Source organism: Apostichopus japonicus, chromosome 14, assembly GCF_037975245.1.
Source record: "Apostichopus japonicus isolate 1M-3 chromosome 14, ASM3797524v1, whole genome shotgun sequence".
Lineage (NCBI taxonomy): Eukaryota > Metazoa > Echinodermata > Holothuroidea > Aspidochirotida > Stichopodidae > Apostichopus > Apostichopus japonicus.
Window position 1 is genome coordinate 19769821 of NC_092574.1, and position 144179 is coordinate 19913999.

The 144179-nt window shown below is 42.6% G+C and overlaps 2 protein-coding genes and 1 long non-coding RNA gene across 17 annotated transcripts; 2 read left to right on the forward strand and 1 right to left on the reverse strand.

Annotated features, from left to right (window-relative positions):
• Nucleotides 1–31287: 31287 nt before the first annotated feature.
• Nucleotides 31288–53518, forward strand: LOC139979744 (uncharacterized). 8 transcript variants are annotated; one of them, XM_071990822.1, is made up of 10 exons: nt 31288–31436; nt 32230–32545; nt 36670–36725; nt 38347–38435; nt 41729–41881; nt 44964–45095; nt 47017–47145; nt 48179–48299; nt 49892–49950; nt 52502–53518. In XM_071990822.1, the coding sequence occupies exons 7-10, from the start codon at nt 47068–47070 to the stop codon at nt 52523–52525; spliced, it is 282 nt and encodes a 93-aa protein (XP_071846923.1). In that variant the 5' UTR covers nt 31288–31436; nt 32230–32545; nt 36670–36725; nt 38347–38435; nt 41729–41881; nt 44964–45095; nt 47017–47067; the 3' UTR covers nt 52526–53518. The 8 variants fall into 8 exon arrangements, 7 of the variants coding, with proteins under 7 accessions (XP_071846923.1, XP_071846922.1, XP_071846917.1 ...); XM_071990821.1 differs by lacking the exon at nt 49892–49950 and having other exon boundaries at nt 31289–31436; nt 36653–36725; nt 52502–53513; XM_071990816.1 differs by lacking the exon at nt 49892–49950 and having other exon boundaries at nt 31289–31436; nt 52502–53513.
• Nucleotides 53519–53612: 94 nt separating this feature from the next.
• LOC139979430 (uncharacterized) lies at nt 53613–63187 on the forward strand. The gene is made up of 2 exons (XR_011797158.1): nt 53613–62407; nt 62465–63187. It is a non-coding gene; the product is annotated as an uncharacterized lncRNA (long non-coding RNA).
• Nucleotides 63188–64027: 840 nt separating this feature from the next.
• On the reverse strand, nt 64028–111653 carry LOC139979428 (uncharacterized). Of its 8 annotated transcripts, none has more exons than XM_071990204.1 (21): nt 111410–111653; nt 109095–109252; nt 108454–108750; nt 107449–107652; nt 105518–105559; nt 104914–104940; nt 104050–104288; nt 103221–103413; nt 102232–102369; nt 101371–101488; nt 101132–101234; nt 99816–100049; nt 98203–98353; nt 97754–97901; nt 95582–95662; nt 94199–94404; nt 93634–93846; nt 88539–88703; nt 87266–87670; nt 83105–83197; nt 77277–79493 (listed from the first exon to the last, which is right to left on the reverse strand). In XM_071990204.1, exons 3-7 carry the CDS (start codon nt 108547–108549, stop codon nt 104199–104201), a joined length of 459 nt encoding a protein of 152 aa, XP_071846305.1. In that variant the 5' UTR covers nt 108550–108750; nt 109095–109252; nt 111410–111653; the 3' UTR covers nt 77277–79493; nt 83105–83197; nt 87266–87670; nt 88539–88703; nt 93634–93846; nt 94199–94404; nt 95582–95662; nt 97754–97901; nt 98203–98353; nt 99816–100049; nt 101132–101234; nt 101371–101488; nt 102232–102369; nt 103221–103413; nt 104050–104198. The 8 variants fall into 8 exon arrangements, 6 of the variants coding, with proteins under 6 accessions (XP_071846305.1, XP_071846303.1, XP_071846306.1 ...); XM_071990202.1 differs by having other exon boundaries at nt 102232–102530; XM_071990205.1 differs by having other exon boundaries at nt 101052–101234; nt 102232–102761.
• Nucleotides 111654–144179: the final 32526 nt, after the last annotated feature.

The window sequence follows — 144179 nt, forward strand, 5'->3', positions numbered from 1 at the left end:
GACGTCTTTTGCCGATCTTTTACAGCAAGTGTCTACAAGGGGAGCTGTAAGTATTAGTTAATCCACCTAATATCTCAGTCCATACAGTGGCGCGATGGCTCGGCGGACTGTACGAGCTGATGATCGAGACTCTCTTTTGCATCCGTGGTTCGAACCCCGGGTGATGACGTCTTTTGCCGATCTTTTACAGCAAGTGCCTACACGGGGAGCTGTAAGTATTAGTTAATCCACCTAATATCTCAGTCCATACAGTGGCGCGATGGCTCGGCGCACTGTACGAGCTGATGATCGAGACTCTCTTTTGCATCCGTGGTTCGAACCCCGGTTGATGACGTCTTTTGCCGATCTTTTACAGCAAGTGCCTACACGGGGAGCTGTAAGTATTAGTTAATCCACCTAATATCTCAGTCCATACAGTGGCGCGATGGCTCGGCGCACTGTGCGAGCTGATGATCGAGACTCTCTTTTGCATCCGTGGTTCGAACCCCGGTTGATGACGTCTTTTGCCGATCTTTTACAGCAAGTGCCTACACGGGGAGCTGTAAGTATTAGTTAATCCACCTAATATCTCAGTCCATACAGTGGCGCGATGTCTCGGCGCACTGTACGAGCTGATGATCGAGACTCTCTTTTGCATCCGTGGTTCGAACCCCGGGTGATGACGTCTTTTGCCGATCTTTTACAGCAAGTGCCTACACGGGGAGCTGTAAGTATTAGTTAATCCACCTAATATCTCAGTCCATACAGTGGCGCGATGGCTCGGCGCACTGTGCGAGCTGATGATCGAGACTCTCTTTTGCATCCGTGGTTCGAACCCCGGTTGATGACGTCTTTTGCCGATCTTTTACAGCAAGTGCCTACACGGGGAGCTGTAAGTATTAGTTAATCCACCTAATATCTCAGTCCATACAGTGGCGCGATGGCTCGGCGCACTGTGCGAGCTGACGATCGAGACTCTCTTTTGCATCCGTGGTTCGAACCCCGGTTGATGACGTCTTTTGCCGATCTTTTACAGCAAGTGCCTACACGGGGAGCTGTAAGTATTAGTTAATCCACCTAATATCTCAGTCCATACAGTGGCGCGATGGCTCGGCGCACTGTACGAGCTGATGATCGAGACTCTCTTTTGCATCCGTGGTTCGAACCCCGGGTGATGACGTCTTTTGCCGATCTTTTACAGCAAGTGCCTACACGGGGAGCTGTAAGTATTAGTTAATCCACCTAATATCTCAGTCCATACAGTGGCGCGATGGCTCGGCGCACTGTGCGAGCTGACGATCGAGACTCTCTTTTGCATCCGTGGTTCGAACCCCGGGTGATGACGTCTTTTGCCGATCTTTTACAGCAAGTGCCTACACGGGGAGCTGTAAGTATTAGTTAATCCACCTAATATCTCAGTCCATACAGTGGCGCGATGGCTCGGCGCACTGTGCGAGCTGACGATCGAGACTCTCTTTTGCATAAGTGGTTCGAACCCCGGTTGATGACGTCTTTTGCCGATCTTTTACAGCAAGTGCCTACACGGGGAGCTGTAAGTATTAGTTAATCCACCTAATATCTCAGTCCATACAGTGGCGCGATGGCTCGGCGGACTGTACGAGCTGATGATCGAGACTCTCTTTTGCATCCGTGGTTCGAACCCCGGGTGATGACGTCTTTTGCCGATCTTTTACAGCAAGTGCCTACACGGGGAGCTGTAAGTATTAGTTAATCCACCTAATATCTCAGTCCATACAGTGGCGCGATGGCTCGGCGCACTGTACGAGCTGATGATCGAGACTCTCTTTTGCATCCGTGGTTCGAACCCCGGGTGATGACGTCTTTTGCCGATCTTTTACAGCAAGTGCCTACACGGGGAGCTGTAAGTATTAGTTAATCCACCTAATATCTCAGTCCATACAGTGGCGCGGTGGCTCGGCGCACTGTGCGAGCTGATGATCGAGACTCTCTTTTGCATCCGTGGTTCGAACCCCGGGTGATGACGTCTTTTGCCGATCTTTTACAGCAAGTGCCTACACGGGGAGCTGTAAGTATTAGTTAATCCACCTAATATCTCAGTCCATACAGTGGCGCGATGGCTCGGCGCACTGTGCGAGCTGACGATCGAGACTCTCTTTTGCATCCGTGGTTCGAACCCCGGTTGATGACGTCTTTTGCCGATCTTTTACAGCAAGTGCCTACACGGGGAGCTGTAAGTATTAGTTAATCCACCTAATATCTCAGTCCATACAGTGGCGCGATGGCTCGGCGCACTGTACGAGCTGATGATCGAGACTCTCTTTTGCATCCGTGGTTCGAACCCCGGGTGATGACGTCTTTTGCCGATCTTTTACAGCAAGTGCCTACACGGGGAGCTGTAAGTATTAGTTAATCCACCTAATATCTCAGTCCATACAGTGGCGCGATGGCTCGGCGCACTGTGCGAGCTGACGATCGAGACTCTCTTTTGCATCCGTGGTTCGAACCCCGGGTGATGACGTCTTTTGCCGATCTTTTACAGCAAGTGCCTACACGGGGAGCTGTAAGTATTAGTTAATCCACCTAATATCTCAGTCCATACAGTGGCGCGATGGCTCGGCGCACTGTGCGAGCTGACGATCGAGACTCTCTTTTGCATCCGTGGTTCGAACCCCGGTTGATGACGTCTTTTGCCGATCTTTTACAGCAAGTGCCTACACGGGGAGCTGTAAGTATTAGTTAATCCACCTAATATCTCAGTCCATACAGTGGCGCGATGGCTCGGCGGACTGTACGAGCTGATGATCGAGACTCTCTTTTGCATCCGTGGTTCGAACCCCGGGTGATGACGTCTTTTGCCGATCTTTTACAGCAAGTGCCTACACGGGGAGCTGTAAGTATTAGTTAATCCACCTAATATCTCAGTCCATACAGTGGCGCGATGGCTCGGCGCACTGTACGAGCTGATGATCGAGACTCTCTTTTGCATCCGTGGTTCGAACCCCGGGTGATGACGTCTTTTGCCGATCTTTTACAGCAATTGACTACACGGGGAGCTGTAAGTATTAGTTAATCCACCTAATATCTCAGTCCATACAGTGGCGCGATGGCTCGGCGCACTGTACGAGCTAATGATCGAGACTCTCTTTTGCATCCGTGGTTCGAACCCCGGGTGATGACGTCTTTTGCCGATCTTTCACAGCAAGTGCCTACACGGGGAGCTGTAAGTATTAGTTAATCCACCTAATATCTCAGTCCATACAGTGGCGCGATGGCTCGGCGCACTGTACGAGCTGATGATCGAGACTCTCTTTTGCATCCGTGGTTCGAACCCCGGGTGATGACGTCTTTTGCCGATCTTTTACAGCAAGTGCCTACACGGGGAGCTGTAAGTATTAGTTAATCCACCTAATATCTCAGTCCATACAGTGGCGCGATGGCTCGGCGCACTGTACGAGCTGATGATCGTGACTCTCTTTTGCATCCGTGGTTCGAACCCCGGGTGATGACGTCTTTTGCCGATCTTTTACAGCAAGTGCCTACACGGGGAGCTGTAAGTATTAGTTAATCCACCTAATATCTCAGTCCATACAGTGGCGCGATGGCTCGGCGCACTGTACGAGCTGATGATCGAGACTCTCTTTTGCATCCGTGGTTCGAACCCCGGTTGATGACGTCTTTTGCCGATCTTTTACAGCAAGTGCCTACACGGGGAGCTGTAAGTATTAGTTAATCCACCTAATATCTCAGTCCATACAGTGGCGCGATGGCTCGGCGCACTGTACGAGTTGATGATCGAGACTCTCTTTTGCATCCGTGGTTCGAACCCCGGGTGATGACGTCTTTTGCCGATCTTTCACAGCAAGTGCCTACACGGGGAGCTGTAAGTATTAGTTAATCCACCTAATATCTCAGTCCATACAGTGGCGCGATGGCTCGGCGCACTGTACGAGCTGATGATCGAGACTCTCTTTTGCATCCGTGGTTCGAACCCCGGGTGATGACGTCTTTTGCCGATCTTTTACAGCAAGTGCCTACACGGGGAGCTGTAAGTATTAGTTAATCCACCTAATATCTCAGTCCATACAGTGGCGCGATGGCTCGGCGCACTGTACGAGCTGATGATCGTGACTCTCTTTTGCATCCGTGGTTCGAACCCCGGGTGATGACGTCTTTTGCCGATCTTTTACAGCAAGTGCCTACACGGGGAGCTGTAAGTATTAGTTAATCCACCTAATATCTCAGTCCATACAGTGGCGCGATGGCTCGGCGCACTGTACGAGCTGATGATCGAGACTCTCTTTTGCATCCGTGGTTCGAACCCCGGTTGATGACGTCTTTTGCCGATCTTTTACAGCAAGTGCCTACACGGGGAGCTGTAAGTATTAGTTAATCCACCTAATATCTCAGTCCATACAGTGGCGCGATGGCTCGGCGCACTGTACGAGCTGATGATCGAGACTCTCTTTTGCATCCGTGGTTCGAACCCCGGGTGATGACGTCTTTTGCCGATCTTTTACAGCAAGTGCCTACACGGGGAGCTGTAAGTATTAGTTAATCCACCTAATATCTCAGTCCATATAGTGGCGCGATGGCTCGGCGCACTGTACGAGCTGATGATCGAGACTCTCTTTTGCATCCGTGGTTCGAACTCCGGGTGATGACGTCTTTTACCCAGTGCCTACACGGGGAGCTGTAAGTATTAGTTAATCCACCTAATATCTCAGTCCATACAGTGGCGCGATGGCTCGGCGCACTGTACGAGCTGATGATCGAGACTCTCTTTTGCATCCGTGGTTCGAACCCCGGTTGATGACGTCTTTTGCCGATCTTTTACAGCAAGTGCCTACACGGGGAGCTGTAAGTATTAGTTAATCCACCTAATATCTCAGTCCATACAGTGGCGCGATGGCTCGGCGCACTGTGCGAGCTGATGATCGAGACTCTCTTTTGCATCCGTGGTTCGAACCCCGGTTGATGACGTCTTTTGCCGATCTTTTACAGCAAGTGCCTACACGGGGAGCTGTAAGTATTAGTTAATCCACCTAATATCTCAGTCCATACAGTGGCGCGATGGCTCGGCGCACTGTACGAGCTGATGATCGAGACTCTCTTTTGCATCCGTGGTTCGAACCCCGGGTGATGACGTCTTTTGCCGATCTTTTACAGCAAGTGCCTACACGGGGAGCTGTAAGTATTAGTTAATCCACCTAATATCTCAGTCCATACAGTGGCGCGATGGCTCGGCGCACTGTACGAGCTGATGATCGAGACTCTCTTTTGCCTCCGTGGTTCGAACCCCGGTTGATGACGTCTTTTGCCGATCTTTTACAGCAAGTGCCTACACGGGGAGCTGTAAGTATTAGTTAATCCACCTAATATCTCAGTCCATACAGTGGCGCGATGGCTCGGCGCACTGTACGAGCTGATGATCGAGACTCTCTTTTGCATCCGTGGTTCGAACCCCGGGTGATGACGTCTTTTGCCGATCTTTTACAGCAAGTGCCTACACGGGGAGCTGTAAGAATTAGTTAATCCACCTAATATCTCAGTCCATACAGTGGCGCGATGGCTCGGCGCACTGTACGAGCTGATGATCGAGACTCCCTTTTGCATCCGTGGTTCGAACCCCGGGTGATGACGTCTTTTGCCGATCTTTTACAGCAAGTGCCTACACGGGGAGCTGTAAGTATTAGTTAATCCACCTAATATCTCAGTCCATACAGTGGCGCGATGGCTCGGCGCACTGTACGAGCTGATGATCGAGACTCTCTTTTGCATCCGTGGTTCGAACCCCGGTTGATGACGTCTTTTGCCGATCTTTTACAGCAAGTGCCTACACGGGGAGCTGTAAGTATTAGTTAATCCACCTAATATCTCAGTCCATACAGTGGCGCGATGGCTCGGCGCACTGTACGAGTTGATGATCGAGACTCTCTTTTGCATCCGTGGTTCGAACCCCGGGTGATGACGTCTTTTGCCGATCTTTTACAGCAAGTGCCTACACGGGGAGCTGTAAGTATTAGTTAATCCACCTAATATCTCAGTCCATATAGTGGCGCGATGGCTCGGCGCACTGTACGAGCTGATGATCGAGACTCTCTTTTGCATCCGTGGTTCGAACTCCGGGTGATGACGTCTTTTACCCAGTGCCTACACGGGGAGCTGTAAGTATTAGTTAATCCACCTAATATCTCAGTCCATACAGTGGCGCGATGGCTCGGCGCACTGTACGAGCTGATGATCGAGACTCTCTTTTGCATCCGTGGTTCGAACCCCGGTTGATGACGTCTTTTGCCGATCTTTTACAGCAAGTGCCTACACGGGGAGCTGTAAGTATTAGTTAATCCACCTAATATCTCAGTCCATACAGTGGCGCGATGGCTCGGCGCACTGTGCGAGCTGATGATCGAGACTCTCTTTTGCATCCGTGGTTCGAACCCCGGTTGATGACGTCTTTTGCCGATCTTTTACAGCAAGTGCCTACACGGGGAGCTGTAAGTATTAGTTAATCCACCTAATATCTCAGTCCATACAGTGGCGCGATGGCTCGGCGCACTGTACGAGCTGATGATCGAGACTCTCTTTTGCATCCGTGGTTCGAACCCCGGGTGATGACGTCTTTTGCCGATCTTTTACAGCAAGTGCCTACACGGGGAGCTGTAAGTATTAGTTAATCCACCTAATATCTCAGTCCATACAGTGGCGCGATGGCTCGGCGCACTGTACGAGCTGATGATCGAGACTCTCTTTTGCCTCCGTGGTTCGAACCCCGGTTGATGACGTCTTTTGCCGATCTTTTACAGCAAGTGCCTTCACGGGGAGCTGTAAGTATTAGTTAATCCACCTAATATCTCAGTCCATACAGTGGCGCGATGGCTCGGCGCACTGTACGAGCTGATGATCGAGACTCTCTTTTGCATCCGTGGTTCGAACCCCGGGTGATGACGTCTTTTGCCGATCTTTTACAGCAAGTGCCTACACGGGGAGCTGTAAGAATTAGTTAATCCACCTAATATCTCAGTCCATACAGTGGCGCGATGGCTCGGCGCACTGTACGAGCTGATGATCGAGACTCCCTTTTGCATCCGTGGTTCGAACCCCGGGTGATGACGTCTTTTGCCGATCTTTTACAGCAAGTGCCTACACGGGGAGCTGTAAGTATTAGTTAATCCACCTAATATCTCAGTCCATACAGTGGCGCGATGGCTCGGCGCACTGTACGAGCTGATGATCGAGACTCTCTTTTGCATCCGTGGTTCGAACCCCGGGTGATGACGTCTTTTGCCGATCTTTTACAGCAAGTGCCTACACGGGGAGCTGTAAGTATTAGTTAATCCACCTAATATCTCAGTCCATACAGTGGCGCGATGGCTCGGCGCACTGTACGAGCTGATGATCGAGACTCTCTTTTGCATCCGTGGTTCGAACCCCTGGTGATGACGTCTTTTGCCGATCTTTTACAGCAAGTGACTACACGGGGAGCTGTAAGTATTAGTTAATCCACCTAATATCTCAGTCCATACAGTGGCGCGATGGCTCGGCGCACTGTACGAGCTGATGATCGATCCTCTCTTTTGCATCCGTGGTTCGAACTCCGGGTGATGACGTCTTTTACCGAGTGCCTACACGGGGAGCTGTAAGTATTAGTTAATCCACCTAATATCTCAGTCCATACAGTGGCGCGATGGCTCGGCGCACTGTACGAGCTGATGATCGAGACTCTCTTTTGCATCCGTGGTTCGAACCCCGGGTGATGACGTCTTTTGCCGATCTTTTACAGCAAGTGACTACACGTGGAGCTGTAAGTATTAGTTAATCCACCTAATATCTCAGTCCATACAGTGGCGCGATGGCTCGGCGCACTGTACGAGCTGATGATCGAGACTCTCTTTTGCATCCGTGGTTCGAACCCCGGGTGATGACGTCTTTTGCCGATCTTTTACAGCAAGTGCCTACACGGGGAGCTGTAAGTATTAGTTAATCCACCTAATATCTCAGTCCATACAGTGGCGCGATGGCTCGGCGCACTGTGCGAGCTGATGATCGAGACTCTCTTTTGCCTCCGTGGTTTGAACCCCGGTTGATGACGTCTTTTGCCGATCTTTTACAGCAAGTGCCTACACGGGGAGCTGTAAGTATTAGTTAATCCACCTAATATCTCAGTCCATACAGTGGCGCGATGGCTCGGCGCACTGTGCGAGCTGATGATCGAGACTCTCTTTTGCATCCGTGGTTCGAACCCCGGTTGATGACGTCTTTTGCCGATCTTTTACAGCAAGTGCCTACACGGGGAGCTGTAAGTATTAGTTAATCCACCTAATATCTCAGTCCATACAGTGGCGCGATGGCTCGGCGCACTGTGCGAGCTGATGATCGAGACTCTCTTTTGCATCCGTGGTTCGAACCCCGGGTGATGACGTCTTTTGCCGATCTTTTACAGCAAGTGCCTACACGGGGAGCTGTAAGTATTAGTTAATCCACCTAATATCTCAGTCCATACAGTGGCGCGATGGCTCGGCGCACTGTGCGAGCTGATGATCGAGACTCTCTTTTGCATCCGTGGTTCGAACCCCGGGTGATGACGTCTTTTGCCGATCTTTTACAGCAAGTGCCTACACGGGGAGCTGTAAGTATTAGTTAATCCACCTAATATCTCAGTCCATACAGTGGCGCGATGGCTCGGCGCACTGTACGAGCTGATGATCGAGACTCTCTTTTGCATCCGTGGTTCGAACCCCGGGTGATGACGTCTTTTGCCGATCTTTTACAGCAAGTGCCTACACGGGGAGCTGTAAGTATTAGTTAATCCACCTAATATTTCAGTCCATACAGTGGCGCGATGGCTCGGCGCACTGTTCGAGCTGATGATCGAGACTCTCTTTTGCATCCGTGGTTCGAACCCCGGGTGATGACGTCTTTTGCCGATCTTTTACAGCAATTGACTACACGGGGAGCTGTAAGTATTAGTTAATCCACCTAATATCTCAGTCCATACAGTGGCGCGATGGCTCGGCGCACTGTACGAGCTGATGATCGAGACTCTCTTTTGCATCCGTGGTTCGAACCCCGGGTGATGACGTCTTTTGCCGATCTTTTACAGCAAGTGCCTACACGGGGAGCTGTAAGTATTAGTTAATCCACCTAATATCTCAGTCCATACAGTGGCGCGATGGCTCGGCGCACTGTACGAGCTGATGATCGAGACTCTCTTTTGCATCCGTGGTTCGAACCCCGGGTGATGACGTCTTTTACAGCAAGTGCCTACACGGGGAGCTGTAAGTATTAGTTAATCCACCTAATATCTCAGTCCATACAGTGGCGCGATGGCTCGGCGCACTGTACGAGCTGATGATCGAGATTCTCTTTTGCATCCGTGGTTCGAACCCCGGATGATGACGTCTTTTGCCGAATGCCTACACGTGGAGCTGTAAGTATTAGTTAATCCACCTAATATCTCAGTCCATACAGTGGCGCGATGGCTCGGCGCACTGTACGAGCTGATGATCGAGACTCTCTTTTGCATCCGTGGTTCGAACCCCGGGTGATGACGTCTTTTGCCGATCTTTTACAGCAAGTGACTACACGGGGAGCTGTAAGTATTAGTTAATCCACCTAATATCTCAGTCCATATAGTGGCGCGATGGCTCGGCGCACTGTACGAGCTGATGATCGAGACTCTCTTTTGCATCCGTGGTTCGAACCCCGGGTGATGACGTCTTTTGCCGATCTTTTACAGCAAGTGCCTACACGGGGAGCTGTAAGTATTAGTTAATCCACCTAATATCTCAGTCCATACAGTGGCGCGATGGCTCGGCGCACTGTACGAGCTGATGATCGAGACTCTCTTTTGCATCCGTGGTTCGAACCCCGGTTGATGACGTCTTTTGCCGATCTTTTACAGCAAGTGCCTACACGGGGAGCTGTAAGTATTAGTTAATCCACCTAATATCTCAGTCCATATAGTGGCGCGATGGCTCGGCGCACTGTACGAGCTGATGATCGAGACTCTCTTTTGCATCCGTGGTTCGAACCCCGGGTGATGACGTCTTTTGTCGATCTTTTACAGCAAGTGCCTACACGGGGAGCTGTAAGTATTAGTTAATCCACCTAATATCTCAGTCCATACAGTGGCGCGATGGCTCGGCGCACTGTACGAGCTGATGATCGAGACTCTCTTTTGCATCCGTGGTTCGAACCCCGGGTGATGACGTCTTTTGCCGATCTTTTACAGCAAGTGCCTACACGGGGAGCTGTAAGTATTAGTTAATCCACCTAATATCTCAGTCCATACAGTGGCGCGATGGCTCGGCGCACTGTACGAGCTGATGATCGAGACTCTCTTTTGCATCCGTGGTTCGAACCCCGGGTGATGACGTCTTTTGCCGATCTTTTACAGCAAGTGCCTACACGGGGAGCTGTAAGTATTAGTTAATCCAACTAATATCTCAGTCCATACAGTGGCGCGATGGCTCGGCGCACTGTACGAGCTGATGATCGAGACTCTCTTTTGCATCCGTGGTTCGAACCCCGGGTGATGACGTCTTTTGCCGATCTTTTACAGCAAGTGCCTACACGGGGAGCTGTAAGTATTAGTTAATCCACCTAATATCTCAGTCCATACAGTGGCGCGATGGCTCGGCGCACTGTACGAGCTGATGATCGAGACTCTCTTTTGCATCCGTGGTTCGAACCCCGGGTGATGACGTCTTTTACAGCAAGTGCTTACACGGGGAGCTGTAAGTATTAGTTAATCCACCTAATATCTCAGTCCATACAGTGGCGCGATGGCTCGGCGCACTGTACGAGCTGATGATCGAGACTCTCTTTTGCATCCGTGGTTCGAACCCCGGGTGATGACGTCTTTTGCCGATCTTTTACAGCAAGTGCCTACACGGGGAGCTGTAAGTATTAGTTAATCCACCTAATATCTCAGTCCATACAGTGGCGCGATGGCTCGGCGCACTGTACGAGCTGATGATCGAGACTCTCTTTTGCATCCGTGGTTCGAACCCCGGGTGATGACGTCTTTTACAGCAAGTGCTTACACGGGGAGCTGTAAGTATTAGTTAATCCACCTAATATCTCAGTCCATACAGTGGCGCGATGGCTCGGCGCACTGTACGAGCTGATGATCGAGACTCTCTTTTGCATCCGTGGTTCGAACCCCGGGTGATGACGTCTTTTGCCGATCTTTTACAGCAAGTGCCTACACGGGGAGCTGTAAGTATTAGTTAATCCACCTAATATCTCAGTCCATACAGTGGCGCGATGGCTCGGCGCACTGTACGAGCTGATGATCGAGACTCTCTTTTGCATCCGTGGTTCGAACCCCGGGTGATGACGTGTTTTGCCGATCTTTTACAGCAAGTGACTACACGGGGAGCTGTAAGTATTAGTTAATCCACCTAATATCTCAGTCCATACAGTGGCGGGATGGCTCGGCGCACTGTGCGAGCTGATGATCGAGACTCTCTTTTGCATCCGTGGTTCGAACCCCGGGTGATGACGTCTTTTGCCGATCTTTTACAGCAAGTGCCTACCCGGGGAGCTGTAAGTATTAGTTAATCCACCTAATATCTCAGTCCATACAGTGGCGCGATGGCTCGGCGCACTGTACGAGCTGATGATCGAGACTCTCTTTTGCATCCGTGGTTCGAACCCCGGGTGATGACGTCTTTTGCCGATCTTTTACAGCAAGTGCCTACACGGGGAGCTGTAAGTATTAGTCAATCCACCTAATATCTCAGTCCATACAGTGGCGCGATGGCTCGGCGCACTGTACGAGCTGATGATCGAGACTCTCTTTTGCATCCGTGGTTCGAACCCCGGTTGATGACGTCTTTTGCCGATCTTTTACAGCAAGTGCCTACACGGGGAGCTGTAAGTATTAGTTAATCCACCTAATATCTCAGTCCATACAGTGGCGCGATGGCTCGGCGCACTGTACGAGCTGATGATCGAGACTCTCTTTTGCATCCGTGGTTCGAACCCCGGGTGATGACGTCTTTTACAGCAAGTGCCTACACGGGGAGCTGTAAGTATTAGTTAATCCACCTAATATCTCAGTCCATACAGTGGCGCGATGTCTCGGCGCACTGTACGAGCTGATGATCGAGACTCTCTTTTGCATCCGTGGTTCGAACCCCGGGTGATGACGTTTTTTGCCGATCTTTTACAGCAAATGACTACACGGGGAGCTGTAAGTATTAGTTAATCCACCTAATATCTCAGTCCATACAGTGGCGCGATGGCTCGGCGCACTGTACGAGCTGATGATCGAGACTCTCTTTTGCATCCGTGGTTCGAACCCCGGTTGATGACGTCTTTTGCCGATCTTTTACAGCAAGTGACTACACGGGGAGCTGTAAGTATTAGTTAATCCACCTAATATCTCAGTCCATACAGTGGCGCGATGGCTCGGCGCACTGTACGAGCTGATGATCGAGACTCTCTTTTGCATCCGTGGTTCGAACCCCGGATGATGACGTCTTTTGCCGAATGCCTACACGGGGAGCTGTAAGTATTAGTTAATCCACCTAATATCTCAGTCCATACAGTGGCGCGATGGCTCGGCTCACTGTACGAGCTGATGATCGAGACTCTCTTTTGCATCCGTGGTTCGAACCCCGGATGATGACGTCTTTTGCCGATCTTTTACAGCAAGTGCCTACACGGGGAGCTGTAAGTATTAGTTAATCCACCTAATATCTCAGTCCATATAGTGGCGCGATGGCTCGGCGCACTGTACGAGCTGATGATCGAGACTCTCTTTTGCATCCGTGGTTCGAACCCCGGGTGATGACGTCTTTTGCCGATCTTTTACAGCAAGTGCCTACACGGGGAGCTGTAAGTATTAGTTAATCCACCTAATATCTCAGTCCATACAGTGGCGCGATGGCTCGGCGCACTGTACGAGCTGATGATCGAGACTCTCTTTTGCATCCGTGGTTCGAACCCCGGGTGATGACGTCTTTTGCCGATCTTTTACAGCAAGTGCCTACACGGGGAGCTGTAAGTATTAGTTAATCCACCTAATATCTCAGTCCATACAGTGGCGCGATGGCTCGGCGCACTGTACGAGCTGATGATCGAGACTCTCTTTTGCATCCGTGGTTCGAACCCCGGGTGATGACGTCTTTTGCCGATCTTTTACAGCAAGTGCCTACACGGGGAGCTGTAAGTATTAGTTAATCCACCTAATATCTCAGTCCATACAGTGGCGCGATGGCTCGGCGCACTGTACGAGCTGATGATCGAGACTCTCTTTTGCATCCGTGGTTCGAACCCCGGGTGATGACGTCTTTTGCCGATCTTTTACAGCAATTGACTACACGGGGAGCTGTAAGTATTAGTTAATCCACCTAATATCTCAGTCCATACAGTGGCGCGATGGCTCGGCGCACTGTACGAGCTGATGATCGAGACTCTCTTTTGCATCCGTGGTTCGAACCCCGGGTGATGACGTCTTTTGCCGATCTTTTACAGCAATTGACTACACGGGGAGCTGTAAGTATTAGTTAATCCACCTAATATCTCAGTCCATACAGTGGCGCGATGGCTCGGCGCACTGTACGAGCTGATGATCGAGACTCTCTTTTGCATCCGTGGTTCGAACCCCGGGTGATGACGTCTTTTGCCGATCTTTTACAGCAAGTGCCTACACGGGGAGCTGTAAGTATTAGTTAATCCACCTAATATCTCAGTCCATACAGTGGCGCGAAGGGTCGGCGCACTGTACGAGCTGATGATCGAGACTCTCTTTTGCATCCGTGGTTCGAACCCCGGTTGATGACGTCTTTTGCCGATCTTTTACAGCAAGTGCCTACACGGGGAGCTGTAAGTATTAGTTAATCCACCTAATATCTCAGTCCATACAGTGGCGCGATGGCTCGGCGCACTGTACGAGCTGATGATCGAGACTCTCTTTTGCATCCGTGGTTCGAACCCCGGGTGATGACGTCTTTTACAGCAAGTGCCTACACGGGGAGCTGTAAGTATTAGTTAATCCACCTAATATCTCAGTCCATACAGTGGCGCGATGGCTCGGCGCACTGTACGAGCTGATGATCGAGACTCTCTTTTGCATCCGTGGTTCGAACCCCGGTTGATGACGTCTTTTGCCGATCTTTTACAGCAAGTGCCTACACGGGGAGCTGTAAGTATTAGTTAATCCACCTAATATCTCAGTCCATACAGTGGCGCGATGGCTCGGCGCACTGTACGAGCTGATGATCGAGACTCTCTTTTGCATCCGTGGTTCGAACCCCGGGTGATGACGTCTTTTGCCGATCTTTTACAGCAATTGACTACACGGGGAGCTGTAAGTATTAGTTAATCCACCTAATATCTCAGTCCATACAGTGGCGCGATGGCTCGGCGCACTGTACGAGCTGATGATCGAGACTCTCTTTTGCATCCGTGGTTCGAACCCCGGGTGATGACGTCTTTTGCCGATCTTTTACAGCAATTGACTACACGGGGAGCTGTAAGTATTAGTTAATCCACCTAATATCTCAGTCCATACAGTGGCGCGATGGCTCGGCGCACTGTACGAGCTGATGATCGAGACTCTCTTTTGCATCCGTGGTTCGAACCCCGGGTGATGACGTCTTTTGCCGATCTTTTACAGCAAGTGCCTACACGGGGAGCTGTAAGTATTAGTTAATCCACCTAATATCTCAGTCCATACAGTGGCGCGAAGGGTCGGCGCACTGTACGAGCTGATGATCGAGACTCTCTTTTGCATCCGTGGTTCGAACCCCGGGTGATGACGTCTTTTGCCGATCTTTTACAGCAATTGACTGCACGGGGAGCTGTAAGTATTAGTTAATCCACCTAATATCTCAGTCCATACAGTGGCGCGATGGCTCGGCGCACTGTACGAGCTGATGATCGAGACTCTCTTTTGCATCCGTGGTTCGAACCCCGGGTGATGACGTCTTTTGCCGATCTTTTACAGCAATTGACTGCACGGGGAGCTGTAAGTATTAGTTAATCCACCTAATATCTCAGTCCATACAGTGGCGCGATGGCTCGGCGCACTGTACGAGCTGATGATCGAGACTCTCTTTTGCATCCGTGGTTCGAACCCCGGGTGATGACGTCTTTTGCCGATCTTTTACAGCAAGTGCCTACACGGGGAGCTGTAAGTATTAGTTAATCCACCTAATATCTCAGTCCATACAGTGGCGCGAAGGGTCGGCGCACTGTACGAGCTGATGATCGAGACTCTCTTTTGCATCCGTGGTTCGAACCCCGGGTGATGACGTCTTTTGCCGATCTTTTACAGCAATTGACTGCACGGGGAGCTGTAAGTATTAGTTAATCCACCTAATATCTCAGTCCATACAGTGGCGCGATGGCTCGGCGCACTGTACGAGCTGATGATCGAGACTCTCTTTTGCATCCGTGGTTCGAACCCCGGGTGATGACGTCTTTTGCCGATCTTTTACAGCAATTGACTACACGGGGAGCTGTAAGTATTAGTTAATCCACCTAATATCTCAGTCCATACAGTGGCGCGATGGCTCGGCTCACTGTACGAGCTGATGATCGAGACTCTCTTTTGCATCCGTGGTTCGAACCCCGGGTGATGACGTCTTTTGCCGATCTTTTACAGCAAGTGCCTACACGGGGAGCTGTAAGTATTAGTTAATCCACCTAATATCTCAGTCCATACAGTGGCGCGATGGCTCGGCGCACTGTACGAGCTGATGATCGAGACTCTCTTTTGCATCCGTGGTTCGAACCCCGGTTGATGACGTCTTTTGCCGATCTTTTACAGCAAGTGCCTACACGGGGAGCTGTAAGTATTAGTTAATCCACCTAATATCTCAGTCCATACAGTGGCGCGATGGCTCGGCGCACTGTACGAGCTGATGATCGAGACTCTCTTTTGCATCCGTGGTTCGAACCCCGGGTGATGACGTCTTTTACAGCAAGTGCCTACACGGGGAGCTGTAAGTATTAGTTAATCCACCTAATATCTCAGTCCATACAGTGGCGCGATGGCTCGGCGCACTGTACGAGCTGATGATCGAGACTCTCTTTTGCATCCGTGGTTCGAACCCCGGATGATGACGTCTTTTGCCGAATGCCTACACGTGGAGCTGTAAGTATTAGTTAATCCACCTAATATCTCAGTCCATACAGTGGCGCGATGGCTCGGCGCACTGTACGAGCTGATGATCGAGACTCTCTTTTGCATCCGTGGTTCGAACCCCGGGTGATGACGTCTTTTGCCGATCTTTTACAGCAAGTGACTACACGGGGAGCTGTAAGTATTAGTTAATCCACCTAATATCTCAGTCCATACAGTGGCGCGATGGCTCGGCTCACTGTACGAGCTGATGATCGAGACTCTCTTTTGCATCCGTGGTTCGAACCCCGGGTGATGACGTCTTTTGCCGATCTTTTACAGCAAGTGCCTACACGGGGAGCTGTAAGTATTAGTTAATCCACCTAATATCTCAGTCCATATAGTGGCGCGATGGCTCGGCGCACTGTACGAGCTGATGATCGAGACTCTCTTTTGCATCCGTGGTTCGAACCCCGGGTGATGACGTCTTTTGCCGATCTTTTACAGCAAGTGCCTACACGGGGAGCTGTAAGTATTAGTTAATCCACCTAATATCTCAGTCCATACAGTGGCGCGATGGCTCGGCGCACTGTACGAGCTGATGATCAAGACTCTCTTTTGCATCCGTGGTTCGAACCCCGGTTGATGACGTCTTTTGCCGATCTTTTACAGCAAGTGCCTACACGGGGAGCTGTAAGTATTAGTTAATCCACCTAATATCTCAGTCCATATAGTGGCGCGATGGCTCGGCGCGATGGCTCGGCGCACTGTACGAGCTGATGATCGAGACTCTCTTTTGCATCCGTGGTTCGAACCCCGGTTGATGACGTCTTTTGCCGATCTTTTACAGCAAGTGCCTACACGGGGAGCTGTAAGTATTAGTTAATCCACCTAATATCTCAGTCCATACAGTGGCGCGATGGCTCGGCGCACTGTACGAGCTGATGATCGAGACTCTCTTTTGCATCCGTGGTTCGAACCCCGGTTGAGGACGTCTTTTGCCGATCTTTTACAGCAAGTGCCTACACGGGGAGCTGTAAGTATTAGTTAATCCACCTAATATCTCAGTCCATACAGTGGCGCGATGGCTCGGCGCACTGTACGAGCTGATGATCGAGACTCTCTTTTGCATCCGTGGTTCGAACCCCGGGTGATGACGTCTTTTACAGCAAGTGCCTACACGGGGAGCTGTAAGTATTAGTTAATCCACCTAATATCTCAGTCCATACAGTGGCGCGATGGCTCGGCGCACTGTACGAGCTGATGATCGAGACTCTCTTTTGCATCCGTGGTTCGAACCCCGGGTGATGACGTCTTTTGCCGATCTTTTACAGCAAGTGCCTACACGGGGAGCTGTAAGTATTAGTCAATCCACCTAATATCTCAGTCCATACAGTGGCGCGATGGCTCGGCGCACTGTACGAGCTGATGATCGAGACTCTCTTTTGCATCCGTGGTTCGAACCCCGGTTGATGACGTCTTTTGCCGATCTTTTACAGCAAGTGCCTACACGGGGAGCTGTAAGTATTAGTTAATCCACCTAATATCTCAGTCCATACAGTGGCGCGATGGCTCGGCGCACTGTACGAGCTGATGATCGAGACTCTCTTTTGCATCCGTGGTTCGAACCCCGGGTGATGACGTCTTTTACAGCAAGTGCCTACACGGGGAGCTGTAAGTATTAGTTAATCCACCTAATATCTCAGTCCATACAGTGGCGCGATGGCTCGGCGCACTGTACGAGCTGATGATCGAGACTCTCTTTTGCATCCGTGGTACGAACCCCGGGTGATGACGTCTTTTGCCGATCTTTTACAGCAAGTGCCTACACGGGGAGCTGTAAGTATTAGTTAATCCACCTAATATCTCAGTCCATACAGTGGCGCAATGGCTCGGCGCACTGTACGAGCTGATGATCGAGACTCTCTTTTGCATCCGTGGTTCGAACCCCGGGTGATGACGTCTTTTGCCGATCTTTTACAGCAAGTGCCTACACGGGGAGCTGTAAGTATTAGTTAATCCACCTAATATCTCAGTCCATACAGTGGCGCGATGGCTCGGCGCACTGTACGAGCTGATGATCGAGACTCTCTTTTGCATCCGTGGTTCGAACCCCGGGTGATGACGTCTTTTACAGCAAGTGCTTACACGGGGAGCTGTAAGTATTAGTTAATCCACCTAATATCTCAGTCTATACAGTGGCGCGATGGCTTGGCGCACTATACGAGCTGATGATCGAGACTCTCTTTTGCATCCGTGGTTCGAACCCCGGGTGATGACGTCTTTTGCCGATCTTTTACAGCAAGTGCCTACACGGGGAGCTGTAAGTATTAGTTAATCCACCTAATATCTCAGTCCATACAGTGGCGCGATGGCTCGGCGCACTGTACGAGCTGATGATCGAGACTCTCTTTTGCATCCGTGGTTCGAACCCCGGGTGATGACGTCTTTTGCCGATCTTTTACAGCAAGTGCCTACACGGGGAGCTGTAAGTATTAGTTAATCCACCTAATATCTCAGTCCATACAGTGGCGCGATGGCTCGGCGCACTGTACGAGCTGATGATCGAGACTCTCTTTTGCATCCGTGGTTCGAACCCCGGGTGATGACGTCTTTTGCCGATCTTTTACAGCAAGTGACTACACGGGGAGCTGTAAGTATTAGTTAATCCACCTAATATCTCAGTCCATACAGTGGCGCGATGGCTCGGCGCACTGTGCGAGCTGATGATCGAGACTCTCTTTTGCATCCGTGGTTCGAACCCCGGGTGATGATGTCTTTTGCCGATCTTTTACAGCAAGTGCCTACACGGGGAGCTGTAAGTATTAGTTAATCCACCTAATATCTCAGTCCATACAGTGGCGCGATGGCTCGGCGCACTGTACGAGCTGATGATCGAGACTCTCTTTTGCATCCGTGGTTCGAACCCCGGGTGATGACGTCTTTTGCCGATCTTTTACAGCAAGTGCCTACACGGGGAGCTGTAAGTATTAGTTAATCCACCTAATATCTCAGTCCATACAGTGGCGCGATGGCTCGGCGCACTGTACGAGCTGATGATCGAGACTCTCTTTTTCATCCGTGGTTCGAGCCCCGGTTGATGACGTCTTTTGCCGATCTTTTACAGCAAGTGCCTACACGGGGAGCTGTAAGTATTAGTTAATCCACCTAATATCTCAGTCCATACAGTGGCGCGATGGCTCGGCGCACTGTACGAGCTGATGATCGAGACTCTCTTTTGCATCCGTGGTTCGAACCCCGGGTGATGACGTCTTTTACAGCAAGTGCCTACACGGGGAGCTGTAAGTATTAGTTAATCCACCTAATATCTCAGTCCATACAGTGGCGCGATGTCTCGGCGCACTGTACGAGCTGATGATCGAGACTCTCTTTTGCATCCGTGGTTCGAACCCCGGGTGATGACGTCTTTTGCCGATCTTTTACAGCAAGTGACTACACGGGGAGCTGTAAGTATTAGTTAATCCACCTAATATCTCAGTCCATACAGTGGCGCGATGGCTCGGCGCACTGTACGAGCTGATGATCGAGACTCTCTTTTGCATCCGTGGTTCGAACCCCGGGTGATGACGTCTTTTGCCGATCTTTTACAGCAAGTGCCTACACGGGGAGCTGTAAGTATTAGTTAATCCACCTAATATCTCAGTCCATACAGTGGCGCGATGGCTCGGCGCACTGTACGAGCTGATGATCGAGACTCTCTTTTGCATCCGTGGTTCGAACCCCGGGTGATGACGTCTTTTGCCGATCTTTTACAGCAAGTGCCTACACGGGGAGCTGTAAGTATTAGTTAATCCACCTAATATCTCAGTCCATACAGTGGCGCGATGGCTCGGCGCACTGTACGAGCTGATGATCGAGACTCTCTTTTGCATCCGTGGTTCGAACCCCGGGTGATGACGTCTTTTGCCGATCTTTTACAGCAAGTGCCTACACGGGGAGCTGTAAGTATTAGTCAATCCACCTAATATCTCAGTCCATACAGTGGCGCGATGGCTCGGCGCACTGTACGAGCTGATGATCGAGACTCTCTTTTGCATCCGTGGTTCGAACCCCGGTTGATGACGTCTTTTGCCGATCTTTTACAGCAAGTGCCTACACGGGGAGCTGTAAGTATTAGTTAATCCACCTAATATCTCAGTCCATACAGTGGCGCGATGGCTCGGCGCACTGTACGAGCTGATGATCGAGACTCTCTTTTGCATCCGTGGTTCGAACCCCGGGTGATGACGTCTTTTACAGCAAGTGCCTACACGGGGAGCTGTAAGTATTAGTTAATCCACCTAATATCTCAGTCCATACAGTGGCGCGATGGCTCGGCGCACTGTACGAGCTGATGATCGAGACTCTCTTTTGCATCCGTGGTACGAACCCCGGGTGATGACGTCTTTTGCCGATCTTTTACAGCAAGTGCCTACACGGGGAGCTGTAAGTATTAGTTAATCCACCTAATATCTCAGTCCATACAGTGGCGCAATGGCTCGGCGCACTGTACGAGCTGATGATCGAGACTCTCTTTTGCATCCGTGGTTCGAACCCCGGGTGATGACGTCTTTTGCCGATCTTTTACAGCAAGTGCCTACACGGGGAGCTGTAAGTATTAGTTAATCCACCTAATATCTCAGTCCATACAGTGGCGCGATGGCTCGGCGCACTGTACGAGCTGATGATCGAGACTCTCTTTTGCATCCGTGGTTCGAACCCCGGGTGATGACGTCTTTTACAGCAAGTGCTTACACGGGGAGCTGTAAGTATTAGTTAATCCACCTAATATCTCAGTCCATACAGTGGCGCGATGGCTCGGCGCACTATACGAGCTGATGATCGAGACTCTCTTTTGCATCCGTGGTTCGAACCCCGGGTGATGACGTCTTTTGCCGATCTTTTACAGCAAGTGCCTACACGGGGAGCTGTAAGTATTAGTTAATCCACCTAATATCACAGTCCATACAGTGGCGCGATGGCTCGGCGCACTGTACGAGCTGATGATCGAGACTCTCTTTTGCATCCGTGGTTCGAACCCCGGGTGATGACGTCTTTTGCCGATCTTTTACAGCAAGTGCCTACACGGGGAGCTGTAAGTATTAGTTAATCCACCTAATATCTCAGTCCATACAGTGGCGCGATGGCTCGGCGCACTGTACGAGCTGATGATCGAGACTCTCTTTTGCATCCGTGGTTCGAACCCCGGGTGATGACGTCTTTTGCCGATCTTTTACAGCAAGTGACTACACGGGGAGCTGTAAGTATTAGTTAATCCACCTAATATCTCAGTCCATACAGTGGCGCGATGGCTCGGCGCACTGTGCGAGCTGATGATCGAGACTCTCTTTTGCATCCGTGGTTCGAACCCCGGGTGATGATGTCTTTTGCCGATCTTTTACAGCAAGTGCCTACACGGGGAGCTGTAAGTATTAGTTAATCCACCTAATATCTCAGTCCATACAGTGGCGCGATGGCTCGGCGCACTGTACGAGCTGATGATCGAGACTCTCTTTTGCATCCGTGGTTCGAACCCCGGGTGATGACGTCTTTTGCCGATCTTTTACAGCAAGTGCCTACACGGGGAGCTGTAAGTATTAGTTAATCCACCTAATATCTCAGTCCATACAGTGGCGCGATGGCTCGGCGCACTGTACGAGCTGATGATCGAGACTCTCTTTTTCATCCGTGGTTCGAGCCCCGGTTGATGACGTCTTTTGCCGATCTTTTACAGCAAGTGCCTACACGGGGAGCTGTAAGTATTAGTTAATCCACCTAATATCTCAGTCCATACAGTGGCGCGATGGCTCGGCGCACTGTACGAGCTGATGATCGAGACTCTCTTTTGCATCCGTGGTTCGAACCCCGGGTGATGACGTCTTTTACAGCAAGTGCCTACACGGGGAGCTGTAAGTATTAGTTAATCCACCTAATATCTCAGTCCATACAGTGGCGCGATGTCTCGGCGCACTGTACGAGCTGATGATCGAGACTCTCTTTTGCATCCGTGGTTCGAACCCCGGGTGATGACGTCTTTTGCCGATCTTTTACAGCAAGTGACTACACGGGGAGCTGTAAGTATTAGTTAATCCACCTAATATCTCAGTCCATACAGTGGCGCGATGGCTCGGCGCACTGTACGAGCTGATGATCGAGACTCTCTTTTGCATCCGTGGTTCGAACCCCGGGTGATGACGTCTTTTGCCGATCTTTTACAGCAAGTGCCTACACGGGGAGCTGTAAGTATTAGTTAATCCACCTAATATCTCAGTCCATACAGTGGCGCGATGGCTCGGCGCACTGTACGAGCTGATGATCGAGACTCTCTTTTGCATCCGTGGTTCGAACCCCGGGTGATGACGTCTTTTGCCGATCTTTTACAGCAAGTGCCTACACGGGGAGCTGTAAGTATTAGTTAATCCACCTAATATCTCAGTCCATACAGTGGCGCGATGGCTCGGCGCACTGTACGAGCTGATGATCGAGACTCTCTTTTGCATCCGTGGTTCGAACCCCGGGTGATGACGTCTTTTGCCGATCTTTTACAGCAAGTGCCTACACGGGGAGCTGTAAGTATTAGTCAATCCACCTAATATCTCAGTCCATACAGTGGCGCGATGGCTCGGCGCACTGTACGAGCTGATGATCGAGACTCTCTTTTGCATCCGTGGTTCGAACCCCGGTTGATGACGTCTTTTGCCGATCTTTTACAGCAAGTGCCTACACGGGGAGCTGTAAGTATTAGTTAATCCACCTAATATCTCAGTCCATACAGTGGCGCGATGGCTCGGCGCACTGTACGAGCTGATGATCGAGACTCTCTTTTGCATCCGTGGTTCGAACCCCGGGTGATGACGTCTTTTACAGCAAGTGCCTACACGGGGAGCTGTAAGTATTAGTTAATCCACCTAATATCTCAGTCCATACAGTGGCGCGATGGCTCGGCGCACTGTACGAGCTGATGATCGAGACTCTCTTTTGCATCCGTGGTACGAACCCCGGGTGATGACGTCTTTTGCCGATCTTTTACAGCAAGTGCCTACACGGGGAGCTGTAAGTATTAGTTAATCCACCTAATATCTCAGTCCATACAGTGGCGCAATGGCTCGGCGCACTGTACGAGCTGATGATCGAGACTCTCTTTTGCATCCGTGGTTCGAACCCCGGGTGATGACCTCTTTTGCCGATCTTTTACAGCAAGTGCCTACACGGGGAGCTGTAAGTATTAGTTAATCCACCTAATATCTCAGTCCATACAGTGGCGCGATGGCTCGGCGCACTGTACGAGCTGATGATCGAGACTCTCTTTTGCATCCGTGGTTCGAACCCCGGGTGATGACGTCTTTTACAGCAAGTGCTTACACGGGGAGCTGTAAGTATTAGTTAATCCACCTAATATCTCAGTCCATACAGTGGCGCGATGGCTCGGCGCACTATACGAGCTGATGATCGAGACTCTCTTTTGCATCCGTGGTTCGAACCCCGGGTGATGACGTCTTTTGCCGATCTTTTACAGCAAGTGCCTACACGGGGAGCTGTAAGTATTAGTTAATCCACCTAATATCACAGTCCATACAGTGGCGCGATGGCTCGGCGCACTGTACGAGCTGATGATCGAGACTCTCTTTTGCATCCGTGGTTCGAACCCCGGGTGATGACGTCTTTTGCCGATCTTTTACAGCAAGTGCCTACACGGGGAGCTGTAAGTATTAGTTAATCCACCTAATATCTCAGTCCATACAGTGGCGCGATGGCTCGGCGCACTGTACGAGCTGATGATCGAGACTCTCTTTTGCATCCGTGGTTCGAACCCCGGGTGATGACGTCTTTTGCCGATCTTTTACAGCAAGTGACTACACGGGGAGCTGTAAGTATTAGTTAATCCACCTAATATCTCAGTCCATACAGTGGCGCGATGGCTCGGCGCACTGTGCGAGCTGATGATCGAGACTCTCTTTTGCATCCGTGGTTCGAACCCCGGGTGATGACGTCTTTTGCCGATCTTTTACAGCAAGTGCCTACACGGGGAGCTGTAAGTATTAGTTAATCCACCTAATATCTCAGTCCATACAGTGGCGCGATGGCTCGGCGCACTGTACGAGCTGATGATCGAGACTCTCTTTTGCATCCGTGGTTCGAACCCCGGGTGATGACGTCTTTTGCCGATCTTTTACAGCAAGTGCCTACACGGGGAGCTGTAAGTATTAGTTAATCCACCTAATATCTCAGTCCATACAGTGGCGCGATGGCTCGGCGCACTGTACGAGCTGATGATCGAGACTCTCTTTTGCATCCGTGGTTCGAACCCCGGTTGATGACGTCTTTTGCCGATCTTTTACAGCAAGTGCCTACACGGGGAGCTGTAAGTATTAGTTAATCCACCTAATATCTCAGTCCATACAGTGGCGCGATGGCTCGGCGCACTGTACGAGCTGATGATCGAGACTCTCTTTTGCATCCGTGGTTCGAACCCCGGGTGATGACGTCTTTTACAGCAAGTGCCTACACGGGGAGCTGTAAGTATTAGTTAATCCACCTAATATCTCAGTCCATACAGTGGCGCGATGTCTCGGCGCACTGTACGAGCTGATGATCGAGACTCTCTTTTGCATCCGTGGTTCGAACCCCGGGTGATGACGTCTTTTGCCGATCTTTTACAGCAAGTGACTACACGGGGAGCTGTAAGTATTAGTTAATCCACCTAATATCTCAGTCCATACAGTGGCGCGATGGCTCGGCGCACTGTACGAGCTGATGATCGAGACTCTCTTTTGCATCCGTGGTTCGAACCCCGGGTGATGACGTCTTTTGCCGATCTTTTACAGCAAGTGCCTACACGGGGAGCTGTAAGTATTAGTTAATCCACCTAATATCTCAGTCCATACAGTGGCGCGATGGCTCGGCGCACTGTACGAGCTGATGATCGAGACTCTCTTTTGCATCCGTGGTTCGAACCCCGGGTGATGACGTCTTTTGCCGATCTTTTACAGCAAGTGCCTACACGGGGAGCTGTAAGTATTAGTTAATCCACCTAATATCTCAGTCCATACAGTGGCGCGATGGCTCGGCGCACTGTACGAGCTGATGATCGAGACTCTCTTTTGCATCCGTGGTTCGAACCCCGGGTGATGACGTCTTTTGCCGATCTTTTACAGCAAGTGCCTACACGGGGAGCTGTAAGTATTAGTCAATCCACCTAATATCTCAGTCCATACAGTGGCGCGATGGCTCGGCGCACTGTACGAGCTGATGATCGAGACTCTCTTTTGCATCCGTGGTTCGAACCCCGGTTGATGACGTCTTTTGCCGATCTTTTACAGCAAGTGCCTACACGGGGAGCTGTAAGTATTAGTTAATCCACCTAATATCTCAGTCCATACAGTGGCGCGATGGCTCGGCGCACTGTACGAGCTGATGATCGAGACTCTCTTTTGCATCCGTGGTTCGAACCCCGGGTGATGACGTCTTTTGCGATCTTTTACAGCAAGTGCCTACACGGGGAGCTGTAAGTATTAGTTAATCCACCTAATATCTCAGTCCATACAGTGGCGCGATGGCTCGGCGCACTGTACGAGCTGATGATCGAGACTCTCTTTTGCATCCGTGGTTCGAACCCCGGGTGATGACGTCTTTTGCCGATCTTTTACAGCAAGTGACTACACGTGGAGCTGTAAGTATTAGTTAATCCACCTAATATCTCAGTCCATACAGTGGCGCGATGGCTCGGCGCACTGTACGAGCTGATGATCGAGACTCTCTTTTGCATCCGTGGTTCGAACCCCGGGTGATGACGTCTTTTGCCGATCTTTTACAGCAAGTGCCTACACGGGGAGCTGTAAGTATTAGTTAATCCACCTAATATCTCAGTCCATACAGTGGCGCGATGGCTCGGCGCACTGTACGAGCTGATGATCGAGACTCTCTTTTGCATCCGTGGTTCGAACCCCGGGTGATGACGTCTTTTGCCGATCTTTTACAGCAATTGACTACACGGGGAGCTGTAAGTATTAGTTAATCCACCTAATATCTCAGTCCATACAGTGGCGCGATGGCTCGGCGCACTGTACGAGCTGATGATCGAGACTCTCTTTTGCATCCGTGGTTCGAACCCCGGGTGATGACGTCTTTTGCGATCTTTTACAGCAAGTGCCTACACGGGGAGCTGTAAGTATTAGTTAATCCACCTAATATCTCAGTCCATACAGTGGCGCGATGGCTCGGCGCACTGTACGAGCTGATGATCGAGACTCTCTTTTGCATCCGTGGTTCGAACCCCGGGTGATGACGTCTTTTGCCGATCTTTTACAGCAAGTGACTACACGTGGAGCTGTAAGTATTAGTTAATCCACCTAATATCTCAGTCCATACAGTGGCGCGATGGCTCGGCGCACTGTACGAGCTGATGATCGAGACTCTCTTTTGCATCCGTGGTTCGAACCCCGGGTGATGACCTCTTTTGCCGATCTTTTACAGCAAGTGCCTACACGGGGAGCTGTAAGTATTAGTTAATCCACCTAATATCTCAGTCCATACAGTGGCGCGATGGCTCGGCGCACTGTACGAGCTGATGATCGAGACTCTCTTTTGCATCCGTGGTTCGAACCCCGGGTGATGACGTCTTTTGCCGATCTTTTACAGCAATTGACTACACGGGGAGCTGTAAGTATTAGTTAATCCACCTAATATCTCAGTCCATACAGTGGCGCGATGGCTCGGCGCACTGTACGAGCTGATGATCGAGACTCTCTTTTGCATCCGTGGTTCGAACCCCGGGTGATGACGTCTTTTGCCGATCTTTTACAGCAAGTGCCTACACGGGGAGCTGTAAGTATTAGTTAATCCACCTAATATCTCAGTCCATAAGGTGGCGCGATGGCTCGGCGGACTGTACGAGCTGATGATCGAGACTCTCTTTTGCATCCGTGGTTCGAACCCCGGGTGATGACGTCTTTTGCCGATCTTTTACAGCAAGTGCCTACACGGGGAGCTGTAAGTATTAGTTAATCCACATAATATCTCAGTCCATACAGTGGCGCGATGGCTCGGCGCACTGTACGAGCTGATGATCGAGACTCTCTTTTGCATCCGTGGTTCGAGCCCCGGGTGATGACGTCTTTTGCCGATCTTTTACAGCAAGTGCCTACACGGGGAGCTGTAAGTATTAGTTAATCCACCTAATATCTCAGTCCATACAGTGGCGCGATGGCTCGGCGCACTCTGCGAGCTGATGATCGAGACTCTCTTTTGCATCCGTGGTTCGAACCCCGGGTGATGACGTCTTTTGCCGATCTTTTACAGCAAGTGCCTACACGGGGAGCTGTAAGTATTAGTCAATCCACCTAATATCTCAGTCCATACAGTGGCGCGATGGCTCGGCGCACTGTACGAGCTGATGATCGAGACTCTCTTTTGCATCCGTGGTTCGAACCCCGGTTGATGACGTCTTTTGCCGATCTTTTACAGCAAGTGCCTACACGGGGAGCTGTAAGTATTAGTTAATCCACCTAATATCTCAGTCCATACAGTGGCGCGATGGCTCGGCGCACTGTACGAGCTGATGATCGAGACTCTCTTTTGCATCCGTGGTTCGAACCCCGGGTGATGACGTCTTTTGCGATCTTTTACAGCAAGTGCCTACACGGGGAGCTGTAAGTATTAGTTAATCCACCTAATATCTCAGTCCATACAGTGGCGCGATGGCTCGGCGCACTGTACGAGCTGATGATCGAGACTCTCTTTTGCATCCGTGGTTCGAACCCCGGGTGATGACGTCTTTTGCCGATCTTTTACAGCAAGTGACTACACGTGGAGCTGTAAGTATTAGTTAATCCACCTAATATCTCAGTCCATACAGTGGCGCGATGGCTCGGCGCACTGTACGAGCTGATGATCGAGACTCTCTTTTGCATCCGTGGTTCGAACCCCGGTTGATGACGTCTTTTGCCGATCTTTTACAGCAAGTGCCTACACGGGGAGCTGTAAGTATTAGTTAATCCACCTAATATCTCAGTCCATACAGTGGCGCGATGGCTCGGCGCACTGTACGAGCTGATGATCGAGACTCTCTTTTGCATCCGTGGTTCGAACCCCGGGTGATGACGTCTTTTGCCGATCTTTTACAGCAATTGACTACACGGGGAGCTGTAAGTATTAGTTAATCCACCTAATATCTCAGTCCATACAGTGGCGCGATGGCTCTGCGCACTGTACGAGCTGATGATCGAGACTCTCTTTTGCATCCGTGGTTCGAACCCCGGGTGATGACGTCTTTTGCCGATCTTTTACAGCAAGTGCCTACACGGGGAGCTGTAAGTATTAGTTAATCCACCTAATATCTCAGTCCATAAGGTGGCGCGATGGCTCGGCGGACTGTACGAGCTGATGATCGAGACTCTCTTTTGCATCCGTGGTTCGAACCCCGGGTGATGACGTCTTTTGCCGATCTTTTACAGCAAGTGCCTACACGGGGAGCTGTAAGTATTAGTTAATCCACATAATATCTCAGTCCATACAGTGGCGCGATGGCTCGGCGCACTGTACGAGCTGATGATCGAGACTCTCTTTTGCATCCGTGGTTCGAGCCCCGGGTGATGACGTCTTTTGCCGATCTTTTACAGCAAGTGCCTACACGGGGAGCTGTAAGTATTAGTTAATCCACCTAATATCTCAGTCCATACAGTGGCGCGATGGCTCGGCGCACTCTGCGAGCTGATGATCGAGACTCTCTTTTGCATCCGTGGTTCGAACCCCGGGTGATGACGTCTTTTGCCGATCTTTTACAGCAAGTGCCTTCACGGGGAGCTTAATGGGCCTAATATCTCAGTTTGAGTCAAATTATATTCGACGACATAGTGAATTATCCAAAAAATACAGTCCTTTAGGCGTTCTATAGGAAACGATTTGACAAGTCTGTGTTCCTATGGTAGTATACGCCCAGTAAGGTGGTCTCTAAGTCTAGATAGAAGTTTTCAATAGCTAAACGCTACCCAGGCGCGTATCCAGGGGGGCGTTGGGGACGCGCGCCCCCCGGGTAAGGAAAAAAGAGAAAAAAAGAGAAGAAAAAGGGAAAAAATTAGGAGGAAGGAGAGGAAGGAAGAGAAAAGAAAAAGAAGAAAGAGAGAAAAAGGAGCAAAAGAGGGAGTAGAAGATAAACGCCAAGACCTCAGGAAGAGAAAGAGGAACAGTCATAATTATCCCTATTATATACACAGGGTAGCCAGTGACAAATCGAGAATTACGGAGGGAACGTGCGCCTCACCGTACCCATTACACCGACAACTCCATTTTTGACGTTCCATTTTTCCTCTCTCACTAATGTATCTATATAATTAAACTATATATGGTCTATCACAACGCGAATGTGTGTATGGAGTCTATGGCCTTAAACAATTGTACAATTGTGCTATGGAACCAACTGTGGCTGGTCTTGAACTCGACCGAGTCGTCGGGGAACATGACGAATTTCGGGAAGGGGGCGACCGCCCCCCCCCCCCCCCTGAGCAAATTTTCTTTATGATATCGCTAGTAATTTCAAACCAGACAATGATTAGATGCTACTTAAAAGGCCTGGGAAGTGGTGGCATTTTCGGCCAAAATTTTCTTGTACGCTTCGCGCCAACACATGGTGGCGCTGCGCTTAGATAGTTTGCCTACAGGCTTCGCCCCTACCTTGGCAAATTACTCGCTACACGCCTGTTCGAATTTGTAAAGCAAAGAGCAGATATCCCATCATATCAGTGAGCATGAAAATGCATGTTCCAGGATGAACAGCCTCAAAACTGTTTATGTGTGTAGTCGAAGGCGTAGGAGCCCAATTGGATTTGGGGGCTGTAACGACTTGCCCAAGAAAATATAACCAAAATTTTTCGCGCGCTAAGCGCGCGTTCAACATGTCAAGGTCATTATCATATAAGCAAGCATCGGTCATTACATCGCATGGAATCGTGTACCGTACGGTCCCTGAAAGTTGCGCAGTAAACCACCGGATGCTAATGTAAACAACGAAATGTCTTATGTAGATGAAGAAAAAGCATACAGGTCCAGTTATGTCAAAACTCTCTTTTACAGTAGTAATGGCGAATTGGTCGGCCAAGCCTAGAACTTAATTTTAATTACCAAAGAGATAATTTTTAAATTATTCATTTCCTTAACCTACATTATTGCTATTTATTTTTATTTCAGTAGGTGCCCGAAAATTCTCAGCATATTGCCCGAATTTTCAAGGGGAAAATTGGTGGGGGGGGGGGGGGGGGGCTGCAGCCCCCGCCTCCTACACCTATGTGTGTAGTGTTCGGTTTCGAAATATCTGATATCGGAAATATCTGCTATTTTTCATTTCCTTCAACGAAGATTTATAGTAGCCGCTATAAGAGGTTTTAATATTTGTACAACAATAAATTAACTGTGTTTGAATTTTCGAAAATTTCCTGACCAACATTCTTCATCCTACTTCCCTCTACTAGTGCAATTTTGACCTGTCTGTTAGGGGTTTAAGGAGGTTTTTCTACATTGGTTTTCCATAGATTGAATTTTGTGCAACATTATGAATTGTTTTGAAGTGATTTTATTCACGAGAAATGTGAATTTTCAAATTCTGAACAAATAATAGGCTTAAAACCTTGAAAAGTGGGGCTTTCGGATATTGTGGGCCGTGACGTAGAAACGCCTACAAAAGCAATTAATGATCCACAAGACATGCAATGAGGTCGAACATGATGTGTGACTGGTGACAATCTTCAAAAAGGTTATGGATAAAAAATAAAAAAAACTATTGGGAAATACTTGGTTCTCAGGCAAAAGTGTACATCTGGTTGGTCATTTTCAAGCCCGAGAAGTGCCATTTCCGGTGATCTGGGGGGTATCAAAACCAGAAAATTTCTTGAACGCTCCGCGCCAACCGATGGTGGCGCTCCGCTTAGATAGTAATTCGCGCCCCCTGGTTACAAAATCCTGGATACGCGTCTGCTACCCATCACCGCATAGCTGACAAGTTGGCCTTCATGGCACTATCAATTTTCCGTATCATGACCATGTAGATTTTTTTGCTTTCCGAGCCGGAACTTTTCGTCACTTGTAAACAAACCTCTTCACTAATTGGTAAACAAATTTCCTACGCTGCTCCTGGGAGGCCTAAAGGGGTCTAAAATTGCCTCAATCGACCAAATTTTCTCACCACATGTACTTCTATTCATGTTCTTCAACATGCAAGCCACAAAAAAAAAAAAAAATAGACTATGATTGATAACAGGTCAAAGAAGATGTTCTCCTGCTGCTTTTTGGCACTTTTCCTGAAGGAGAACAATCGAGCGGATTGATATAGACTCTAATAGGAGTATGCCACCTGAAGGTTAGGTGAAGCTACAGAGCACAGAATAGGCTACCTGTGACCCTGTAACTGGTAAATATTTATTTTTATTATTCATATTGTGTTATTACCAATAGGGGTTCGTTGGAAGTTTTATGAGCTTCAATGGTGTCCAATTTCATAGCATATAAAAGCATAAATTTGTAAACACGATATAGGGTATTGTATGTAAAAATACTTGAGAAGTGAGAAAGAATACAAATACATGTTGTTCGCGGAACTGGTCCACGCAAAAATAATTAGCCTCAATGCTTTTGTCACCCCAACTGTTAAGTTGTGAAATGGATGTTTTGCAAAACCCATTCTTAGATTATACAGTTTTATTAGTTTAGTTTAGTTAATAAGAAAAAAAAAAGGATCAGGAGGGACACTTAAGTCCCCATCAAGGACCCTATAGAGAGAGGAAAAAAAAACTGAAGACACAAACACTCAGACCCGATTACTTTAGTTTAGTCCAGGCTTACTCAACATTTTAACATTAAGTCATACTGGTATACCCATAGCGTCATACAGGCTATCCGTACCAGATACAGAATGGTCAGATATGTGTCTTTTATTGTGGCCATCAAATTGGAGCATGAATTTGAAGGGGAAAGAAGTATCTCTTAGATTATTCAGTAGGTTACAAGATTTTTCTAAAATCAATTCATTCATGGAAGTGCACAGATCAATAAACATCACAGGGTGGACGGTAACAACTATATGGTTGAGTCAAAATTATTTGACTTGGTACCATAGCCTATTAGTACTATTTGTATACAGTACATTGTTTCAAATTATATATTAATATTGATCAACTTTTACCCATTTTTCTTTTTTCTTTCAGGACATGAATATTTAGTATTTACATGAGAATCTGAATTCCTACCCTGCTGTAAAAAGGTGTTTGAGGGAAAAAAAAATTGTTCAAATAGCTTTCAGAAGATGTTAATGTATCAGTTGAGAACAAAGTAAGACATGTTGTACAGTAGTCACTATTATCAGCAGCCAGAAAGGTTAAAAGTGAGTCTCAATGGCGGGATCTTTTCCAGAAGAATGCTGACCAGATTCCTAGAGTGAATGAACAGCATGATGATGCTGAAGAATCCACTACATGTTACCAGCTAACTCTCAATAATATTGAAGCAATACATAAACCTGTGGTAAGTATTAAAGTGAACAATTATTTCTTTCTTTTGCCCTCTTTCCTTTATGTTTGTTAAAAATTCAGTAACCGTCTAGACAGTTCTTTTCTGCCACACTGTCCCTAATGAGTAGCAACTTTATAATCTGACATCACATTTGATTATAACATATTAAAAGCCAACAATGTTATTTCAGGACTAGAGTGCAGTACATGCAGGCTTCACAATCTGGGATATTTACTGGCTAAATACAAAATTGATTTTGCTGTTTGCCAGAAGAGAAATGATGCCCTGTCATTTTTCTTCAAAAATTTCAAATTATCCTTTCCCTCTTGCAACAATTCAAGAAAAATGGAAGTTGAATTTTGTTTTTAGCCTGTAAATTTATCATGCACTGACAAGTTTTAGCAAGCAGCTAAAATTGTGAAATTCTTTGCCTGATGTGCATGTATGTAGACCATGGCCCAATCACTTAGAATATGCTTGTGGTAGCATATCAGGTGGAAGCATGCACTTCCATGGATGCCTGTTGTATATATTTTACAGAACTAGCTATCACTTTCATCAATAAAATATATAGGTTTCAAAGCTTTCAAGCTTTCATTCTAAAATATGTAATGCCTTACTGTAGATCTGCGTCACAAGGCTGGAATTTTGACGGGCAAAGAAATGGAGAAAGCAAATCACAAACAAGAGAATGTCAGTAATGTCATGTATATAAAAGAAGATGTTTCCCAATAGTCTTTCAAACTGCTGGAACAAAAGCAAAAACCATGAAACACACAATAATCACCCCTACTAGACCATCGGGAGATCAAAAAATTTACCTAAAAGTACCATTTGTGAACGAGAACATAAAAGGGTAGACCCTGGCAACAATCAGCAGATTGGGCATTACAAATCTGAGAACACACTTCATGACAGGTAATCCATCAGCGAGTTTGTTTTCCGCGCCACGTGACAAACAGGGTTGCCGACCCAACTGCGACACCTGCAAAATCGCTGTAAAGAAGAATATCTGTTTAGCCAAAAACTGTGTCTACAAGATTAAATGCAATCTTTGCTCTTCTACATACATCGGCGAAACGGGATGCACCATTGGAACGAGAATAAAAGAACATCTAAGTATGACTAAACAGACCATATACACTCATTTACAAACTCACAATATAAATCCAAAATCTGGAGAAAATATCAATTGCAAATCCTACATCACAACTTACCGAATACCAGTGAAAGAAAAATAATTGAAGCCCTTACCATTAAAGCCAGTAATAACTTAATGAATGGCTGTGCTGGACGTCAATTGGATATTTAAGCTTTTCACATCTTGCTGGTCCGTCTGTGCGCTCCGAATACAGATTGTTCGCTGGTGCGTTTCAGCTCAGTGGGATTGGTTTTAAAGTTTTTACTTGTATACACAGAGTCGGTAGTTTGCACCTCATTCCTTGATAAAGCCTTAACCGGCGAAATATTGGAACATACAGCTTTGTATACTTTCTTACTGTGCTTGTTGAAGTCTCATTTTCTACAATTCAATATATTATACATATCCTCTAAAGGTAGGCATCGGATAGTGGCTGCGCATGAGACTATCTTGTTTAGGTCTCTGGGGTCGATACATATTCTCATTTTCCCCGGCTTTACCACAGTCACTAGACTGGAGACCTAGGGGGTTGGCTCTGAAACTGGCTTTATGATGTTTTGTTTCACAAGCCTATCTAATTCTGCTTTGAGGTTGTCTCGGATTGCCACAGGGAACCTACGGGGTGGATGAACTACAGGTACTGCATTGGGATCTAGCTGTAGTTTTTATTCCCCTTCTAGTTGACCTAAAGCCCTCAAAAACATCATTGTACTCCTAGTACAGGTTTTCAACATTAGTAATTTGCCCCTCCTTCCCAACTTTGACATTTTTACTATCATTTGCATTCGTGATCGCATTGACGCCTAGTGGTTTGGCAATGTTTTCATGTCTAACTTCTATGAGACCCATCTGCTGGACCACTTTGCTGCCCAGCAGAGGGATTGCAATATCATTGTCAACAATCACAAACTCAGCCCGATATTTCTTTCCATTTTTGGGGTTCACCAATTTTAGTTTGCATTTACAGTACCATTTGGCTTTGACGTACTCTCATTGTACATTGATAATACCTGGCTAGTTTGCTTAATGTTATGCTTACCTAGTTTCTTCATAACTGAACTTAGTAAGATGTTGCAGGTTGCCCCGCTATCAATTTGAAAAGTGACTCTTACTTCATCTATACTCATGTCAGCGTAAATGTGACTTTGTAACTTATAGTTAATTTAGTTTATATTGTTCTCTGTCTTTGGAGGAGTGAGCAGGTTCACCGTATTGACGTCCTCGAAGTCATCATCTGAGAGGGACTCGGAGGAACTGTCGCCAACGTTGGACACACCTTCCGCTACAGCATTTACCCACGGTTTCCGTTTCATTTTGCCCCTTTTGGGTCCACTCCGTTGGGATCCGCTCGCTGACGCTTTGCGTGTAGCTGTTCTGCATTGAGCTGCAAAATGGTTCTTCCTGTCGCATTTGGAACAGGTCTTTCCATATGCAGGACACTGGTACTTCCCAAAGACGTGTCTGTTCCCACAGTACTTGCATTTCTGAAGTCTGTCGTCTTGCCCGCTTTGTCGGAGCGCGTGCACCTCTGTTTTCGTCTCGATGGTCCTTATCCTTGCTCTGGATAGTTCCGCCGACTGGCACATATCCTCGCATGATTTCAGGGTAAGTTTCTGTGCCCGTAGTAATCGCTCTCTGAGTGCCGAATTTGTAATACCACACACGATCCTATCCTGGACAAGCGGGTCATGCAATGATTCAAAGTTATATGTTTGTGCCAGGACTTTGAGTTCAGTGATGTATCTGTCCAACTGCTCCCCTGGCTCCTGAAATCTCGTGAAGAATTTGTATCTTTCTACAGTTTCATTTTGCTTTGGGTTGCAGTAGGCATCAAAGAGTGTGAGGAGCTCTCCAATTTTCGGGGAAACATCGGCAGCGCCTGCAGCTGGTACCGGTTTTATAGTCTCATATATCTCACGTCCGGTAGTGCCCATAAGATAGAGGCACATTTTTCCTTTAACTTATCTTTGTCAGACATTGCCAGTTCTGCATATAGCTTGAATTCTTCTTTCCAGTGTTGCCATCTGCTTGCCAGTTTGGGAGAAGCAAAATCAATCTTCTCTGGTGGGGGAACTTTATCCATACTGTTATTGTAACTCGCGATCTTCTGGCAGAATTTATTTCAGGAATCGTCTGAATGTTAATTTTAATTCTCCAATGTGTACACGGTTTTGTATTGTACCGGTACGTACAGTAACGCGATTGTTTTCTTTTCTTATTTTCACCTCACCAGACTGTTGTTTCACAAGGCTTTACTACTGTATTATCACTGTGCTGCAGTGTGTTCCCCTTCGTTGCATTATGAACTAGTCGAACACAGAACTGTTATAGTTTAGCGTACAATCTGCAGTTCTTTTCTTTGCTTACCACATCACACTGCATTCTACGTTGCGTCTCGGATTACTGTACTGTTTTATCGCATAGTCCTATACATACGATACTGTGTATGCTATTCTAACGGTGCATTCGCATAGCGGAATCTTAACGAATTGCTGACTAATTCACGGTGATTTTCGGGTGATCAGTCCTTCAAATCTCGCAAGAATGGTCCTCGAAATTATCTTAAGTTTACTTCTGACACCATGCTTCAGTTTGTGGACGTCGAGCGTGTCGTATAAAGAATATAGGAGGCGATCATTTATTTAGTAACAGACTTGGTTTATTATTGTACTTCAGTAGCCATATTCAATGGAGTGCACAGACTCGTAGTGTGTAATATGAAGAGCAAGTACGGTAGCTCATATTGATTAGCTACATAAATGTACTTGTCACACAGTGAGGCTGTGGTTTACAAATCCCGATGATCCAGTTTTGGCAAAGAACACCTTCAATTCTCTTCTCTTATTCTTAGTAACTTAACAGTTGCACTGGAGTGACATGCAATTATCAGTTTAACATGTTCCAAAGAGTTCAGGAATACATTGGGGTATGTCCTGTAGGTCAGTTTGGGAGGAATCAGCTGAGCTAAACAAAAGTAGTTTTCATCACTTTTCAGAGCCAGAGACAAAAAAACCCTCCCCGCTGACCCTTCTCTGGATGACGTTTCTGCAGGTAGGGCAAGCCAGACCAAATGGACTGTGATCGGGGATACCAATACAACCTGCAGGAATCATAGATGCACCAAATTGGTCAAGCTTATCAAAATTGGTGACTGGAAATGTTGTTGCAGACGTAGACCTGGTTACTGCTTACACAGTATTGCTCATATGTGTATTTACACACTGCACCTTGCATACTGAAATCTCTGAAAAGACATTTTATGGACCTAAAATGATAATTGCATAGAATTTTGTTGTGGTTTATATTGTGACGACTATAAAAAGTATCATATTGGTATTAAAAAAAAAATCATCTCTCACTTAAGGTGGCATACTCCTATTAGAGTCTATAGCAGTCTGCTCTACTGTTCTCCTTCAAGAAAAGTGCCAAAAAGCAGCAGGGGAACATCTTTTGTGACCTGTTATCAATCATGATCTAGTTTTTTGTGGCTTGCATGTTGAAGAGCATGAATGGATGGAAGTACATGTAGTGAGAAAATTGTGTCAATTGAGGCCATTTCAGACCCCTTTAAGGCCTCCCAGGAGCGGCGTAGGAAAATTGTTTACCACCGAGTGAAGAGGTTTGTTTACCAGTGACAAAAACTTCCGGCTCGGATAGCAAACAATCTACATGGTCATGATACGGAAAATTGATGGTGCCATAATAGGCTAACTTGACAGCTATCCGGTGATGGGTAGCGTTTAGCTAGTGAAAACTTCTATCTAGACTTAGAGACCACATTACTTTTGTGATTTAGTGTGTAAGTCAATGGCGCTTTTAATTGGCGTATGCTACCTGAAGGATTCTTGCCAGGTTTGTTACTGTTTTATTAAGTTTTTAGATGGACAAGAGTTCACTCTTGTAGCTACATAGTGATTCCAAACACAACCTTTGATTCAAGTCCTACAATTCTTCCATATCAGAAAGACCTATAGGGTCGTCCCCACATCCATTGCTTGTCTCTCTGTGAGCCATCATAGCACTGTGATAGGCCCTTAATAGGGCTTGCAAATTAACTAACCTGTTTCCTGTAGATTCTGCAAACATGGTTTGTTGTGACTGAGTTGAAAATATCTCATGTCCTTTATCTGCTGGGTTAATTACTCTCTCATACTCTTCCTTGTCGAGCCTTCTATAAGCAGGTTTGCAAGAGGAATTAGTTGCCATATCTGTATCAGAAGAGCTAGGAATATCACCAGTGCAATTGGCATCAGCTTCAGCAGCTGTTCAAGCAGTAAAGCCAAACCTGTTACCTGGCTTGAAGGTTGTTGCATGCCTATCAAACATGCTTTCCTTCTACCCATTCTTCTAAATAATAATCAGTTTTTATCCTTAAAATATACCAATTTTCCAGTGACGTATTCACTAGTTTTGTTTGTAAGCATTTATTGGAAGTCTAAGCAGTTGAATAGTTGCACATAGAATGATACAAGACAAGACTTACACTGAGAAACTAGTCAATATGATGGACTACAACTAGTTTGGAATGTTGTTTGAACAGCGCCCTCATTCTAGATCTGGTCACAGCTAGTACTGTACATAGCTCTCCTGAGCATTTTTGCACCAAAATCTGACAAAATACCTTTGAAAAGCAGTGCCAAAGTAACAAGTAACTTTTTCTCTTTCCCTTTAGAGCCACAGCTAAGGGCGCATGCTTACTGGATGCTGGGAGTGATAACATTTTCAGAGGGAAGAAGGCCAACCAAGTTTCCACCAGAGGGGGTAAGTAGCACCAAACTGAGGGACTGCTTAAAACACATTGTGTGGACCCAAGAACAATTTAGACATTCAGTAGATGCCTGTCATGCTGATGGAATGACTTCTTATCACACTAGGGAATATGTTAATCATTGGGCTCTGACTTGTTTAAAGTTCAGTACTGTATTATTCATATAGACTGTACAACATGTGTGAGACACCATATGAAGATTCACCCAATAGACAGAGATACACAGAAATGATGTAAGTCACAACTTCTCAAACTATCATAAAAATGAGGTTTAATGTGGAGTTTAAATATCTCAGCTGTTACTTAAGGTGGCATACTCCTATTAGCATCTATATCAACCTGCACAAGTGTTCTCCTTCAGGAAAAGTTCCAAAGAGCAACAGGAGAACATCTTTTTTATATCTTATCAATTAGGATCTGGTTTTCTTGGTTTGGCTGTTATGGAGCATGAATGGATGTACAAGTGGTACAAAGATTGGGTCAGTTGAGGCAAGTTTAGACTACTTTAGGCCTCCCTGGAGCAGCATATGAACATTGTTTACTGCTGAGTGAAGAGGTTTGTTTACAAGTGAGGAAAATTTCAAGCTCTCATAGCAAGCAAAAAGTCTGCACAGTCATGATAAAGAAACTTGAGGTTCAAATGAATGTGATAAATTACAGGTAATTAGAATAAACCAAAAGCAAATAGAATAAAGGGTAATTTAAACCAAGAAATACTGCACGACGCAACTCACATGCATACCTGTAAATGTTACCCACGCTCGACGTCACATACAACACTGACACGCAACTGGAAACACATCATCACATGCATTAAAACAATTAAAGACCATTAACAGGGTGTACTGCTGAGTTTCTGGAGAAAGATTGTAAAACAAACCACCTGCTGCTGAAGAAACAAAGTCTAAACATTCAAGAGTTCTGCTGCCTCCATTGGTCTTTATTATAACTTTCTGTCAAATATCATTGGAGATATGGATATTTTGGCTTCCAGATGAAAGGTACAAAGCCAACATGTCTGGGAGGTAAATGCTCCTAAAAAGGTCAGTGCCCGTTCACTGATGCACATGTTATATGACATCACGGTCACGCCAATACATGTGTCCAAATTCTTCAAAGCATGCCTTTTCTTTCATTGTTGATGTTGGATCTGGAAAATAACCATTTCATCCTTAATTAAAAGTCTTGAATTTTAATATATCAACACTGAGGGAACCCTGAAGGATTGATAATCCAACACAATCGTAGAATAGAAAAGGTGAGGGATTTCTCAACCAAGGCTTCCTATACAATTGAGTTTTCTCCTGGCATCTTGAATCCAGTGTAATGACCATTGGCTGGAAACTCACTTCTGATTCTTTGGACTGCACATGATGGTAGCACAACCCTGACGTGTCTTGCTAGGAACCCCCAGCACCTTTGAACCTGTTGACCGTAGGCTATGTATCTGTACTGTACTGCCTAAAAAAAAATATTGAAAGTTCAAAATGTATTAATGTTGGCCCATGATGTCCACAATAACAAGCAGGGATACAATGTACAGTTATGGTTACATTTGTTGTGAATTTACACCTTCCATATTTCATGAAACATTCTTTTGTTCAGACAATTGATTTGCAAAACTCCAGGCCTAAGTACTAGCCTAGCAATAATGAGTATAAAATGACACATATGCCTACCTAACATGGCTGCATAATGCAGCTTACGTCCCGAGCCAAACTTTCAGTATGCAACCAACACTACTACTACTAGTAGTACTACGCACCATACTGTACATGTATGAATACATAGCCAACACACAGTACATATGGGTTGTAAGGATTCTATGGTTGTAAGTCACCGTAACACAACTCACAATATGGTTAAGGCAGTTCCGCGAATTCCAACCACACATGCACAAAATGGACTGGATTTTGTTTGCTTCATTACTTAATTCTTACCACGTTGTATGCTCCTTGCAATAGTTCCGAACGGGTTTCTTCTTCGATATGTTGTGGAGCTTCAATTTCGGCTCATTTGACAGGCTCAAACTGATACGGTTCTATATCCTAACAGTAACACCTCAGGTCCACCCTCAACATTTGGTTCAATATTGGCATGATCCTTGCCTTCACTCTCAGCTTCGAATATTAGAAAGGGCACTCTATTTCTAGTACAATTTCACTGCCTGGTGAAGAACCACTATCACTTTGAACTTTGGTTGCCACATTTGGTTCTAAATCTGACATTCGACGGGAAATTTAGATGATTTCGCGCTGACTTGTTATCGATTGTTTTGTGTATTTATGTACACGTGTCGGAGTGTAGGTATGATGTTCGGAGGAAACAGCGAGAGCAAATCGTGTTCCTAAAATGTTGTCACATTAGGTCATGAGATTACGAAAAAAAATTTTGAAGGGAAAAATTAAGTTTTTAACTGGTAGAGTGGTTGATATATGTTCTAGAGAACATGCTTAAATGGATCCCAAAAATACAGGATGTTGAAATTTTCATGTCATGCCATAATCAGTAAGAATTTGAAAATTGCCATTTTAGACTCTATGAGCCTTAAGTATAGCTAAGGGGGTATTGGTTATGATATGTAATCACGGAATATGACAAAAACGTCTCATCATTTTACGCTTGAGTGATTTGGGGGCAAATTTTGTGAAAAATCACCAAAATATCGCAATGTGGTACGAGATTGACACGGAAGTAACAACACATTGGTACACCATGTGCCCCAAAATGCACTGACGAAGTAATAATTAGACTGGAAGAACATGTTCATGGCCTGTAGAGACCACTGTACTACCTGTGTCTGTGTCTGTTGTTTTGATCTGTGTGTTATTGAGATGTGTAGTAGTACAAGTAAAGGATGGTATAAGGAGCCACTAATTTCAATGTTAAGCTATAGAACAAGTAAAACCTGAGGAACTGAAGTTGTACATCTGGTGAGTAGTCTACTTTTATACAGTGAGGTGCTGATAGTCGTGATCGATTAATCGCCAGTAGTCGCGATTACACTTTGGAAGTTTGATTAATCGCTCTCAAAACCTAAGTTGCGATTACTGGACTAAAGCTAGCACTACACACAATCTGCTATTGAAAAATAGCCTAACCTATCAAAAACAACACTTAAGCAGTTTGTCAGCAAATATCGCAAACACAGGTTCTTACAATGCTACACTAGAACGATCATATTCTGCAAAAATTGGAGAGTCTTTTGAGAGGCCGTGCAGTTGCAGTGTCTTCTTTATACACCCCTTTTCTGACATATCATTTTCATTCATTTCTTCTATTGCAGGTCCAAACTGGTTGGCTGACTTTTGTAGTGTTCTGACAGCGGGACTGGGAAGAGAGATGCTGCTGAGCAATCTATGAGCTGCACTTGAACTGATCTACATCTGATGCAAGCCTAACTGCCGTGCAATGTTTAGTTCTGTGGGATTCTTGCCAGGTTTGCTTCTTGGTTTAAACCTTTGTAGATGGGCAAGAGCTTACAGTACCTTTGTATCTTCAGAGAATGCATCCAAACACAACCTTTGTGCCAAGTCCCACAAATTCTTCATATCTAAGTTTGCAAGAGGAATAGGTGCCACATCAGAAGGGGTAGGCATGTCACCAGTGCGGTTGGCATCAGCTGTACGAGCTGTGAAACCGAACCTGTTACCTGGCTTCAATGTTGTTGCACGCCTAGCAAACATATCTTTCCTTTTACCCATTAAAATATAACAATTTCCTAGTGACCTATTCTGGCGGTATGTTCTTTATTATTGCGGGCGGGTGGTTCGAGTGTTGGCTTACTGTATGTAGATTGGTTCGTTGTTTGGTTTTCTGTAGGGCTGGTACTCGCTGGTATTCATGTTCAAAGTGATGTTAAGGAAATCGACTGTTTTCAAGTTCGTTTGGACAGTGATTTTTAGTCCGCATGTATGGAAAATCTTGAATAGGGCTTTTCGTATTCTGTATGCTTTTCTGTATCCCTGAGCAAATTAATTAATGCTGGCCCATCGTCCCTGTATAGTCCCAAACTAGTGATGTCGGGGTTTTTCTCCAGTTTGTTCAAAATGAATAGCTCCACCAATTTACAAACTTCCGCTCCGTCAAATGCACCCATTGAGACGTGGAACTGGTTACCCGTGTCTCTCTTCTCCCAAGTCTTGCCCTTGTGATCATGAAGGAGAGATCTCCTTGGGTGCATGATAGTCTTGTATTCAGTATCACTGATTCTGGTGTATGCTTTGGCCCATGCTAGACATTTGTGTATGAGATCCTTGCTAATCGAGGGGTAAAAATCAACAATATCAAAGACCAGAAAGGTGAGACTGCTCTTTTCCTGTAAATTTTTAAACCATTCCAGTATGCTTGTGGTATGTCTGTGTTTATGCGGTCAAGCATGGCCTTGCTCACTCGTCCAATTTCAGGTTTTGTTGGGTTTATTAGCTTGCATTTTGTGTTATTTTGAGAAAAAAAAATTGTGGTTCTCGATTGTCACGAAAGCCGTTTTGGGTCCAGTTTTATTTATTTGGTAACCTATTTTTAATTTGTCAGCTAGACTTGTGTATTCATTGTCTATTTCGGTGGCGGTGTTGCAGTCCGCATATTTGTATTTCTGAGATATGTTTACAGTTAGCAACTCACCATATTCGGCGGGGTCCATCTTGTACATGTTCCTGGTTTTGTCCGCTTCCACGAAGATTTCTTTAGAGGATGTGTTGTTTTCTACGTCCTTCTTGAGGTTGGACAGGAACTTCTCAGTCACTTCCTTGAACCGAATGTTCTCGACCATTTCCTGCATATCGGACTCAAATGAGACCAACTCCGGGATTTGTGGTGGGACGCGTCTCGATTTTAGCCCGTATGCATCGGTGGTGGCGGTGTTGTCCTCGTCACGGCTGGTGTCACTCGTTCCGCATCGGTGTCAGTGTCGGCCAGGAAAAATAATGCTCCCCATCGCATCCGTTTATCAGCTTCTCTGTCATCTCTAGCAGTCTTTTCAAGTATTCTCTAGTTGATGGCAAAGGAATGTTCTTGCCCAAGTAGTTCATGTTGTATCGTTCAATACTAAGCTGTAAAAGCATGTACTGCTGTTAGTAAGTAGAGTGCTCAACCGAGGTTCAGGAGCCAAACTATAAAATATAGCTAAAATACTATCAACGGTGAGAGGGCTCAATACCGAAGTAGAGCATGATATATATTGATATATATATATATTGTAATAAACATTAAATTATTAAGAGTCCATTGCTAATCAGAGTTTCACTCTTGTACAAGTAGTTGTACAGCAATCGTCAGGCGTACTGATCTGTAATAAAGTATGAGTCGCTATTCCACGAACTACCATACATACATATATATATATATATATATATGTTTATATATATATATATATATATATATATATATATATTTATATATATATATATATATATATATATATATATATATATATATATATATATATTTATATGTATATATATATATATTTTTGTCAAGTTTAGAGGATAAATCTGTTCTTCGTCTGGACAAACATCATATTTCTTTACGCAGGTAGGCGTAGTCCCTCCATATATGATGGGCTGTAATTGTTGTACTCCCCAATCTTTACTCCTGTGAGTCCTGTCACTGTACCCATCCCAAATCCCTACCTTTCTCACCCCTCTGGAATCCATTTAACATTCAACTGTTAGACCACACTGCTACTACTGTAGTTGAACATTACTGTGGAGTAATTGCACACAAGAATAATCAAAACAGAATATTTTGGAAAACAACAGTCGATAATAAGTAGTTTATTATATAAACAGTATCAGTAAATGGAGCAACAATAAGCTGTAACAGAAACCAACAGGGTAGGATGCAGAGATATTTATATATTGAAAGCTTTTATTTAATGCAGTTTGGTGCCTTGAATCAGCAATTGCAGTTTTTACCTAAGTACCCAGTTTATTAATGTACTCTCATTAAGAATCTGGAGGGGCACAGCCACTATTTCGAGGGAGAGAATTAGAAATTGTCTTTGATTTTCATTGAGATAGCAGGGGCACTACGGCAACTTTGTAGTTTTAGTAGGAAAACAAGGCTATTTACATACACTTGTGAAAAGGCACCAAGGGGCATGGTTTCCAGAGAGAAAAAACATGTAGAATAGACAGAATTTTAAGAGCAACTTATTTTACAGTGGTTTTTTGAAAACTGTACATCAAAACCTTAACATTTCCTGCAGCTGCTCAATATTTACTGGCTCTTGGCACAAGTTTCGCTGGAGTTTTGGACAATCTTAGAGCCCTGACTTAGATGATAAAGTTGTAGGATGATCAAGAGGGCACCTAAGGCATTGAAAGGGTTAAAAGGCATACCGCAGTTGTTGCTATCAGTGATGGATGATTTTTAAGCTCATTACAGCAAGAGGTATTTTGCCATCCACCTGCTTCCTGACGTACATATTTTTACGTTCATTGAGTGTGTTTTGTTTGTTCTTCTTTCACCCTCTGTCTGTCTACATTGCTGGTTCTCTTTTCTTTCATCTTCCGCTGCAGTTTATTCTCCCCACAAAAAGTGGCTATAGAAAATTTAGGAGATACGGCTCAGTCCGAGTACAAGCATGGCTCATCTCTGAACACGGAGTCCAGTGGTAGCGATAGTTACAGGGACATTTTAACCAGTCATAAGTAAGTTTCCCTTTGTTTTATTTTAAGCAAGGTTTTGTCAGCTGGCAACATATTATCTATGTTTTATTCTTTTGTAAAACAATTCAAAAAGAAGAAACTGACTGGGAAAAGTAAATGCAATGTATTGAGACAAGTTATTGGATAATCCCAAACTGAATGTTTACTTACCATAAATGTAACTTGTTGAAAGGTAACGCTGTGTCTTGGTAACGACATTGTAAACTATCTCAGGTTGTAAAGGATTGGGAAGGTTAATAGAACTCGATTTGGGGTGGGGGTGAGTGGAGGAGGGGTGGGCGGCTAAAATAAGCTGCTTAAACGATATGATCTTTAAATTTACAATATAAACAGTTGACTGTACTGAAAACTGCACAGTGCATTTTAAAGTAGACCTCTATCTATTTCTTGCTGTAAAGCAGAACTGTTTGTGACCTTGTGTTGAGTTTGTTTTGATCTCATCTCCCTTCATGTAATGAATAGGGAGATGAGATATTGTACTACACCCCACATCAAAAATGTGAGTGAGTGAGTGTGCATGTGTATGTCTGTGTGCGTGAGTGAGTGAGCAAAACTAAGTATGTCGCAAACTCCTCCTAGACCCCAAGTCCTGTCGAGTTCAAGCTTGGTGGGTGGGTGCCTGACCATGTTAACTCATGCCTGCGTGATTGATGACGTCAAAGAGGTCGAAGGTCAAGAAATCTAAAAATGAGTTTTTAGCCATTTTCTGCATGCCAACTTGTTGGACAAAGGCATTAAACCACATTATATGTAAACAATGAAGAGACAAAGATTAAAACAAGACAGATTTAGCTGTTAAGGCTTGTAGTTAACAGGTCAATTGAGTTAAAGTTAAAATTGGTCTAAATTGTGCAAAAGAGTGTGTCCTAGACTGTTAGTCCGATCAGGTTCAAACTTGGTGGGTAGGTGCCTGACCATGTACTGTAACTCCGGGATTTGTGGTGGGACGCGTCTCGATTTTAGCCCGTATGCATCGGTGGTGGCGGTGTTGTCCTCGTCACGGCTGGTGTCACTCGTTTCCGCATCGGTGTCAGTGTCGGCCAGGAAAAATAATGCTCCCCATCGCATCCGTTTATCAGCTTCTCTGTCATCTCTAGCAGTCTTTTCAAGTATTCTCTAGTTGATGGCAAAGGAATGTTCTTGCCCAAGTAGTTCATGTTGTATCGTTCAATACTAAGCTGTAAAAGCATGTACTGCTGTTAGTAAGTAGAGTGCTCAACCGAGGTTCAGGAGCCAAACTATAAAATATAGCTAAAATACTATCAACGGTGAGAGGGCTCAATACCGAAGTAGAGCATGATATATATATATATTGTAATAAACATTAAATTATTAAGAGTCCATTGCTAATCAGAGTTTCACTCTTGTACAAGTAGTTGTACAGCAATCGTCAGGCGTACTGATCTGTAATAAAGTATGGGTCGCTATTCCACGAACTACCATAAGCATTAAGGCATTAAACCACATTATATGTAAACAATGAAGAGACAAAGATTAAAACAAGACAGATTTAGCTGTTAAGGCTTGTAGTTAACAGGTCAATTGAGTTAAAGTTAAAATTGGTCTAAATTGTGCAAAAGAGTGTGTCCTAGACTGTTAGTCCGATCAGGTTCAAACTTGGTGGGTAGGTGCCTGACCATGTACTGTAAACTTGATCTTTGGTGATTGTCTAAATGTCATAGGTGAAAGGTCAAATACCCAGAAAGTGTAGCCATTTTCTGCTTGTCAGCACGTTGGAAAAAGTCATTAAACCACAAATATGTTGACTATAATGAGACAAATTTTAAATTAGAACTTATGCAGTTGTTTAGGGTCAAGGTCAAAGTTCATTGTAGATCCATTCCATCATAAAAGAGATGAGTACCATAGATTGCCATCTTGTCTTATGTTTTAATCGTAATAGATGCTAAGATCCCATAACAAGGGAGTTTATTAGGCAAGTTTCAGGAGAGATATGATTGATAAAGATGGCTACCTTCAAGGTATGCAAGGAATTAAGATGACTAATGAAGCAATCCATGGCAGAATGAAGGTGAGATGACAAAACTATTAATTAATGGATCATTCAACTGTCAATTTGAGTATAGTTTCATTAGTTTAATGTACGTTTAATTGCTTTGTTCAAGGGCTGTCCTAACATGTTAGTGTTTAATATCATGAGATGCAAGGTTAAATTGCGACTAACATGCAACATCATGTAACATGTTGAAAATTTCAAGTTTCATTGCTTACACTACATTTCGTTTTAATAGAATGTTGAGTGAAACTACCCACTGCTGTAGTGGATGAAACATTTGGTGTTTAATCCACAAGCTCCAGCTCATTCATTGGGGCTTAAATTTCAACTCCTACCCAGATCCCAACGAAGAGAGTAAGTGACGGCTGCTCTGTAATGCGACAATAGCATAAGAGACGGTGGTATGAACAGACCTTATGGGGAAAAAGTTAACACATCATTTAATGAAAGTGAAAATATTCCCCATCTTGGTGGGGTGGAATTCATTTCCCCTGTGGGTTGTATAACAAAAGAGAAATCTGTAAGCAACAATGATTATTAATGCATCTTTGCGTGATTGATTACTAATCCATCTTTGCGTGATTGATTATTAATCCATATTTGCATGATTGATTATTATACAAATATTGAATGGTTATGAGTGCAATAGTGCAAATATTTCATGAGTTGAAAGATGGAATGTTCCATTCAACGGGGCGCAGCAGAGTTGAATGGAACAAATTACATCTTTCAACGAATGAAATATTTGCACTATTGCACGAATGGAAACCATTCATCATTTGTTTTATACAACATATTATATTAAGATGGGTAAAATGCACTCATGCAACCGATTGTTTTGAACAGACAGGTTTCTCTGCTCTCTTACCATTGAAAAAGTGCTACCAAAAAAGTATAACTCATGGTTCTATTTCATAGAGTGGAATAGAGCGGATTTTGCATGCAATCAACAAGCAATTGACCAATCAAATGACCAGACTACAATTAGGTGTTGTATAATAATCCATATTTGCATGATTGATTATTAATCCATCTTCTTTCTGCTTAGACGTTGAAGGACAGCGTAGTAAAATCAGAGGATTCCGTGAAGAGACTGTTAGCAGAGATCAAGATGCTAGGTCAAAGGGTCGTTCAATCTCATAAAGCCGTACAGAAGGAGGAAGAGCCAGGTACATTTTCAAGTTTCTTCCTTTGGGTTTGGTACGTTGAGAGTACAAGATGGATATGATGCTCGCATTGTATAAAATTATTGGTAGCAGTATGCTGGAGACAATGGGTTGTAGGACTATTGTTTGCGAGCGGGTCACAGATATGGTCATGTGCGAAGAAAGTTGGAATGAATTTCAAAACTAACCAATGAGTCTGTCTTGCGTACAAAGATTTACTTCCCTGCTAAATCAACCCGAGCGCGTTTAGCAGGAGTGTCAAGCATAAATCAGGGACGTTTAAATTTGCTTAAAATGTTCTATTTATGGTAGTTCACAAGCGAGAATGTTACCTAACTTATATGGAATTGATGCCAAGTTTTTGTATTGAATGAGTGCAGTTGTTAAATTTTTTGTCCCTGCCATCCCCACCCCACCCCCAGAAAAAGTATCCCTAACCGTGATGGAATATCACTTACAATAGTAATATTCAGTCTTACCGAAGGCGAAGGAGTACAACAGAGTTGAGGAGAGTGGAATTTTCCGAAGGTTAAAGTGTCACTGTTCCCCTGACCAACATGGGAATGATGCTAACTTTGTTAATTAAGGCGAGGATAACAGCTAGGTACTTGACTCCATAAAGAACTCTGCCATGTGGGTGTATAGAACAGAAAAATATAGTCATACAATTACCGACTGAAACACCCGTTCATATAGAACTCGGACATGTGGGTGTATAGAACAGAAAAATATAGTGATACAATTACCGACTGAAACACCCCTTCATGAAATTACACCCTTCATATAAATCACAAATTAGGGAATACTAGAATTATAGCATTAGGAAATTCTAGAAATTAATTCTAGATATCTCTTTTCACATCTTCAAATGACAATTTCAATCCCAAAGTTCGGTAAGCTTCAGGTCGCTGTCACTGTTTCACCAACTCCCGTCTTTTTGGCCACTTTCTCTTTAGGCCAGCACCCCTTGCCTCTCTTGCTCCGCTGATGATTGTCGAGAACTGCAGGGTACAAAATATGTTAACTAGTATTTTGTCTAAATACATGCTCTGGAATTATCCCAAGGGTATTTGTAAGACGAACCCTAATCACAGTGAATCTTCCTGTAGATGTGAATTTCCCTTTGTTATATTGAAAACGCATAACACATAATAACATAAATAATTACATAAACCCACCACCAAGTCCTAAATAATCACAAGGCTCCCAATTCTATAATGTCCCCACTAACTGCTCCAATACAACACTTACTATATGCATACTATCTCTACCCCTAGGGCAGCTTCAATGGCCAGGATTATTCTAGAACATAATCTATGTATCTAAAATATCATGCCATACCCCAAGACACAATTCTCCTCTCAAAAGTGATCCCTGATTGCATAATCTTGTAACACATATTACTAAGTATTATTGACATATCCCCTAGGCTAGAGCCAAAGTTACCTAGGTCAGGATACAAACCCCCACAATAACAGTGACACATCAATAAGCAATGAATAGAATAAATAATTCTAATACCTTGAAACATCATTCCCCACATTACAAGAATAAATAATGTGACTTACTTCACTGGGCTTTGACTTGCTCTCCAGGTACAGACTGGCGCCACGATACATCCACACAGAACCGGTTACTGGTCAAATTAACTCAGGTGGTGACAATAAATAATATATGCTTTTTTGCATATAAAATGTTGGCCTCGCAGGCTAAGCTTCAAGCATCTCAACAAGCCTGAATACAACTTAGTGCCCTCACAGGGTCTTACTACAACAGCAATAATAACCACACACCACGCCCACAGAGGACACAGCCAGTCTTGTACAACTGTACCTTTCAAACCCTGGGAGTCAAGTGAGGAATATTCGCCAACTCTGAAATGAATGCATACCATGTACTGCTCAAAACAATACATAACACAAAACAAGACACAGACAAGACAAATATACAGGACACATAGGGATAAAGCTACTACCTTCAAGGCAGGTTCAATCTAGCTTGTGCCAATCAGAGTCACTCAAGTGATACATAAGGCAATACAATAGGGACTTGTATCTGCTGTGACATAAAGAATACATCAAGTTTATTTACTTCGTCCTCAGATTTAGTGTAAAGTATTTTTTTTGGGGTGAATATTGTAAGGATAACAAGCTCGTTCCTTTTTTCCTAGAACTGAATAAGTATTCACGCAAAGCAAATTGCTCTTTTTACCCATCATCAAAGTAGCTGTGCAGTTACTAGTGTATTGGAAACAATATTATACCTGCCATAAGTTTCGCCATATGCTACTGTGCATTATTTTTTTTGGGGGGGGGGGGTGGTTTCCCTTAAATTGTATGTGCATTGTGTCACGTTTGTTTTGACAAATAAGGCTTTGTTCTGTGCAGTGATAATCTTTTCCTATAATCCCAGAGATATAAATATAAATATATTTAGAGGAAAATCTTGAAAAAGGTTGTAACAAAATTAATGCCGGGTCAGGCCAGATCTTTCTGGAAACCCTACACGTAATGAGATTAGGAGAGAATTGGTCTGGGAGGATGGGAGAGGGGGGGCTGGTTTTAGTGGAATATTTAGGAACATTGCAGTTATTGTGTGTTGTTCTCCATCTCAATTAAAGACCTGTTATTTATGTGTAAATTAACACCTAGTTACTTAGTATTTTGCTGTTTGGATGCAGCCAGGGGTGGGACCTAGATTCCCCATCTCTTAGATTTTGTCTGTAACCCCACCAAAACACATATCCAGTACCACTAAACCCACTCCGAACTCTGTTGCTCCATTTACCCGAGCGAATCTTGCTATGAAATTGACTGACTTGCTACACAAGTGCAAAGATACTGGGTATTTTTTTTTCCATTAACAGAAACTCTAGTGTTATCATCAATATAATGATAAACAAAATGGAGAAACTTTCAGCACATGTATTCAAAATAGTAAACACTTACTTATTGCCTCCACTCCACCCTCCAGTTTAATATTCTGGCTTTGCTTTCTTATTATGTGCAGGTTTGAGATGTAGTACATTTCTCCATCCGTGTTATTGTCAGATAATGAAATGAGAATGAGAATTAATAAAATTGTAAAAGAAATGTTTCCTTTCTCGAAAGCATGACTTCATATCCGTCACTTCTTCAGTATCTACCTAAATGAAAAATGTAGGCTGAATTTTAGACACAATAATGTCGTAGTCCACCAGAACAAGGTTAATTTGAGATTTTACACTCACACACTGCTGATCCAGTTCCAAGCTATTCACTGTTAAAATATGCTAGACCTCCAATATGTTCCTTTAAAGGCTAACTTGATGATGTTATCAGCTCTTCTAGAACAGGCTTTAATGTTAATGTTAAGTTTTGTTAACCCATTGCTTTTAAAATTCTCACTCAACCAAAGCATGTTCCTTTAACTTGATATTAAAACAATAACACCCTTGCACCCATTGAAAGAAAATTAAACACCATCTATCCAAAAGTTGACAAATTTGTACTACCACTGTAAACATGTCATTTGAGACAGGTAAATATCTTTTTGTGATTTTGTGCTGGATCTGAGGAACTCAGCTAAATGGTAAAAGTATTAGACTAAATAGTCTTGTCACTCTAAACCGATGAACCTCGGCAAATTAATGGTCGTTCCCTTACAAATTAAAAGTGGCATAAAAAATCCAGCCTGGTCTGATAGCGCTGTTTTTCAACCGTTCACAACAAATTAACTGAGGTTTGTTAAACTTTGTTTCTAAAGTCATCTTTTTTATGAATTTTTCCTTCATGTCTTTCCATTGTAATATACCTTGTAAATCTATTGCAATCAAAAACTTTTACATTTTTTTTTTACATTTTATAATAATATTCTGTAACTACTGTAGTTGATACAACAATACTAGACATTTCACTAGTAGATGGGTTATAAATAAAAAAATAAAAATTTGACATTTCTGACATTACATAAGTTAGGGAAATCATTAAATGTTCTTAGATCTCTGTCTGTGGCTCTGACTCCCTCCCACCAAGAAAGTGTTAATCCCCCACCCCCTCCTATCACCCAAAGCAATCCGTTTTCGCCCTTAAAATTATTGGCTATCGTTGACTCATTCGAGTCTTCAAATGTAACATGCATGATCTACACTTTATGCAGAGTTCTTACGTCTACATGGCTTGTGTATTCCTATCTAGTAATTTTCTTTCATACTCTTTTATGGACAGAACCACCTATGGTGTCCACCATGAAACAGCTCCCCGAGAGACCTCCAGAAGACTTAAATTTGGAAGAGACTTGGGAAGATGACGAAACATCAGACAGAGACAATAAATTGGAATCCCAAGCCCCTGTAGCCGATTCAGATCCCTACTCTAGTCTCATTATGGACATGAAAGCCTCCATCTCACCTCCGAGTTAAGTACAGTCTAACTCTTACCAGATCAGGAAAGGCTTACCAGACGATAACCTCCTGAAGGCAGAAGAAGACAGAAAAGTTTGTTCCAATTCTGGTAGCGACGTGCCGAACGCTTCATCGATCCAAAATGACAAGCTGATGGAAGTTTCCCCCGAAGGGATTAGAAATAGGACTAAAGTTGAAGAAGAATCGGAAAGTGATTCGATCCAGCTACCAGAAAGACCTGCCGGTCTCAAACTTTCAGGATCACAAACTTTTTGAGCCACCGATGTTGCAGCTTCTTAAAAGATATATTTATTATTATTATTTGTTTCATCACATATTATTACAAGGTGAACAAGACAATAAAAGTACAAATGAGTAAAAAATGTGAAAGGAAGTCAACTAAGAAACCCTTTTGGGCTTAATCGAATATATATATATATTTATATATATATATATATATATATATAAATGAAAATCGTAATGAGTTGGAAAATCAAGAACAGTGAAAAAACTTTCAGCCTCCACCGGGATTCGAACCACGGGCCTCCCGCTCTGTACGCGGACACCCTAACCACTAGGCTATGGACGCTGATTGTATGTCCAGAGGTTCGAAACCGGTAAGGAAGATCGTAATTCCACTGTAGGCGTTTGTCACCTATATCGAACAATACTAGTTCTGTTTTTGGTGACATATTTTGCCCTACTCTAGAGATCAAACATGATGCTATCCATCTCGAAAATCATTTGTGATTCCTAAAGCCGGATCTCGAAAGAGATACTTTGAACAGACTTTATGTTAATGCAATGGAGGTAAACGACAAAGGCAAATGAATATATATTCATTTGCCTTTGTCGTTTACCTCCATTGCATTAATATAAAATATATATATATATATATATATATATATATATATATATATATATATATATATATATATATATATATATATATATATATATATATATATATATAAACTGTATATATATGTAAGCTTTTCTACTTCTTTTTTTGTATCACAATGTGTGTAAATATTGAAGCACTAAGATATGCAGTATTTTTTCCTTGAAATAGCAAGAGATATAATAGAGAACACTGTTATGGAAGCTGTACTAAAAACTCTTGAAAAAACTGCTCTCCTAAATTTTAAGGAATAGTTTGGCAGAATTTTTTTCTGGGGAAATCTATCTTTATTTCATGCATAGTCTTGATTACTTCTGCAATACCATAAGACCATCTCTGCCCTGCACCTAAAAATACTGGGTTTTTTATTCTCTCTTGCATGTTTTCAAAAGTGCCCTTCTTAAGGGTATCATGTTGAAAATTTTCTCATATTTACAGATGGAAATTATGAAGTTATGTCAATTGAGGTCATCAGCGGCCAAAATACAAAAACCTTGTAGTCTAGTTTAGTGAATATCTGTAGCATCGGTAAAATGTCATAATTAGGTGGTAGGTCCCCCTCACTGAGCATTACACTTTGAGCAGTTCTGTTAAGAGGTCAAATGTAAATTGGAATCATCAGCTGCCAAAAGCCTGAAATCCTTGTCGACATCAAAATCAAAGCTGCGATTATCCTCATGCTCAGAAATGTACAAGAACTGAATGTTCTATGAAGAGGTCAAAGGTCACTTAGGGTCAAATTCTCACCACCTTGATCAGGCACGTATCCAGGGGGCGTTGGGGGCGCACGCCCCCCAGGTAAGAAATAGAGGCGAGAAAAAAGAGAGAAGAAAAAAGGGAAAAAGAGGGGAAAGAATGGGAGGAAGGAAGGGAAAAGGAAAAGAAGAAATAGAGGAAATGGAGAAAAGGCGGGAGTAGAAAAAAGGGCAAGCAACTGGGGAGAGAAAAAAGAACAGTGACATAATTACAGGGCTGATCCCTATTATACACATAGGGTAGCCAGTGAAGGATCGATGATTTTGGAAGGGGTGTGCGCCTCACCCTACCCCTTACACCGACAACTCCATTTTGACGTATTCATATTTCCTCTCTCACTAATATATATATATATATATATATATATATATATATAAACAATTGTACAATTGTGCTATGAAACCAACTGTGGCTGGTCTGGAACTCGACCGAGTCGTCGGGAACACGATGCATTTCGGTATTAGACCAGGATCTATATGATCCGTAACTCATACAATGAATCTAAAAATAAATTCGGCATGTGATTGGAGAATTGAGCACATCTCCTGTGAATATCATGTAGTGCGTGGGGGGGGGGGCAGGCGGACGCACCTATCACTTCTTGAGATTGTTCCAATCTGCGTGAAGATGCCCCACCACCCACAACCCCTACGCCCCACCCCTCTTATCACTTCCCGATGGGTTACAAAACATAAACAATAACCTTCGCCCGTAGTACCAAAACCTTGACAAAATCCGGCAACACACCACTTCATCAATAGATAAAGAGTCTAGTGATCGGGCTGTGTATTAGTGATGCTAGAGGTGGTGCATATGGCAAGCCCTTTTAACATTTACCTCGCAATTAGACTTAAGTCGAATACATTTCACTTAAGTGGAATACATTCTACTTAAGTGAAATGTTATTCCACTTAAGTAAAATGTATTCCACTTAAGTGGAATTCAATATCCCTTAAGTAGAATTCCATTTCTCTTAAGTGGAAATGGACATTTCTATTTCACTTAAGTGGATATGCCTCCCACTTAATTGGAATTGTATTTCACTTTAGTGGAAATGCATTCCACTTAAGTGGAATTGTATTTCACTTAAGTGGACTTAAGTGGAATACATTTCCACTTAAGTGGAATAACATTTGTATTTCACTTAAGTGGACTTAAGTGGAATACATTTCCACTTAAGTGGAATAACATTTCACTTAAGCTAAATAGCCCATCTATTTCACTTAAGTGGATTACAATTCCACTTAAGTGAAATGCATTTCCACTTAAGTGGAATTGTATTCCACTTAAGTGGAATACAATTTCACTTAAGTGGAATAATATCTTTTGCTCGTCAATTTCACTTAAGTGGAATTCTATTCTGCTTCAGTAAAATATAATTCCACTTAAGTGGAAGTGTTGATATGTGGCTTATATATAAATACAATTTAGGGTAATGTTCATCGTAACGCATTCAATTGCTCAACACATATGATGATGTAGTCGATCCTCGTTGCACGTGTACATCATGGCTATGGCTAATCATTCACATCTAAACATTGCTGGAATGCGATCAAATAATTGTTGTTGTTAGAGACAATTCGAAGTGTTGTTTCCTCACTTGCGCAGGGGAGCAATCAGTATGATGCACAACAGAGGCGACTTACATTAACATAGGCAGTATTCGTAACTTTTTAGATAGTGAAACTTTTGACGAAATAAAAGATTCCATCCAAAATAAAAAAAAGTAATAGTTCTCTTGCCCTTGTCAATGCGTTTTCGGCTGTAGCTCCAACCACTTGTAATGTATTTGCCATGGCTTTATTTTGGTAATGGTATTCGTCAGGTACCAGGTCAGGTACGTACGTACTCACCTTGCACGGATGTTAAGTGCTAGCTAGATCCCGATGGACAGCCGATATTCATTGTGCACATATCGACACCACGTACGTACACGTATCGCGGCAAGTTGTTTATAATGGCGCGCAAAGTCATGGGCAAAGTTTGGCGTTGAATGTACTAGCCAATCACGTTCCACTTAAGTGGAATAGACTAGCCAATCACATTCCACTTAAGTGAAATAGACTATCCAATCACATTTCACTTAAATGGAATGCATTTCCACTTAAGTGAAATAGAAAGGACATTCCACTTAAGTGGAATTGTATCCACTTAAGTAGAATACAATTCCACTTAAGTGAAATGCATTTCCACTTAAGTGAAATGCATTTCCACTTAAGTGAAATACAATCCCCTTAAGTGAAATAGATTTAGCTTAAGTAAGATGCAGTGACAAGTTGATAAATTCAGCTTAAGTAAAATACAATTAAGCTTAAGTGGAATGGTATTCCACTTAAGTGAAATAGAATTCCACGTAAGTTAAATAGTATTCTGCTTTAGTGATATTGAATTCCACTTAAGTGAAATGTATTCGACTTGAGTCGAATTGCGAGGTAAATGTTAAAACGGCTTGCCATACGTGCACTGACCTAAATGGAGTGTAACCACTCCCGATTTTGCAATTTCCCAAGATCAGGCCCGAAAAATCCCAAGAAATACCAAGAACACTGTGCTGTATGGATTTCTAGCAATATCCAGCGATATCTAGGGATGAATATCCCAAGATCTTACCTAAACTGAAGGCAGATAGAAAATCGAAACCTTCAGTGTACTGAACTTGAAACTGTGCGTCTTTCGAAATGAAAAGAATGTGGGGAATTGCACAATAAACAAATCAAAGTTATTTATTTCAGTCTCATTTCAATTATTCGAATTTGTTAAGCAAACAGCAGATATCACATCATATAAGTGAGCATGAAAATGGCGTTCCAGGATGAACAGCCTTCAAACCATGGGCGCAGATCCTGGTGCGGACAGCGGGACGCGTCCCCATCAACTTTTTCAGTAGTGGGGACATGATATACCGTGTCCGGTGTCCCCACCTATTTTTCTTGACCAATAGCTGCATTTCAAGTTTCCCTGTATTGAACTTTAGCGCAGTTAGATCCAGCCCAGCCCCCCGGTTCCTACGCCCTTGCTAACCACTGCGTCACAGCAACTGTTGAGAAATAATGCTAATTTTTTCTTCAAAATGGAACGGAGGGTGATGTTCAAAAATGCTGTAGCCTACTTGTAAACAGGATAACTCAACACGTACACCTTTATTGAACTTCATATTTCAAATGGTCAAAAAATTGGCATTATTTTCAGTGATTAATACTACATGACTACAGGTTTGGCAGTAACTTGTGACAATGTTTCATAGTGAAAATAAAACAATGTCATGTAACTCATTAATTATTAAAGGGGTGGCAGAGCTGCTTTTCTTGCTCAAATTGATCAAAGAAGATGTCCATGTGCTCATACATAGAGCATCTGTATGTCTTTATTTCACATAGGAAGACTGTTCTCTCTGGGTATTGAAACATTTTGGAATATAAATTCTACATTTTTGAGTCCTTAAAAGATCTTAATTTTTTTGATTGCCTTGTTGCTAAAGTAATGGTCAAGGCAACGTTTCCTGAATCTGCATAGCTCATTTCGCGGAGCGGTTGAAAACTATTAATATACAACAATTAACCAGTTAAAACAACAGTATCAGGCAGTATTTTATCACCCTCCGTTCCATTTTTGAAGAAAAAATTACGATTAAAACATTGAACACTTCTATCGCTTAGCATACAATTTCCGAGGAAACAACACCGTGAAACTGGAGAACATTTATGAATAAGAAAGGTTTGATTTGACTGGTTTGAAATAACGTATGACTGGCAAGATGCGTCGAGCGCTCTCTATCGGCCTCTTTTTTGGTCAGTTTGCAACTTCAGAGGAACAATAGAAACCCGAAAAAACTTTTAAAACGAACAAAGGATTCACAAACCTTTGTTCTGCCTAAAAGATAAGCAGAATGAAAATAAAATAAAACTGTTAGCAAACTGCTTATCCACTAGAGAGCCTGTGTAATAGAATGTGTAAAAGTTTCGATCCTAGCAGGATCTTCAGAGGCTAAAAAAATAAGATAAGCAGAAAGTTTGGTTTATTGTAGATTTGTGTGCACGGAATTAGCCCGATTGATACGGGGAAAGGTGATTAATTTGCTCTAGGTGGGTTATGGTGCGGTTATCTATAATTCTTCCGAAAATCTTACCTAAGGCTGGGAGGAGACTAACTGGTCGATAGTTTTGAATTTTGGTGCGGTCTTTACTTAGTTTCGGTATTAAAATCTTTTTGGCGGATTTCCATGGGGTTGGGAAATAACCCAGTGTAAGGAGTTCGTTAAATAGTGGGAAAATATGAGAGTTAATGAATATCGGAGGGGAGTTTTTAGGCATTTGGTCATTTTTGTTGTCAGGACCAGTGGAGGATGCATGTTTTAGTGGCACTATACCAATTGTTTATATCTATTTTATTGAGCAGAGGGATGTTTTTGTTGAGACATCCTAATGGGTTGGTGTTAAAGCTTGTTGCATTACTGATAATTGTACGGTCTATTTCGTGTTTACAGCTGATATCGTATGGGGGGGGGGGGGGCATCGTAGATATTGAATATACCTTTAAAGTACGATTCAATTAGCTTTATTTGAGTTTTTGTCTTGAGTTTTTGTGATGAGGTTACCTACGTTATCTCTAAGGCCTTGGTCTGTTTTACCTGTGTTTGGTGTTGTAATGGGGTTAATGATTTTTTTTTTAATTTTCCAAAAGTGTTTCGGGTTTTTATCATTAATGATTAAATCGCAGTTGTTTTGGACGCGGTTTTGTTCATCCGCCAATATTTGTCTGTCTATTGCTATTTAAGTTGGTTAATTTGGGTTTTTAGAGTTGGGTCTCGGGAGATGATATAAGTTCTACGTAGGCGACGTCTGAGTTTCATAAGTGTAAGAGTATTCTTATTTATTTTTCGTTTTCTGTTTTGTTTTTAAGGGACAGTGTCTTTTGAAAGTATAGAAGATATGATGGGCAACGCTGTCACAGTAATTGTCGATGTAATTTAGCTCGTTGTTTTGGTTGTTGTATTTTTGGGAGTTTGTTTTATTGTAATTATACGTCAATTCGTTATTTGGTATGCAGTTGAGGTTTATGTCTAGCTCAAAAACGAGTGGAAAATGGTCACTGATTTAGTCATCTTCTATGATTTGTATCGAATGTGTTTTAGTTGCGAGGTGATTTGAGGTTATATGGGTAATCAAGTAGTTCTGTAATATTGTTTATTGGGTTCATCCTAGGTTTGGTATTTTGGTTAATTATCGTTAAGTTGTATTTATCACATATTTCTAAGAGAGACTTGCCTTTTTCAGAAAAAATAATGTGGTGGGCATTTACTAGGAGTTTTTTTTTATTAGAACATTTTTTTTTTATTATATCGGTGGATATGGGCTCATTTGGGGGACTATATATAATCATACCACGAAAGTGTCCATTAGCTATAGGTTGCATTGAGGGTGTGTTATACTTGCGTCAAATGGCGTACCATGGAAGGGGGAGGGGGGGGGGGTTGGGTGGTCTATCTGGCAGTGGCGGAGCGTCCATACAGTCAGGGGGCGGATGCCCCCTGACGGACTCAAATTGACTGCTGGCGCCCTTTTCAGCTTTTTACCACTTTTTATTTATATGCGATTATTGACGTTTTTAATGCGCTCTCATCGACCTATTGACATTTGTCACATTTTTTGGCGATGACACCTATTTATTCTTCATTTATCTGCATATTAGCAAGGCCCGGAAAGGGTCATTTCCGGCGATCTAGGGAGCATCTTTATTCAAAAATTTCTCTACGCTCCGCACCAACCCGTGGTGGCGCTCCGCTTAGATAGTGTCGAAAGCGCCCCTACAGACCATCCTCGCCCCCTCGACCAATACCCCTAGCTCCGACACTGCAAAAGACCCGATAGAAATACGTATTCTTTATAAGTGCACAATTTTGAAAAACCCCTCTTTTCAGCCCCCTCTCTTGTCCTCTCTGAAACACCCATCAACATTGAAATAAGACGTGGAGTAGAAGACACCCTTGTCTTTGTTATACACAAATTTCGTGTAATTATCTGACCGGGAAAGTCTTGTTGTTTATAGGCCTATGATTTCTATAGTTTTTCATAAATCATATATCAGGTTTTTGTGCCCCCCCCCCGCACGCCCCCACACAACACCCAATTCCAAAATAAACTTCAGATTCGTAATCAGCGTGTCGCGAACTACCAGAAAAGATACACATTTATCGCCTTTGCGACAAAAAGTTTTGTCACCTAAAAAACCGTAAGGGGTACGGTACCTCTTGCAGTTTCTTGCCAAACTTGACCCATTTATTCATAAATGTCAAGATAAAACTCAAGATGACAAACAAAGGTTTGATTTGACTGCTTTGAAATCACGTATCACTGGCAAGATGCGTCGAGCACCCTCTTATGACACTTATTTCGCTCAGTTTGCAACTTCAGAGGAACAATAGAAAACCGAAAAACTTTTAGGGACATTTAGGAAATTTGGTGTGCAAATCCCTAATAATTTTATTAGAATTGATAATACTATTGTTTATGACAAAAAGCTTTTACGACGCCGGTTTACTGTTTGTTAGGGATATGTTTTTGCTAGATGGGAAGCAATTGTCCAAATAATGCTTTTCTGACCAGTCTTCTACATTGTTAAGCTATTGTATGCTTTATAGAAGACTTCCTTTCACATTGTATATTTGCACGTGAAAAAACAAAATAAATCAAATCAAATAACTAATAATTATTTCTAAACAGTTACTGTGGTTAGTGTTATGTACTTAGAAGGTAAGACAAACTCTCTGTCTAGAATTCAACTCCCAGAGGATGTATTGTTTTGGTATTTCTTTTCCTCATTTTGCAGTTAAAATATTAGAAAAGCCTATCATTTCTCAATTTACAGTTACTGTGGCGAAGTTGTTATGTTGTATAATTTTGCATATTTATTATTGTATTGTACAATGAAATTGTCAATAAACTGAAAAAAAAATGAGACATACTCCTTGTCTTGAATTCAAACACCAGAGGATGCATTTGATTTTCTATTTATTTGCCTTCTAATGTTGTGAAGAATAAATATTAGAAACGAGTATTAAATCTCAACAGTTCTCGTGGCGCAGTTGGTAGTGCTCTGGACTGGAGAGACAGACAAACTCCATGTCTCCGGTTCGAACCCCAGACAGAGCATTTTATATTTTTGCTCTTTTACTGATTCCATTCTGGACTTTGAAGTTTAAATATTAGAAACGAGCATTAATTCTCAACAGTTCTAGTGGCGCAGTTGGTAGTGCTCTGGACTGGAGAGACAGACAAACTCCATGTCTCCGGTTTGAACACCAGACAGAGCATTTTATATTTTGCTCTTTTACTGATTCCATTCTGGACTATGAAGTTTAAATATTAGAAACGAGCATTAATTCTCAACAGTTCTAGTGGTGCAGTTGGTAGTGCTCTGGACTGGAGAGACAGACAAACTCCATGTCTCCGGTTCGAACCCCAGACAGAGCATTTTATATTTTTGCTCTTTTACTGATTCCATTCTGGACTCTGAAGTTTAAATATTAGAAACGAGCATTAATTCTCAACAGTTCTAGTGGCGCAGTTGGTAGTGCTCTGGACTGGAGAGACAGACAAACTCCATGTCTCCGGTTCGAACCCCAGACAGAGCATTTTATATTTTTGCTCTTTTACTGATTCCATTTTGGACTCTGAAGTTTAAATATTAGAAACGAGCATTAATTCTCAACAGTTCTAGTGGCGCAGTTGGTAGTGCTCTGGACTGGAGAGACAGACAAACTCCAACTTCATGTCTCCGGTTCGATTCCCAGACAGAGCATCATGTCTGCGGTTCATGTCCAGACAGAGCCTTTTACTTTTCTACCCTCTGGAGGGAGTGGAAGTATAAATATAAGAAACGAAGTTTCTCCAGAGGGAACCAAAATGGTGTAATTGGTTATTCCATCGTTCAGTAAGCGATTGGTTTGGATTGCATCGGTTCAAGTCCCAGGTGAGTATTTGCAAAAGGAGTTCTGACAAGTGGATAAGGTGAATCCCGAAGGTGGGCGGCCCCCCTCCTGACAGGTGGGTAAGGTGAGTACCAAGGTGAGAGGGGGTGAGAGGGGGTGAAGGTGTGGACAAGGTGAGGTCGCCACCCCCTCTCCCTGACAAGGTAAAGGCGCGGACAAGTGGAGATCGCCGCCACCCCTCCCCCTGACAAGGTTCACGCGCGGACAAGTGGAGTTCGCTGCCACCCCTCCCCCCCTGACTAGCCAATCGGTAGTCAGGGGGAGGAGAAGTGGAGAAAATGTTTTACAAAAACGACTAAGTCCAAACAGCAGGATCTTTAAATATTTGTAAAGCTTTAGAAACCAGAGACCCACCTACTGGTCTAGTGGTAAAGACTTTTGCTTTTGCATCTCAAGGTCCCTGGCTCAAACTCAACCTCTGCTTTTCCTTTTACAATACTCATGTAAAAGGAAGAAAAAAAAAGGAAGAAAAAAGAGTGATACTTTGAAATAACTTCTTTTTTTTAATGACAAATCAGTTCATGGACAGGATATACCTTCATCCCTCCCACCACAGTTAATACCCTTCAACTACCTGTCCAGAAACAGGTTATCCCTCATCAATTATTATGCAAATACTAATCAACACATGCAATACATATTTCATAAACATTCTTAGTGATACCTGCATCTACTATTGAGATGGTTGGGTGACAACAGACAGTTATTTTCTATAATGTTTCTATTATTTATAATATCAGCCTGGGGGCAGTTATTTAATGATACTAAGTAGTCACATGTACATATGGGACAGGCCTATGGCCTTTTTACTTCACACCAGGTGGCTATCCAATTCACACCAGTACATTCTTTTTGGACATTTTTTTTTTAACATTTGGAAGACCATTTCATCATGAGGGGAAAAAGGATTGATTTCTCCTAGATAAAAATAATAACCCCATCTTACTTTAGCCAGACAGGGCTTGAATCCATAGGTTTGCTTGACGCCAAGTTCCCAACAAAAAGGAGTTGGCCTTCCATGGCTGATTGATTATTCACTTTACAATACCATGGCACCCCTGCTACCATCAATAAAATTTTCTTTAACTTTCATTTATTAACTAAACCTGATTTTGAATTAATTTTAGATAACTTAATTTTTACATTTTTTGCCCTCCAGTTTGAAAAAGGAAACGATACTACCATAGCACAAACAACATACATGTGGAAAGGTTGCTCCCTTTCATTGCTGTCTCAATCACACCCCCCCCCCCGCTCCGACTACCACACCCCACCAAATTATATACACAAAGAGTGCATTATTGAAAGTTTCTTTAAATATAGCCTTTTCATGCAGTAAACCTGTGCTGCTGCAAACTGAAAATTCAATTAAAAGATTCTCCCTCTTCACTTTCAACACTTTCATTTCTCCTTCTCTATCCTTCGCTTCACCACCCCCCCCCACCCCTGGTCCTTCCAACTATCATCCATAACTCCTGCCAATATCAAATTCAGTCACCTTAACATCCCCCCATAAGTGTCAGTCAGTCAAGCACCACAATGTTTGTAGACCAAGAAATCAACATCCGAAACCCATTTTTAAAACTCTAAAGCCCCATCAAATAAAGATGCTGTTTTTTTCTTCTTTTTCTCTAAACAAGATAAACAAACAAACACCAAATCCAAAATATATAAAATTCCAATTCCCATTTTGAATATTCTTCAAATTTTGTTTGCCAAGCCACGTTAAAAAAGTGAGTGTTATTCTTTTTGGCCTTCCCCCATCTTTGTGTTTGCATTGCAGCATAGTTTTCTATACTAAAAAAAAACAAATGAAATCAAATAAAACTTAAATAAAAGATGATTACAGCACATGCAGGAGAAGAGTGAGAGCCCTCCCAAATACTACCGGCTTATGTATACAAAAGACCTTTTTTCCGAAATCCTTTTCCCGACATCGTGGCAATTCGAGAGTTACTTTTCACCCCCGCTCCACCATCCACGCAGGAACCCACACAGACCCCCTGCGGGGACGATTTACTCTGTTCCAGTTTCTCTTCCAAGGAGGGTAACTCTATATGGTTCAGAGCTATGTCAAAGAAGAGCGGTTTGCACGGTGACGGCTTAAAGTCCAGTGGAAATGTGGTGAAGTTGGGCTTGGCGGCCAGGTCCGGCTGGTTGGCATTGTACCGGTCAAGCCATTCCGCCAGCGGTCGATTGTCCTTCAGACCGAGTTGCGCCATTCTTTTGCTGATGGAAGGTTCATTGGAATCTGAAAAATGAACGCAGAGAGGTTCTTGGTAAGCCATGGTATTTTTTTAAAGTATTCTTGGGTGGAGGGTATTTTCTATGGGTGAGGATAATCCGGAGGGTGGGGGAAGTCAATTCAATTAACTGTGAGAAACGTCATTGAATTAGGAACCACCTAAGGCCTATTCTCATCTTTGTAGTAAGTTTGTCACCTTGAGCTACGTGACAGTTCATAAGTAGGGGGGGTATATTCGAGTGGAATTTGGGATTCGAATCCCTGAATAGAGAAAGTTTACAAAAACTTGTTAATTTACAGTCATTTTTTGTTATTGCTGTCACAAACAGAAATGGATACCCACTTTCTATTATTTGTAGATGACAGAGACTGGTTCAATCGCAGTCTACAAGGCCAGATAAACTCTTTATATTTTGGCTTTCAATTTCTTTATTCTGACAAATTTCGATAGTACAAAAAAACGGCAGTTTTGATCGGGCTTTTGATACTTCCTTGTGATCCCTGGACATCATACATTCAGCTACAAGCAAAAATAACTATTGTCTGTCCTGTCCACCACAATAATCCTATTGTAATATTTTCAGACCCTAAGGGCTAATAGGTCTCTCCCCCCCCAAAAAAAAAAAGTGTGAAAAGGGATGGTGCTGCTTCCAACCGAATGAATCTTTTCACTCATTGTTTAACCAAAGAGAAAAATTTGGGAAAGAAAACAACAGATTATTAATATAAAGGCCATATTTCTCTGAATCATTGTCTATGCTCTGATGGAATACATTTGTTCCAGTAGCAGGGTTCAATTCCCAGGTTCCAAATGGACACGGCAGTTTAATCTGCATTTTCCTGACGATCAGACCCAAAAGAGAACATCGATATGTCTCTCCACCGTTATCCCAAAGAAGAACCCTTTCAGAAACTCAAGGGTACTAAAGGGATTTCTTCCTTTTGAATTAACCAGGGTCCTACACAAAATTAACAGGGTAGTAACATGATGGTCTCTGCCTGATTCCCCCTCCCCCCACCCAATTTCTTTTCTTAATTTTTGGTATTCATCCTTTCATATATAGTCCATCTTGCATTTTGCCTTTTGAAAAACAAGAATCCTTAATCTTCATCCAAAGCAGCAAAAAGTTTCTTTCCAAACACAGTAAATTGAATATTATTATTATTATTATGATTATTATTATATTATTATTAAGTACATACCTAGAATGGAGGCCACCTGAGCAGAGTACTTCAAGCCATTGATATCTTGTGCAAGAGTGTCCAATTCCTCTACCTCCACCTATTGATTAAATGAAACCAAAATCTAATCATGATGTCTTCCACATTAAGTTTTTAGGGAGTGACACTACCCGACAAGCCCTATAGGTTTTTTTAGTACACTTCCTTTCACAAGTTTTGTTTCTTATCTCCTTCTATGTCATATGTCATACTTATGTTAAAATAGAATAAAAATCAATAAATGAAATGAAATAAAAGAAATTAGTTACCTTTTTTTTTAATTTGAGTAAGAGTTTTGTTTTTGTTGTTGTTGATATCAAAACAAAAGGAGTTTAACCCCTGGTCGACCTGGCAAGAGGTCCTACGGGGGATAATAAGTTTGTTTTTATAGAATAGACATTTTTTTTTTTTTCTTGGAGAGGTTGTCTATGTTCAGTCAGGGAATTGCTGGTAAATGAAGTCTTATATATTTACATAGGACAGGATAGCCATAATCATACCCGAGGTCAGAGTCGAAGAGTCAAATAGGGAGGGATTTCTAAAGGAGAGGAATATTTCAAGTACTGAGAATTGTGGAGACGGAGTGGTTTCTATTGTTTGGGTAGGGAGTGGTTGTGGTTTCTATTGTTTGGTAACAATATAATCTATAAGTATACTTGGGCCTAGACCCATTTAGGAAAGGATTTTTTTAATGGAATGAGACTTTAAGTAGTAACAATTGTGAATACAGAAAGGGTTTGGTTTTTGGGTAGTGAGTTGTTGCGACTTTGTATTTCAGGCGGAGGTCTTCAATCAAAGGGTCGTTCTCGAGGTTGTTTTTGTATAACTTGGTGTTGAATTCTTCAAGTCGGGTGAAAGTAGATTTTGTGTTTCCTGCACGGAGAACGTACAAAGTAGCAATATAGGTAGGGATTTTGAGTGCGAGTCGATAAGCTGTGGTGTGGATTCTGTTTAAAATTTGTTTATTGGGATTAGAGGTGGTAAGCAGGGAAATTCTCCCGTAACTGAGAATCGGTTTTACTTTGGATTTATAGATTTGGATAATTGTTTTCGGAGGGAAGTTATATTTGTGTGAGAGGATTTGAATGGATTTAAGTTGGAACCAGCAGCGTCCTGCAGTTCTGTTACAAAGTAGATTAAACGATAATTTGCTATCGAAAGTGGTACCAAGGAAGGTTGCATTAGGAGAAGCAGTGATTCAATGGTGTTGAAAAGATTAATTTTGGAAATATGGTTATGGTATTTTGAGTTTATTATGGAGAAATTGGCTAGGTTAGATTTTGAGGGATATATTTTTGTTCTCCACATCAAGCACCAATTTTCGAGATGTGTAATTGCTCTTTTAATATTTAGTTCCGTCATATAGATATTTTTACTGGTGCTCCAAATGGCTATGTCGTCAGGGTACTGACTATAGTTGCATTCAGATAGAGGGGGGATGTTCAAATCATTAACAAATAGGGTGCAGGGGAGGGGCTGAGAACAGCGCCCTGTGGAGTACCTGCACCAAGTGGAATAGGTTTTGATTGTTGGTTTTTGTAGCATATTTTGGCATTGCGCTCACTAAAGAAAGAGGAAAGAAGTCTGGTGTAATTGCAGGGGAGATTAAAGTTAAGTAGTTAAATTCTTATGCCGTTGTGCCAACTTTTGTCGAACGCCTTTTCGGCATCAAGGAAGAGGGCAGTGGTATCATGTTTTTTTATGAAGCCGATGCAAATTTCTTTGGAAAGGTGGAAAGTTTGGTTTATTGTAGATTTGTGTGCGCGGAATTAGCCTGATTGATACGGGCAAAGTGATTAATTTGCTCAAGGTGGTTTCTGGTGCGGTTATCTATAATTCTTTCGAAAATCTTACCTAAGGCTGGTAGGAGACTAATTGGTTGATAGTTTTGAATTTTGGTGTGTCTTTACTTATTTTCGGTATTAAAATCATTTTGGCGGATTTCCACAGGGTTGGGAAATGATCCAGTCTAAAGAGTTTGTTAAATAATGGGAAAATATGAGAGTTAATGAATATCGGAGGCCGACGGAGGGGAATCTTTTAGCATTAGGTCATTTATGTTGTCAAGACCAGGGGAGGAGGCATTTTTGCATATTCAGTGGCACTATACCAATCATTTATATCTATTTCTTTGAGTAGAGGGATGTTTTTGTTGAGACATCCTTAGAAGTTGGGGATAAAGCTGGTTGCATTACAGATAATTGTACGGTCTATTTTGTGTTGGAATCTGTTATCGTATGGAGGGCCATCTAAGATATTGAATATAGTTTTCAAGTATGATTCACTAAGCTTTATTTGGTCTTAAGTTTTTGTGATGAGGTTACCTACTTTATCTCTAAGGCATTCGTCTGTATTACCTGTGTTTGGGTTGTAATGGGTTTATGATATTTTTTTAAGTTTTCCAAAAGTGTTTTGGGTTTTTGTCATTAATGATTGAATCGCATTTGTTTTGGATTCCGTTTGGGTCGACCGCCGATATTTGTCTATTTATTTGTTTTTTAGGTTGGTTAATTTAGGTTTTTAGAGTTGGATCTGGGAGATCATATAGGTTCTATGTAGGCGACGTCTGAGTTATTTAGTGTAAGAATATTCCTATTTAGTTTTGGATTTCTGTTTTGTTTTTAATGGGCAGTGTTGTTTGAAGGTATTAAAGATATGTTGGGCAATGCTGTCACAATATATGCCGATGTAATTTAGCTTGTTGTTGTGTTAATTGGCAATAGTTGTTTGTTATGATCCCTTTTAAAATGATGTCCAGTCTGTTTTATTGTAATTATACGTTAATTCGTTACTTTGGATGCGACTGAGGTTTATGTCTAGCTCAAAAAGGAGTGGAAAATGGTCACTGATTAGGTCATCTTCTAGGATTTGAATCGAATGAGTTTTAGTTGCAAGGTGGTTTGAGGTTATGGCGTAGTCAAGTAGTTCAGTATCATTGTTTATTGGGTTTATCCTAGTTTTGGTATTTTGGTTAATTATTGTTAAGTTGTGTTTATCACATACTTCTAAGAGGGTTATGCCTTTTTCAGATATTTTGGTGCTACCAAAAATGATGTGGTGGGCATTTAAATCTCCTAGTAGTATTGTATTTTTATTAGAACTTTTTTTGATTGTGGATATGGGCTCATTTGGGGACTATAATAGCTAATAATGTGGAGAGGTTTATTGTCTCTTTCGAGTACAATTTCAATTGTTTGAGTTTGTTTGGGTGGAGGGTGGCTTTGAGGTTGTTTTTTTCAGCAATAAGTACTCCTCCCATAGAGCGAGAGATATCGTGTCTGAAAGTTTGGTAACCAGGGATGCTAAGGTGGGAATTTTTATTTAGTTTAGTTTCGTTTAACGAAATGATATCCGGGGAGTAGTTGGCGAATATAGTAAGTATGAGGCTTAATTTTGGAAGGATACTGTTGATGTATAGGTGGAGGAACTTGACCGAAGGAGGGAGTGTGCTTGTCATGTAGGTGATTGAGGAGGGCTAAATATTGAAGGATGGTGGAGACGTTCCATAATTACAGTTTCTGGGATATTTAAGTTTAGGTGTTTTAGTGCTAACACGGTGGCGTAACTGGCAAGGTTGTCAGATTTAATATTAATGTTGGCTTTTTGGAAGGCGTATTGTACTAATTCAATTACAAAGGTTGCGATATTAAGTTTTTTTTCAGTGACGATTTTATTTGTTATTTCAATTTTAGGGGTAAAATTGGTTACATTCGCGTAGGTTCTTTGTTCTTGTTGTTTGTTATTATTTTCAGTTTTAGCTTCTTTAAATTTTGGGCATCCTTTGTAAAGGGCGACATGAGTCCCTGAGCAATTGGCACATTTTGGGTTTTCTTTTGGTTTGGGACAGTCTTTAACTCTGTGGTTTTCGCCACATCTGAGACATCTGGTTTGATTTTTGCAAGTATGGTGGGTGTGTCCAAAAAGTTGACATTTGAAACATTGAGTGATTTGGGGGGGGGGGGTTCGTGGTATTCTTCTGTTTTGTGTTTAGAGTATCCTAAGTAGAAACCTTGTTTGATTAGGGATTGTTGAAACTCTTGTTCTTCAAAGGTCATTTTTACTTTCCAAGTTGTATTGTTTGTGGCATGACTAATGAGTCTTTTAGTTTGTATTGGGGTGTATTCTTGGTCTTTGAGTTCTTGTTCAATATCTTTGATTTGAATTTCAGGGTTTATGCCACAGGCTACTACGGAGAAGTTTCTTTGTCGTACTTTTTGGGGGATTCTTGGTTTGGGGTTGCCTAGTTTAGTCTTTTGAGTCCATGGTTTCAGGAGGATATTTGCAGATTTAGGGTCATGGGGGTGATTAGGATGTCGTTACTACGAAGACGGTTTATATTTGAGATCATGGCATTTGGTTTTTCTTCATTGATTAGTTTAGCAAGTGTTTATTGGTTTTTTTTTTATAGTTCTGGTAAGATTCATGATACAATGATTGTTTGAGCAGACTTTTTGGTGGTTGGTTTGGAGTTAGGAGATGGGTTTATTTCAACGTAGATTGGACGTTTTCTTTTTCTGCTATTTTTGTACAGGGATCCAGTCATTAATGTCTATGTCAAAATCAGAGAGGTTTAGGTTTTCGACTAGGGGGGCGGTTATAGGTGGGTAAGGGGTTGTCATAATGGCAACACAGCCCCTCCCTACGGGTTTAAATGGCTTCTATACAATGAAATTGATCATAAACTTCACTTACCAGAAAGAATTAGTCTCCAGCCTAAGACGGCGGACGGAAAGAATAAGAACTCCTTTTGAAGAGACACACTATGAATCGAAAGTGTACTCGGCAGCGTTGTGTTGGTATCCAAGGACGCGTACGTTTTGTAAATGGCGAGTAAGTCATAGAGTGAAGGATGATGGGGTGGCGCTATGTCAAAAAGCTAACTGTTGACCAACATAATCCACAGAACCCTAAGGAAAGGAGAGGAATGCAAAAGAAATTAGCCAGTTTTCTTCAAAGTAAGTCTCGTACATTTAGCACAAAACATTAAACACTAATTAGCAACTAATTCCAACAAATTTTAGGCTGTGATTGAAACTTTACTGGTGGAAACATAATTAAATATATATTACATTTTTATGAACCTTTCTTTCTTATGACTAACCTTGACTGTATATTGAGGCTTTCCAGCTTAGCTGGTGTTTTTCCATCAAATCAGCTCATCTTTGAGTTTTCTGATCTTGACAACAATCAACTGTCTTTTTAATTTACCACAACCCAGACCACACTAATTGGCAACTCTTTCCAACAATCTAAGGCAACAATCATCAATTTAAGACAACCAAATTACTAATTACAAAATGATTCCAACAAACTAAGACACCGGGTCTCATTAATTTAGCACAAAACAGACCACACTAGTTAGCAAATCATATCAATAAACTAAGGCAAAACTTATAAATTTAATACAAACACACCACACTAACTACCAACAAATTATCACAGTACTCCTCTTCAATTTAGCACAAACAGACCACACTAATTAGCTACTCATTCCACCAAACTAAGGCACAATGTCTCTTTAATTTATCACGAAACAGACCACACCAAAGTACCGACTGGTTCCAACAGGCTAAGGCACCGTGTCTCGTACATTGAGCACTGATCTTGACAAGCAACTGTTGAGAGGACAAGACTGATGTTCATGATACTAGCTTACACTGATGTTTCCCTAGAAACTTAATTTTTCTCCAATTTCTGTTAAATCACCTCCAGATAACACTTCCAGATATCTCTGTAGAGGACAAGCTTGAAGGATCTTCTCGTATTTGGTGGAGTTGAGATCTTTACCAAACAGAACGTTTCCTCTCACAGTATCATTTTGGATCCAAGCTTGTTGAGCAACATAGGCCACAGATCTCTGATGAAAGGAGAGGAATACAAAACAAATTAGTCACTTTTCTTCAAAGTAACAGCAAAAGTAAAAAAGTCAAACCCTGTTAACAACCAAACTGTCAGCCGTGAGACAAAACATGTATACTCTTCTAGAGGGGCAATTTGTGAAAGAAATGGAATTTTATGGTCAGATCAAAGTTATGGGACACTGGTTTGAACAACTCTCAAAAAAGACCTCACTAAATACCAACTCGTTCCATCAAACTAGGTACAATGTCTTATTAATTTTAGACAACCAAAATACTTATTACAAATTCATTCCAACAAACTAAGGCAACAGGTTTCATTAATTTAGCACAAAACAGACCACACTAATTAGCAACTCATATCAATAAACTAAGGCAGAACTTATCAATTTAATACAAACACACCACACCAATTACCGACTGGTTCCAATAGGCTAAGGCTGAGGTCTTATACATTTAGCACAAAAATGTCTCCAACATTTCTAATTAAAAACTAATACCAATAAACTAAGGCACCATGTCTCAATAATTTAGCACAAAAACAGACTACATTAATTAGCATCTCATGCCAATAAACTAAGAAACCAATTAGCTTCATTTTGATGTTGTCATGGTTGCTTGGAATGAGTGGAATGTGTCACTCTGTACAAACTATATCATGGAACTTGTTCAGCCTTTCTGTAAGAATAGTAGTTTAGCACAAAAAAAAACAACATCAAATACCGACTGGTTCCAACAGGCTAAGGCACCATGTCTCATACATTGAGCACAAAAACAAGAACACACCAAATACCCACTGGTTCCAACAGGCTAAGGCACCGTGTCTCGTACATTTAGCACAAAAACTGACCACACCAAATACCAACTTGTTCCAACAGGCTAAGGCACCATGTCTCGTACATTCAGCACAAAAACTGACCACACCAATTACCTTTTTCAATAGGCTAAGGCACTGTGTCTCGTACAGTTAGCACAAAAACAGACCACACCAAATACCGACTGGTTCCAACAGGCTAAGGCACCGTGTCTCCTACATTTAGAAATGATCTTGACAACAATCAACTGTTGAGAGGACAAGACTGATGTTCATGATACTGGCTCACACTGATGTTTTCCTTGAATCTTACTTTTTCTCCAATTTCTGTTAATCACCTCCAGATAACACTTCCAGATCTCTCTGTAGAGGACAGGATTGAAGGATCTTCTCGTATTTGGTGGAGATTATGATCTTTCAACCACTTGTTCTAAACCTGATCCAGCTTCATTACAGACATCCAAGACTCACAATTTTCCTTCAATTTTCTTCATCTTCTTCTTTCACCTGAGACAGTATTGTAAAAGATAAGAAGATTTCATATATTGGAAAGCAGATAGACATTGCAACTAGACTCATTTTTATACACTCCCTCCCCCTGACTACCTAAACAATCCTGACTGCTGCCTTATTGATATAACTATGTATAAACAAATGTATATGATTGTGGTTTAATGGCAGAAATAAACGAAACAAATACCAGAGCTTAAATATTTCTGTGTTACTATAGTAAACTGCATACCCAAACGGAAGCATTACAGAATCTTCAATGTCTCAGACCTCCAGCAGGATGTTACAGTCACAGTTCATGGAGTCTCCTTGTGAATCAGTGTGGCCAATGCAATGCTGTAAAGACAAATATCAATGCAATATGTACAGTATATATATACCTTTGGTGTGAAATAAATTTTAGTATTTTTTTTAAAGTAGTTTTGCATAAGATCATCTTCCAGTTTGCGTATGCAGATACCTTTTTGATGAATGTTTACAAACATGAATAAACTGTACCTCTTTTTGTTACTAAGTGCCTGTTTATTTTTAATACTTGCAAAATGACTCTTTAATGAACCTTACTAGACATTGCTATCAAACCTATGGAGTACTTCGTAAAATGCCAAAACTTCCTTTGATGTATATTGTTCACTATAATGGTCAAGCTGATTGAAAGGAATGAATTCAACACAATTTGAGAACATTTCATCAGCCAAACAATTTGGAGAGCATGTACTAGTTTAAACAAACTTAGCAAGCACATTCGTGAGGAACTGGAAAATTGAAAAATGTCTGAAATAAACATCATTCTTGAAACGAGAAACTTGACAAGTGAAATAAGGACCGACACTTAAGCTACAACATGTACACTTAGCAAAGATGAAAACTGGCTTTTCAGCCAATACCGAGTACCAACAACATATTAGTATATTCATGGTAAACCCTCATGTGCTTCCATGACTTCTAGCACCTGTGTAATGATATTCTATATCAACAAGGACAGAGATACTATATCTTGTACTTATCTCTCAATACTCTCAATATGTGTTTACCATGAGTTGTGTTCCTCACAACTTTCAATCAATGTTTTCAAATTAAAAACCAAATTAAAGACAATTACTCAACAATGAGAGGTTGACTTAGCAAAGTTTGAATTCAGTTTAATAATAATCAAAGTTTCAGTGAAACAGTTCTGCAGACCATAAAATCATGCCTTAGGCATCAAAAGAAGGCTATGATCTGATAAAGAGATGCCGAGAGTTGGACCAATACTGTTAAGCCTAGCTTCAGGTCAAAATTATGCTAGTTGATCAAAGTTTTCTCCATACTTGAACCATCACTAACATCAATTAGACCACAGAGCTAGGCCTAATTGCTTGAGAATTTCATTTTACAAAGTACCGTTGCTTGTATTAGAAGCCTAGGATAGGCTAGTTCGTCCTCATCTCTATCTAGCCTTTGCTTCGGTAGGCTAGCCTAGGTTTCCCATTTTCATTTGGTGGTAGGCCTAGCCTGGGGCCATTTGTTCCCTCCCCTAACAACATTATTTTCCTCCCACTTAAAAGTTGAGTAACTTACCTCCCCTATACATCATAGGGGAGTCAAGTACGTTTTCACTGGAAACTAACATTTCCAGGCCAGTTAACTAAGGTTTTTCATGGGAGGCATATTGGCTAGGCTATGTGGAAAGAATAGATGTTGTAAGTGGAATAACTGTAAGAAAAAATTTAAAGGGAGAAAGGTAAAGTTAAGGGTGAAAAATAACATGGTTAAGGAAACTAACATACTATTTTCAAGGGAGGAGACTGTTGTTCTGTAGGCTCTGACTGCATATTCTTGTAGAGTAAGCTAAAGAAAGTTGTGATGGTATGAAAATAGAAAATGTGACCAGGTATCTTCCTTGTGTAACTGTTCAGTGATTGGAAGATAAAAAATGTTTGTGAATAGGTCGGATTGTTTGCATAGGATTGTATGCGAACATGGGGTAATTTACATGCGTGGAATTCATAGTGGTAATGGGTTGTTGCTTGGCATTCATTGTGGGAATGAAATAACAGACAATTTAGCCTATACAGTAGGTATGCCCTCCTTGGTTCCTCTCCTTGTTTTCCTATTTACCAGTTTCTTCAATTACTACAAGTACAAGTGTCTCTTTGAAATATGTTCCTTTCTTTCACCAAACTCTCCTAGCCTATATCACAAGACACATTTACTACGTACAGTTGCTTCACTACCTAAATTAATTCTTCCCACAGCCAAGCCGTCTTTCTTTCCTCCCCTGAAAAACGTTGGTTTCAATCCCCAAAATTAATTTCAGGGAGGAAACCATTGTTTTTATTCTTGAAAGTTGGAGAAGAAACCAACGGCCTTGCCTGCCATGATGGAAAAAAAAAGGAAAGAGAGAGAGCTTTCATCCTAAGCTAATTTGTCCGGCTGCGAGTTAGTTTCTTGAGGATGTGTTACTGTTAAGTGCTAGATGGCATAGCCTAGGCTATGGTAGGCTACTCTGGTAGGAATTTAGAGACATTTAGGCCAAGGCTAATTAAGTTAGGCCTATCCTAACTGTACTAGCCTTAACCAGAAAGTAATTAGGCCCAACCAGCTAGGTCTAGTATTTTGTCGGAAGATATAAAATAAAATAAAAATAAATAAATATAAAGTGACTTACTTTACTTACGTTACTTGTCTAGTGAATATCATATTAGGCCTAGATTAGCATTCCAACTAGTATAGACGCCAGTGCCTACGTGAGCTAGCCTATCGTTAGGCCTAAGGGATACTATTATATGATAGGCTAGCGTAATTTCTCACGCTCGCTGACTCAAACAATGTGAAGTACTAACTTGCTCCACAAAACTAATACACAACCTTCGAGCTGGCGAATATATCTGCCATTCACATTCTTTGGCAGTTACCCCCCCCCCCCCCCCCCCATACAGAATAGGCTACAAATTACAATTACGTATGAATTGTTAGCCAACGGCTGCCAGGAAGCGAACTGCACTGCTCGTGTAACCTTTCGTGAGCTTATAATTCGCGCTCCGTTGCTTAACCTTTGACCACGACCGTGTGCGTCTATGGCAAGCCATGTGGGACAAACACCGCATAATATATCAACGTTTTCAATTGAAAAAAAAAAAAAAACTAGCAATGACATGCTAGATGCATATCCATTTGAAATCATTACATTTACAACGAAACAATTCAAATGGTCTCATAACATAGGCCTAAGGTCATTAAACATGTCGGTCAAGATAATTTATTGAGTTCGCTGCGAATCTCGTCAGAAAAGTTGTTTCAATGACCAATATATCATTACCCGAATGGGTTGGTCTGGCATTAGGCCTAGGCGGGACAGTAGGCCTACTGTCATGATCAACCTGGGGGGGGGGGGGGCGAGGGTGTAGGTCTGGCGTATCCATGGGACAGACATTCTAAAGATAATAATTTACACTTTTTGAGGGGGACTCTTGGGGCGAATCTTGACATAAAAATGTCAGCCTAAAATTGTTTAGCTAGCTGCATGATCATTTTCAGATACAACAAATTTTGGCAAAAACTGCTTGAATTTTGTGATAAAATGTCACATTTGAGATTTTTTAGATAAATTGTCTGAATTTTTAACCCATTCTCCAATATAAATGAAAATATTAAATGAAATTCACTGTTTCTGTGATCCATGTAGAGGTTTTGTTCTTAAAGTACATTCTTACCTTTCTGTGCAGAGTTCTAGAGCATCTGTTCCTTATGCATGTCTTGAAGTAGAGGTTGGGTAAAGTAGAGGTTTGCTAAATTTTAATAGAATCAATAGTTATATCTACTTCAGTTGCTGTAACTGTATCTTAGGTGCCCCCCCCCCCACTCCCTCTGCCAGGTTTCATCTAGGATGAACCACTGGTGCTGTGATCGAGTGGATAAAGGCAATGGCATTTGAAGCAATGAGGTTTGGCAATCAGGAGGTTCTATGTAAGGTGGGTTTATCATCCAAGAGCAGTCTACAGTTTTCCCATCTGAAATGAGTTTCTAAATTTTATATAAAATGTTGAATTGGAAGCCACCCGTAGTGTAAGTTGTGATCCATACGCCTGTGCGGGCTTCTCCCACATTTGTGTTTGGTTAAGCTTTGTCAAAATAACTGCTCATTATTATTATTACAAGGGCCGTGTAACCCCATTCTTATCTTTGGAGTGGGGGGAGGGGGTATCTGCACTTGTTGGATGTGTAGTGCAATTGGACGCCAAGATTAAGAAACAGAAAACCACATTTACATAATGTTACAGCTCTGATATAAATCTTAGCTTTATAAGAAACTCAAAGGACAGCCATTTATTTTACCACTCCGTGGAAGCTGGAATCCTTTTTATTTATCAACAGCATACATACACACCATAATTGAATGATAATTAAACAGTAACATAAAAGATAAAAGTACTAAAACTGAAAACATGATAAGAAAATGACATCCCTTGATGAAAGTACAGTGAACTGGAGCCTCTGGAGAGAGATGTATACTAATACAAGCCTTTTAATTAGGTTGTGATATTGTGTGTTCAATCACATCTATAATAATCAACAATGTGGGTAATCATTAATAAGTATTCATTTGAGTGTGAAAATAAAGCCTACAGGTTGTCAAATAATTCATTGTTAACAGTTAGATCATATAGCAAACAGAACAAGTAGCTACAAAGGAACGTACTTCCTTCATAAAATATCGCCCCAAGTGACTTGCAGCATATATAATGTAACTTAATAATACTCAACTATCAGAGTGAACAACAGAGTAAACAACTCTACAGTAAAGGCCACCATTTGAATACTGTATTATCTTCTAAATGAATGGAAACAGTTAAAAAGATAGTTCATACTGTTCCAGTCTTTGATACACTGTGTATGAAACCGGTGGGGATTATAAAGGTAGGTTTTACACGCTTCACCATGATTTAAGAAATATAAGGGTAATAAAAGGAATATCATACCATCAAAGAATATATAACATTAACTCAAAGGTCACTGTACATCTTTTCCTTTGATGTTAAAGTCTCACTATGCATTCCATCTAGACAGTCTGAATAATAATGTTTTGGAGGTTTCTATTCTCGCTCGTTCTCTGAGATTCGGCCAAAATATTTGGCAAACAATGCACCTACAAGATTGTCTGCTTATTAACTACACAATGGTACCAAAATAGGGTTAGGGAACAGTTTGTTCGTGTTTATAATGGAAGGCATAATGGGGCTTTATACCTAAATATCACATGAAAGTAAGTACAAACAATGAAGGATATTCATCAGAACACAACTAAGAGGCAAGTTATAAAACCAACCAATTTACTCAGTTTTGAAATGTAAGTAAAAACAGAGGAGCTGTGTGCTATTCATGACCAACATTTTTGTTTGTGTTTACGTCATATGAAAAACTCAAAATACCCATATCCCAATGGATTTAAAGAAAAAATTGAAACCATAGAAAAAAAGTTGACAGTCGGGTCAAGTAGCTACTGGATAGTTCCCTAAAAACACCTTTTTAATGAGTTTTACTTCAGCACCGTCGAAATGGGTGCAATTAGTCCGTAAATATATGATGCTTGGCATGGCAAAACATGGAGGGACAGATATTGAGACTTTCATATTTAGAGAGGACAGAAACAAACAAACAAGCAGACTTAAAGTTGAATCCAGATGTCCTTTTATCACTGAATGGAGAATCGGTTGAGAGAGCATTTCAGAGACGAAGCCTGAATTGAAAGCTAAAAGATCAATCAATTTTGTGAAGTAGCATTTAACGTACTACACTTTTCATTCAATTCTAATTACCACCAGGTGAAGGCAATATTATGCAATATTTCTGTACGAAACCCTTGGTGTATTTCTCCCCCTCCAACCCACGCCCAAAGAGGTGCAACTTCACATGGCTAATTAGCCTGATCACCTCTGTCCCTTCTGCTATATGAAAAGTAAAGTAAGACATCTTAATCCTCTCTTACATTTGATCTTTCTGTGGTTTTAAGAATTTTGCATATTTTAAATATTCAGGGTGGCATTTAACCCCCCCACTTCCCCACACCCTTCACCACCAAGAAAAATGAAAATGGATGAAGTAAACAGGGTGAGAGAGAACTTCAGTTGCTACTGATGTTTGTTCTAATAATGTCCTCATAGATAATACGGAAACCTCAAGTCAAAATGCTGATATTTCGGTTGCTTTTATTCCCAAGATGAGCTATTGTTCTTGTTTTGTTATTAAATTTATTTCCTATTCCTGTTGGCCTGGTTACATACCGTCACGAGAATCCGACAGTGGTGCATCCTGGTCGACCGAGTGGGGAAGGAAAACCAAAACTTGCAACAACATCAACGATAACGACAGAGTAAATACAGACTTGTGACAAGTTGTGACAACGTCACAGCAAAATCACATCATTGTAGCAAATGCCCAAAAAGATGGCGGAATTAAGAAAGAAAACAGTTTCTCCTTTCTCCCCTCTTTTTGGTTGTGGCAACATCCCAGTTTGGAGAGAAAGTCAAGCAATTTTGGGGGATCTAGTTTAAGGAGATTGAAGAAAGACAGGGTTTAAAGGTGACATGCACTTCTGTAATTTGACTAAAAGTGGAGCTATATTCCATGCAGGCAATTTAGATTAAAGGAGCACTTTTTTCCCCATTTTTTTTGTTTTAAACTGTTTGTTAGCCAAACACTAAAGCTAGAAACAGTAAAAACATGGTAAAGACTAACGCTAACAGCTAATATGGACATAGTCGGAGGTTAAAACTTCCTCTTTGTGTAATTTCTATCATTTGAATATCAATTATGTTCATATTTGATATGGAATACATGGTTTGGTTTTTTATTGAGATTTTTCAAGCTGAATGCTACTTTAACTGAACAATAAACATAGAGTCTGGCAGGATCAGAACCGATGTTTTCAGAAAATCTAGCAAATCTAAAATAATATTCTTTGAGAATCTCCTGGGTATTAATTCTCTAAACTATAGTTTCATTATGAAATTATCTTCTTGTATTTTTTTTCTTTCTGATGTTCACAAAGATACACTCATAACCATAAAAACATTTTTTCACGCAAAAAAAGGGTGAAAGTGAAGCTTACAAAAACAATATCACTTCAAAAATAATTTCAAAACAAAACACTCAATTGAAAAGTAAACAAAAGCTGCAGGCAAGTTTTTCAAACATGTGAGTCTAGTCAAACCAATCCAAAAACAACTGCAATTTGGGGGGTGGGGATAGGTGGGGGGTAGAGGTTGGGTAGAACAGCACTGATCAAACCGAGTTCACCAACAAAAGTAAAGCAAAGCATTGATTTATGTCTCACATAAAAGGTGACATGATTTCTACACTTAAAACCAATCACTTTGTGTAATCATTAATGAAGAATATCAAAACAAGCCATAACTGAAAGATATTTGTTTCCGAGTAAGCTGGCTTTAGTAAGTTGAGATTGATCAATTAATTCGATCTTATCAATGAAAGTTTGTTCAACCTATTGATTTTAACATGAAGTGCAACTAGGCTTGCACGGTAAACCGGTTTTAGTACCGAAACCGGTTTTTTCCAACCGAATTTCGGTACTATTTTTTATTTTAAGAAAACCGAAAAAACCGGAAAAACCGGAAAAACCGAAATGTGAATTTCAAATACTGGAAAAAACCAAGTTTGTTGACTTTGGTTTCTCCTATTTACAGTTCTTTTTGCAATATGAAAGTAAATTGCAACAAGAGAAAGCTTTTCTGAAAGACGACATTGTCAGCTACGATCGGCACACGCCATAACCAGTGCTTGAGGGTGGATAGCTAGGCCTAACATTAGGCTATGCAGCCCTTATATGCGTGCATCAGTTAGGTACCTTGTAGTATTGAACTGACCTTGGTTGCCAACGTTAGTAGTTGTGAGAAGTACACACTCAAATGACGAGATGCAGTTCAAAATAAATTATATCCGTGTTTGTCCTCTTTGTGTTCTTCTTATTATTTAACTTCAATTTAATAGTAGAGGATATGGAGAAAATCTTTTCAAACACATTGATCACAGTTCGTGTTCAAAAAATGAACGTTAAAACTTGAAAGGTACATTGCGCAATCCACAATACCACACGACATGTACAGTCGAAGGAGGGGGGGGGGGAGGCTCTGGGAGTTTAACAACTAAGATGCAACAAGTAATATTAGAACAATGAACAATCACGGGGGGGGGGGCTCTGAGTTTAACAACTAAGATGCAACAAGTAACTTTAGAACAATCACGGGGGGGGGCTCTGAGTTTAACAACTAAGATGCAACAAGTAACATTAGAACAATCACAGTCCATTATTCACAAGACACACCTGGCGTCAGGCTTGAGTCAAGGAATATTAAAGGAGTAACAATGTTGCATACATGGCTGGAAATTACAGATGTTGCTGTTGGGACAATTCTCCTTTGTACGCTAATAGATTTTATTTTCTTTGTAAGTTTCCTTTAAACATTTCTTCTTATCAGTTATCAGACAAGGCGTCTCTCAGTTGGTTTTCGTTTGCGTTGAAGAACACATGTTTCCAACTTAAACGTTAACAATTTATATTCTTTGCCGACCTAATCCCCGCTTTTGCCAGGGATATTTTTCAACTTGTACTTGAAAGTGTAGACGGTAAATTCTCTTCACTCCTTGAAGAGAAATTTATTTTACCGCCAAGATACCACCCGCGAACATGGCTAGAACATATAATATAACATTTAACATGAACGTGATATTTTTTTTCTGAACACGAATTTGAACTTCGTGAAGTACAGTAAACACAAGACAAACGATAGGTGTACGTGATGTTAAAACTTTAAGTAAATTTTTTACTAACCTATTTCTTTTCGACATATTTACTTCAGTTTAGTTAACGTAGGTTATAAAATGAGAGTCAGAAGGCAGTAACATTTCTTGAATTTATTCTTCTTATTTTTAACAATTTACTGCGAACGAACATACTTGAACACGCTGTTGGTAAAGCTTCAAAAATACGCATCTTAGCGATCGAGATTTGGATGTTTTCAATGCAATTCGGGAGGGGGAAAAAAACCGGTTTTTGAGCCAGATTCGGTTTTTTGCTAGAGAAAAACCGGTTGTAAGTTTTCGCGAAACCGTGCAAGCTTAAGTGCAACTCCAGTGGCATGTCCAAGTACTAGCTTCAGCGTCAATTTACCCACACATTTAACTGGGTGGAGTGGGGTGGGGGGAGGAGGGGGGAGTGGCTAATATCTCAACTTTTCCCCGTAGCTCATGTACTTTCTTGTGGTACATTCACTGATATTACTTACATAGAACCTAACGGAAGGAATGTCGAGACCATCCGTCATTTTCACCACACTTTAATAAGTACACATGAATCGTATCCTAACGACTGTCACACCAGGCACATTGATAAAACAAAATTGCCCCCCCCCCCTCCCTTTTATTTTCTCTCTTTCTATTACTTAGTGCTTGTTTTGGATTAATGATGAAGATTTTTACAATTTTTCTAAGCAAGGATACTTAAGCTTTTGGCAGCCCATTGGTAGGTGCGGTCAAGATAATGCTTAATCAAATAACATAAAAATAATTGTTGGGATTGGGGGATAGGCCAGCCAAGCTATTACCTAACTACAGACAGAAAAAAAAGACCTTCTATTCTTAAGTAAACTGGTACCTTGATCAAACTTTACCATATTATTAGATCTTGATCAATGTTTACAATATTACTAGAGGGTCATCGGGCTGATACAGGTGGTTTACTCTCGAACCAGTGTAAAAGCTTAAATGAAACAGGACACTGTTGTGCTGGTATGAGACGCGTTAGAACACAACAGGTGGCGAGGGCGCTTTATTCTGTCCTAGCCTACAGTAGCATACCCGTACAACTGCTGTGTAACCCTACACCAACTTATTACGGTCTTGTCCATGAAACAAAAAGCCTTATCAGCTGACATACTACCAAACTTAGTCGGTATACTTTATACTAGTATGCAAATCATAAACAATCTATAAACTGAAATAGGTGGGTGGCTCTGCTCTTCATAATCTAAAACAAGAGATATCCTTTAAGAATGTGGACTTAATAGATAAATGCAGAGAGGGTGGGGAGAAGAATGGAAGGTAGAGGGGGCCAGAGACAAGGAAAATTCCAACGCACCTGTGTTCTGCAAGCATCTCCATAAGTTATACCTGCCAGAACTTCAGAGATGGGTCCAGGGTGCGTCTTATCCCCAAAACGCTCTTGCCTAATCTGAAATTCAAAGAGTAGACAGCATCCTCGTTGGTAACATTATAACACTTCTATTCATAGTCTCTCTGCCATTAAGGATGAGTCATTAAAAATTCATGCCTTTTGCCACCGCGGTCCTGGCACCCGCTGCAAGGAGCATGTGGCATGAGTGCTAAATGCCTCATTCTGTTGGATGCAGGTGTGACCTCATCAATTTTTCATTTCTGGGTTATATGGTTACGGAAACTTCACCGGCAGACACTCTTTGGGACATCTATCAAAGATGTCAGAATGACAGAACACATAACATAGCACTAAGAAGACACATAACATAACACTAAGAGGACATTGAATAGTGATACTAAGGAGGAGAGATTTAAGAATGTTTAAAGTAGTGTTGCTACGATAATCGTTTTCAATATCGGTATCGGCCGATATTTGCAATATCGGCAGCATATCGTTATCGGTAAAATTTTGCCTAATTGCCGATATCAGCAAACCGATATTGAACTTTCTTTTTTAACAGCAGAGCTACAGTACTTCTTTATATTTGCAATGATTTGTTAATCTGCCCAAGACGATCCATTTCTTTAGCGTCAGTTAAACTCAGATTCATTTTCAATTAATATCCATGGAAACCTGACCCTCCGTAACCTCTAAAAACACGTCTACGGCGCGCGAATATAACCAATGACCTTCGTGAACCTTGGCCTACACACAGCATTAGTGCAGCATATATACACTGTACTAACCATTCATTTTCTCGAAGGCCTCCGTGAAAACCTTGAACATGATGCATAACTGCACAGTTCAGCATGGTTGGAAAACCTTGTTCAATTTCCCGCGAACACACTGCCGATTTCCCGCCGGTGTTCGCCCAGCGAACACGCCGAGCACGCGTAGAGTGCGAGCATAAAGGCGTGGTGTCCAGGGGCCCGCCTTAGGGCCTTGGTGGGGTCATGGGGTAGAACCCCTCGCGGGGATCCTGGGGGCGAAAGCCCCTGAAAAATTTTGGCATTTTTAGCGTGTCTGGCGATGAAAAAAATTCGCAGTTGAGGATGCAATATACTGACAACTATTTTTATTTAAATTGTCACGAAACTGATGAAAATTTTAAAATGACAAGTTAGAGTAGCTATAATATGTTATAAAATGAAAAGAGATTTAATCTGTCTTTCAATCTTTAAAAAGTGAAACTTACAAAACTTCCGATATTAAGAAACAAACAACGTTCAGCAAAGCCCTGTTTCTAGACTGCCTATACCAATGAATAGCGTGCACTATGCGTACATTTTTACAACTGCAGTGTTTAACCCTATACTATACCTAACTACCACGGTACATGTGCTGCGAATTTTCCCAGGTACCTTCCCAAACAACTGTGTTTAAACACCTGTTTGTTAACATTTTTTGGCACGTTGCCAGGGAACTTTTTAGTTACGTGAGATCCGTAACCGCCGAGGTGGTTAGGCTATTTGCTATACATTTTACTATGGTAGGATATTATTTTTTTCCGTATATTTGGAAATTCTAGAAAATACTTCCTTTCCCCCCACTTAACAACAGATGTGGTCTTACGGTATATTCATAAATGGATGCACTAGAGCCTTGTTTACATGACATTAGTTGCATTTAGTACGATATGCCAGTTTTGCGTGAATTTTTCGAAAGTGTTTTGCTCGATCTTTCGTAACATTTGAAAGGTGTACCACCTTACTTTCCGTACACAATGGGTCATTTCTCTACTGATTTTCGGTTTTTTTTCTCTGTACGGTCAAGTGAATAAGTTGAACAATGAGTATAAATTCAATAAATTATAACTTTTACATTGTGATCGACAGTTCGTAACCTACTTAACAGGCGCGTATCCAGGGGGGGGCGTCGGGGGCGCGCGCCCCCCGGGTAAGAAAAAGAGGAGAGAAAAAAAAAGAGAAGAAAAAGGGAAAAAATAGGGGAAAAAAGAGGAGGAGGAGAGGAAGGAAGGGAAAAGAAAAAAAAAGAAGGAGAGTAAAAGGAGAAAAGGTGGGAACAGAAGAAAACCGCCAAGACACCAGGAAGAGAAAGAGGAACAGTAACATAATTACAGCTCTGATCCCTATTATATACACACGGTAGCTAGTGACGGATGGAGGATTTCGGAAAGGGCGTGCGCCTCACCATACCCCTTCCACCGACAACTCCAATTTCGACGTTTCCATATTTCCTCTCTCACTAATGTATCTATATATATATATACTATATATGGTCTATCATAACGCGCGTGTGTGTATATACGCCTTAAACAATTGTACAACTGTGCTATGAAACCAACTGTGGCTGGTATCGAACTCGACCGAGTCGTCGGGTAACATGACGCATTTCGGGAAGGGGCGACTGCCCCCCCCCCCCCCGAAGCATATTTTTCTTTATGATATCGCTATAGTAATTTCAAAATAGAAAATGCTTAGATGCAACTTACAAGGCCTGGGAAGTGTCATTTCCAGCGATCTGGGAGGCATTTTCGGCCAGAATTTTCTTGAACGCTTCACGCCAACTCATGGTGGCGCTCCGCTTAGATAGTTTGCCTACACATTTTGCCCCTCTCTTGGCAAATTCCTCGCTACGCGCCTGTTCGAATTTGTAAAGCAAACAGCAGATATCACATCATATCAGTGAGCATGAAAATGGCGTTCCAGGCTGAACAGCCTCAAAACTGTCTATGTGTGTAGTCAAAGGCGAAGGAGCCCAATTTGATTTGGGGAGCTGTAACGACTTGCCCGAGAAATATAACCAACATTTTTCGCGCGCAACATGTTAATGTCAATATCATATAAGCAATCATCGGGTATTACATCGCATGCCATCGTGAACCGTACGGTCCGTGAAAGTTGCGCAGTATACCGAGGGATGCTCATGTAAACAACGAAATGTCTTATGTAGATGGAGAAAAAGATGGAGGTCCAATTATGTCAAAACCTTCTTTTTACATTAGTAATGGCGAATTAGTCGGCCAAGCTTAGAACTTTATTATAATTACCAAGGAAATAATTTTTAAACTATTCATTTCCTCTAGCTACATCATTGCAATTTATTTTTCTTTCAGTAGGTGTCCGAAAATTCTCAGCATATTGCCCGAATTTTCAGAAAAAAAATATTTCGTTAGGGGGGCTGCAGCTCCCCCCCCCCCCGCCTTCTACGCCTATGTGTGTATATCTGGTATTTTATTCATTTCCTTCAATGAAGTTTTATAATAGCCGTTATAAGAGGTTTCAATATTAGTACACCAATAAATTAACTGTGTCTGAATTTTCGAAAATTTCCTGACCAACATTCTTCATCATACTTCCCTTCACTCGTGCAATTTTGACCAGTCTGTTAGGGGTTCAAGGTGGTTTTTCTATTTTGGTTGTCCATAGATGATATTTTGTGCAACATTATGGGCATGTTTGAAGTGAATTTGTTTATTCAAATTCTGAACAAATAATGGGCTTTAAAACCTCGAAAAGTGGGGCTGACGTGTATTGTGGGCCGTTAGCCTACAAAAGCAATGCTCCACAGGAGATGCAATGAGGTCCAACATGATGTGTGACTGGTGTCAATCTTAAAATAGGTAATGGATGAAAAAAAAAACTATTTGGAAAAAACTTGGTTCTCAGGCAAAAGTGTTCATCTGGTTGGTCATTTTCAAGCCTGAGAAGTGCCATTTTCGGTGATCTGGGGGCTATCAAAACCAGAAATTTTCTTGAACGCTGCGTGCCAACCGATGCTGGCGCTCCGCTTAGATAGTAATATACAAAATATCTCAAAGCGCGAGAACAATTTGGGGGATGAAAGTTGCTATGCGCCTGCACCCATGCAAATGTACCCCATCAATATTTGAAACAAATCACCGCCCCGGATCACATTGTCCAGAATGGTGACAATCCCGCTTCCCCCTTCCCCCCCAACAACCCTTCTATCCCTGTTCTCCCTCTGAAAAGATCAAACATTTGCTAAATAAATAGCAAACAAACAAAGGATGACTAACTTCTGATAATTCCATCTGTAGGACATTTTAGATTTAGATTTTTTTGTTTCTGGAAAGTGCTAAAATCAAAACATTTTCATCACCTTGGCAAGTGCCTCTTTGATGTCTTGAATTGTCAAAGTCCCCAAATTGCCCAGAATTAAGGATTGTGTCGGGTGATTCTGTCAAACGGATGATGTGCCTACCACCAATTACATGTCACTACTACTCAGGTGTATCTTTGTCTTGTAGCCCTCGTCTTCCCCTTTCTCTCCCCAGTTGGCGTATTTTTGAGCTACCTCCACCTTGGAGTATGTGTTTGGAGTGTTCAGCAATTTCGTCTTCTCCTCTGCCTGCCTCCTGTTCAACATCTTGACTCGTATCTGCTCTTCTCAATTGTCGTAGATGTAGATGAAGTTGGTGGAGGCTGCTGGGTAGGCGACGTCGCTCTAGGGCTTCAGTTCGTGTCTCACAAACGGCTGGCCGTACACGTTGCCTGCTATGTAACCCTGTAACAAATTAAAAAGTTCCTGTGATCAAATTTTTGTGCTGGTTGCAGATCTAAGTCACTCTTACATCTAACATCAGCAGCACAACATTCCTCCATCTTTGTCTTCTTTGCTGTTTTACTTATGAAATGATTACATATCAAGTCTTCCACAAGTATCTCTTTGAAAATCTCACACATTCACTGTCTTTGGTGCATTCAGGACAAACTAATTGGAACATTCCGTTTCTATGCCATTTCCATGAAATACTGAACAATTTTGGATGCAGGTGATCTTGAAAATATTTTCAAAATGGGTGGGGTGTGCGACAGATCACTTGTAGGGAGCTTCATGAAGTTCCCCAAACCGATAAAGTTTGGATTATGTTCAATAGCGTATGAAACCATTCTGATTATTAAGTCAAGAGCTTGCCAATACTATATATATATATATATATATATATATATATATATATATATATATATATATATATATATATATATATATATATATATATATATTGAATCTAAGAGAGTATCAAGCTGTAACAATTAGTTTCAAGTAAGACACAAATCAAATCAAATGGTGTATCCAACCATCCTGATACGTCACAGCTGTTTACTTTGACTGAACGAAGCTACCTGCTTATCCACACTGACTTCCTACAACTCACTTCTCACTGAATTATCTCACTTAATAAAGCGTATTAGATTGGTACACATATGATCAAAAACCTCATACGTTAACTAGCGACGCAATCGGTTGCCAATTAGCATAGTAAATGCTTGCTATGTCTGCCCAGATCTTTAAATGCAAATAAGGCTAGTTGGTCTGCTGCACAGACGTTGCAGGCCAAGTGAGTTGGAATTTTTGCATTTTGAAATCTTACCATATTGTCCAAATGTCTCATCATGGCTTCGAACTCCAGTTCACCGACCTTCAGTTTGTGTCCTGTCTCACTGACCCCACCTGCGTCCTTGGCAGTCCCTTCGCCGACCTTGTCTCTGACTTCATCCGGTAGGTGGATGACATTATCCAGGCCTACGGCATGTATCTGTCACGAATAATTAGCATACGGTAAATCGTTTGAATGCAGTTTGTTGTTACATTATCCAACACAAGTCTTACGAGCGACTCTTTTAATCTCTCTTATTCCTCCTTTGTCGTTTCTCGTCGCTGACTTTGCTCTGCTGGTCCTAACACTACTAAGGAGATTCTTATATTTGTCATCTTGTATATGCCATCCGAGGAATGAAACTCAACAATTTCATATAAAAGGACGACAACATCGTACATGATTTGCCGAAGAAACCAGCCGTTTGGCGTTCATGCTTCAAAAATACAAGACCCACTAAAGAGTCGTTTTTAGCTTAAATCCGGTTTGAACTTTCGTCCTTTTGATGAAACCTTTGAATCCTTCTCAATTGAAGCATTTTGTCTTCCATCTCTCTGTCAAGGGACAAAAGAGCTAAATACTGCCATTACAGAACAAACACAGAAATGCACTTCTCCTTCAACAGGCAAATATTTGAGCAACTGTCTGTCCGGGCAATAATACTTCATTTGTTCCTATCCAACCAAAAAAATTTGTCAACAAAACTGGACCAAACTTGGCTATTTGATAATTTGCTCTTTAATGAACAAAAAGATGTCAACTTCTCTATGGTGGATATAACCAATGCCTGGATTCTGCAAGGCACCTTGATAGCAAATAGGCAAAAGCATTATGTACAATATGTATGAGGTACAATAGAAGCATTGTAACACTATCAGGAAAACGGAAGTTTGTGTTTATAAGCCTCTTCTCCAAACGATTTGATACAGAATCCTGTGGACGCCTGCGGGCGCAAGCTGAGCTCATCAAACTTACAAAGACCCTCAGGAGCATCCCAGCTTTCCTTTTATGATGTTAGTGTCATCACATTAGTATTTATAATACGCTTTCTGGCCAAGGTGAAGTGCACAGGCGCGGCAGTATTTGAATATACCGCGGAGGATTGAAAACTGAATCCTTTCCAAAATCTCATCGATCATATTCATAGACTTACTGTTTTAGTATTCTGTGTTTAATACTCCCTTTTGAATAGATATTTATTCCTCTTGAATGTTATTCAACTTTTATTGGCAGATTGAATTTGAGTTAGCAGAAATAAATGTTTCAGTTTTTGAGTCGGACTAAATTTATTCCAGTCCTTGCAGCCCGACTGAACTTTATTAACATTAGGCTGAAACTTGGAAGAAAATAAATTTTATCCCACAGCGATAGGCCTCGGCCTAAATATACTATAATGAATGTTCAGAACTTGCTGCAGTTATCCAAGAATATGGAAAATATTGTTGACCCATCGAAGAAGACCAAGCCTCAAAAATGTGTTATTTATTGGATGAAAGATCAACAAGTTAGTACAAAGTCGGTGATGGACAAAGAAAATGCAACTGAAAATGCAGTCTGCTTGATAAAGTGGAGAGGAAAGGGGCCGTATTCTAGAAAAAAAAAATTATATTGAAATTTATTTTCTATTTATGTTTTGATAGTCTTATTGTTGCTATTTCTTTGGCTGTAATAGTTATTTATTTTAGTTTTATTGTATGCTGTCATATTTTATTGCTTTTGTCTTTAATTTCTGAATTTTATTGTTTTTTTATTAGTTATTGTTAGTTATTTATTTCTGTAATTCTTAGCAATATTTTCAGATTGTATTATTTTTAAGCTGTAATACTTTTTAAGTTGTATTTTTTATGCGTTTCTGTGAAGCTGCTTTGAGATCATTCTTTTGATGTAAAGCGCTATATAAAAATAAATTATTATTATTAAAAATCAATAAAATAAGTGGTATGTTGACCTTTTTTCTGTTTCATTTCTATGTGTAATCATTTGAAACTTTCTGACAGTGGCACAATAACCAAGTTCAACTTCTAATTTTCTCCTGTCTTGTGCCACGATAAACAGCATATTTGCAGTTAATAAAATTAATAATCAAATTAAAATAAGACAAGGCTACATGTGTAGTATATTTCTTGTTTAGGTCTAAACTTATAGGGTTACTACAGTTAAGCTTATTCTTATGGGTGCATGGGGCAATGCCTATGTTTGGTAATTATTTGGACATTCAGCACTTGGATTTTCCTAGTTTTACCTAGTCAAACTTCACGTTCAAGTCTGACGTTTCTCTTACCGTACTACAGAGATTTTACTTACCATTGAAATAGCGTTATAAATATGCAAAACATTTAAGTGTTGGGCATGCAGGGTTTAATGTGATTACATTTCTGTTTTTCATATGTGGTTATATGCAAGGAGCCAAATTTTTCATAATTTAATAATTATTACAGAGGGGGGGGGGAGCGCTAGTAAGGTTATATATAAACTTTGTGACATGTTGTAAGACATGTGTAAACATGCTTGCTTGCAAAAAAAGTGGGGTCTAAAGCCACCCATCGCTCCTCCGCGTTGCCACGTACATTCACAGTATGTGTGGCAGAAACCAGTGGACAGAGCCACAGCCACAAGAGATGAACAAACAGTTTGCATACAAGTGCACGAATGCTCCAAGATACATGAAATTGAAGAAGCTGTATTTTATTTTTGTTTTGTTTTGTTTTGTAATTTTATAGTTGTTGAATAAAAGAGGAGACTTCAGAATTCTGGTTATTCTCATTATTTGTTTGGAGAGTTTTAATCAATAACTAGGACAACAAGCTGGCCAAATTCCTAACTCTCCTTACTTGGAACTGATTAGCATACAAGTATTCAATAAGTATTCTAGTAAGTATTCAGAAACCTGTTAAGCCTTCATAAAATAACTAATTAGCATACAAGTATTTGAATACTAGCGAATAAGTATTCGAGTAACTATAAGTATTCATCAGAGCCGAATTATTTAAATTAGCAAATACTTATATGTAAATGAGCTAAGTATTCAAATAGCTATTCCAAATCTACTCGAATACCTATTCGAATACCTATTTGAATACCTAACAGGTATTCGAATACTTCACTCATTTACATATTTTGGCTCTGATGAAGGCTTATAGTTATTCATATTACAGGGTTCTGCCCAGAGTGGATTGAGTGGCGGCAGGACTATCTAAGCGGAGCGCCACCATCGGTTGGCGCGGAGCGTACAAGAAAATTTGGGGTTTCGGAAACCCCCCAGATGGCCGGAAACGGCCCTTCCCGAGTATTCTGAGCCACATGTAGACAGCTTTGAAATGAGATCTCATGTCTGGAATTTTTTACAATTAATGAAAAAAGTTAGGACAAATATCTGGAGCACCAGAGTACAGACCAGCCGGTGGTGCCTATTAAATAAATCATTCAGGCTGAGATGATAATTTTAGATGGACAGTTATTTACGACAGAACTGATATACACACTGAGCGACTAACGCTGCTTCTCATGTATCGAGTAGTGAATACAAAATCTGAGTGTAATTTCATGTACAAATAAACAGTAAACTACTGAATAACTCCGATCAACTGCGCGATATCATGCAGTGAACCTTCGAACAGCGTTTACTACTGCAGTGTTACTGTACGTTCGACCCTCCGGCTATGGAGCTGTTTTTTGGAGTTCCTATCGAAAATAAGTGCCGGTCGGAAAAGTCACTCAGGCAGATTGTGGCGGTCGGTAATTCAGTGTGCTGGTCGGGTCCGACCGACAGCGGCAGAACCCTGTATTAGTATTGGAATACTTATTTTGTACTGTGTGTTATATGGTAAATTTTCTGAATACTAAGGAAATCTTTGAATACTTTTTGAATACTTATCGACTATATTCGTGTTAGGTAGGGGTAACTTTATTAGAAAGCAGATAATCCGCTTTGTAACGACCATTGTTTGTTACCCAGACTCGACCAAAAAACCACACACACACACCAATTGATAAAATTGTAGGTTGACAAAACCCAGACAACCAACTCTTGATGCTGCAAGGAGAAGAGAGGACCAACTACTCCCATCCCTGCCCATCAACACCCCCACTTCCCCCACCACTTGAAATCCTAACCCACTAGTAAAGTGTGTTGCTGAACCTTCAAGATATACAAATAGAAAACTCAATTATGACTTTCATGAATGATCTCTAAGGGAAATTTTTCCCACAGTTTCAACTGGTAGCTTTTCTAAGGATTTACATTTGCCAAAAGACCCTGGTTTTCCAAGGTCAATAATGAAACACATCTCCCAAGTGGGTAACCTTGCCCTTGGGGTCAGACATCAAAAAGAATATTATGGGAACTTTATCGCTGAATGTCAACATTATTAGTGCACATACATGTTAGAAAGCATCCCCTACTATGCCTTAATCCAAATCCATAAATCCGATTTGGAGTCGGCAAGTCGCATCAAGACAAGCAATTATTCCAGTCAAACATACTTTTTCAACCGCTGTTATTTTCTTTTCATTTCATGGAGCAGGCTTTGCTATTGCGGGTAGCTTTCTGCTGTTACTCAGAGCCTAGTTTGACTCAGGAAATAGCAAACAAAAGTTTGTGCAGAAGCAGAATCTTTGGGGGTGGAGAGAGTTGAGGAGAGTGTAATGACTACATACTGATACAGAAGTAGACTATGCTAATGGCAAAATCAAGTTCCGTGTAGGCTAGGAGATACAATCATTCCCAAGACAACAAAAATTCCAAATTGATTATATTGTTTGGAAACAGTTTCAAAATTTCAGATAACTTTTCTCAGAGGAGAGGGTCATAACAAAGATTAACTCAATCCATACCATTTACTTTGTGTTTCGAGTTGACTAATCTTGTCCATTTTCAACCCTAACCCCCTCCCCCCCCCCTTACCCCATTCCAGGCTCTTTAAAAAACAGCTTAAAAAAGGAAAACTCTGTAACTTTCACAGGTCTCCAAAATATTCTGAAATGGAGGAGAATGAACAAACTGTAACATAACCAGAAAACATTTGGCCTCACACTGCTAAGTTTTACAAGCAATCCGACCACGTTGGACCAAGTCCAGCTAATTCTTTACCTGTATCTCACATGCTGCTACACAGTTGAGGGCTAGGAAGTACGCCTCCTCTATGGACCCACCACAGCAGACGACACATGGTTACGCAAGAATAGGATCTTGTTTTTGGGTCCAGGGGCCCTGATGATTTGATCCTTCTGTTCCTCCTCGACCACGATCTCCGTGTAGTCATAGTATAGAGATCTCACCACAAATCAAGGCATCTTGACTGATCTGCAAAAAATTCAAAATCCTCCATATTCTATGACATCTTTGCTTTTAACGATTTGCTTTGGTCAACAACTTGCAGGAAGGGTAATGCTAGGCAAACATATTGAATATTCAAAGAACATTTAAAATCCTCCATAATCTATGACATCATTGCTTTTAAGGTAGTTTTTTTTCTTCTTTTTCTTTTGTTTTATGTGGTCAGCAAATTTATAAAGTCAACCAGGTATTAATCAAAACAAATCGAAATGTGACAAGTCAAGCTAAAGATCTTAAAAAAAAGTGATCAAAATCCAAGTAAAGAGAAAAGGAACCTGCTCTAAGAATCATGAAAGTAATTATAAAGGTGGATACTCACAGCAGCGGCTGCCGAAGTGTGCACATGTTAAATGCATTTAGTACCTGGTCTGGATTTATTATTATTATTACTATTGCTTTGGCAGACTTTTAACTTTGAACACTATCTATCAATATGTAGCAACTGCTTTGAAGTTGATGAGAAAAACATCTTTTGGCCAAGAAGCATCCAACATTGGGGTTATTCCACTCATCTCCAGAAGTTATCTGTTGATCCAAAAAAAATCCCTTAGTTCATTGTTGCCTTTAAATAAAACAGTGAGTGACTTAATTATTTAGATTACACAAAAGAAGGCAAAACTATATCAAGAAAAGAATGCAAGACAATTGATCAAGTTAGCCATTAGCTAGCATTTGAAAGCAGTAGAGAAGACCAGCATATGCAGAGAAGTCTCCTTGATAATTGAAACAAACACTGTTGTTCTATAACTCTATAAACACTACCTGGCAATTGATTGGACATTGTTTATATGTAAAGGATTGGGTGGTCATAGAAGTCTGGTTGCGACATCCAAGGGGGGGGGGGGGGGTGGGTGGGGGGAGATATGGGGGGGTGGGTGGGGGGGAGATATAGTATGGCAAGGGAAGGCAGAACTCAGTTTTTCTCTTTAAGCGCTGGTATTTTGTTCCCCACTAGCAAGTTCTACATCAAAAAATAGGAGGAAAAGGAAACAAATGTGTAATAAACAATGCTTGATAAAATCATAAACTAGCTTTTAAATGTTGGAACACTCCTTTAATGCTCAGAAAATATTAAAGAGTGAATGGCTCCTTTAATATTAAGGAGTAGAAGGTTCTTTTAAATGCTTATGCCATGCAACCCACAATGCATCTCATGTCAAAAATTAACCTTCTATTCTAAAAATCATGGCTATAACCGACATATGATAAAAGAAAATAAGATATCAAATCTTAAATTTGTCCAAAATCCATAACCATCTAAAAAAATATTTGCTTTGTCAATAGATGATAGCTGAAGGGAATCAATACAGCTTATTTATTACAACTCTAAGTGTACATATGACCAACTAATCCCAATGCCATGGAATACTATTATGTACCAACGCCAACAACAATATGTACACAACAGTTACCTTTATCGAACACATGGACACGGCCATCTTATACTACAAAAACTTGTGATAAAACTGAGGGTGCTACTGGCAAATACCGCAGAATATGTACAACCTATCTAGCCTTATGCTGTCTACCAACAGAAATCACCTACAATATAAAAATGAAATGCAAGCAAATGCGAATACTTGTAACGTCTTCCTTCACATACTGAAATAATTATTCCATCTAGTACAGTAGTAGCATGCATATCACATAATATAACATATGTTTGGACCTAAGATGTTTAAAAAGTAAGGAACGAACTTACTTGATTGTACCTGGTCTCCATAGCTGCCCTCAGCATACACTGCAAATGTACATTTTCTGCAACACCTAACTTCACGTCAAACTAGAAAAAAAGCATCATATCAGTCAAAATCTTAGAAAAGTTACAAATGAAACATGTTATTACCTCATAGAGCTTTTGATGATAAACTGACGCAGGGAAAGTTAATTAAAATAACTGATATTTTTGGATATATACATAAATCTTAGATTTCGTGTATAAACCACGTTGTCAATGGTCCTGACCACAAACTTTTTCAGGTTTCTTACCCGCAACTTCCTGGAGTTTTGAAGGCTGAAATTGCAAATAAACTAGTGCATATCCCTACACCAGTTTGAAGGTCACATTGCAAATAAATTAATGCATATCCCTACATTAGTTTGGAGGGCTGAAATTGCATATAAACTAGTGCATATCCCTACACTAGTTTGGAGGGCTGAAATTGCAAATAAACTATTGCATATCCCTACACTAGTTTGGAGGGCTGAAATTGCAATTAACTAGAGCATATCCCTACACTAGTTTGGAGGGCTGAAATTGCAATCAACTAGTGCATATCTCTACATATAAATAGACCTATCAAAATGCCCAATCCTTGAGATCAATTTTAAGTTGGTCTGACTTCATGAAGTCAAAAAATTGGATAACCAACCGTTATTAGATAACCAACCGTCAACCTGTTAACACTGTTCCTTGAGGAGCTCTTATATTTTCTACTTTCTAATGATCTCCGAGGTTAAATAGAGTGTGGTTTTCACTACATCATTGCAAATTGTAATTGAGACAATATTTAGCAGAAAATTTTATTTTATTCCAATTTTGGAATACTTTTTCCGCTGGAGATCTCGGCAATGACGTCTTGCGACGTTCGTTAGCCTACAAGATTGTTAGTACGGATTCTGCGACAGTGGAGAAATTAAAGGAGTGTAGCATCAGAGTTGCCGACAGTTCTGATACTGAGATTTTGTATGCTATCATGAATGATGTTGGTAGAGATGGAATTGCAAGTTGTAAGAAATCTTTGGGATGCTGGATTATCACATTAAAAGCAAAGGAACAAGCTGGTCTTATTTTGGACAGTGGACTCCTCGTGAATGTGAATCAGTTTCTACTGGTGTCAACAGAACGTTCCTAACTGTTAGTGTTTTCGGAGTACCTTCATTCATACAGGACAAAATCTAACAGGAAAACTTTGTGAGTATGGGTGTAAAATAAGAGGCGAATGGACACGAAAGACCTTCCCCAGATTCCCAAATATCAAGAACGGAATACAGTACCGCCCAGATTAAATCGGCCGTGGCATCGTGTATCGTGACAAAATATGAGGAGACTCGAGGAGTCTATCGTGATATCGTTTCCATTACGCCTATAGCAAGTACCTAACGTGATATCGTGCGTCGCATCGTGGTCGTAATATCGTGATAGTGTGTGCATCATTTCACTGGCACTGTATACTATCGTAATGTTATCGTTATAGCGTGAATCACGTTGCAGAACGATCGATCGTTTCATCGTGATTTGAAAGAATTGGGGTAGGCTTCTTCCCGCAGTAGATGAAATCATCAATTCAACGCAATGTGCAATAGATTTATTGCAAATTCTGATCAAAAAGTTTGGTGTGTCACCAAAATTAAGTGTCAATCGACATACAAGTTTCATAATCGCAAAACTAGTACGATAGGCCTAATGAACACACTGTAGGCCTACTCATCCAAACTCCTTCATACAAACCCCTTCTTTAAAAAAAATAACGGTCGCAAAATATTTTCAGTTCGAACAAAACATTCGTTCTGAACTTCTTGTATGCAAGAATATCCGTCCTTGGCATTTAAAGCATCTGACCTTTGGGCAATTAGCTTCCCGGTGCCCTTGGACACGCAAACTTTACATTTGTAGTTAGGACAGTTTCTCCTGATGTGATCGCTTTCCAAACACAGATTGCATACTTTAGTTTGACCATTGTGCCTTAAGTTCATATTAATCCTGTTAATTCTAATTGCGTAAGGCAAGCTCTTGTGTTCTTCAGGTAGTTCTAACTGTACATATCGTACAGTAGGACTGCATAATGCAATTTTAGTCAAGTATGATAATTATTTAATGATGTCTATTTTCCTCAAGATGAGCTTCATTGTCAAAAGTTATACCTGTACTTACATTTTATGCCTTTGTTTGCTAGCTGGGTCATCTACTTGGTTATTTTTCAGTGGAACAGGTGTCACTTAACTGTTTCTTCTCCTCTTTACTGCTTGCATGTGTTCCTCTCATTCCTAAATTTGTCCATCAACTTCATGCTCCAGTAATCCTGTTTCAAAAGGAATTATAAATAATATCGAATGCTCTATGTTCACATACTGGGTAATCACCAATCACAATAAATCCCATTCCAACCCCATAGCTTCACGCACACACACATCTTATCAAATACACACACATGCTGTTTGAATGCCGTTATTTCCTATTCACAGTTGGTTTGGTCTACCAAACATACTCTGAAACTCTCTACAAAGACAACGATGCACAGAGCTGACCCTGGCAACCTAGGATAAGGAATTATATTTTACCCAGCCCAGACACAATAGCATGTACATATAAACATTACTTACTACAGGATGAGCGCCAGGTATGGATGCCTTTCCCAGGAACAGGTAGCCCCCGCTGCCTCTGAGTAGTGGGCAGTTCAAGTGCAGCTCGTAGATTGCTCGACAGCATGTCTCTTCCCAGTCCTGTGGTCAGTACACTACAACCAGTTTGTACCTACATGTAATGAAAGATATTAATCAAAAATAATATGGCACAAAAGAGGGTTCTAATTAAGAAGACACTGCAACTGCATGGCCTCTCCAAAGACTTTCCAATTCAGGCAGAATATGATCATCAATATCACAACCCTCTAAGTATAATGCAAGAAGTAAGACTCCATTTGCTCCTGCAAGCCAATGCAGAGATGTAATAGTTGTGAATGTCACCATGGATACATTTGTTATTGGTTACCATCACACTAACAAGTTGTGCTTAATGGGTGAAATGAAAACAAGAAGGGATCACAAGGTACAAAGTCCAGGCAATGAGGCTGTTCAGCAAAGATGTCCTATTTCGGAGATGAACAAAATGGTGGAAAGATTTGTGAATCCAAATTACTTACAGGTAAGAATCCACTAATGGTCAAGTGTCTCACAACTGATGCTGATGGCAAGGCATGTAAAAGGTTCAGTAGTACAATGGCTGTAACTACTCATTCTGAAAGTGAACTTAACCTGTTAGATCAAGTTCACCTACTCAAGTCACTCCGCAGAGCACTGACTATATTAAAGCAGTATTCTCCTCTGATATGTTCCTGCAAAAACTGTGACTAAGAAGCGCTTGACAATCTTATAAATACCTGGAGAAACCATCACTGATAAATTAGAGTGGGATGAACATGTAAAACGTATTCTAGCAAAAACTAATCAGCGTATGTTCCTATTACAAAAGCTTAATTTATTCGGACTAGACCAACTCTTATTTCTCTGTTCTATATTAAAATCGGCAATCGAGACCACCATTACATTCTGTTTAGCCGCGTGGGGTGAAAATACTACTGCTAGAGACATGACCAAGTTAAGTAGACTAGTTTCTAAAGCAAGGAAAGTTTGTCGGTCACATGACCTCAGTTCAGTAGATGAGTAGCTTGTCAGAGTATCACAGAGTAATATGAAGTCAATCATGTCATCCCAACATCCTCTGGGGCATCGGGTAGATTACAGCAATCAAACAGGCAGACTAATTGTCATGAGATGCCGAACCGAGAGATACAGGCGTTCTTTCTTGCAAAGGGCTATTCTCAATCTTGCCAATGAATTATGTAGGAAATAGGCCAAATATATGTGTCAGAACATGGACATAGTAGTCTTAATTTTTCGTTTTAGGAATCAGATTTTTATGTATTTTCGATGTATTTATGATTGTTTTATTGTCTGTTTTACTGAGATGGACTGAATGCCAATTTTTATGGTCAATAAATTTCTTATATCTGAAATATCAAAAGCGCTTTATCAACATGTTTAGAATGCCTTGCAAAGTACTACAGTGGAAATCAATTATATTGCCAAAAGCATTCATTTGTATGCAAGAGGGGCAGGAAGTACACATTTCCATGTATGCCAAATGCTGCAAAGGATTCTCTGCTAATATCCCACACTGACAGCAGGAAGCTAAACAAAATATCTGAGACACCCACCTGCAGCAAATGATTATGGTCCACTCGTTTTGAGACTTCCACTCAAAAGCAGATGTCATCAATAAGGCTTTCACTGTGACCAATCCAAAACATAGTACCACACTTTTGTGCATTGGTCAGTACAGGGACTACAGTTCCATACACATAACATATAATGTGCCTGAAGAGTCCATAGCCAGGAAGATGGAAGCTGCAGTATTAAAGGTGAGCTCAAATAGTCCATGTATCCAGACTCTGAAATAGATGCAAAGAAAACAGCAATGTGATGAATTACGTAAGAGAGGCAGAGCATACAGATGGAGGAGAGCACAACTCAGAGAGAGAAAGTACAAGCTACATGGTAGAACTAAAAACATAAACCAGTCCAGTATCTATAAGAAAGATCAACTGATTCATGACCAGTTACTCTAGGATGAAAAACTACACTGATGATGAAGATGACAATATTTATCAGTGATGCCAGTAATTTGTAAACTGAGTCTATCCACACTCACTGTTATGAGTTAAAACAGTATCACTCAGTCAGGGAAGTAGGCAATCAAGCTGATGACCATAAACTTGGCAAGTGCCATCAAACTTTCAAGGCTTAATTTCTGCTGGTGCCCCTGGCTTACTGATGGTGTAGGCACCTGTCCACATTCTGCATCCCTCTGTGTAACTTGCTGGGGCTGATGTATGTTTTGCCAACTTTTCATTTATGTCATCAGCCCATGCCATCCAATCTTGGTCTGACATTGTAAAGGTGTGAGCTTTCCAGTTCCATATGTCTAAATGGCCTAAGCTTATTCTGAATGCAGCTTGGGGCTCAGTTCAGCTGATTCTTACACCACATTGAGTAGTAATATATGCTTTTAAACTTCTGTCGCTTTTGCTCTGCTACACTGCACAGAAGTAGGCTACTCACGAGATCTACAACTTCCCTATCAAATAAGCTACATGTACTACTTAGTGAGTGTAAGTCTGTGATGGTATAAGCTCTGAGGTAATGGGTATTACTTTCACTTTTCCCCTTTGAGGTAGCTGAGAGGTTTTTCACACCTACCCATGCAATCATCCCATTCTTTATCATAAAGTTGAAATTTGATTTCTTCTTGAATATGAAACTTTTTCCTAATTTTAAGTTGCTAACTCTTCAAACTCAACAACTTCTGTTCTTTTATGGTGAGATCATAGATGTGAGGAGTTCATAAATACTGATTTAGTTTCAGAACCAATTCTACATGTTAATCTTCTTACAACTGTTCATTCAACATCTATGAGAAAAGGTTTCCTCATGTAAGTGAATGAGGTGTCAATGTTCCAAAAGTTTATTGAACCTTTCTGTCCAGCACATTTTTGGCATTTATATGTAAAATTCCACCTGTTTTCTGCCATACTTCCTCTGTGGGAAATGGTGTAGTGCAACCCTGCATTTCTGTACTGTAAAGAAAGAAAAAATAGATAACTAAAATCCTGGTTATCAGTACTGAAGGGCTCATTTATTAAAATTACAATTCATTATTCTTAATTGTAGTTAACCATAAACATAGATTGAAATACAGATCTTGTCTCTTACTATTTTTATAACCAGAACTGCATGTGGATTCCTAACATAGTTAACGATCAGCTATCTGCAGTATTCTGTTCGTAAAGTGTTTGTGTAATGCGGCTGAGCAAGAGTCTTTCCAGTAAAGCTGTTGGAAAAGGGAAGACCACTAATGGAGTAAATGAAAACAATTAAATGATACCTTAAATAACTGTTGACCAGCAGATAAACATATTTATATTTTAAATGCAATTTCCCCAGATTAGTAATAGTAATATACCTAACATGTGTTCATCCGTGGGTGGGAAAGCAATTATTTACTGTCACTGTGAATTTCCCTCATGCAGTGGCATTGCTGGCACGACTCTTGCTCAATCGTGTTCATGTTACATTTGCAAAGAAAAAGTTAAGCTTACCTTCTAAAAGGTTAAGTTAACCTTAAAAGTGCTAGTTCAAAAAAGTTAAGAAGGTTGGCTTCTGCAATTGCGTATGCCTACAGCACACATACTTTATGCTTGACCTTATTAGTTTAGATTAGTTTAGTAAAGAAAAAGGATCAGGAGGGACACTCAAGTCCCCATCAAATACCCTATAGGAGATGGAAGAAAACTGATGACACAAACGATCAGACCCGATTACAATGCTTAAAGTGCTTGTCCAAAGCATTCTTAAACCCATTCACACTACAGTACTTGCAAGTACAATTTTCTCAGGCAAACCATTCCACTCATTCACGACCCTATTAGAAAAAAATTTATGCCGAATATTAATGCTACTTTGTGACTTGTGGAGTTTAAGACAATGACATCTGGTACAACCACTATCAGCAAACATGAAAAAGTCAGTGACTATCAAGAAACTTAATAAAGATATCACTTTTATGAAACCTACGTTTGAGTTGAATCTTGGTCTTGGTCACTGCATAATCTAGATCTATGGGAAGACTGTCCATGAACTTGTGTTTGAGTTACTTTATTTCTGAAATTTAGTGACTCTAGCCCTGACTCGTTGCATAACTGGTAATAGTTCCTGAAAACTCAACATGAATTGAATATGAACCACTGAATCAAGAACTACTGGAGACTAATAATTCTTCACATCCTTGGCTAGATGAAGTAACGGTTTCTTATACAAACGGTATACTTTATCAATCCCGTTCTTGAACCATTGGCCAGAAAATTGTGTCCTCTCTGGAGAGAAGTATTAAAGGAGAACCGGACTGATGGTGTGCTATTTATAATAATCCCTCTGCCTAATACAAATACCAAAGTATTTAATTAAAAAATAGTGAATTGCACATAAAGCTCCTAAGGCGACATCTTTGCTCTAGGTAAATTTAACTCTTTTCACAACACTTAGGACGACATAGCATAAACTCACCACTTAGGGCGACAATGGTGATTTAGTGTAATTTCGTCACACTGGAAGATTAAATACAATTAACTAGTTAATTAATTTCACATATACATGTCACCCTATGTGAAATTAACTCTTTCCACAACACTTAATAAATTAATATTAAAATTGTGAAAGACATAACACCAGAGATCTACAGTCAATATGAAAAGATGCCTGTATACAGTATTTAGAACTGCTCAATGGGATCATTTCAACTCAAGCTGGATTCTAAACCTGAAAATTTCCAACGTATGAATTCTGGCCATTAACTTACATCACTAATAGTTTCAGAATTTGACTACTGTTCATTTGTCAGTTTATTGAGTTATCGTAATGACAGGCTCTTAGCATTACACTCATAAACACACATACTGCTACTTCACAAAAATGCATTGTGTTACATATTGAAACAATTTTACATAACACAAAACAGCATGGAATGAAAACAATATGACAAAAACAGGGAGTTTGCAGGAACTCACCAGGACTCACAAAAGCCTTCAAGATCTTTGCAATCTAGACACACCTGAAGGTGCCCCTGCATAATCAAGCATGACATATAGCCCTTGTTACTAGGATATATTTGGAATTACTGGATATGAGTTTGCCCGACAGTGCCAAGTCTCATTGCAGGAAGTCCACTTCATCTCATTTGTTGTATGTAAGAAGAAGTACCTGGAAAGGAAAAATTAAGTTACTTATTACAACAATGTTGCATTTCTATTGCAATTTCCATTTGTTCCTTTACCCTCTGGATTATCAGGTATAAATGAAAACTTTCATTCAGCTTTTACTTAAAATTATCAGAATTACTATTAAGAGCAACAAACTTATAAATCAGATACAGACTATCATCTAAACCCAGCCTTACAAAATGTGCATCCTCATTGTATTGATGCAAGTTTATCAGTCAGATCTAACTGGTGCCATGATACCTCTTTTAAAAATGACTAATTCCCTGCAAACCTAAGCAAATTCCCAATCAGTTTCAATGTTAAAGGTAGTCTGTATATGCCCCAAATTATAGGATGCTATAATTGCTAGAAGTTTTTAACAAGTTACTTTCATGTAGGCCCTTAGTCCAAATTGTTCTCAGACATTCTTAATGAACACACAAGATGACTGAATGTCCCTGTGAGGTAAATTTCCTCAAAGGTTGTAATAGAAACAGTTTATAGAATTTTGACCAAAGGTGACCAAATTTGAATATTTGGGCCAACATGGCATAAATTTAAATAATACATTGAAAAGTTCACTTATTTTTTGGGGGGTTGCTTTGATGCTTTTCACAGAACGCTCTATATCTCTTACTCATCTAAAAGTTTGCACTGGCTTTGGTTACAGGAAGTGCATGATGATGTGTAAACTGCACCAAGGAATTCTAATGCATCCTCCTGTGCAGTTGAATCAAACTCTGGAAGAATCTGTTTCAACCTTGCGAGACAGGAGGCCCATGAAGTTCAGGTTGAAATTGCGTGGAAGAGAGCTTTGATTACTTCCATTAATTCAGAGCTATGTCCATCATAGTGTTGAATGATGCTGCAAAGAAGCTATAAAAGAAGGAAAATTTAGATTTGTAGGAAATCTACATCTGACATGGGTGGCTCATCAATATGAGTGGAAAAGTTTAGGGTTGCAGCCTTCATTTGTATCCATTTTTTTACGATTGCTTGATGTTTCAAAGCACTTTCTTGGAAGTCTGTCACTAGCTTCTGTAGCTGAAAAGTTACTCTCATCAAGTAAAATGATAAACACATCATATCTTAATAACCATTTGTTGGAATATGCTACTGGGAGAAAGGAGTAGAGGTATCATGAACTTGACAAAGAGAGTGCCCATGTTGGAAATCTAGTATATTTGGGGGATAATAAACTTAAAACCTTCATTGTTGAAGTGAAAATTATGATATTCTGCAATAAGTGCCAATCCTTGGGATGGGGTTGGAACATCACAAAATGCCCCTTGCAATTGTGCCCATATAGGTTGGGATTTTCCCTTCTCCAGGCATAGGAGTTTGTCAAGGATATGGTCCTGGCACAGTAAAAGTCTTCCATTTTTCAACATTTCCAGGTGAGGAGGATCAAGTCACATGAAGTCTTGCACCTCCGTAGCTTGGAATCTCTGCCTTAATGAATTTATTTCTAAAGCTGCATGGGTTGTCTTAGGTTACTTACCTTTAAAGTAACAGGATTGCTTTGTTCCTGAAATAAAAACATTTAACAATATTTAATGTGACTTTTCGAGCATGGCCAGTGATTTTCCACGATCAAGAAATTCACAATAACATGGATCTATATCCATAAAATAATGAAACGGAAAACTCAATTTGAAATAGAAAAACCAGTATTCTTTGCAAGAGTTGGATATATATGCAATAACCGTGGGGCTGTATTGAACTTGATCATGTTTCTCCCTGTAAGAAGGTAACATATATTGTGAAAGAGAAATATAGAACATAGGTTGGGGTGGGAAATTGTGCAGGGGGGCAGAGGTTTGTTTGGCCCCAAATATGCCAAAAGTTCCAATACGGTCACATTTGGTCAACATTTTAAACTGTTGTCATTACCACCCTGGAGGAAATTTACCTCACTGAGACATTCAGTCATCTTGTGTGTTCATTTGGAATGTCTGAGACCAATCTGGAAATAAGAATCTCAAGGAATGTAATTTTTGAAATCTTCAGAAAAGTATGCTATAATTTGTTGCCTGTACAGACTACCTTTAATTCAAATTTCTTCTATTGGATACTTGAATCATATTCAAACTTGGGCTGCTAACCTCATCTGGTGTGTTTGTACTGATGATACTGGCTGCAAGTTCCTGAAATATAGAATAATTAAGTTTATGGATTACATGCAACAGCTATATTCAACAACCTATCACAGCACAGGTCAGCAATTATTTGTGTTAGTACACTGTGGATATGTTCATATGTATATCGATTCCTTTTGTTAAAAAATTCTTTCTTGCAATAAAAAATTTAAACGCTCCGAGACATTTATTGGATATTTAATACAAATTTGCATTCTTTTCTTTGTTAATTAAGGAATATGTTAATACATATAGGTCATACCAAATTCAAGATCAGATGAAATTTAAGTCGGTCAATATCAGTCCCTATTCTGGAAATGTATGCCTCTATGAGGATTTCTGTGATGATAGAATCAATGTTGATGAAAGAATAAATGTGACTTCATGCAGTGTTTTACAACCTGTATAAAATTAATACTCCAACCACACATGCAAAGTGCAATGTGGTTCCCAGCTACACCACTCTTTGGGGAAATGGTAATTTGATGGCTGTTCTTGCTGCAAACTCAGTCTAGACAGTGTGTTAGATTATCAACTCAACCAACTTTGGCCAAGTTCCTGATATTGTCGGCTGCAAGCCAGGAATCTCATTGGGTTGCTGCCACCACCATGAAGATTTAAGCAGTATATCATTTCTCCTATAACAACAACATTGGAATGGAAAAGCAACATTACCCTAATGATGCTATATCGCAATTCCCTTTTGAATTAAGCAATATGTTAAGGGACATTTTCTTAATATTTAGTTTGTTCAATATATGAAAAATCAATCAAGGTAAAATGCATTATGGTTTCCATGATGTAACATGAGTAATTTGTGTATGCGTTTGTTTGTGTGTGGGGGGAGGGAAGGGGGTTTGCACACACTAAATAGTAATTAAGGCTCTATAAATATTAGAAAAAGCTGGAATAATGATTGAGATGCAACAAACATGGGCGAAAGTGGAAAATATCTGCCAAGAAAACGAGATGGACCATTCCTGCAGGCTATGAGGTATCATTATGTTAAGTATCAACTCAAATGGAATAAAATTCTTCCGATTCTGTGTTTATAAGGAAATTTCAGCTGAACCTTATTTTGTCACACATCTCATCAATATGCAGCAAAATAATAGCACTGAAAACATTGCATTGTGTAACCAACCTGCTCAGCACAATAAAATTTAGTAATACCACATATGGCTGGTGAACAATTGCAGATCAGGTTTTAATGTTAAGCCCTGCCCACTCATTTCGTCGCACGATATCTGCACCAAAAGCAATAACGACCCTCCTTAGCTCATCATTGCTGCAAGGATCACCTCAAACCAACCTACCATTCTTCAGATTGGAGCTAACAAGAGAACGTCAGCTAAAATCTATTTTGGTCCCGCCCGTTACAAACATTCAATCAGCAGAATAAACCAGAGATTAAAAATGTTCAAGCAACATGTTGATACTAGTTTCATGTTAACCCCGCCCACTCATTACCATGCATGATATCTACACCAAAGGAAATAGTTACTATATGTGGTTTTACCAAGTCGATCTGGCAAGAAGCTAATTAGAAGTTGAACATTTAATTGCTGAGTTTCAAACTGACATCACATAAAATTCTCCTCTCGAAACTAAGCAAATAAAATCAAATATTTGAAAACATTTGTGTGGAAACTGGAGTTTTCTAATTAACTTATTCTTCTCTCTTTTATTGTTGGCAATTATGTTTCATTTTTTAAAGCCATTGAGTCAAAATTGATTTATTGTGTGAAGACAGCTACAGCCCTTACCCTCACATAAGCCAGCACAGAACTCATCAAGTTACTGATTATTGTTAAGAAAATTATGGAGGAATCATGCCAATCAACCCCCTCTCCCGACCTCACCCCCTCCCAAATAAAAAGACTGTAAAGGAATCTTACTTGTGTGAAATTCTTTAAGTAAAATGGATTGAATTTCTTCTTCAAAGGAAGGCCTGTGGAACTGTTAATATGTGTGTACAGCCCTTTCTCATTCACAGCCTTGACTCCATACGGCCCAAGCCAAGAGTTTTCGAGCTTCCCTTCTCTTCGGGCATCCTTTCTAGCATTCCGGACGAGAACACTTATAGAACCAACTTTGAAGCTCTGAATAAAACAAAATCCAGCATATACGTAAACATCATAATACAATGTATATGTTGCCATTCATTTAACTACAGTGCAGTTTCCAATGCACAACATAGCATTATGTAATTACCTGTTTTGATTGCTGCCTTTAATCAAAATTCTTTTTTTGCCGTTCTTGGGCTTTGCCAATATTTTCTTTTACAAAACCTTTGATTATGTCCTGTGACTGTGACATGAGTTGAAAAACCCTCTCCCGCTGTGCATCGCTGCAGCAGGAGATTCTGGTTGGACAATGGAGTCTTCAATGTCGACTGGTAACAATGGCTCTCTGGATATATGAAGATAATTAACAATCAATTATTCACAACACTTTGTTGACTGAAGAATAAATAAAGTTTTATATATTTTATTTTCACTATTAAGACCCTGGAACCATAAATCTGAGTCACATCACATACTCAAACCAGCAGAAATATAAAACAAAAGTATATTCTGTGCTATTATAGGTCCAAATTGCATACCAGCCCAAAATATGATATATAACTGAAAAACAAAACCAATATCAGTGGCATTAATTGCATGTATCTAAATTAATTGGCATGCTTTTTATAGTTTAATGAATGTTCATCTTTTGTACTTGCTATTTAGCAGTTTTTCCCAGGACCTGGGATGTGTCAAATGAGATTTTATCCTATAGAGGATCAGTGTAGCTATGCAGGATTTTTCCAAACTCTCTTGTCCCTGATTGCTTTTCTCCATATATGACCTTTACAAATGTAAACCTCTATTCAGCAATGGTAGGTTTGAATTATTACAAACCTTCCAAACATCACAACGAAAGGAGAAAGACCTGTAGAACCATGTTTTGCTGTACGGTCCCCATGAGAATGGAAGACAGTGTTTCATCCCAGTCATCTTGGTTTTGATTGACAACTTTGATGAGTGACATTTGCATTTTGCAGAGTTTGGTTGAATCTTTCATCCAGCCCATTGGTCTGTGGGTGGTAGCTGAAGGATACTCTGTGGCCCACCCCTGTCATGTCAAACAGGGACTTGTTCAGAGAATTAACAAATTCCCCTCTTTGGTCTGAGATGACAACTTTCATGCACCCAAATCTAAATAAATGAAAAATTAAACAAGTTGTTAAAGAACTGGTTATGAGTAATGCAGTAAACTATTGGCATCTTCAGAGTGGCCGTGTGGTTTAATCAGGAGATTCTTTTAGCACTTCTTTCAAAACAAGTAAGTTAAGCACTGACATAACACCTGGTCTTGGATGCACTGACTGTTATCCCACTAACATTTTATTAACATTAACTTATAAAACAACTTCAAGAAATTCCTGTAACCATTTGGCCGCTTTCTGGGTCACAGGTAAAACTGAGAACAAATGCAGGTCTGCATAACTAACTTCAAAAATATGTTATGTAAAGTAAAAACAAAGTAGATGGATATATACCTGGCCATGGTTTCAAACAGAAAGTTTGCAACGGTTTATGCTGTTTTGTCTCTTACAGCAACAGCCTCTGGCCATTTTGAAAAATAGTCACATAGGGTTATGATGTACTTATTTCCATTGATGGTCTCTGCAAGGGGTCCAATCATATCCACACCCACCTAAAAAAAAAAGAAAAATAGCATTCAGAACCATACACAATCATACCAACTGATGTTCAAGTGATTTATGTCTGAGTTTTTTAGACAATATACTGCTATTTAGGATTTCCAATCATGCTGATATATACTTATTGAAAGTTAACAAAAGATTACTCGATGACTGAATGTGCTAAAAGCAGGTATTCTTACACTGCTAATAAGGTGCGTACAATCAACAATTCTTGTACAGAACAGAATGCTGTATCAAAGTTTGCAAATACTTTTGATACTGGACAGTGAAGCTTTTATAATTTCAATGACTTAAATTGCATGATTTTGGCTTTTCTTGATTTAAAAGTATTACTGCTCACACTTTTCAGCACAAAGCTCGGTGGCTGTTTATTGTTCCCGTTAGTCTAAACTCTTTGATCTTTTCCGTATCGATCTTCTTAGATTTAATGTTGAATTTTCAGGGCACAGTCCTGACGAACGATATTTTCCAATGATACTGTACTCTTCATCGGTATCCAGCTCAGGAGAAGTCATCTTGTAATATCAGATCGGGCTAAGTAAGTTAACGGTCTCAACTCCTAATGCTTAACCGAAGGCCAGAACAGTGCGTGCAAATATGCAACTACTAAGAATTTTGTGTGCCTGCGCGTTACACATTGAAATGTATTGCTTAGTATAATAACAAGCATGGCTTGTGTTTAATAAATTTATGTCTTGTTGATCACTTTTCTTTGTTTCGAACTTGGAACCTATTAAGAGTTTATATATCTAGTAAGGTTATGAATTAATAACATGTTTGTCTACTCATTATTATTGCCTTTAAATGAACAACATATGTTTGATTAATGGTGGAGTGGCACCACCATTAAGAAAAGAACAACTTTTAGAAAATTTATAGATTGTCACACTTTTCTACCATCTTGAATATAATTTCCAGAATAGTTTTAAGGTCTGGTCAATTCTAATTCATGAATTGCAGATATTAATTATATTTCTTTCATTTAGAATAGAAGTTCTGTACTGTAATTTGAAAATTTGCTACCTTTGGCAACCGTGAAACGTGAACAGACCCAATTTCGAGGACGCTGATGTCAAACTCAAAGGTATAACAAACTTTCGTAAAATTTTGAAGACTTGCAGTGAGAGTTGTACTGTAAACCGCAAGAGTTAGCAGGCCTGCAAAACCCTAGCAATATAGTCTTCGACTTAAATGATTTCTGCTGATGTACTGAGTCTAGTCTAAGTCTTAACCCTATCGTTTTAAACTTCAGCCAGTGGCAGTAGGCCAAATTGTATAGGCCTAATGGAGTTTTTGGCTGAAACTGTAATTGTGTAAGGCCTAGCTAATTTAGAACTAGCCTTATGGCTGATAAGTCTGTTAACAAATCTTCAATCAAAGCGTTGTTGCATAACATGCTAGGTGCTTACCCTAGGAGTATCTTAGGCTAAGCCATTACCGTCTTCCATATACTTATTGCAATACCAACTGACTCGACCTGTTGTTGGCCAAAAAGGGGATATTGAATATCTACCCCATTTGGTAATGCTAGGCAGACTTAATGCTCCTCTGCACAAATTCATGATTAAACACACACAGTATTATTTCAGTGGTCAAGCCAAACATGTCTTCAAGCACAGGAAAGTAGTGCTGGCCATTAGATTTAGAGCACTTATGTTTACAATCATACATGTTGACTAGTGAATTAATTAGGTGCGCTCAAGGATGAATCCTAGTGGCAGTATTTGGGGTAGTTTATCCAGTAACAAATTCTTAATGCTCGAGTGAATTTGAGAAGGACTGTTTATCTATAGACAGTCTCGGCCTTCATGCATAGCATTAGACCTAGTAATATGTATGGCCGTGGCTATTCTTACGACTAGTCGTAATAATTATTTATAAACTATTCTTACGACAAAGGCAAATTCAAGCGCAGTAAAGTAAATAAAGCAACTGCGCATGTAGTAGGGGTACAGTAACCCTAACCCTAAACATAACCCTAAACCTCAATCCTAACGCTTACTCTAACCCTAACCTGAAATTATTGTTACTCCTCGTCGTAAAAATAGTACTTCTGGTCGTGAAAATAGCAACTGCGTAGTTGTTGAAGCCTAGCCTAGGCTAGTACCGATTAGTAGTAGTGCCTATGGCCCTATGCCTATCCCCACCTCAAACAGCTTGGTAGGCCTCTAGACCGTCATGCAGTTGAAATTTTGTCTCCTAAATTTTTCGTCTTTGTAGAAACGAACTCCATCTCCATTTCGGTGGCTACATCAGGCCGCACAGCAAGGCAAGATGTTTTCTTTAAAACAATACAAAACCATTGCTAGCCTACGCACGTTTTATACAAAATATGTGTTTGTAAAATTGTATGGCAGTGTCGTCTGCACATTTCAATAAAGTTTTTTGGTTTAGGGTGGCATACTCCTATTAGAGTCGATATCGGTCCGCCCGATTGTTATTCTATCTCGGGAAATGTTCCAAAAAGCATCAGGAGAACATCTTTTTTGACCCGTTATCAATCTTGATTTTTTTTTTGTGGCTTGCATGTTGAAGAGCATGAATGACTAGAATGTCTTTACATATGTTATGTTTCTTGCTTGTCATCTTAATTGTTTATTTTAAAAACGTATGAAAACAGAAATGAAGTAATAAGATCCTTCAAGAAGCTTTTAAGTGCATGGATGGGAGCTAGGGGCTGGGGAGTTTTGTAGTTGAGCCAAAATTGGTTCAATTTAAAGGCATTGGAGAGTCGCCCAAAACCACGTTCGGCGAGCTGAAAAAGTTAACTTTCCGTGGCTTGCAAGTGACGATTTGTTCGTGTCGCTACAAAGTGCAGACAGTACAGTACGGTAATGAAACGTGATACCTTGTTATATTTTAGCTGGACCTAAGATGTCCATCGCTGTATTGTCTGTACACTGTGTTGTAGGTATTGACCGCAGCTGTATGCACTGACTGTACACTAGTGTCTAATTACCGATGGTAGCAAGCTGTGTGTGTGTATTTTCTGGGATCGACGGTGGTGTCCAACACTTTTGTTACATCTCATTCGAAACTAGGTTAGATTACCGGCATTATACGTTTCTTTTTGCGCGATTGTTCGCACCCTATAAGTCCCCTTTATGCCAAGAGAGGAGATGCTTATCCAACCAATTTAACATAACCCTCTCTTACGCGAAGAGAACGATGAAACTCTTTTTAACAGTATTTTTATTGATGAGGATATAAGATAGACAGAGATTTATTTCATCCATAAGATATGGACATTTTTCCTCTCTCACTAATGTTTATATAAATATATATATATATATATATATATATATATATATATATATTCATTCATTCATTTTTTTTTCACATAAATATTGCAATGTAAATGGAAGTCTTCTGAAAAGCCTATGCTGGCTTAACAAAACAGAAGACTCCCATGAAGAAAAGATAGAAAATAGTGAAAATAATGTTAATAACATCACGTATACGCTTCAATATGTGAATATGCTGCTATGCGACTATGCAGCTAAATCATAATTAATAAGACATGATAATTTCTTTAGTAAGACATTTACTAAATGTGGAGTTTGTTTTCTTAGTTTTTAAAGTTATTGACCGAGAATTCCAAATTTTGGTTGCACGGTTTCTGAGGCTTAACATACCAGTGCGTGTTTTATATGATTTATAATGTGCGTTGCTAGCCGTTCTGGTATTATGATTATGGAAATCTGTGTTGCTATTTATAAAATTTCGAAAACTGATTGGCAATGATCCATTCCAAGCCTTGTATGTAAATGTTGCAATGTTAACTTTTATAATGTCATCTAATTTCAATAAATTGAGTTTCTTAAAGAGGGGGCTTGTATGTTTACGGGTTGCTGCGTGAGATATATGACGTATTGCACTCTTTTGAAGTAATTTAAGGTGACTTAAATGAGAAACACTTGTAACAGACCAGATAATCAAGCAGTAATACAGATGTCAGTGGTGCTATTAAAGTTTGATAAAACATTCTGAGTATATTCTGGGGAAGGAAATGTTTTAGCATCGCTAAAACTTTTGTGGCTTTTGTGGCAAAAAAATTAAAAAATAAATAAAAAATAAAATTCCTGCACCTCTTGCAACGCTGTTGCAAACTTTTGTAATATGGTCACTCCATGGAAGTTTACTATCAATATTAACCCCTAGAATTTAGTAGTTGATACTTGTTTCATTACTTTACCGTCCATTATTAAGTCATTATTCCAGTTAAGCGTTCTTCTTCCATTAAATACTATATAGTTAGTTTTGTCTGCATTAAGTGATAACTTATTAGCAGCAAACCAGTTAGTAAATTTAGTTAATTCAGTAGAGACAATATCATGTATTCTATGTACGTTTTCGAACTCGAAGAAAATATTGGTATCATCAGCAAACAAAATAGTCTTGGCAATTTTTGACACCTGGCAAATGTCATTGACATATATTATGAACAACAGTGGTCCTAATATTGAGCCCTGTGGAACACCACAACGGGTTAAAGCGTGTTCGGATTTAGAGTTTTTATATGAAGTATACTGATGTCTATTGGATAAATAGCTGCTCAACCGGTCAAGGGTTGTTCCCCTTACACCATACAAAGATAATTTACTTAGCAAAATGGTATGGTCAATAGTATCAAATGCCTTGGAGAGATCAAGGAACACTCCAATACATATTTTGGTATTATCAAGACTTGTACATATTTCTTTCAATAGCATTTGCCAAAGCAAGTTCTGTAGAATGCTTTGGGCGGAAGCCATATTGATCATTGCACAGGATATTAAACTTGGTTAGAAACTTAAAGATACGATTGTACATAAGCCTTTCGATAATGTTTGAAAAACATGATAAAAAAGAAATAGGACGGTAATTTTTTTATACATCTTGGTCACCTTTTTTAAAAATTGGTATAACCTTAGCAATCTTTAGTTTATCTGGAAATGTACCAGAAGTAAAAGATAAATTACAAATATAAGTCAATGGTTTGGCGATAAAGTGAATAACATTTCTTATTATATCTGGTTTAAAATCGTCATATCCCGCTGCTTTTTTGGGTTTCAGGCTGTAAATAACAACTATTAAAAGTTCTTCCTCACTGACAGGATTAATGAACATAGATTGACTGTTTCTGTTATTATTATGAATAATATATTCTGTTCTACCTTTATTTGTAATATTTCTTGCAAGTGAGGGTCCAATGTTTACAAAATATTTGTTAAAGTAGCTGGCAATGTCATTCTCGTTGCTTATTTCTTGATCACCAGTTTTAAAAGCAGCAGGATATCCACCTTTTTTCGGTTGGTGTTTAGAACTTAGTTAATTGTATTCCAAATTACACTTATATTATTTCTATTATTTTTGAATTTATCATAGAAATACAATCTGTTAGAAAATCTAATAATATGGTTAAGCTTATTGCGATAATGCTTATACGTAGCCTTGTTAACATCAGTAGGCGCTGTTAAATAACTTTTAAAGAGATTGTTCTTTCTTTTGATAGATGTCAACATTCCAGTTGTAATCCATGGATGTTTCTTTTTTACGTCGTTTCCTTTTGCTTACATAACATATTGGAAAACAATTATTATAGGTATAATTAAAGGATTCAAAGAAAGGTGTCTTAAGCAGCATTAACATCAGTTTGGCTTAAAACATCGTTCCAGTTTTTGTTTTCGATTTCATAGTTAAAACGCCTGATTTTATCTGGTTTATAATTTCGCCTGTACATGAAGTTCATTGGTCTGTTATTCTTGGTAGGAATTTGGTTTGATTTGATTTGGTTTATTTTGTTTGTTTTTTTCACGTGCAAATATACAAGGTGAAAGGAAGTCTTCTATAAAGCATACAATAGCTTAACAATGTAGAAGACTCCCTGAAGAAAGAAAAGAGAAGAAAAACTTAAAAATCAAATTAAACGTTTCGACAATAAATCAATTATATGATATTTTAGTTAATATGATTAAGCCATTTACTAAATGTGGAGCTTGTTTTCTTAGTTTTTAAAGTTATTGACAGTGAATTCCAAATTTTGAATTATTGGTACCTTTAAAAAGAGAGATTGTATAATTGAGGATTAGCTTCAGCAAACTACTCAAACCTATTCTGACTGAGCTCAGGAAATTGGGTATTTCTTACCTGAGCTATATTGATGATATTTATATCCAGGCTTTTTTATTTTCAAAGTATGGAAAGTAAGAATGTTATGTTATCCTTTGTACCAATTGGTAATGAAATTATCTCAGTTCTTGTTTAAAAAGAAAAGAAATGTTTCTGTTGCTCAGCAAGCAAATTAAAAAAGATACAAACTTTGAATTTGGGTTCGTTTGTAATCTTTCTGTTCGTATTCGCTTGAACACTGCTTTGAAATCTCAAGTAGTTCCGTTGTGAAGTGTAATGGGGAAGTAGAATCGTTAAATTAAACGAGACCATGGGTTGAAGTTTGATTGAGATTCTACTGAGACATTACACGAACGAAGGGATTACTTGCCCTCCCATGTAATGCATTCTCATGCAGGATTATTATCTCATAATTTTCCCTCCCAGAAGTTCGTGGTGTTCAATCGCATATGGTAACTTTAAAAACTGAAGCTAATCCTCAATTATTCAATCAATACAATTATACAACAAAACAAATTGACTACGAGAAATACAAAGCTAAAATTTTCTCCGATTACGACTGTACCCATTTTAAAAACCTAGAAGATGAGTCGAACCAACCTTCATTAAGAAAATTACAAGGAACCTTCCTCAGGTCTAAAATTCAGTGGCACGAGGAGGGTGAAAAATCAACAAAGTTTTTCTTTAATCTTGAAAAATCAAGGAAAAAAAAAAGAAGGTAATGAAACAACTACTTACTGACCAGAGCTTAATCATCACCGATCAACACGAAATTATGAAAGAACAAGTAAAGTTTTATACAAACCTCTACCAAGCCGGAGAAACCGACAACGAATCGCGGAATCAGATACTTTGTGAACTCAGAAGATTTCTCTCGCCAATGGACGTTGAAGCATGTGAAGAAAATATTTCATTAGATGAGTTGAAAGCCGCTCTGTTAGCAATGGAACCGAACAAAAGTCCAGGACTAGATGGACTAACTGCTGAATTTTACAAAGTGTTTTGGCGGGATTTTATCGATATTTTTACTAGACTCATCGAGACATCATTCCATGACAACGAACTCTTTGAATCCATGAAAATAAGTATACTTACCCTTATACCCAAGAAAGGAGATCTTCGTAGTTTAAATAATTGGAGGCCATAAGCCTCTTAAATGTCGATTACAAAATGATTGCCAAAGCTCTCGCCAAACGAATCACAAGTATCAGTAAGAATATTATTTCAGAAGATCAAACGTGTTGTATTCCAGGAAGAGATATTTCTAAAAACGTGCTTATTATGCAAAATGTAATTGAGTATGTAAATTCATATAATAAACCAGGTTTTACTCTTAAAATAGACCAATATAAAGCCTTTGACAGAGTTGACCATAACTACCTCTTCGAAGTCGCTGAAAAATTGGGTTTTGGCCCTAAGCTCCTAAAATGGATCAAACTGTTTTATACCAATATCGAGGGCCGAATCAAGCACAATGGTTATATATCCGATCCCTTCCCTGTCAAAAGGGGAGTTCGGCAGGGCTGCCCACTCTCAGCCATGCTCTATGTTCTCTGCGCCGAACCGTTTCTTGAAGCTATAATTAATTGTCAATATATTCATGGTATTAAAGTTTGTGAAGTCGAAGCCAAAATTTTTCAGCATGCGGAAGACACTACCTTTTTCGTGTCTAGTATCACAAGTATTTATTCTATTTTTAACATCATTAAATTGTATGAACGTGCTTCTGGCTCTAGTTGTAATATTGATAAAACTGAATTACTTAGCATTGGGTGCAGCCATGTTAATCCCAGCAATTTCGACTTCCCTGTGAGGAAAGATTTCATTACAGTATTAGGTGTTGCTATTGGTAACGATAAAAAATCAATCGAAATAGAAAATTGGGAGAAAAAAGTTACCTCCTGCCGTAAATTAATAAATACCTGGAAAGGTAGAAAATTATCTTTTAAGGGTAAATCTCTCATTATAAATTCGCTCATCGTAACTCGCTTAGTATATTTGACCACTGTTTTACAAGTCCCTGATTGGGTTATCACCACATTACGTCAGAGTGTAGTCGATTTTATCTGGAGAGGTAAAAAACCTTCTATTAAGTATCTTAACTTGCTTTTAACAATCGACAGAGGGGGATTCAGTTTGAGCGACATTGAATTAAACAAGAGATGCTCTTAGAATTAAATTTTGTAGTAAGATATTAAGCAATAACATTAATATTAAATTACAAAAATTAATGTTGTATTTTTTTAATATGTATGAAGATATGAGCCTTGGGCGTGGTATCTTTCAAATTACTCCTAACCGCAAGTCTGTTCATAAGCTAAGCCCGTATTACACATGTGAACCCATGTTAGCATGGGATCGGCTAATTCAAGGCCGTTTCTGGCTATCAGAGACCAGAGAAGACATCCTCAATCAACCTATCTTTAGTAATACCCTGATTGTTGACAATGATAGTCAAACACTTTTTAATCGTCACTTCATTAAAGGTGGTATCGTTTCTGTAAGTGTTCTGATGTATGAGATTATACCCACTTCTCTGCCAGCCAAGGCCGTGCATGAGTGCATTGAGCTTGCTAATCCTGATAATCCCCTTACAGTAACCGATGTTCAGAATTATTTTGATTTGATTTGATTTATTTGTTTTTCACGTGTAAATTTACAGTGTGAAGGAAGTCTTCCAAAAAGCGTACAACAGCTTAACAAAATTATATCGATGTCATTCTCCACGCCTTCCCCTCTGACTGGTTAGGTGATATAGTTTCTTCTGATGCAATTGTATCTACGCAAATTGACTATAATCCTACTGTAAAATTTCAAAATGGCAAAAACATTACAGATGCCTCCTCAGTTTCGTGCAGAATAGCTTCACGCCTTTTGCGTGACAATCTTAACACATCGCCCAAGGGCGAAGAATACTGGAAGCAGCATTTTCCCATTTTCTAATAGATGGAGTAACATATATCGTTCTCCAAAGTGTTTCTTTGACGCCGATATCGACTTCAAAGTATTACATAATATTCTTTACACTAACGACAAATTGTACAAGTTTGGATTAACCGATTCTCCTTACTGCACCTTTTGCAAAACCACGCACGAAAGTACTATTCATCTTTTTATTGAGTGTTCTGAAGTCGAAAATGTATGGCACTTTTTGGTTAATAAGTTGCATACTTTACAACCGGTAGTTAATTTTGATGAATGGAAGGGGTTGTCCCTTCTGGGTCTTGGCCGTAAAAACAACTGTATTGTAGGAATTTTGTGTGACTTCATCTTCAATATATATAAGTGTACAATTTGGAATTGCAGAATATCTCGCCTCAATAATAACTATCTTTGTAATATTGAAACAGTTTTTCACAATGTACTCAAGAAGAGAATTCGGTTACTTTTTGATGTGTACTATCACAAAAACAATACCTCACGGTTTTTTAATATATTTACACAGAACGATATTGTGCTCTCTAAGAAAGAATCGAACAGCTATACTTACTATCTGGATAGAGGTTAATTTGTATACAATACGTGTTGACGTAATCAGAGTCTGGTCTTTTGACTTTGCTTTAGACATTGTTGTCTTTTGTATATAATTTCTTATGTCTGTGGTGTTTAGTATTTTAGTTTTCTCTTCACCTAAAAATGAGTAAATGTTAAGGTAATTATTAATTAATGTTCTAGTTGAAACAAATCATACTTAAGATTTAATTCTGTAAAAAATACCCTTGAAAATAATATTGTCAATGGGTGAGCCAGTGGGCTCATCTCCCAATAAAAGAGGAAAAAAATGGCGTGGCTCGCTGTACGAGCTGATGATCGGGACTCTCTTTTGCATTCGTGGTTCGAACCCCGGTGACGTCTTTTGCCGATCTTTTACAGCAAGTGCCTACACGGGGAGCTGTAAGTATTAGTTAATCCACCTAATATCTCAGTCCATACGGTGGCGCGATGGCTTGGCGCACTGTGCGAGCTGATGATCGAGACTCTCTTTTGCATCCGTGGTTCGAACCCCGGGTGATGACGTCTTTTGCCGATCTTTTACAGCAAGTGCCTACACGGGGAGCTGTAAGTATTAGTTAATCCACCTAATATCTCAGTCCATACGGTGGCGCGATGGCTTGGCGCACTGTGCGAGCTGATGATCGAGACTCTCTTTTGCATCCGTGGTTCGAACCTCGGGTGATGACGTCTTTTGCCGATCTTTTACAACAAGTGCCTACACGGGGAGCTGTAAGTATTAGTTAATCCACCTAATATCTCAGTCCATACGGTGGCGCGATGGCTTGGCGCACTGTGCGAGCTGATGATCGAGACTCTCTTTTGCATCCGTGGTTCGAACCTCGGGTGATGACGTCTTTTGCCGATCTTTTACAACAAGTGCCTACACGGGGAGCTGTAAGTATTAGTTAATCCACCTAATATCTCAGTCCATACGGTGGCGCGATGGCTTGGCGCACTGTACGAGCTGATGATCGAGACTCTCTTTTGCATCCGTGGTTCGAACCCCGGGTGATGACGTCTTTTGCCGACCTTTTACGGCAAGTGCCTACACAGGGAGCTGTAAGTATTAGTTAATCCACCTAATATCTTAGTCCATACAGTGGCGCGATGGCTCGGCGCACTGTACCAGCTGATGATCGAGACTCTCTTTTGCATCCGTGGTTCGAACCCCGGGTGATGACGTCTTTTGCCGAGTGCCTACACGGGGAGCTGTAAGTATTAGTTAATCCACCTAATATCTCAGTCCATACAGTGGCGCGATGGCTCGGCGCACTGTACGAGCTGATGATCGAGACTCTCTTTTGCATCCATGGTTCGAACCCCGGGTGATGACGTCTTTTGCCGATCTTTTACATCAAGTGCCTACACGGGGAGCTGTAAGTATTAGTTAATCCACCTAATATCTCAGTCCATACAGTGGCGCGATGGCTCGGCGCACTGTACCAGCTGATGATCGAGACTCTCTTTTGCATCCGTGGTTCGAACCCCGGGTGATGACGTCTTTTGCCGAGTGCCTACACGGGGAGCTGTAAGTATTAGTTAATCCACCTAATATCTCAGTCCATACAGTGGCGCGATGGCTCGGCGCACTGTACGAGCTGATGATCGAGACTCTCTTTTGCATCCGTGGTTCGAACCCCGGGTGATGACGTCTTTTGCCGATCTTTTACATCAAGTGCCTACACGGGGAGCTGTAAGTATTAGTTAATCCACCTAATATCTCAGTCCATACAGTGGCGCGATGGCTCGGCGCACTGTACGAGCTGATGATCGAGACTCTCTTTTGCATCCGTGGTTCGAACCCCGGGTGATGACGTCTTTTGCCGATCTTTTACATCAAGTGCCTACACGGGGAGCTGTAAGTATTAGTTAATCCACCTAATATCTCAGTCCATACAGTGGCGCGATGGCTCGGCGCACTGTACCAGCTGATGATCGAGACTCTCTTTTGCATCCGTGGTTCGAACCCCGGGTGATGACGTCTTTTACCGAGTGCCTACACAGGGAGCTGTAAGTATTAGTTAATCCACCTAATATCTCAGTCCATACAGTGGCGCGATGGCTCGGCGCACTGTACGAGCTGATGATCGAGACTCTCTTTTGCATCCGTAATTCGAACCCCGGGTGATGACGTCTTTTGCCGATCTTTTACAACAAGTGCCTACACGGGGAGCTCTAAGTATTAGTTAATCCACCTAATATCTCAGTCCATACAGTGGCGCGATGGCTCGGCGCACTGTGCGAGCTGATGATCGAGACTCTCTTTTTCATCCGTGGTTCGAACCCCGGATGATGACGTCTTTTGCCGATCTTTTACAGAAGTGCCTACACGGGGAGCTGTAAGTATTAGTTAATCCACCTAATATCTCAGTCCATACAGTGGCGCGATGGCTCGGCGCACTGTACGAGCTGTTGATCGAGACTCTCTTTTGCATCCGTGGTTCGAACCCCGGGTGATGACGTCTTTTGCCGACCTTTTACGGCAAGTGCCTACACGGGGAGCTGTAAGTATTAGTTAATCCACCTAATATCTCAGTCCATACAGTGGCGCGATGGCTCGGCGCACTGTACCAGCTGATGATCGAGACTCTCTTTTGCATCCGTGGTTCGAACCCCGGGTGATGACGTCTTTTGCCGAGTGCCTACACGGGGAGCTGTAAGTATTAGTTAATCCACCTAATATCTCAGTCCATACAGTGGCGCGATGGCTCGGCGCACTGTACGAGCTGATGATCGAGACTCTCTTTTGCATCCGTGGTTCGAACCCCGGGTGATGACGTCTTTTGCCGAGTGCCTACACGGGGAGCTGTAAGTATTAGTTAATCCACCTAATATCTCAGTCCATACAGTGGCGCGATGGCTCGGCGCACTGTACGAGCTGATGATCGAGACTCTCTTTTGCATCCGTGGTTCGAACCCCGGGTGATGACGTCTTTTGCCGATCTTTTACATCAAGTGCCTACACGGGGAGCTGTAAGTATTAGTTAATCCACCTAATATCTCAGTCCATACAGTGGCGCGATGGCTCGGCGCACTGTACCAGCTGATGATCGAGACTCTCTTTTGCATCCGTGGTTCGAACCCCGGGTGATGACGTCTTTTGCCGAGTGCCTACACAGGGAGCTGTAAGTATTAGTTAATCCACCTAATATATCAGTCCATACAGTGGCGCGATGGCTCGGCGCACTGTACGAGCTGATGATCGAGACTCTCTTTTGCATCCGTGGTTCGAACCCCGGGTGATGACGTCTTTTGCCGATCTTTTACATCAAGTGCCTACACGGGGAGCTGTAAGTATTAGTTAATCCACCTAATATCTCAGTCCATACAGTGGCGCGATGGCTCGGCGCACTGTACGAGCTGATGATCGAGACTCTCTTTTGCATCCGTGGTTCGAACCCCGGGTGATGACGTCTTTTGCCGAGTGCCTACACGGGGAGCTGTAAGTATTAGTTAATCCACCTAATATCTCAGTCCATACAGTGGCGCGATGGCTCGGCGCACTGTACGAGCTGATGATCGAGACTCTCTTTTGCATCCGTGGTTCGAACCCCGGGTGATGACGTCTTTTGCCGATCTTTTACAGCAAGTGCCTACACGGGGAGCTGTAAGTATTAGTTAATCCACCTAATATCTCAGTCCATACAGTGGCGCGATGGCTCGGCGCACTGTACGAGCTGATGATCGAGACTCTCTTTTGCATCCGTGGTTCGAACCCCGGGTGATGACGTCTTTTGCCGATCTTTTACTGCAAGTGCCTACACGGGGAGCTGTAAGTATTAGTTAATCCACCTAATAGCTCAGTCCATACAGTGGCGCGGTGGCTCGGCGCACTGTGCGAGCTGATGATCGAGACTCTCTTTAGCATCCGTGGTTCGAACCCCGGGTGATGACGTCTTTTGCGGATCTTTTACAGAAGTGCCTACACGGGGAGCTGTAAGTATTAGTTAATCCACCTAATATCTCAGTCCATACAGTGGCGCGATGGCTCGGCGCACTGTACGAGCTGATGATCGAGACTCTCTTTTGCATCCGTGGTTCGAACCCCGGGTGATGACGTCTTTTGCCGATCTTTTACATCAAGTGCCTACACGGGGAGCTGTAAGTATTAGTTAATCCACCTAATCTCTCAGTCCATACAGTGGCGCGATGGCTCGGCGCACTGTACCAGCTGATGATCGAGACTCTCTTTTGCATCCGTGGTTCGAACCCCGGGTGATGACGTCTTTTACCGAGTGCCTACACAGGGAGCTGTAAGTATTAGTTAATCCACCTAATATATCAGTCCATACAGTGGCGCGATGGCTCGGCGCACTGTACGAGCTGATGATCGAGACTCTCTTTTGCATCCGTGGTTCGAACCCCGGGTGATGACGTCTTTTGCCGATCTTTTACAGCAAGTGCCTACACGGGGAGCTGTAAGTATTAGTTAATCCACCTAATATCTCAGTCCATACAGTGGCGCGATGGCTCGGCGCACTGTACGAGCTGATGATCGAGACTCTCTTTTGCATCCGTGGTTCGAACCCCGGGTGATGACGTCTTTTGCCGATCTTTTACAGCAAGTGCCTACACGGGTTGCTGTAAGTATTAGTTAATCCACCTAATATCTCAGTCCATACAGTGGCGCGATGGCTCGGCGCACTGTACGAGCTGATGATCGAGACTCTCTTTTGCATCCGTGGTTCGAACCCCGGGTGATGACGTCTTTTGCCGATCTTTTACAGCAAGTGCCTACACGGGGAGCTGTAAGTATTAGTTAATCCACCTAATATCTCAGTCCATACAGTGGCGCGATGGCTCGGCGCACTGTTCGAGCTGATGATCGAGACTCTCTTTTGCGTCCGTGGTTCGAACCCCGGGTGATGACGTCTTTTGCCGATCTTTTACAGAAGTGCCTACACGGGGAGCTGTAAGTATTAGTTAATCCACGTAATATCTCAGTCCATACAGTGGCGCGATGGCTCGGCGCACTGTGCGAGCTGATGATCGAGACTCTCTTTTGCATCCGTGGTTCGAACCCCGGGTGATGACGTCTTTTGCCGATCTTTTACAGCAAGTGCCTACACGGGGAGCTGTAAGTATTAGTTAATCCACCTAATATCTTAGTCCATACAGTGGCGCGATGGCTCGGCGCACTGTACGAGCTGATGATCGAGACTCTCTTTTGCATCCGTGGTTCGAACCCCGGGTGATGACGTCTTTTGCCGAGTGCCTACACGGGGAGCTGTAAGTATTAGTTAATCCACCTAATATCTCAGTCCATACAGTGGCGCGGTGGCTCGGCGCACTGTACGAGCTGATGATCGAGACTCTCTTTTGCATCCGTGATTCGAACCCCGGGTGATGACGTCTTTTGCCGAGTGCCTACACGGGGAGCTGTAAGTATTAGTTAATCCACCTAATATCTCAGTCCATACAGTGGCGCGATGGCTCGGCGCACTGTACGAGCTGATGATCGAGACTCTCTTTTGCATTCGTGGTTCGAACCCCGGGTGATGAAGTCTTTTGCCGATCTTTTACAGCAAGTGCCTACACGGGGAGCTGTAAGTATTAGTTAATCCACCTAATATCTCAGTCCATACAGTGGCGCGATGGCTCGGTGCACAGTACCAGCTGATGATCGAGACTCTCTTTTGCATCCGTGGTTCGAACCCCGGGTGATGACGTCTTTTGCCGATCTTTTACAGCAAGTGCCTACACGGGGAGCTGTAAGTATTAGTTAATCCACCTAATATCTCAGTCCATACAGTGGCGCGATGGCTCGGCGCACTGTACCAGCTGATGATCGAGACTCTCTTTTGCATCCGTGGTTCGAACCCCGGGTGATGACGTCTTTTGCCGATCTTTTACAGCAAGTGCCTACACGGGGAGCTGTAAGTATTAGTTAATCCACCTAATATCTCAGTACATACAGTGGCGCGGTGGCTCGGCGCACTGTGCGAGCTGATGATCGAGACTCTCTTTTGCGTCCGTGGTTCGAACCCCGGGTGATGACGTCTTTTGCCGATCTTTTACAGCAAGTGCCTACACGGGGAGCTGTAAGTATTAGTTAATCCACCTAATATCTCAGTACATACAGTGGCGCGGTGGCTCGGCGCACTGTACGAGCTGATGATCGAGACTCTCTTTTGCGTCCGTGGTTCGAACCCCGGGTGATGACGTCTTTTGCCGATCTTTTACAGAAGTGCCTACACGGGGAGCTGTAAGTATTAGTTAATCCACCTAATACCTCAGTCCATACAGTGGCGCGATGGCTCGGCGCACTGTGCGAGCTGATGATCGAGACTCTCTTTTGCATCCGTGGTTCGAACCCCGGGTGATGACGTCTTTTGCCGATCTTTTACAGCAAGTGCCTACACGGGGAGCTGTAAGTATTAGTTAATCCACCTAATATCTCAGTCCATACAGTGGCGCGATGGCTCGGCGCACTGTACGAGCTGATGATTGAGACTCTCTTTTGCGTCCGTGGTTCGAACCCCGGGTGATGACGTCTTTTACCGAGTGCCTACACGCCGAGCTGTAAGTATTAGTTAATCCACCTAATATCTCAGTCCATACAGTGGCGCGATGGGTCGGCGCACTGTACGAGCTGATGATCGAGACTCTCTTTTGCATCCGTGGTTCAAACCCCGGGTGATGACGTCTTTTGCCGATCTTTTACAGCAAGTGCCTACACGGGGAGCTGTAAGCATTAGTTAATCCACCTAATATCTCAGTCCATACCGTGGCGCGATGGCTCGGCGCACTGTACGAGCTGATGATCGAGACTCTCTTTTGCATCCGTGGTTCGAACCCCGGGTGATGACGTCTTTTGCCGAGTGCCTACACGGGGAGCTGTAAGTATTAGTTAATCCACCTAATATCTCAGTCCATACAGTGGCGCGATGGCTCGGCGCACTGTACGAGCTGATGATCGAGACTCTCTTTTGCATCCGTGGTTCGAACCCCGGGTGATGACGTCTTTTGCCGATCTTTTACAGCAAGTGCCTACACGGGGAGCTGTAAGTATTAGTTAATCCACCTAATATCTCAGTCCATACAGTGGCGCGATGGCTCGGCGCACTGTACGAGCTGATGATCGAGACTCTCTTTTGCATCCGTGGTTCGAACCCCGGGTGATGACGTCTTTTGCCGAGTGCCTACACAGGGAGCTGTAAGTATTAGTTAATCCACCTAATATCTCAGTCCATACAGTGGCGCGATGGCTCGGCGCACTGTACCAGCTGATGATCGAGACTCTCTTTTGCATCAGTGGTTCGAACCCCGTTGATGACGTCTTTTGCCGATCTTTTACAGCAAGTGCCTACACGGGGAGCTGTAAGTATTAGTTAATCCACCTAATATCTCAGTCCATACAGTGGCGCGATGGCTCGGCGCACTGTACCAGCTGATGATCGAGACTCTCTTTTGCATCCGTGGTTCGAACCCCGGGTGATGACGTCTTTTGCCGATCTTTTACAGCAAGTGCATACACGGGGAGCTGTAAGTATTAGTTAATCCACCTAATATCTCAGTCCATACAGTGGCGCGATGGCTCGGCGCACTGTACGAGCTGATGATCGAGACTCTCTTTTGCATCCGTGGTTCGAACCCCGGGTGATGACGTCTTTTGCCGATCTTTTACAGCAAGTGCCTACACGGGGAGCTGTAAGTATTAGTTAATCCACCTAATATCTCAGTCCATACAGTGGCGCGATGGCTCGGCGCACTGTACGAGCTGATGATCGAGACTATCTTTTGCGTCCGTGGTTCGAACCCCGGGTGATGACGTCTTTTACCGAGTGCCTACACAGGGAGCTGTAAGTATTAGTTAATCCACCTAATATCTCAGTCCATACAGTGGCGCGATGGCTCGGCGCACTGTACGAGCTGATGATCGAGACTCCCTTTTGCATCCGTGGTTCGAACCCCGGGTGATGACGTCTTTTGACGATCTTTTACAGCAAGTGCCTACACGGGGAGCTCTAAGTATTAGTTAATCCACCTAATATCTCAGTCCATACAGTGGCGCGATGGCTCGGCGCACTGTACCAGCTGATGATCGAGACTCTCTTTTGCATCCGTGGTTCGAACCCCGGGTGATGACGTCTTTTGCCGATCTTCTACAGCAAGTGCCTACACGGGGAGCTGTAAGTATTAGTTAATCCACCTAATATCTCAGTCCATACAGTGGCGCGATGGCTCGGCGCACTGTACGAGCTGATGATCGAGACTCTCTTTTGCATCCGTGGTTCGAACCCCGGGTGATGACGTCTTTTGCCGAGTGCCTACACGGGGAGCTGTAAGTATTAGTTAATCCACCTAATATCTCAGTCCATACAGTGGCGCCATGGCTCGGCGCACTGTACGAGCTGATGATCGAGACTCTCTTTTGCATCCGTGGTTCGAACCCCGGGTGATGACGTCTTTTGCCGAGTGCCTACACGGGGAGCTGTAAGTATTAGTTAATCCACCTAATATCTCAGTCCATACAGTGGCGCGATGGCTCGGCGCACTGTACCAGCTGATGATCGAGACTCTCTTTTGCATCCGTGGTTCGAACCCCGGGTGATGACGTCTTTTGCCGATCTTTTACAGCAAGTGCCTACACGGGGAGCTGTAAGTATTAGTTAATCCACCTAATATCTCAGTCCATACAGTGGCGCGATGGCTCGGCGCACTGTACGAGCTGATGATCGAGACTCTCTTTTGCATCCGTGGTTCGAACCCCGGGTGATGACGTATTTTGCCGATCTTTTACAGCAAGTGCCTACACGGGGAGCTGTAAGTATTAGTTAATCCACCTAATATCTTAGTCCATACAGTGGCGCGATGGCTCGGCGCACTGTACCAGCTGATGATCGAGACTCTCTTTTGCATCCGTGGTTCAAACCCCGGGTGATGACGTCTTTTGCCGATCTTTTACAGCAAGTGCCTACACGGGGAGCTGTAAGCATTAGTTAATCCACCTAATATCTGAGTCCATACAGTGGCGCGATGGCTCGGCGCACTGTACGAGCTGATGATCGAGACTCTCTTTTGCATCCGTGGTTCGAACCCCGGGTGATGACGTCTTTTGCCGAGTGCCTACACGGGGAGCTGTAAGTATTAGTTAATCCACCTAATATCTCAGTCCATACAGTGGCGCGATGGCTCGGCGCACTGTACGAGCTGATGATCGAGACTCTCTTTTGCATCCGTGGTTCGAACCCCGGGTGATGACGTCTTTTGCCGATCTTTTACAGCAAGTGCCTACACGGGGAGCTGTAAGTATTAGTTAATCCACCTAATATCTCAGTCCATACAGTGGCGCGATGGCTCGGCGCACTGTACCAGCTGATGATCGAGACTCTCTTTTGCATCCGTGGTTCGAACCCCGGGTGATGACGTCTTTTGCCGAGTGCCTACACAGGGAGCTGTAAGTATTAGTTAATCCACCTAATATCTCAGTCCATACAGTGGCGCGATGGCTCGGCGCACTGTACCAGCTGATGATCGAGACTCTCTTTTGCATCAGTGGTTCGAACCCCGTTGATGACGTCTTTTGCCGATCTTTTACAGCAAGTGCCTACACGGGGAGCTGTAAGTATTAGTTAATCCACATAATATCTCAGTCCATACAGTGGCGCGATGGCTCGGCGCACTGTACCAGCTGATGATCGAGACTCTCTTTTGCATCCGTGGTTCGAACCCCGGGTGATGACGTCTTTTGCCGATCTTTTACAGCAAGTGCATACACGGGGAGCTGTAAGTATTAGTTAATCCACCTAATATCTCAGTCCATACAGTGGCGCGATGGCTCGGCGCACTGTACGAGCTGATGATCGAGACTCTCTTTTGCATCCGTGGTTCGAATCCCGGGTGATGACGTCTTTTGCCGATCTTTTACAGCAAGTGCCTACACGGGGAGCTGTAAGTATTAGTTAATCCACCTAATATCTCAGTCCATACAGTGGCGCGATGGCTCGGCGCACTGTACGAGCTGATGATCGAGACTCACTTTTGCGTCCGTGGTTCGAACCCCGGGTGATGACGTCTTTTACCGAGTGCCTACACAGGGAGCTGTAAGTATTAGTTAATCCACCTAATATCTCAGTCCATACAGTGGCGCGATGGCTCGGCGCACTGTACGAGCTGATGATCGAGACTCCCTTTTGCATCCGTGGTTCGAACCCCGGGTGATGACGTCTTTTGCCGATCTTTTACAGCAAGTGCCTACACGGGGAGCTCTAAGTATTAGTTAATCCACCTAATATCTCAGTCCATACAGTGGCGCGATGGCTCGGCGCACTGTACCAGCTGATGATCGAGACTCTCTTTTGCATCCGTGGTTCGAACCCCGGGTGATGACGTCTTTTGCCGATCTTCTACAGCAAGTGCCTACACGGGGAGCTGTAAGTATTAGTTAATCCACCTAATATCTCAGTCCATACAGTGGCGCGATGGCTCGGCGCACTGTACGAGCTGATGATCGAGACTCTCTTTTGCATCCGTGGTTCGAACCCTGGGTGATGACGTCTTTTGCCGAGTGCCTACACGGGGAGCTGTAAGTATTAGTTAATCCACCTAATATCTGAGTCCATACAGTGGCGCGATGGCTCGGCGCACTGTACGAGCTGATGATCGAGACTCTCTTTTGCATCCGTGGTTCGAACCCCGGGTGATGACGTCTTTTGCCGAGTGCCTACACGGGGAGCTGTAAGTATTAGTTAATCCACCTAATATCTCAGTCCATACAGTGGCGCGATGGCTCGGCGCACTGTACCAGCTGATGATCGAGACTCTCTTTTGCATCCGTGGTTCGAACCCCGGGTGATGACGTCTTTTGCCGATCTTTTACAGCAAGTGCCTACACGGGGAGCTGTAAGTATTAGTTAATCCACCTAATATCTCAGTCCATACAGTGGCGCGATGGCTCGGCGCACTGTACGAGCTGATGATCGAGACTCTCTTTTGCATCCGTGGTTCGAACCCCGGGTGATGACGTAATTTGCCGATCTTTTACAGCAAGTGCCTACACGGGGAGCTGTAAGTATTAGTTAATCCACCTAATATCTTAGTCCATACAGTGGCGCGATGGCTCGGCGCACTGTACGAGCTGATGATCGAGACTCTCTTTTGCATCCGTGGTTCGAACCCCGGGTGATGACGTCTTTTGCCGATCTTTTACAGCAAGTGCCTACACGGGGAGCTGTAAGCATTAGTTAATCCACCTAATATCTCAGTCCATACAGTGGCGCGATGGCTCGGCGCACTGTACGAGCTGATGATCGAGACTCTCTTTTGCATCCGTGGTTCGAACCCCGGGTGATGACGTCTTTTACCGAGTGCCTACACGGGGAGCTGTAAGTATTAGTTAATCCACCTAATATCTCAGTCCATACAGTGGCGCGATGGCTCGGCGCACTGTACCAGCTGATGATCGAGACTCTCTTTTGCATCCGTGGTTGGAAACCCCGGGTGATGACGTCTTTTGCCGATCTTTTACAGCAAGTGCCTACATGGGGAGCTGTAAGTATTAGTTAATCCACCTAATATCTCAGTCCATACAGTGGCGCGATGGCTCGGCGCAATGTACGAGCTGATGATCGAGACTCTCTTTTGCATCCGTGGTTCGAACCCCGGGTGATGACGTCTTTTGCCGATCTTTTACAGCAAGTGCCTACACGGGGAGCTGTAAGTATTAGTTAATCCACCTAATATCTCAGTCCATACAGTGGCGCGATGGCTCGGCGCACTGTACGAGCTGATGATCGAGACTCTCTTTTGCATCCGTGGTTCGAACCCCGGGTGATGACGTCTTTTACCGAGTGAATACACGGGGAGCTGTAACTATTAGTTAATCCACCTAATATCTCAGTCCATACAGTGGCGCGATGGCTCGGCGCACTGTACGAGCTGATGATCGAGACTCTCTTTTGCATCCGTGGTTCGAACCCCGGGTGATGACGTCTTTTGCCGAGTGCCTACACGGGGAGCTGTAAGTATTAGTTAATCCACCTAATATCTCAGTCCATACAGTGGCGCGATGGCTCGGCGCACTGTACGAGCTGATGATCGAGACTCTCTTTTGCATCCGTGGTTCGAATCCCGGGTGATGACGTCTTTTGCCGATCTTTTACAGCAAGTGCCTACACGGGGAGCTGTAAGTATTAGTTAATCCACCTAATATCTCAGTCCATACAGTGGCGCGATGGCTCGGCGCACTGTACCAGCTGATGATCGAGACTCTCTTTTGCATCCGTGGTTCGAACCCCGGGTGATGACGTCTTTTACCGAATGCCTACACGCCGAGCTGTAAGTATTAGTTAATCCACCTAATATCTCAGTCCATACAGTGGCGCGATGGCTCGGCGCACTGTACGAGCTGATGATCGAGACTCTCTTTTGCATCCGTGGTTCGAACCCCGGGTGATGACGTTTTTTGCCGATCTTTTACAGCAAGTGCCTACACGGGGAGCTGTAAGTATTAGTTAATCCACCTAATATCTCAGTCCATACAGTGGCGCGATGGCTCGGCGCACTGTACCAGCTGATGATCGAGACTCTCTTTTGCGTCCGTGGTTCGAACCTCGGGTGATGACGTCTTTTGCCGATCTTTTACTGCAAGTGCCTACACGGGGAGTTGTAAGTATTAGTTAATCCACCTAATATCTCAGTCCATACAGTGGCGCGGTGGCTCGGCGCACTGTGCGAGCTGATGATCGAGACTCTCTTTTGCATCCGTGGTTCGAACCCCGGGTGATGACGTCTTTTGCCGATCTTTTACAGCAAGTGCCTACACGGGAGCTGTAAGTATTAGTTAATCCACCTAATTTCTCAGTCCATACAGTGGCGCGATGGCTCGGCGCACTGTACGAGCTGATGATCGAGACTCTCTTTTGCATCCGTGGTTCGAATCCCGGGTGATGACGTCTTTTGCCGATCTTTTACAGCAAGTGCCTACACGGGGAGCTGTAAGTATTAGTTAATCCACCTAATATCTCAGTCCATACAGTGGCGCGATGGCTCGGCGCACTGTACCAGCTGATGATCGAGACTCTCTTTTGCATCCGTGGTTCGAACCCCGGGTGATGACGTCTTTTGCCGAGTGCCTACACGGGGAGCTGTAAGTATTAGTTAATCCACCTAATATCTCAGTCCATACAGTGGCGCGATGGCTCGGCGCACTGTACCAGCTGATGATCGAGACTCTCTTTTGCATCCGTGGTTCGAACCCCGGGTGATGACGTCTTTTGCCGATCTTTTACAGCAAGTGCCTACACGGGGAGCTGTAAGTATTAGTTAATCCACCTAATATCTCAGTCCATACAGTGGCGCGATGGCTCGGCGCACTGTACGAGCTGATGATCGAGACTCTCTTTTGCATCCGTGGTTCGAACCCCGGGTGATGACGTAATTTGCCGATCTTTTACAGCAAGTGCCTACACGGGGAGCTGTAAGTATTAGTTAATCCACCTAATATCTTAGTCCATACAGTGGCGCGATGGCTCGGCGCACTGTACGAGCTGATGATCGAGACTCTCTTTTGCATCCGTGGTTCGAACCCCGGGTGATGACGTCTTTTGCCGATCTTTTACAGCAAGTGCCTACACGGGGAGCTGTAAGCATTAGTTAATCCACCTAATATCTCAGTCCATACAGTGGCGCGATGGCTCGGCGCACTGTACGAGCTGATGATCGAGACTCTCTTTTGCATCCGTGGTTCGAACCCCGGGTGATGACGTCTTTTACCGAGTGCCTACACGGGGAGCTGTAAGTATTAGTTAATCCACCTAATATCTCAGTCCATACAGTGGCGCGATGGCTCGGCGCACTGTACCAGCTGATGATCGAGACTCTCTTTTGCATCCGTGGTTGGAAACCCCGGGTGATGACGTCTTTTGCCGATCTTTTACAGCAAGTGCCTACATGGGGAGCTGTAAGTATTAGTTAATCCACCTAATATCTCAGTCCATACAGTGGCGCGATGGCTCGGCGCAATGTACGAGCTGATGATCGAGACTCTCTTTTGCATCCGTGGTTCGAACCCCGGGTGATGACGTCTTTTGCCGATCTTTTACAGCAAGTGCCTACACGGGGAGCTGTAAGTATTAGTTAATCCACCTAATATCTCAGTCCATACAGTGGCGCGATGGCTCGGCGCACTGTACGAGCTGATGATCGAGACTCTCTTTTGCATCCGTGGTTCGAACCCCGGGTGATGACGTCTTTTACCGAGTGAATACACGGGGAGCTGTAACTATTAGTTAATCCACCTAATATCTCAGTCCATACAGTGGCGCGATGGCTCGGCGCACTGTACGAGCTGATGATCGAGACTCTCTTTTGCATCCGTGGTTCGAACCCCGGGTGATGACGTCTTTTGCCGAGTGCCTACACGGGGAGCTGTAAGTATTAGTTAATCCACCTAATATCTCAGTCCATACAGTGGCGCGATGGCTCGGCGCACTGTACGAGCTGATGATCGAGACTCTCTTTTGCATCCGTGGTTCGAATCCCGGGTGATGACGTCTTTTGCCGATCTTTTACAGCAAGTGCCTACACGGGGAGCTGTAAGTATTAGTTAATCCACCTAATATCTCAGTCCATACAGTGGCGCGATGGCTCGGCGCACTGTACCAGCTGATGATCGAGACTCTCTTTTGCATCCGTGGTTCGAACCCCGGGTGATGACGTCTTTTACCGAATGCCTACACGCCGAGCTGTAAGTATTAGTTAATCCACCTAATATCTCAGTCCATACAGTGGCGCGATGGCTCGGCGCACTGTACGAGCTGATGATCGAGACTCTCTTTTGCATCCGTGGTTCGAACCCCGGGTGATGACGTTTTTTGCCGATCTTTTACAGCAAGTGCCTACACGGGGAGCTGTAAGTATTAGTTAATCCACCTAATATCTCAGTCCATACAGTGGCGCGATGGCTCGGCGCACTGTACCAGCTGATGATCGAGACTCTCTTTTGCGTCCGTGGTTCGAACCTCGGGTGATGACGTCTTTTGCCGATCTTTTACTGCAAGTGCCTACACGGGGAGTTGTAAGTATTAGTTAATCCACCTAATATCTCAGTCCATACAGTGGCGCGGTGGCTCGGCGCACTGTGCGAGCTGATGATCGAGACTCTCTTTTGCATCCGTGGTTCGAACCCCGGGTGATGACGTCTTTTGCCGATCTTTTACAGCAAGTGCCTACACGGGAGCTGTAAGTATTAGTTAATCCACCTAATTTCTCAGTCCATACAGTGGCGCGATGGCTCGGCGCACTGTACGAGCTGATGATCGAGACTCTCTTTTGCATCCGTGGTTCGAATCCCGGGTGATGACGTCTTTTGCCGATCTTTTACAGCAAGTGCCTACACGGGGAGCTGTAAGTATTAGTTAATCCACCTAATATCTCAGTCCATACAGTGGCGCGATGGCTCGGCGCACTGTACCAGCTGATGATCGAGACTCTCTTTTGCATCCGTGGTTCGAACCCCGGGTGATGACGTCTTTTACCGAATGCCTACACGCCGAGCTGTAAGTATTAGTTAATCCACCTAATATCTCAGTCCATACAGTGGCGCGATGGCTCGGCGCACTGTACGAGCTGATGATCGAGACTCTCTTTTGCATCCGTGGTTCGAACCCCGGGTGATGACGTTTTTTGCCGATCTTTTACAGCAAGTGCCTACACGGGGAGCTGTAAGTATTAGTTAATCCACCTAATATCTCAGTCCATACAGTGGCGCGATGGCTCGGCGCACTGTACCAGCTGATGATCGAGACTCTCTTTTGCGTCCGTGGTTCGAACCTCGGGTGATGACGTCTTTTGCCGATCTTTTACTGCAAGTGCCTACACGGGGAGTTGTAAGTATTAGTTAATCCACCTAATATCTCAGTCCATACAGTGGCGCGGTGGCTCGGCGCACTGTGCGAGCTGATGATCGAGACTTTCTTTTGCATCCGTGGTTCGAACCCCGGGTGATGACGTCTTTTGCCGATCTTTTACAGCAAGTGCCTACACGGGAGCTGTATTAGTTAATCCACCTAATATCTCAGTCCATACAGTGGCGCGATGGCTCGGTGCACTGTACCAGCTGATGATCGAGACTCTCTTTTGCATCCGTGGTTCGAACCCCGGGTGATGACGTCTTTTGCCGATCTTTTACAGCAAGTGCCTACACGGGGAGCTGTAAGTATTAGTTAATCCACCTAATATCTCAGTCCATACAGTGGCGCGATGGCTCGGCGCACTGTACGAGCTGATGATCGAGACTCTCTTTTGCATCCGTGGTTCGAACCCCGGGTGATGACGTCTTTTGCCGATCTTTTACAGCAAGTGCCTACACGGGGAGCTGTAAGTATTAGTTAATCCACCTAATATCTCAGTACATACAGTGGCGCGATGGCTCGGTGCACTGTACCAGCTGATGATCGAGACTCTCTTTTGCATCCGTGGTTCGAACCCCGGGTGATGACGTCTTTTGCCGATCTTTTACAGCAAGTGCCTACACGGGGAGCTGTAAGTATTAGTTAATCCACCTAATATCTCAGTCCATACAGTGGCGCGATGGCTCGGCGCACTGTACGAGCTGATGATCGAGACTCTCTTTTGCATCCGTGGTTCGAACCCCGGGTGATGACGTCTTTTGCCGATCTTTTACAGCAAGTGCCTACACGGGGAGCTGTAAGTATTAGTTAATCCACCTAATATCTCAGTACATACAGTGGCGCGATGGCTCGGCGCACTGTGCGAGCTGATGATCGAGACTCTCTTTTGCGTCCGTGGTTCGAACCCCGGGTGATGACGTCTTTTGCCGATCTTTTACAGCAAGTGCCTACACGGGGAGCTGTAAGTATTAGTTAATCCACCTAATATCTCAGTACATACAGTGGCGCGGTGGCTCGGCGCACTGTGCGAGCTGATGATCGAGACTCTCTTTTGCGTCCGTGGTTCGAACCCCGGGTGATGACGTCTTTTGCCGATCTTTTACAGAAGTGCCTACACGGGGAGCTGTAAGTATTAGTTAATCCACCTAATACCTCAGTCCATACAGTGGCGCGATGGCTCGGCGCACTGTGCGAGCTGATGATCGAGACTCTCTTTTGCATCCGTGGTTCGAACCCCGGGTGATGACGTCTTTTGCCGATCTTTTACAGCAAGTGCCTACACGGGGAGCTGTAAGTATTAGTTAATCCACCTAATATCTCAGTCCATACAGTGGCGCGATGGCTCGGCGCACTGTACGAGCTGATGATCGAGACTCTCTTTTGCGTCCGTGGTTCGAACCCCGGGTGATGACGTCTTTTACCGAGTGCCTACACGGGGAGCTGTAAGTATTAGTTAATCCACCTAATATCTCAGTCCATACAGTGGCGCGATGGGTCGGCGCACTGTACGAGCTGATGATCGAGACTCTCTTTTGCATCCGTGGTTCAAACCCCGGGTGATGACGTCTTTTGCCGATCTTTTACAGCAAGTGCCTACACGGGGAGCTGTAAGCATTAGTTAATCCACCTAATATCTCAGTCCATACCGTGGCGCGATGGCTCGGCGCACTGTACGAGCTGATGATCGAGACTCTCTTTTGCATCCGTGGTTCGAACCCCGGGTGATGACGTCTTTTACCGAGTGCCTACACGGGGAGCTGTAAGTATTAGTTAATCCACCTAATATCTGAGTCCATACAGTGGCGCGATGGCTCGGCGCACTGTACGAGCTGATGATCGAGACTCTCTTTTGCATCCGTGGTTCGAACCCCGGGTGATGACGTCTTTTGCCGAGTCCCTACACAGGGAGCTGTAAGTATTAGTTAATCCACCTAATATCTCAGTCCATACAGTGGCGCGATGGCTCGGCGCACTGTACCAGCTGATGATCGAGACTCTCTTTTGCATCAGTGGTTCGAACCCCGTTGATGACGTCTTTTGCCGATCTTTTACAGCAAGTGCCTACACGGGGAGCTGTAAGTATTAGTTAATCCACATAATATCTCAGTCCATACAGTGGCGCGATGGCTCGGCGCACTGTACCAGCTGATGATCGAGACTCTCTTTTGCATCCGTGGTTCGAACCCCGGGTGATGACGTCTTTTGCCGATCTTTTACAGCAAGTGCATACACGGGGAGCTGTAAGTATTAGTTAATCCACCTAATATCTCAGTCCATAAAGTGGCGCGATGGCTCGGCGCACTGTACGAGCTGATGATCGAGACTCTCTTTTGCATCCGTGGTTCGAACCCCGGGTGATGACGTCTTTTGCCGATCTTTTACAGCAAGTGCCTACACGGGGAGCTGTAAGTATTAGTTAATCCACCTAATATCTCAGTCCATACAGTGGCGCGATGGCTCGGCGCACTGTACCAGCTGATGATCGAGACTCTCTTTTGCGTCCGTGGTTCGAACCCCGGGTGATGACGTCTTTTACCGAGTGCCTACACAGGGAGCTGTAAGTATTAGTTAATCCACCTAATATCTCAGTCCATACAGTGGCGCGATGGCTCGGCGCACTGTACGAGCTGATGATCGAGACTCCCTTTTGCATCCGTGGTTCGAACCCCGGGTGATGACGTCTTTTGACGATCTTTTACAGCAAGTGCCTACACGGGGAGCTCTAAGTATTAGTTAATCCACCTAATATCTCAGTCCATACAGTGGCGCGATGGCTCGGCGCACTGTACCAGCTGATGATCGAGACTCTCTTTTGCATCCGTGGTTCGAACCCCGGGTGATGACGTCTTTTGCCGATCTTCTACAGCAAGTGCCTACACGGGGAGCTGTAAGTATTAGTTAATCCACCTAATATCTCAGTCCATACAGTGGCGCGATGGCTCGGTGCACTGTACGAGCTGATGATCGAGACTCTCTTTTGCATCCGTGGTTCGAACCCCGGGTGATGACGTCTTTTGCCGATCTTTTACAGCAAGTGCCTACACGGGGAGCTGTAAGTATTAGTTAATCCACCTAATATCTGAGTCCATACAGTGGCGCGATGGCTCGGCGCACTGTACGAGCTGATGATCGAGACTCTCTTTTGCATCCGTGGTTCGAACCCCGGGTGATGACGTCTTTTGCCGAGTGCCTACACGGGGAGCTGTAAGTATTAGTTAATCCACCTAATATCTCAGTCCATACAGTGGCGCGATGGCTCGGCGCACTGTACCAGCTGATGATCGAGACTCTCTTTTGCATCCGTGGTTCGAACCCCGGGTGATGACGTCTTTTGCCGATCTTTTACAGCAAGTGCCTACACGGGGAGCTGTAAGTATTAGTTAATCCACCTAATATCTCAGTCCATACAGTGGCGCGATGGCTCGGCGCACTGTACGAGCTGATGATCGAGACTCTCTTTTGCATCCGTGGTTCGAACCCCGGGTGATGACGTCTTTTGCCGATCTTTTACAGCAAGTGCCTACACGGGGAGCTGTAAGTATTAGTTAATCCACCTAATATCTCAGTCCATACAGTGGCGCGATGGCTCGGCGCACTGTACGAGCTGATGATCGAGACTCTCTTTTGCGTCCGTGGTTCGAACCCCGGGTGATGACGTCTTTTACCGAGTGCCTACACAGGGAGCTGTAAGTATTAGTTAATCCACCTAATATCTCAGTCCATACAGTGGCGCGATGGCTCGGCGCACTGTACGAGCTGATGATCGAGACTCCCTTTTGCATCCGTGGTTCGAACCCCGGGTGATGACGTCTTTTGACGATCTTTTACAGCAAGTGCCTACACGGGGAGCTCTAAGTATTAGTTAATCCACCTAATATCTCAGTCCATACAGTGGCGCGATGGCTCGGCGCACTGTACCAGCTGATGATCGAGACTCTCTTTTGCATCCGTGGTTCGAACCCCGGGTGATGACGTCTTTTGCCGATCTTCTACAGCAAGTGCCTACACGGGGAGCTGTAAGTATTAGTTAATCCACCTAATATCTCAGTCCATACAGTGGCGCGATGGCTCGGCGCACTGTACGAGCTGATGATCGAGACTCTCTTTTGCATCCGTGGTTCGAACCCCGGGTGATGACGTCTTTTACCGAGTGCCTACACGGCTAGCTGTAAGTATTAGTTAATCCACCTAATATCTCAGTCCATACAGTGGCGCGATGGCTCGGCGCACTGTACCAGCTGATGATCGAGACTCTCTTTTGCATCCGTGGTTCGAACCCCGGGTGATGACGTCTTTTGCCGATCTTTTACAGCAAGTGCCTACACGGGGAGTTGTAAGTATTAGTTAATCCACCTAATATCTCAGTCCATACAGTGGCGCGATGGCTCGGCGCACTGTACGAGCTGATGATCGAGACTCTCTTTTGCATCCGTGGTTCGAACCCCGGGTGATGACGTATTTTGCCGATCTTTTACAGCAAGTGCCTACACGGGGAGCTGTAAGTATTAGTTAATCCACCTAATATCTTAGTCCATACAGTGGCGCGATGGCTCGGCGCACTGTACCAGCTGATGATCGAGACTCTCTTTTGCATCCGTGGTTCGAACCCCGGGTGATGACGTCTTTTGCCGATCTTTTACAGCAAGTGCCTACACGGGGAGCTGTAAGCATTAGTTAATCCACCTAATATCTCAGTCCATACAGTGGCGCGATGGCTCGGCGCACTGTACGAGCTGATGATCGAGACTCTCTTTTGCATCCGTGGTTCGAACCCCGGGTGATGACGTCTTTTACCGAGTGCCTACACGGGGAGCTGTAAGTATTAGTTAATCCACCTCATATCTCAGTCCATACAGTGGCGCGATGGCTCGGCGCACTGTACCAGCTGATGATCGAGACTCTCTTTTGCATCCGTGGTTGGAAACCCCGGGTGATGACGTCTTTTGCCGATCTTTTACAGCAAGTGCCTACATGGGGAGCTGTAAGTATTAGTTAATCCACCTAATATCTCAGTCCATACAGTGGCGCGATGGCTCGGCGCAATGTACGAGCTGATGATCGAGACTCTCTTTTGCATCCGTGGTTCGAACCCCGGGTGATGACGTCTTTTGCCGATCTTTTACAGCAAGTGCCTACACGGGGAGCTGTAAGTATTAGTTAATCCACCTAATATCTCAGTCCATACAGTGGCGCGATGGCTCGGCGCACTGTACGAGCTGATGATCGAGACTCTCTTTTGCATCCGTGGTTCGAACCCCGGGTGATGACGTCTTTTACCGAGTGCCTACACGGGGAGCTGTAAGTATTAGTTAATCCACCTAATATCTCAGTCCATACAGTGGCGCGATGGCTCGGCGCACTGTACGAGCTGATGATCGAGACTCTCTTTTGCATCCGTGGTTCGAACCCCGGGTGATGACGTCTTTTGCCGAGTGCCTACACGGGGAGCTGTAAGTATTAGTTAATCCACCTAATATCTCAGTCCATACAGTGGCGCGATGGCTCGGCGCACTGTACGAGCTGATGATCGAGACTCTCTTTTGCATCCGTGGTTCGAATCCCGGGTGATGACGTCTTTTGCCGATCTTTTACAGCAAGTGCCTACACGGGGAGCTGTAAGTATTAGTTAATCCACCTAATATCTCAGTCCATACAGTGGCGCGATGGCTCGGCGCACTGTACGAGCTGATGATCGAGACTCTCTTTTGCGTCCGTGGTTCGAACCCCGGGTGATGACGTCTTTTGCCGATCTTTTACAGCAAGTGCCTACACGGGGAGATGTAAGTATTAGTTAATCCACCTAATATCTCAGTCCATACAGTGGCGCGATGGCTCGGCGCACTGTACCAGCTGATGATCGAGACTCTCTTTTGCATCCGTGGTTCGAACCCCCGGTGATGACGTCTTTTGCCGAGTCCCTACACGGGGAGCTGTAAGTATTAGTTAATCCACCTAATATCTCAGTCCATACAGTGGCGCGATGGCTCGGCGCACTGTACGAGCTGATGATCGAGACTCTCTTTTGCATCCGTGGTTCGAATCCCGGGTGATGACGTCTTTTGCCGATCTTTTACAGCAAGTGCCTACACGGGGAGCTGTAAGTATTAGTTAATCCACCTAATATCTCAGTCCATACAGTGGCGCGATGGCTCGGCGCACTGTACCAGCTGATGATCGAGACTCTCTTTTGCATCCGTGGTTCGAACCCCGGGTGATGACGTCTTTTATAGAGTGCCTACACAGGGAGCTGTAAGTATTAGTTAATCCACCTAATATCTCAGTCCATACAGTGGCGCGATGGCTCGGCGCACTGTACGAGCTGATGATCGAGACTCTCTTTTGCATCCGTGGTTCGAACCCCGGGTGATGACGTTTTTTGCCGATCTTTTACAGCAAGTGCCTACACGGGGAGCTTTAAGTATTAGTTAATCCACCTAATATCTCAGTCCATACAGTGGCGCGATGGCTCGGCGCACTGTACGAGCTGATGATCGAGACTCTCTTTTGCATCCGTGGTTCGAACCCCGGGTGATGACGTCTTTTGCCGATCTTTTACAGCAAGTGCCTACACGGGGAGCTGTAAGTATTAGTTAATCCACCTAATATCTCAGTCCATACAGTGGCGCGATGGCTCGGCGCACTGTACGAGCTGATGATCGAGACTCTCTTTTGCGTCCGTGGTTCGAACCCCGGGTGATGACGTCTTTTGCCGATCTTTTACAGCAAGTGCCTACACGGCTAGATGTAAGTATTAGTTAATCCACCTAATATCTCAGTCCATACAGTGGCGCGATGGCTCGGCGCACTGTACCAGCTGATGATCGAGACTCTCTTTTGCATCCGTGGTTCGAACCCCGGGTGATGACGTCTTTTACCGAGTGCCTACACGGGGAGCTGTAAGTATTAGTTAATCCACCTAATATCTCAGTCCATACAGTGGCGCGATGGCTCGGCGCACTGTACGAGCTGATGATCGAGACTCTCTTTTGCATCCGTGGTTCGAACCCCGGGTGATGACGTCTTTTGCCGAGTGCCTACACGGGGAGCTGTAAGTATTAGTTAATCCACCTAATATCTCAGTCCATACAGTGGCGCGATGGCTCGGCGCACTGTACGAGCTGATGATCGAGACTCTCTTTTGCATCCGTGGTTCGAATCCCGGGTGATGACGTCTTTTGCCGATCTTTTACAGCAAGTGCCTACACGGGGAGCTGTAAGTATTAGTTAATCCACCTAATATCTCAGTCCATACAGTGGCGCGATGGCTCGGCGCACTGTACCAGCTGATGATCGAGACTCTCTTTTGCATCCGTGGTTCGAACCCCGGGTGATGACGTCTTTTATAGAGTGCCTACACAGGGAGCTGTAAGTATTAGTTAATCCACCTAATATCTCAGTCCATACAGTGGCGCGATGGCTCGGCGCACTGTACGAGCTGATGCTCGAGACTCTCTTTTGCATCCGTGGTTCGAACCCCGGGTGATGACGTTTTTTGCTGATCTTTTACAGCAAGTGCCTACACGGGGAGCTGTAAGTATTAGTTAATCCACCTAATATCTCAGTCCATACAGTGGCGCGATGGCTCGGCGCACTGTACGAGCTGATGATCGAGACTCTCTTTTGCATCCGTGGTTCGAACCCCGGGTGATGACGTCTTTTGCCGATCTTTTACAGCAAGTGCCTACACGGGGAGCTCTAAGTATTAGTTAATCCACCTAATATCTCAGTCCATACAGTGGCGCGATGGCTCGCCGCACTGTACCAGCTGATGATCGAGACTCTCTTTTGCGTCCGTGGTTCGAACCTCGGGTGATGACGTCTTTTGCCGATCTTTTACTGCAAGTGCCTACACGGGGAGTTGTAAGTATTAGTTAATCCACCTAATATCTCAGTCCATACAGTGGCGCGATGGCTCGGCGCACTGTACGAGCTGATGATCGAGACTCTCTTTTGCATCTGTGGTTCTAACCCCGGGTGATGACGTCTTTTACCGAGTGCCTACACGGGGAGCTGTAAGTATTAGTTAATCCACCTAATATCTCAGTCCATACAGTGGCGCGATGGCTCGGCGCACTGTACGAGCTGATGATCGATACTCTCTTTTGCATCCGTGGTTCGAACCCCGGGTGATGCCGTCTTTTGCCGAGTGCCTACACGGGGAGCTGTAAGTATTAGTTAATCCACCTAATATCTCAGTCCACACAGTGGCGCGATGGCACGGCGCACTGTACGAGCTGATGATCGAGACTCTCTTTTGCATCCGTGGTTCGAACCCCGGGTGATGACGTCTTTCGCCGATCTTTTACAGCAAGTGCCTACACGGGGAGCTGTAAGTATTAGTTAATCCACCTAATATCTCAGTCCATACAGTGGCGCGATGGCTTGGCGCACTGTACCAGCTGATGATCGAGACTCTCTTGTGCGTCCGTGGTTCGAACCCCGGGTGATGACGTCTTTTGCCGATCTTTTACAGCAAGTGCCTACACGGGGAGCTGTAAGTATTAGTTAATCCACCTAATATCTTAGTCCATACAGTGGCGCGATGGCTCGACGCACAGTACCAGCTGATGATCGAGACTCTCTTTTGCAACCGTGGTTCGAACCCCGGGTGATGACGTCTTTTGCCGAGTGCCTACACGGGGAGCTGTAAGTATTAGTTAATCCAACTAATATCTCAGTCCATACAGTGGCGCGATGGCTCGGCGCACTGTACGAGCTGATGATCGAGACTCTCTTTTGCATCCGTGGTTCGAACCCCGGGTGATGACGTCTTTTACCGAATGCCTACACGGGGAGCTGTAAGTATTAGTTAATCCACCTAATATCTCAGTCCATACAGTGGCGCGATGGCTCGGCGCACTGTACGAGCTGATGATCGAGACTCTCTTTTGCATCCGTGGTTCGAACCCCGGGTGATGCCGTCTTTTGCCGAGTGCCTACACGGGGAGCTGTAAGTATTAGTTAATCCAGCTAATATCTCAGTCCATACAGTGGCGCGATGGCTCGGCGCACTGTACGAGCTGATGATCGAGACTCTCTCTTGCATCCGTGGTTCGAACCCCGGGTGATGACGTCTTTTGCCGATCTTTTACAGCAAGTGCCTACACGGGGAGCTGTAAGTATTAGTTAATCCACCTAATATCTCAGTCCATACAGTGGCGCGATGGCTCGGCGCACTGTACGAGCTGATGATCGAGACTCTCTTTTGCGTCCGTGGTTCGAACCCCGGGTGATGACGTCTTTTGCCGATCTTTTACAGCAAGTGCCTACACGGGGAGCTGTAAGTATTAGTTAATCCACCTAATATCTCAGTCCATACAGTGGCGCGATGGCTCGGCGCACTGTACCAGCTGATGATCGAGACTCTCTTTTGCATCCGTGGTTCGAACCCCGGGTGATGACGTCTTTTGCCGATCTTTTACAGCAAGTGCCTACACGGGGAGCTGTAAGTATTAGT

Bases quoted from the DNA above. Each gene is read 5' to 3' on its own strand.
- LOC139979428 (XM_071990206.1), bottom strand. From the start codon at position 108,549: ATGACTGGGATGAAACACTGTCTTCCATTCTCATGGGGACCGTACAGC. The intron at 107,653-108,453 runs GTTTGTAATAAT...TGTTTTATTCAG, and splicing joins TTCGTTGTGATGTTTGGAAG to AGCTTCAAAGTTGGTTCTAT. The intron at 104,941-105,517 runs GTTAGCAGCCCA...TTTTTATTTCAG, and splicing joins GTACAAACACACCAGATGAG to GAACAAAGCAATCCTGTTAC.
- LOC139979744 (XM_071990821.1), top strand. From the start codon at position 47,068: ATGATTGATAAAGATGGCTACCTTCAAGGTATGCAAGGAATTAAGATG. The intron at 47,146-48,178 runs GTGAGATGACAA...CTTTCTGCTTAG, and splicing joins CAATCCATGGCAGAATGAAG to ACGTTGAAGGACAGCGTAGT. The intron at 48,300-52,501 runs GTACATTTTCAA...TTTTATGGACAG, and splicing joins ACAGAAGGAGGAAGAGCCAG to AACCACCTATGGTGTCCACC.